Consider the following 144,179-nt stretch of genomic DNA (forward strand, 5'->3'; position numbering starts at 1 on the left):
AATCCTGGCCGTTATCGTGCGCTGAAGAAATAGAGACAGTTTCAAAAACTACATTTCATTAACTTTGAACCGGTATAAATCCGTTTAAGTTACAACGGTTTCGTCACATATTCGTCCCCACATGCATTTAGGGATATTTTTTTGATATTACTAGGTTGTATTGCTTGTAACAGTGAAAGGATTGACTGTGGGACTTAATTGAACTAACTATGGACTGTGACCTTATAAATGTGATAAATGAGCCAATTGGACTCCCAGAAATAACATTCCTTTTACTTTGACATGATTGCTGGAATTCAACGATAACAATGGGCGCTGTGGCAGCGCTTCATTAAAACATTGAGATAAATAAGTCATATTTACTGTGGGACCAATTCTGGCCGTTAGCACGCGCTGAATAAGTAGGAACAGTCTTAAAAACTACATTTCATTGACTTTCTAGCGGTATTAATCCGTTTGAGTTACAACGGTTGCGTTATATATTCGTCCCCACATGTATTTAGGAATATTTTTCTGATATTACTAGGTTGTATTGCTTGTAACAGTAAAACGATTGACTGTGGGACTTAATTGAGCTTACTTTGGACTGTGACCTGATAAATGTGATAAATGAGCCAATTGGTCTTCTAGGAATAACATTCTTCTTAATTTGACGTGATTTCCGGAACTCAGCGATTGCACTAGGCGCTGTGGTAGCGCTTCATTAAAAAATTTAGATAAATAAGTCATTCTTTACTCTGAGACGAATCCTAGCCGTTATCGCCCGCTGAAGAAATAGCGACAGTTTCAAAAACTACAAGTCATTGACTTTCTAACGGTATCACTCTGTTTGAGTTACAACGGTTGCGTCACATATTCGTCCCCAAATGTATTTACAGATGTTTTTCTGATATCACTAGGTTGTTTCTCTTTTAACAGTAAAACGATTGACTTTGGCATTTAAATGAAATGATTTTGGACTGTGACCTTATAAATGTGATAAATGAGCCAATTGGACTCCCACAAATAACATTCCTCTTAATTTGACATGATTGCTGGAATTCAACGATTACAATGGGCGCTGTGGTAGCGCTTCATTAAAACATTTAGACAAATAAGTCATGTTTACTGTGGGACTAATCCTGGCTGTTAGCACGCGCGGAATAAGTAGGAACAGTTTCAAAAACTACATTTCATTGACTTTCTAGCGGTATCAATCCGTTTGAGTTACAACGGTTGCGTCACATATTCGTACCAACATGTATTTAGCGAAATTTTTCTGCTATTACTAGGTTGCATCGCCTTTAACATTGAACCGATTGACTGTGGGACTTAATTGAACTGATTTTGGACTGTGACCTTATAAATGTGATAAATGAGCCAATTGGTCTCGGAGGAATAACATTCTTCTTAATATGACATGATTACTGGAATTCAGTGATAACATTAGGCTCTGTGGTAGCGCTTTATTTAAAAATTTAGATAAAAAAGTCTTTTTTTTACTGTGGGAGCAATCCTGGCCGTTATCGCGCGCTGAAGAAATAGAGACAGTTTCAAAAACTACATTTCAATGAATTTCTAACGGTATCAGCCCGTTTGAGTTACAATGGTTGGGTCACATACCCGTCCCCACATGTATTTAGGGATGTTTTTCTGATATTACTAGGTTGTATCGCTTTTAACAGTGAAAGGATTGACTGTGGCAGTTAAATGAACTGCTTTTGGACTGTGACCTTATAAATGGGATACATGAGCCAAGTGGACTCCCACAAATAACATTCCTTTTATTTTGACCTGATTGCTGGAATTCAACGATTACAATGGGCGCTTTGGTAGCGGTTCATTAAAAAATTTAGATAAATTAAGTCATTCTTTACTCTCAGACGAATCCTAGCCGTTATCGCCCGCTGAAGAAATAGCGACAGTTTCAAAAACTGACTGTCTAACGGTATCACTCTGTTTGAGTTACAACGGTTGCGTCACATATTCGTCCCCAAATGTATTTAGGGATGTTTTTCTGATATCACTAGGTTGTATCGCTTTTAACAGTGAAACGATTGACTGTGGCACTTAAATGAACTGATTTTGGACTGTGACCTTATAAATGTGATAAATGAGCTAATTGGACTCCCACAAATAACATTCCTCTTAATTTGACATGATTGCTGGAATGCAACGATTACAATGGGCGCTGTGGTAGCGCTTCATTAAAAAATTTAGATAAATAAGTCATATTTACTGTGGGACCAATCCTGGCCGTTAACACGCGCTGAAGAAATAGTGGCAGTTTCAAAAACTACATTTCCTTGACTTTCTAACGGTAACAATCCGCTTCAGTCTCAACGGTTGCGCCACATATTCGTATCAACTTGTATTTAGCGATATTTTTCTCATACTACTAGATTGCATCGCTTATAACAGTGAAACGATTGACTGTGGGACTTAATTGAACTGATTTTGGACTGTGACCTGATAAATGTGATAAATGGGGCAATTGGGCCCCAAGAAACAACATTCTTCTTAATTTGACGTGATTGCCGGAATTCAGCGATTGCACTAAGCGCTGTGGTAGCGCTTCATTAAAAAATTTAGATAAATAAGTCATTCTTTACTCTCAGACGAATCCTAGCCGTTATCGCCCGCTGAAAAAATAGCGACAGTTTCAAAAACTACAATTCATTGACTGTCTAACGGTATCACTCTGTTTGAGTTACAACGGTTGCGTCACATATTCGTCCCCAAATGTATTTAGCGATGTTTTTCTGATATCACTAGGTTGTATCGCTTTTAACAGTGAAACGATTGACTGTGGGACTTAATTGAGCTAACTTTGGACTGTGACCTGATAAATGTGATAAATGGGGCAATTGGGCCCCAAGAAACAACATTCTTCTTAATTTGACGTGATTGCCGGAATTCAGCGATTGCACTAAGCGCTGTGGTAGCGCTTCATTAAAGAATTTAGATAAATAAGTCATTCTTTACTCTCAGACGAATCCTAGCCGTCATCGCCCGCTGAAGAAATAGCGACAGTTTCAAAAACTACAATTCATTGACTGTCTAACGGTATCACTCTGTTTGAGTTACAACGGTTGCGTCACATATTCGTCCCCAAATGTATTTAGGGGTGTTTTACTGATATCACTAGGTTGTATCGCTTTTAACAGTGAAACGATTGACTGTGGCACTTAAATGAACTGATTTTGGACTGTGACCTTATAAATGTGATAAATGAGCCAATTGGACTCCCACAAATAACATTCCTCTTAATTTGACATGATTGCTGGAATTCAACGATTACAATGGGCGCTGTGGTAGCGCTTCATTAAAAAACTTAGATAAATAAGTCATATTTACTGTGGGACCAATCCTGGCCGTTAACACGCGCTGAAGTAATAGTGGCAGTTTCAAAAACTACATTTCATTGACTTTCTAACGGTAACAATCCGCTTCAGTCTCAACGGTTGCGTCACATATTCGTATCAACTTGTATTTAGCAATATTTTTCTCATATTACTAGGTTGCATCGCTTTTAACAGTGAAACGATGGACTATGGGACTAAGTTGAACTAAACTTGGATTCTCACCTTATAAATGTGATAAGTGAGCCAACTGGACCCCAAGAAATAACATTATTCTTAATTTGACATGATTTCCGGTACTCGGTGATTACACTTGGGGGTGTGGTAGCGCTTCATTTAAAAATTAAATAAAAAAGTCATTTTTTACCGCGGGACCAATCCTGGCCGTTATCGTGCGCTGAAGAAATAGAGACAGTTTCAAAAACTACATTTCATTAACTTTGAACCGGTATAAATCCGTTTAAGTTGCAACGGTTTCGTCACATATTCGTCCCCACATGCATTTAGGGATATTTTTTTGATATTACTAGGTTGTATTGCTTGTAACAGTGAAAGGATTGACTGTGGGACTTAATTGAGCTAACTTTGGACTGTGACCTGATAAATGTGATAAATGAGCCAATTGGTCTTCTAGGAATAACATTCTTCTTAATTTGACCTGATTGCTGGAATTCAACGATTACAATGGGCGCTTTGGTAGCGGTTCATTAAAAAATTTAGATAAATTAAGTCATTCTTTACTCTCAGACGAATCCTAGCCGTTATCGCCCGCTGAAGAAATAGCGACAGTTTCAAAAACTGACTGTCTAACGGTATCACTCTGTTTGAGTTACAACGGTTGCGTCACATATTCGTCCCCAAATGTATTTAGGGATGTTTTTCTGATATCACTAGGTTGTAATGCTTTTAACAGTGAAACGATTGACTGTGGCACTTAAATGAACTGATTTTGGACTGTGACCTTATAAATGTGATAAATGAGCTAATTGGACTCCCACAAATAACATTCCTCTTAATTTGACATGATTGCTGGAATGCAACGATTACAATGGGCGCTGTGGTAGCACTTCATTAAAAAATTTAGATAAATAAGTCATATTTACTGTGGGACCAATCCTGGCCGTTAACACGCGCTGAAGAAATAGTGGCAGTTTCAAAAACTACATTTCCTTGACTTACTAACGGTAACAGTCCGCTTCAGTCTCAACGGTTGCGTCACATATTCGTATCAACTTGTATTTAGCGATATTTTTCTCATACTACTAGATTGTATCGCTTTTAACAGTGAAACGATGGACTGTGGGACTTAATTGAACTGATTTTGGACTGTGACCTTATAAATGTGATAAGTGAGCCAACTGGACCCCAAGAAATAACATTATTCTTAATTTGACATGATTGCCGGAACTCGGTGATTACACTTGGTGCTGTGGTAGCGCTTCATTTAAAAGTTCAAAAAAAGAAGTCATTTTTTACCGCGGGACCAATCCTAGCCTTTATCGCGCGCTGAAGAAATAGAGACAGTTTCAAAAACCACATTTTAATGAATTTCTAACGGTATCAGTCCGTTTAAGTTACAACGGTTGCGTGACATATTCGTCCTCAAATGTATTTAGGGATGTTTTTCTGATATTACTAGGTGTATCGCTTTTAACAGTAAAACGATTGACTGTGGCACTTAAATTAACTGATTTTGGACTTTGACTTTATAAATGTGATAAGTGAGCCAATTGGTCTTCAAGAAATAACATTCTTCTTAATTTGACGTGATTGCTGGAACTCAGCGATTTCACTAGGCGCTGCGGTAGCGCTTCATTTAAAATTTAGAGAAAAAAGTCTTTGTTTTACTGTGGGACCAATCCTGGCCGTTATCGTGCGCTGAAGAAATAGAGACAGTTTCAAAAACTACATTTCATTAACTTTGAACCGGTATAAATCCGTTTGAGTTACAACGGTTTCGTCACATATTCGTCCCCACATGCATTTAGGTATATTTTTTTGATATTACTAGGTTGTATTGCTTGTAACAGTGAAAGGATTGGCTGTGGGAATTAATTGAACTAACTATGGACTGTGACCTTATAAATGTGATAAATGAGCCAATTGGACTCCCAGAAATAACATTCCTTTTACTTTGACATGATTGCTGGAATTCAACGATTACAATGGGCGCTGTGGCAGCGCTTCATTAAAACATTGAGATAAATAAGTCATATTTACTGTGGGTGCCATCCTGTCCGTTATCGCGCGCTGAAGAAATAGAGACAGTTTCAAAAACTACATTTCAATGAATTTCTAACGGTATCAGCCCGTTTGAGTTACAACGGTTGGGTCACATACCCGTCCCCACATGTATTTAGGAATATTTTTCTGATATTACTAAGTTGTATTGCTTGTAACAGTAAAACGATTGACTGTAGCAGTTAAATGAACTGATTTTGGACTGTGACCTTATAAATGGGATACATGAGCCAAGTGGACTCCCACAAATAACATTCCTCTTAATTTTAAACATGTTTGCTGGAATTCAACGATTACAATGGGCGCTGTGGTAGCGCTTCATTAAAAAATTTAGATAAATAAGTCACATTTACTGTCGGACCAATCCTGGCCGTTAACACGCGCTGAATATGTAGGAACAGATTCAAAAACTACATTTCATTGATTTTCTAGCGGTATCAATTCGTTTGAGTTACAACGGTTGCGTCACATATTCGTACCAACATGTATTTAGCGATATTTTATCGCTATTACTAGGTTGCATCGCTTTTAACAGTGAAACGATTGACTGTGGGACTTAATTGAACTGATTTTAGACTGTGACCTTATAAATGTGATAAATGAGCTAATTGGTCTCCAAGAAATATCATTCTTGTTAATTTGACATGATTGCTGGAATTCTGCGATAATATTAGGCTCTCTGGTAGCGCTTTATTTAAAAATTTAGATAAAAAAGTCTTTTTTTTTAATGTGGGACCAATCCTGGCCGTTAGCAGGCGCTGAATAAACAGGAACAGTTTCAAAAACTACATTTCAATGAATTTCTAACGGTATCAGCCCGTTTGAGTTACAACGGTTGGGTCACATACCCGTCCCCACATGTATTTAGGAATATTTTTCTGATATTACTAGGTTGTATTGCTTGTAACAGTAAAACGATTGACTGTAGCAGTTAAATGAACTGATTTTGGACTGTGACCTTATAAATGGGATACATGAGCCAAGTGGACTCCCACAAATAACATTCCTCTTAATTTTAAACATGTTTGCTGGAATTCAACGATTACAATGGGCGCTGTGGTAGCGCTTCATTAAAAAATTTAGATAAATAAGTCACATTTACTGTGGGACCAATCCTGGCCGTTAACACGCGCTGAATATGTGGGAACAGATTCAAAAACTACATTTCATTGATTTTCTAGCGGTATCAATTCGTTTGAGTTACAACAGTTGCGTCACATATTCGTACCAACATGTATTTAGCGATATTTTATCGCTATTACTAGGTTGCATCGCTTTTAACAGTGAAACGATTGACTGTGGGACTTAATTGAACTAACTTTGGACTGTGACCTGATAAATGTAATAAATGAGGCAATTGGACCCCAAGAAATAACATTCTTCTTAATTTGACGTGATTGCTAGAATTCAGCGATACCATTAGGCTCTGTGGTAGCTCTTTATTTAAAAATTTAGATTAATAAGTCATTCTTCACTCTCGGACGAATCCTAGCCGTTATCGCCCGCTGAAGAAATAGCGACAGTTTCAAAAACTACAATTCATTGACTTTCTAACGGTATCAGTCCGTTTGAGTTACAATGGTTGCGTCACATATTCGTCCTCAAATGTATTTAGGGATTTTTTTCTGATATCACTAGGTTGTATCGCTTTTAACAGCCAAACGATTGACTGTGGCACTTAAATGAACTGATTTTGGACTGTGACCTTATAAATGTGATAAATGAGCCAATTGGACTCCCACAAATAAAATTGCTCTTAATTTGACATGATTACTGGAATTCAACGATTACAATGGGCGCTGTGGTAGCGCTTCATTAAAAAATTTAGATAAATAAGTCATAATTACTGTGGGACCAATCCTGGCCGATAAAACGCGCTGAATAAGTAGGAACAGTTTCAAAAACTACATTTCATTGACTTTCTAGCGGTATCAATCCGTTTGAGTTACAACCGTTGCGTCACATATTTGTACCAACATGTATTTAGCAATAATTTATCGCTATTACTAGGTTGCATCGCTTTTAACAGTGAAACGATTGACTGTGGGACTTAATTGAACTGATTTTAGACTGTGACCTTATAAATGTGATAAATGAGCTAATTGGTCTCCAAGAAATATCATTCTTGTTAATTTGACATGATTGCTGGAATTCTGCGATAATATTAGGCTCTCTGGTAGCGCTTTATTTAAAAATTTAGATAAAAAAGTCTTTTTTTTTAATGTGGGACCAATCCTGGCCGTTAGCATGCGCTGAATAAACAGGAACAGTTTCAAAAACTACATTTCAATGAATTTCTAACGGTATCAGCCCGTTTGAGTTACAACGGTTGGGTCACATACCCGTCCCCACATGTATTTAGGAATATTTTTCTGATATTACTAGGTTGTATTGCTTGTAACAGTAAAACGATTGACTGTAGCAGTTAAATGAACTGATTTTGGACTGTGACCTTATAAATGGGATACATGAGCCAAGTGGACTCCCACAAATAACATTCCTCTTAATTTTAAACATGTTTGCTGGAATTCAACGATTACAATGGGCGCTGTGGTAGCGCTTCATTAAAAAATTTAGATAAATAAGTCACATTTACTGTGGGACCAATCCTGGCCGTTAACACGCGCTGAATATGTAGGAACAGATTCAAAAACTACATTTCATTGATTTTCTAGCGGTATCAATTCGTTTGAGTTACAACAGTTGCGTCACATATTCGTACCAACATGTATTTAGCGATATTTTATCGCTATTACTAGGTTGCATCGCTTTTAACAGTGAAACGATTGACTGTGGGACTTAATTGAACTAACTTTGGACTGTGACCTGATAAATGTAATAAATGAGGCAATTGGACCCCAAGAAATAACATTCTTCTTAATTTGACGTGATTGCTAGAATTCAGCGATACCATTAGGCTCTGTGGTAGCTCTTTATTTAAAAATTTAGATTAATAAGTCATTCTTCACTCTCGGACGAATCCTAGCCGTTATCGCCGGCTGAAGAAATAGCGACAGTTTCAAAAACTACAATTCATTGACTTTCTAACGGTATCAGTCCGTTTGAGTTACAATGGTTGCGTCACATATTCGTCCTCAAATGTATTTAGGGATTTTTTTCTGATATCACTAGGTTGTATCGCTTTTAACAGCCAAACGATTGACTGTGGCACTTAAATGAACTGATTTTGGACTGTGACCTTATAAATGTGATAAATGAGCCAATTGGACTCCCACAAATAACATTGCTCTTAATTTGACATGATTACTGGAATTCAACGATTACAATGGGCGCTGTGGTAGCGCTTCATTAAAAAATTTAGATAAATAAGTCATAATTACTGTGGGACCAATCCTGGCCGATAAAACGCGCTGAATAAGTATTAACAGTTTCAAAAACTACATTTCATTGACTTTCTAGCGGTATCAATCCGTTTGAGTTACAACCGTTGCGTCACATATTTGTACCAACATGTATTTAGCAATAATTTATCGCTATTACTAGGTTGCATCGCTTTTAACAGTGAAACGATTGACTGTGGGATTTAATTGAACTGATTTTAGACTGTGACCTTATAAATGTGATAAGTGAGCCAACTGGACCCCAAGAAATAACATTATTCCTAATTTGACATGATTGCCGGAACTCGGTGATTACACTTGGTGCTGTGGTAGCGCTTCATTTAAAAATTCAAATAAAAAAGTCATTTTTTACCGCGGGACCAATCCTAGCCTTTATCGCGCGTTGAAGAAATAGAGACAGTTTCAAAAACCACATTTCAATGAATTTCTAACGGTATCAGTCCGTTTAAGTTACAACGGTTGCGTCACATATTCGTCCCCAAATGTATTTAGGGATGTTTTCTGATATTACTAGGTTGTATCTTTTTTAACAGTAAAACGATTGACTGTGGCACTTAAATTAACTGATTTTGGACTTTGACTTTATAAATGTGATAAATAAGCCAATTGGTCTTCAAGGAATAACATTCTTCTTAATTTGACGTGATTGCCGGAACTCAGCGATTGCACTAGGCGCTGTGGTAGCGCTTCATTAAAAAATTTAGATAAATAAGTCATTCTTTACTCTGAGACGAATCCTAGCCGTTATCGCCCGCTGAAGAAATAGCGACAGTTTCAAAAACTACAAGTCATTAACTTTCTAACGGTATCACTCTGTTTGAGTCACAACGGTTGCGTCACATATTCGTCCCCAAATGTATTTAGGGATGTTTTTCTGATATCACTAGGTTGTATCGCTTTCAACAGTGACACGATTGACTTTGGCACTTAAATGAACTGATTTTGGACTGTGACCTTATAAATGTGATAAATGAGCCAATTGAACTCCCACAAATAACATTCCTCTTAATTTGACATGATTGCTGGAATTCAACGATTACAATGGGCGCTGTGGTAGCGCTTCATTAAAACATTTAGACAAATAAGTCATGTTTACTGTGGGACTAATCCTGGCCGTTAGCACGCACGGAATAAGTAGGAACAGTTTCAAAAACTACATTTCATTGACTTTCTAGCGGTATCAATCCGTTTGAGTTACAACGGTTGCGTAACATATTCGTACCAACATGTATTTAGCGAAATTTTTCTGCTATTACTAAGTTGCATCGCCTTTAACAGTGAAACGATTGACTGTGGCAGTTAAATGAACTGATTTTGGACTGTGACCTTATAAATGGGATAAATGAGCCAAGTGGACTCCCACAAATAACCTTCCTCTTAATTTTAAACATGTTTGCTGGAATTCAACGATTACAATGGGCGCTGTGGTAGCACTTCATTAAAAAATTTAGATAAATAAGTCACATTTACTGTGGGACCAATCCTGGCCGTTAACACGCGCTGAATAAGTAGGAACAGATTCAAAAACTACATTTCATTGATTTTCTAGCGGTATCAATTTGTTTGAGTTACAACGGTTGCGTCACATATTCGTCCCCAAATGTATTTAGGGATGTTTTTCTGATATCACTAGGTTGTATCGCTTTTAACAGTGAAACGATTGACTTTGGCACTTAAATGAACTGATTTTGGACTGTGACCTTATAAATGTGATAAATGAGCCAATTGGACTCCCACAAATAACATTCCTCTTAATTTGACATGATTGCTGGAATTCAACGATTACAATGGGCGCTGTGGTAGCACTTCATTAAAAAATTTAGATAAATAAGTCACATTTACTGTGGGACCAATCCTGGCCGTTAACACGCGCTGAATAAGTAGGAACAGATTCAAAAACTACATTTCATTGATTTTCTAGCGGTATCAATTTGTTTGAGTTACAACGGTTGCGTCACATATTCGTCCCCAAATGTATTTAGGGATGTTTTTCTGATATCACTAGGTTGTATCGCTTTTAACAGTGAAACGATTGACTTTGGCACTTAAATGAACTGATTTTGGACTGTGACCTTATAAATGTGATAAATGAGCCAATTGGACTCCCACAAATAACATTCCTCTTAATTTGACATGATTGCTGGAATTCAACGATTACAATGGGCGCTGTGGTAGCGCTTCATTAAAACATTTGGACAAATAAGTCATGTTTACTGTGGGACTAATCCTGGCCGATAGCACGCGCGGAATAAGTAGGAACAGCTTCAATAACTACATTTCATTGACTTTCTAGCGGTATCAATCCGTTTGAGTTACAACGGTTGCGTCACATATTCGTACCAACATGTATTTAGCGAAATTGTTCTGCTATTACTAGGTTGCATCGCCTTTAACAGTGAACCGATTGACTGTGGGACTTAATTGAACTGATTTTGGACTGTGACCTTATAAATGTGATAAATGAGCCAATTGGTCTCGGAGGAATAACATTCTTCTTAATTTGACATGATTACTGGAATTCAGTGATAACATTAGGCTATGTGGTAGCGCTTTATTTAAAAATTTAGATAAAAAAGTCTTTTTTTTACTGTGGGACCCATCCTGTCCGTTATCGCGCGCTGAAGAAATAGAGACAGTTTCAAAAACTACATTTCAATGAATTTCTAACGGTATCAGCCCGTTAGAGTTACAACGTTTGGGTCACATACCCGTCCCCACATGTATTTAGGGATGTTTTTCTGATATTACTAGGTTGTATCGCTTTTAACAGTAAAACGATTGACTGTGGCAGTTAAATGAACTGATTTTGGACTGTGACCTTATAAATGGGATAAATGAGCCAAGTGGACTCCCACAAATAACATTCCTCTTAATTTTAAACATGTTTGCTGGAATTCAACGATTACAATGGGCGCTGTGGTAGCGCTTCATTAAAAAGTTTAGATAAATAAGTCACATTTACTGTGGCACCAATCCTGGCCGTTAACAAGCGCTGAATAAGTAGAAACAGATTCAAAAACTACATTTCATTGATTTTCTAGAGGTATCAATTCGTTTGAGTTACAACGGTTGCGTCACATATTCGTCCCCAAATGTATTTAGGGATGTTTTTCTGATATCACTAGGTTGTATCGCTTTTAACAGTGAAACGATTGACTGTGGGACTTAATTGAACTGATTTTAGACTGTGACCTTATAAATGTGATAAATGAGCCAATTGGTCTCCAAGAAATAACATTCTTGTTAATTTGACATGATTGCTGGAATTCAACGATTACAATGGGCGCTGTGGTAGCGCTTCATTAAAACATTTAGACAAATAAGTCATGTTTACTGTGGGACTAATCCTGGCCGTTAGCAGGCGCTGAATAAACAGGAACAGTTTCAAAAACTACATTTCACTGAATTTCTAACGGTGTCAGTCCGTTTTAGTCACAACGGTTACGTCACATATTTGTCCCCACATGAATTTAGGGATATTTTTCTGATATTACTAGGTTGTATTGCTTGTAACAGTAAAACGATTGACTGTGGGACTTAATTGAACTAACTTTGGACTGTGACCTGCTAAATGTGATAAATGAGGCAATTGGTCTTGGAGGAATAACATTCTTCTTAATTTGACATGATTACTGGAATTCAGTGATAACATTAGGCTCTGTAGTAGCGCTTTATTTAAAAATTTAGATAAAAAAGTCTTTTTTTTGCTGTGGGACCCATCCTGTCCGTTATCGCGCGCTGAAGAAATAGAGACAGTTTCAAAAACTACATTTCAATGAATTTCTAACGATATCAGCCCGTTTGAGTTACAACGGTTGGGTCACATACCCGTCCCCACATGTATTTAGGGATGTTTTTCTGATATTACTAGGTTGCATCGCTTTTAACAGTAAAACGATTGACTGTGGCAGTTAAATGAACTGATTTTGGACTGTGACCTTATAAATGGGATAAATGAGCCAAGTGAACTCCCACAAATAACATTCCTCTTAATTTTAAACATGTTTGCTGGAATTCAACGATTACAATGGGCGCTGTGGTAGCGCTTCATTAAAAAATTTAGATAAATAAGTCACATTTACTGTGGGACCAATCCTGGACGTTAACACGCGCTGAATAAGTAGGAACAGATTCAAAAACTACATTTCATTGATTTTTTAGCGGTATCAATTCGTTTGAGTTACAACGGTTGCGTCACATATTCGTACCAACATGTATTTAGCGATATTTTATCGCTATTACTAGGTTGCATCGCTTTTAACAGTGAAACGATTGACTGTGGGACTTAATTGAACTGATTTTAGACTGTGACCTTATAAATGTGATAAATGAGCCAATTGGTCTCCAAGAAATAACATTCTTGTTAATTTGACATGATTGCTGGAATTCAGCGATAATATTAGGCTCTCTGGTAGCGCTTTATTTAAAAATTTAGATAAAAAAGTCTTTTTTTTACTGTGGGACCAATCCTGGCCGTTAGCAGGCGCTGAATAAACAGGAACAGTTTCAAAAACTACATTTCAATGAATTTCTAACGGTGTCAGTCCGTTTTAGTCACAACGGTTACGTCACATATTTGTCCCCACATGAATTTAGGGATATTTTTCTGATATTACTAGGTTGTATTGCTTGTAACAGTAAAACGATTGACTGTGGGACTTAATTGAACTAACTTTGGACTGTGACCTGCTAAATGTGATAAATGAGGCAATTGGTCTCGGAGGAATAACATTCTTCTTAATTTGACATGATTACTGGAATTCAGTGATAACATTAGGCTCTGTAGTAGCGCTTTATTTAAAAATTTAGATAAAAAAGTCTTTTTTTTGCTGTGGGACCCATCCTGTCCGTTATCGCGCGCTGAAGAAATAGAGACAGTTTCAAAAACTACATTTCAATGAATTTCTAACGGTATCAGCCCGTTTGAGTTACAACGGTTGGGTCACATACCCGTCCCCACATGTATTTAGGGATGTTTTTCTGATATTACTAGGTTGCATCGCTTTTAACAGTAAAACGATTGACTGTGGCAGTTAAATGAACTGATTTTGGACTGTGACCTTATAAATGGGATACATGAGCCAAGTGGACTCCCACAAATAACATTCCTCTTAATTTTAAACATGTTTGCTGGAATTCAACGATTACAATGGGCGCTGTGGTAGCGCTTCATTAAAAAATTTAGATAAATAAGTCACATTTACTGTGGGACCAATCCTGGCCGTTAACACGCGCTGAATAAGTAGGAACAGATTCAAAAACTACATTTCATTGATTTTTTAGCGGTATCAATTCGTTTGAGTTACAACGGTTGCGTCACATATTCGTACCAACATGTATTTAGCGATATTTTATCGCTATTACTAGGTTGCATCGCTTTTAACAGTGAAACGATTGACTGTGGGACTTAATTGAACTGATTTTAGACTGTGACCTTATAAATGTGATAAATGAGCAATTGGTCTCCAAGGAAAAACATTCTTCTTAATTTGACATGATTGCTGGAATTCAGCGATAACAGTAGGCTCTGTGGTAGCACTTTATTAAAAAATTTAGATAAAAAAGTCTTTTTTTTACTGTGGGACCAATCCGGGCCGTTAGCAGACGCTGAATAAACAGGAACAGTTTCAAAAACTACATTTCAAGGAATTTCTAACGGTGTCAGTCCATTTGAGTTACAACGGTTGCGTCACATATTCGTCCCCACATGTATTTAGGGATATTTATCTGATATTACTAGGTTGTATCGCTTTCAACAGTGAAACGATTGGCTGTGGGACTTAAATGAACTGATTTTGGGCTGTGACCTTGTGAATGTGATAAGTAAGCCAACTGGACCCCTAGAAATAACATTATTCTTAATTTGACATGATTGCCGGAACTCGGTGATTACACTGGGTGCTGTGGTAGCGCTTCATTTAAAAATTTAAATAAAAAAGTAATTTTTTACCGCGGGACCAATCCTAGCCGTTATCGCGCGCTGAAGAAATAGACACAGTTTCGAAAACAACATTTTAATGAGTTTCTAACGGTATCAGTCCGTTTGAGTGACAACGGTTGCGTCACATATTCGTCCCCAAATGTATTTAGGGATATTGTTCTGATATTACTAGGTTGTATTGCTTGTAACAGTGAAAGGATTGACTGTGGGACTTAATTGAACTAACTTTGGACTGTGACCTGATAAATGTGATAAATGAGGCAATTGGTCTCGGAGGAATAACATTCTTCTTAATTTGACATGATTACTGGAATTCAGTGATAACATTAGGCTCTGTGGTAGCGCTTTATTTAAAAATTTAGATAAAAAAGTCTTTTTTTTACTGTGGGACCCATCCTGTCCGTTATCGCGCGCTGAAGAAATAGAGACAGTTTCAAAAACTACATTTCAATGAATTTCTAACGGTATCAGCTCGTTTGAGTTACAACGGTTGCGTCACATATTCGTACCAACATGTATTTAGCGATATTTTATCGCTATTACTAGGTTGCATCGCTTTTAACAATGAAACGATTGACTGTGGGACTTAATTGAACTGGTTTTAGACTGTGACCTTATAAATGTGATAAATGAGCCAATTGGTCTCCAAGAAATAACATTCTTGTTAATTTGACATGATTGCTGGAATTCAGCGATAATATTAGGCTCTCTGGTAGCGCTTTATTTAAAAATTTAGATAAAAAAGTCTTTTTTTTACTGTGGGACCAATCCTTGCCGTTAGCAGGCGCTGAATAAACAGGAACAGTTTCAAAAACTACATTTCAATGAATTTCTAACGGTGTCAGTCCGTTTTAGTCACAACAGTTACGTCACATATTCGTCCCCACATGAATTTAGGGATATTTTTCTGATATTACTAGGTTGTATTGCTTGTAACAGTAAAACGATTGACTGTGGGACTTAATTGAACTAACTTTGGACTGTGACCTGCTAAATGTGATAAATGAGGCAATTGGTCTCCAAGGAAAAACATTCTTCTTAATTTGACATGATTGCTGGAATTCAGCGATAACATTAGGCTCTGTGGTAGCACTTTATTAAAAAATTTAGATAAAAAAGTATTTTTTACTGTGGGACCCATCCTGTCCGTTATCGCACGCTGAAGAAATAGACACAGTTTCAAAAACTACATTTCAATGAATTTCTAACGCTATCAGTCCATTTGAGTTACAACGGTTGCGTCACATATTCGTCCCCACATGTATTTAGGGATATTTATCTGATATTACTAGGTTGTCGCGCTTTCAACAGTGAAACGATTGGCTGTGGGACTTAAATGAACTGATTTTGGGCTGTGACCTTGTGAATGTGATAAGTAAGCCAACTGGACCCCTAGAAATAACATTATTCTTAATTTGACATGATTGCCGGAACTCGGTGATTACACTGGGTGCTGTGGTAGCGCTTCATTTAAAAATTTAAATAAAAAAGTAATTTTTTACCGCGGGACCAATCCTAGCCGTTATCGCGCGCTGAAGAAATAGACACAGTTTCGAAAACAACATTTTAATGAGTTTCTAACGGTATCAGTCCGTTTGAGTGACAACGGTTGCGTCACATATTCGTCCCCAAATGTATTTAGGGATATTGTTCTGATATTACTAGGTTGTATTGCTTGTAACAGTGAAAGGATTGACTGTGGGACTTAATTAAACTAACTTTGGACTGTGACCTGATAAATGTGATAAATGAGGCAATTGGTCTCGGAGGAATAACATTCTTCTTAATTTGACATGATTACTGGAATTCAGTGATAACATTAGGCTCTGTGGTAGCGCTTTATTTAAAAATTTTGATAAAAAAGTCTTTTTTTACTGTGGGACCCATCCTGTCCGTTATCGCGCGCTGAAGAAATAGAGACAGTTTCAAAAACTACATTTCAATGAATTTTTAACGGTATCAGCTCGTTTGAGTTACAACGGTTGCGTCACATATTCGTACCAACATGTATTTAGCGATATTTTATCGCTATTACTAGGTTGCATCGCTTTTAACAGTGAAACGATTGACTGTGGGACTTAATTGAACTGGTTTTAGACTGTGACCTTATAAATGTGATAAATGAGCCAATTGGTCTCCAAGAAATAACATTCTTGTTAATTTGACATGATTGCTGGAATTCAGCGATAATATTAGGCTCTCTGGTAGCGCTTTATTTAAAAATTTAGATAAAAAAGTCTTTTTTTACTGTGGGACCAATCCTGGCCGTTAGCAAGCGCTGAATAAACAGGAACAGTTTCAAAAACTACATTTCAATGAATTTCTAACGGTGTCAGTCCGTTTTAGTCACAACGGTTACGTCACATATTCGTCCCCACATGAATTTAGGGATATTTTTCTGATATTACTAGGTTGTATTGCTTGTAACAGTAAAACGATTGACTGTGGGACTTAATTGAACTAACTTTGGACTGTGACCTGCTAAATGTGATAAATGAGGCAATTGGTCTCCAAGGAAAAACATTCTTCTTAATTTGACATGATTGCTGGAATTCAGCGATAACATTAGGCTCTGTGGTAGCGCTTTATTAAAAAATTTAGATAAAAAAGTATTTTTTACTGTGGGACCCATCCTGTCCGTTATCGCACGCTGAAGAAATAGAGACAGTTTCAAAAACTCCATTTCATTGACTTTCTAACGGTGTCAATCCGTTTGAGTTACAACGGTTGCGTCACATATTCGTCCCCACATGTATTTAGGGATATTTATCTGATATGACTAGGTTGTATCGCTTTCAACAGTGAAACGATTGGCTGTGGGACTTAAATGAACTGATTTTGGGCTGTGACCTTATGAATGTGCTAAGTGAGCCAACTGGACCCCTAGAAATAACATTATTCTTAATTTGACATGATTGCCGGAACTCTGTGATTACACTGGGTGCTGTGGTAGCGCTTCATTTGAAAATTTAAATAAAAAAGTCATTTTTTACCGCGGGACCAATCCTAGCCGTTATCGCGCGCTGAAGAAATAGACACAGTTTCGAAAACAACATTTTAATGAGTTTCTAACGGTATCAGTCCGTTTGAGTGACAACGGTTGCGTCACATATTCGTCCCCAAATGTATTTAGGGATATTGTTCTGATACTACTAGGTTGTATTGCTTGTAACAGTGAAAGGATTGACTGTGGGACTTAATTGAACTAACTTTGGACTGTGACCTGATAAATGTGATAAATCAGGCAATTGGACCCCAAGAAAAAACATTCCTCTTAATTTGACATGATTGCTGGAATTCAACGATTACAATGGGCGCTGTGGCAGGGCTTCATTAAAACATTTAGATAAATAAGTCATATTTACTGTGGAACCAATTCTGGCCGTTAGCAGGCGCTGAATAAGTAGGAACAGTTTCAAAAACTACATTTCATTGACTTTCTAGCGGTATCAATCCGTTTGAGTTACAACGGTTGCGTCACATATTCGTCCCCACATGTATTTAGGGATATTTTTCTGATATTACTAGGTTGTATTGCTTGTAACAGTGAAACGATTGACTGTGGGACTTAATTGAACTAACTTTGGACTGTGACCTGATAAATGTGATATATGGGGCAATTGGACCCGAAGAAATAACATTCCTCTTAATTTGACATGATTGTTGGAATTCAATGGTTACAATGGGCGCTGTGGTAGCGCTTCATTAAAAAATTTAGATAAATAAGTCATATTTACTGTGGGACCAATCCTGGCCGTTAACACGTGCTGAATAAGTAGGAGCAGTTTCAAAAACTACATTTCATTGACTTTCTAGCGGTATCAATCCGTTTGAGTTACAACGGTTCCGTCACATATTCGTACCAACATGTATTTAGCGATATTTTATCGCTATTACTAGGTTGCATCGCTTTTAACAGTGAAACGATTGACTGTGGGACTTAATTGAACTGATTTTAGACTGTGACCTTATAAATGTGATAAATGAGCCAATTGGTCTCCAAGGAATAATATTCTTGTTAATTTGACATGATTGCTGGAATTCAGCGATAATATTAGGCTCTGTGGTAGCGCTTTATTTAAAAATTTAGATAAAAAAGTCTTTTTTTTACTGTGGGACCAATCCGGGCCGTTAGCAGACGCTGAATAAACAGGAACAGTTTCAAAAACTACATTTCAAGGAATTTCTAACGGTGTCAGTCCGATTTAGTCACAACGGTTACGTCACATATTCGTCCCCACATGAATTTAGGGATATTTTTCTGATATTACTAGGTTGTATTGCTTGTAACAGTAAAACGATTGACTGTGGGACTTAATTGAACTAACTTTGGACTGTGACCTCCTAAATGTAATAAATGAGGCAATTGGTCTCCAAGGAAAAACATTCTTCTTAATTTGACATGATTGCTGGAATTCAGCGATAACATTAGGCTCTGTGGTAGCGCTTTATTAAAAAATTTAGATAAAAAAGTATTTTTTACTGTGGGACCCATCCTGTCCGTTATCGCACGCTGAAGAAATAGACACAGTTTCAAAAACTACATTTCAATGAATTTCTAACGCTATCAGTCCATTTGAGTTACAACGGTTGCGTCACATATTCGTCCCCACATGTATTTAGGGATATTTATCTGATATTACTAGGTTGTATCGCTTTCAACAGTGAAACGATTGGCTGTGGGACTTAAATGAACTGATTTTGGGCTGTGACCTTATGAATGTGATAAGTGAGCCAACTGGACCCCTAGAAATAACATTATTCTTAATTTGACATGATTGCCGGAACTCGGTGATTACACTGGGTGCTGTGGTAGCGCTTCATTTAAAAATTTAAATAAAAAAGTCATTTTTTACCGCGGGACCAATCCTAGCCGTTATCGCGCGCTGAAGAAATAGACACAGTTTCGAAAACAACATTTTAATAAGTTTCTAACGGCATCAGTCCGTTTGAGTGACAACGGTTGCGTCACATATTCGTCCCCAAATGTATTTAGGGATATTGTTCTGATATTACTAGGTTGTATTGCTTGTAACAGTCAAAGGATTGACTGTGGGACTTAATTGAACTAACTTTGGACTGTGACCTGATAAATGTGATAAATCAGGCAATTGGACCCCAAGAAATAACATTCCTCTTAATTTGACATGATTGCTGGAATTCAACGATTACAATGGGCGCTGTGGCAGGGCTTCATTAAAACATTTAGATAAATAAGTCATATTTACTGTGGAACCAATTCTGGCCGTTAGCACGCGCTGAATAAGTAGGAACAGTTTCAAAAACTACATTTCATTGACTTTCTAGCGGTATCAATCCGTTTGAGTTACAACGGTTGCGTCACATATTCGTCCCCACATGTATTTAGGGATATTTTTCTGATATTACTAGGTTGTATTGCTTGTAACAGTGAAACGATTGACTGTGGGGCTTAATTGAACTAACTTTGGACTGTGACCTGATAAATGTGATATATGGGGCAATTGGACCCGAAGAAATAACATTCCTCTTAATTTGACATGATTGTTGGAATTCAATGATTACAATGGGCGCTGTGGTAGCGCTTCATTAAAAAATTTAGATAAATAAGTCATATTTACTGTGGGACCAATCCTGGCCGTTAACACGTGCTGAAAAGTTAGGAACAGTTTCAAAAACTACATTTCATTGACTTTCTGGCGGTATCAATCCGTTTGAGTTACAACGGTTAAGTCACATATTCGTACCAACATGTATTTAGCGATATTTTATCGCTATTACTAGGTTGCATCGCTTTTAACAGTGAAACGATTGACTGTGGGACTTAATTGAACTGATTTTAGACTGTGACATTATAAATGTGATAAATGAGCCAATTGTTCTTCAAGGAATAACATTCTTCTCAATTTGACATGATTGCTGGAATTCAGCGATTATGTTAGGCTCTGTGGTAGCGCTTTATTTAAAAATTTAGATAAAAATGTCTTTTTTTTACTGTGGTACCAATCCTGGCCGTTATCGCGCGCTGAAGAAATAGAGACAGTTTCAAAAACTACATTTCAATAAATTTTTAACGGTATCAGTCCGTTTGAGTCACAACGGTTGCGTCACATATTCGTCCCCACATGTATTTAGGGATATTTTTCTGATATTACTAGGTTGTATTGCTTGTAACAGTAAAACGATTGACTGTGGGACTTAATTGAACTAACTTTGGACTGTGACCTGCTAAATGTGATAAATAAGGCAATTGGTCTCCAAGGAAAAACATTCTTCTTAATTTGACATGATTGCTGGAATTCAGCGATAACATTAGGCTCTGTGGTAGCGCTTTATTAAAAAATTTAGATAAAAAAGTATTTTTTACTGTGGGACCCATCCTGTCCGTTATCGCACGCTGAAGAAATAGACACAGTTTCAAAAACTACATTTCAATGAATTTCTAACTCTATCAGTCCATTTGAGTTACAACGGTTGCGTCACATATTCGTCCCCACATGTATTTAGGGATATTTATCTGATATTACCAGGTTGTATCGCTTTCAACAGTGAAACGATTGGCTGTGGGACTTAAATGAACTGATTTTGGGCTGTGACCTTATGAATGTGATAAGTGAGCCAACTGGACCCCTAGAAATAACATTATTCTTAATTTGACATGATTGCCGGAACTCGGTGATTACACTGGGTGCTGTGGTAGCGCTTCATTTAAAAATTTAAATAAAAAAGTCATTTTTTACCGCGGGACCAATCCTAGCCGTTATCGCGCGCTGAAGAAATAGACACAGTTTCGAAAACAACATTTTAATAAGTTTCTAACGGCATCAGTCCGTTTGAGTGACAACGGTTGCGTCACATATTCGTCCCCAAATGTATTTAGGGATATTGTTCTGATAATACTAGGTTGTATTGCTTGTAACAGTGAAAGGATTGACTGTGGGACTTAATTGAACTAACTTTGGACTGTGACCTGATAAATGTGATAAATCAGGCAATTGGACCCCAAGAAATAACATTCCTCTTAATTTGACATGATTGCTGGAATTCAACGATTACAATGGGCGCTGTGGCAGGGCTTCATTAAAACATTTAGATAAATAAGTCATATTTACTGTGGAACCAATTCTGGCCGTTAGCAGGCGCTGAATAAGTAGGAACAGTTTCAAAAACTACATTTCATTGACTTTCTAGCGGTATCAATCCGTTTGAGTTACAACGGTTGCGTCACATATTCGTCCCCACATGTATTTAGGGATATTTTTCTGATATTACTAGGTTGTATTGCTTGTAACAGTGAAACGATTGACTGTGGGACTTAATTGAACTAACGTTGGACTGTGACCTGATAAATGTGATATATGGGGCAATTGGACCCGAAGAAATAACATTCCTCTTAATTTGACATGATTGTTGGAATTCAATGATTACAATGGGCGCTGTGGTAGCGCTTCATTAAAAAATTTAGATAAATAAGTCATATTTACTGTGGGACCAATCCTGGCCGTTAACACGTGCTGAATAAGTAGGAACAGTTTCAAAAACTACATTTCATTGACTTTCTGGCGGTATCAATCCGTTTGAGTTACAACGGTTAAGTCACATATTCGTACCAACATGTATTTAGCGATATTTTATCGCTATTACTAGGTTGCATCGCTTTTAACAGTGAAACGATTGACTGTGGGACTTAATTGAACTGATTTTAGACTGTGACATTATAAATGTGATAAATGAGCCAATTGGTCTTCAAGGAATAACATTCTTCTCAATTTGACATGATTGCTGGAATTCAGCGATTATGTTAGGCTCTGTGGTAGCGCTTTATTTAAAAATTTAGATAAAAATGTCTTTTTTTTACTGTGGGACCAATCCTGGCCGTTATCGCGCGCTGAAGAAATAGAGACAGTTTCAAAAACTACATTTCAATAAATTTCTAACGGTATCAGTCCGTTTGAGTCACAACGGTTGCGTCACATATTCGTCCCCACATGTATTTAGGAATATTTTTCTGATATTACTAGGTTGTATTGCTTGTAACAGTAAAACGATTGACTGTGGGACTTAATTGAGCTAACTTTGGACTGTGACCTGATAAATGTGATAAATGGGGCAATTGGGCCCCAAGAAATAACATTCTTCTTAATTTTACATGTTTGCTGGAATTCTGCGATTATGTTAGGGTCTGTGGTAGCGCTTTATTTAAAAATTTAGATAAATAAGTCATTCTTTACTCTGGGACGAATCCTAGCCGTTATCGCCCGCTGAAGAAATAGCGACAGTTTCAAAAAATACAATTCATTGACTTTCTAACGGTATCACTCTGTTTGAGTTACAACGGTTGCGTCACATATTCGTCCCCAAATGTATTTAGGGATGTTTTTCTGATATCACTAGGTTGTATCACTTTTAACAGTGAAACGATTGACTTTGGCACTTAAATGAACTGATTTTGGACTGTGATCTTATAAATGTGATAAATGAGCCAAGTGGACTCCCACAAATAACATTCCTCTTAATTTTACATGTTTGCTGGAATTCAACGATTACAATGGGCGCTGTGGTAGCGCTTCATTAAAAAATTTAGATAAATAAGTCATATTTACTGTAGGACCAATCCTGGCCGTTAACACGCGCTGAATAAGTAGGAACAGATTCAAAAACTACATTTCATTGACTTTCTAGCGGTATCAATCCGTTTGAGTTACAACGGTTGCGTCACATATTCGTACCAACATGTATTTAGCGATATTTTATCGCTATTACTAGGTTGCATCGCTTTTAACAGTGAAACGATTGACTGTGGGACTTAATTGAACTGATTTTGGACTGTGACCTTATAAATGTGAGAAATGAGCCAATTGGTCTCCAAGGAATAACATTCTTGTTAATTTGACATGATTGCTGGAATTCAGCGATAATATTAGGCTCTGTGGTAGCGCTTTATTTAAAAATTTAGATAAAAAAGTCTTTTTTTTACTGTGGGACCAATCCGGGCCGTTAGCAGACGCTGAATAAACAGGAACAGTTTCAAAAACTACATTTCAAGGAATTTCTAACGGTGTCAGTCCGATTTAGTCACAACGGTTGCGTCACATATTCGTCCCCACATGTATTTAGGGATATTTATCTGATATTACTAGGTTGTATCGCTTTCAACAGTGAAACGATTGGCTGTGGGACTTAAATGAACTGATTTTGGGCTGTGACCTTGTGAATGTGATAAGTAAGCCAACTGGACCCCTAGAAATAACATTATTCTTAATTTGACATGATTGCCGGAACTCGGTGATTACACTGGGTGCTGTGGTAGCGCTTCATTTAAAAATTTAAATAAAAAAGTAATTTTTTACCGCGGGACCAATCCTAGCCGTTATCGCGCGCTGAAGAAATAGACACAGTTTCGAAAGCAACATTTTAATGAGTTTCTAACGGTATCAGTCCGTTTGAGTGACAACGGTTGCGTCACATATTCGTCCCCAAATGTGTTTAGGGATATTGTTCTGATATTACTAGGTTGTATTGCTTGTAACAGTGAAAGGATTGACTGTGGGACTTAATTGAACTAACTTTGGACTGTGACCTGATAAATGTGATAAATGAGGCAATTGGTCTCGGAGGAATAACATTCTTCTTAATTTGACATGATTACTGGAATTCAGTGATAACATTAGGCTCTGTGGTAGCGCTTTATTTAAAAATTTAGATAAAAAAGTCTTTTTTTTACTGTGGGACCCATCCTGTCCTTTATCGCGCGCTGAAGAAATAGAGACAGTTTCAAAAACTACATTTCAATGAATTTCGAACGGTATCAGCCCGTTTGAGTTACAACGGTTGGGTCACATACCCGTCCCCACATGTATTTAGGGATGTTTTTCTGATATTACTAGGTTGTATCGCTTTTAACAGTAAAACGATTGACTGTGGCAGTTAAATGAACTGATTTTGGACTGTGACCTTATAAATGGGATAAATGAGCCAAGTGGACTCCCACAAATAACATTCCTCTTAATTTTAAACATGTTTGCTGGAATTCAACGATTACAATGGGCGCTGTGGTAGCGCTTCATTAAAAAATTTAGATAAATAAGTCACATTTACTGTGGGACCAATTCTGGCCGTTAACACGCGCTGAATAAGTAGGAACAGATTCAAAAACTACATTTCATTGATTTTTTAGCGGTATCAATTCGTTTGAGTTACAACGGTTGCGTCACATATTCGTACCAACATGTATTTAGCGATATTTTATCGCTATTACTAGGTTGCATCGCTTTTAACAGTGAAACGATTGACTGTGGAACATAATTGAACTGATTTTAGACTGCGACCTTATAAATGTGATAAATGAGCCAATTGGTCTCCAAGAAATAACATTCTTGTTAATTTGACATGATTGCTGGAATTCAGCGATAATATTATTCTCTCTGGTAGCGCTTTATTTAAAAATTTAGATAAAAAAGTCTTTTTTTTACTGTGGGACCAATCCTGGCCGTTAGCAGGCGCTGAATAAACAGGAACAGTTTCAAAAACTACATTTCAATGAATTTCTAACGGTGTCAGTCCGTTTTAGTCACAACGGTTACGTCACATATTCGTCCCCACATGAATTTAGGGATATTTTTCTGATATTATTAGGTTGTATTGCTTGTAACAGTAAAACGATTGACTGTGGGACTTAATTGAACTAACTTTGGACTGTGACCTGCTAAATGTGATAAATGAGGCAATTGGTCTCCAAGGAAAAACATTCTTCTTAATTTGACATGATTGCTGGAATTCAGCGATAACATTAGGCTCTGTGGTAGCACTTTATTAAAAAATTTAGATAAAAAAGTATTTTTTACTGTGGGACCCATCCTGTCCGTTATCGCACGCTGAAGAAATAGACACAGTTTCAAAAACTACATTTCAATGAATTTCTAACGCTATCAGTCCATTTGAGTTACAACAGTTGCGTCACATATTCGTCCCCACATGTATTTAGGGATATTTATCTGATATTACTAGGTTGTATCGCTTTCAACAGTGAAACGATTGGCTGTGGGACTTAAATGAACTGATTTTGGGCCGTGACCTTGTGAATGTGATAAGTAAGCCAACTGGACCCCTAGAAATAACATTATTCTTAATTTGACATGATTGCCGGAACTCAGCGATAATATTAGGCTCTCTGGTAGCGCTTTATTTAAAAATTTAGATAAAAAAGTCTTTTTTTACTGTGGGACCAATCCTGGCCGTTAGCAGGCGCTGAATAAACAGGAACATTTTCAAAAACTACATTTCAATGAATTTCTAACGGTGTCAGTCCGTTTTAGTCACAACGGTTACGTCACATATTCGTCCCCACATGAATTTAGGGATATTTTTCTGATAATACTAGGTTGTATTGCTTGTAACAGTAAAACGATTGACTGTGGGACTTAATTGAACTAACTTTGGACTGTGACCTGCTAAATGTGATAAATGAGGCAATTGGTCTCCAAGGAAAAACATTCTTCTTAATTTGACATGATTGCTGGAATTCAGCGATAACATTAGGCTCTGTGGTAGCACTTTATTAAAAAATTTAGATAAAAAAGTATTTTTTAGTGTGGGACCCATCCTGTCCGTTATCGCACGCTGAAGAAATAGACACAGTTTCAAAAACTACATTTCAATGAATTTCTAACGCTATCAGTCCATTTGAGTTACAACGGTTGCGTCACATATTCGTCCCCACATGTATTTAGGGATATTTATCTGATATTACTAGGTTGTATCGCTTTCAACAGTGAAACGATTGGCTGTGGGACTTAAATGAACTGATTTTGGGCTGTGACCTTGTGAATGTGATAAGTAAGCCAACTGGACCCCTAGAAATAACATTATTCTTAATTTGACATGATTGCCGGAACTCGGTGATTACACTGGGTGCTGTGGTAGCGCTTCATTTAAAAATTTAAATAAAAAAGTAATTTTTTACCGCGGGACCAATCCTAGCCGTTATCGCGCGCTGAAGAAATAGACACAGTTTCGAAAACAACATTTTAATGAGTTTCTAACGGTATCAGTCCGTTTGAGTGACAACGGTTGCGTCACATATTCGTCCCCAAATGTATTTAGGGATATTGTTCTGATATTACTAGGTTGTATTGCTTGTAACAGTGAAAGGATTGACTGTGGGACTTAATTGAACTAACTTTGGACTGTGACCTGATAAATGTGATAAATGAGGCAATTGGTCTCGGAGGAATAACATTCTTCTTAATTTGACATGATTACTGGAATTCAGTGATAACATTAGGCTCTGTGGTAGCGCTTTATTTAAAAATTTAGATAAAAAAGTCTTTTTTTTACTGTGGGACCCATCCTGTCCGTTATCGCGCGCTGAAGAAATAGAGACAGTTTCAAAAACTGCATTTCAATGAATTTCTAACGGTATCAGCTCGTTTGAGTTACAACGGTTACGTCACATATTCGTCCCCACATGAATTTAGGGATATTTTTCTGATAATACTAGGTTGTATTGCTTGTAACAGTAAAACGATTGACTGTGGGACTTAATTGAACTAACTTTGGACTGTGACCTGCTAAATGTGATAAATGAGGCAATTGGTCTCCAAGGAAAAACATTCTTCTTAATTTGACATGATTGCTGGAATTCAGCGATAACATTAGGCTCTGTGGTAGCACTTTATTAAAAAATTTAGATAAAAAAGTATTTTTTACTGTGGGACCCATCCTGTCCGTTATCGCACGCTGAAGAAATAGACACAGTTTCAAAAACTACATTTCAATGAATTTCTAACGCTATCAGTCCATTTGAGTTACAACGGTTGCGTCACATATTCGTCCCCACATGTATTTAGGGATATTTATCTGATATTACTAGGTTGTATCGCTTTCAACAGTGAAACGATTGGCTGTGGGACTTAAATGAACTGATTTTGGGCTGTGACCTTGTGAATGTGATAAGTAAGCCAACTGGACCCCTAGAAATAACATTATTCTTAATTTGACATGATTGCCGGAACTCGGTGATTACACTGGGTGCTGTGGTAGCGCTTCATTTAAAAATTTAAATAAAAAAGTAATTTTTTACCGCGGGACCAATCCTAGCCGTTATCGCGCGCTGAAGAAATAGACACAGTTTCGAAAACAACATTTTAATGAGTTTCTAACGGTATCAGTCCGTTTGAGTGACAACGGTTGCGTCACATATTCGTCCCCAAATGTATTTAGGGATATTGTTCTGATATTACTAGGTTGTATTGCTTGTAACAGTGAAAGGATTGACTGTGGGACTTAATTGAACTAACTTTGGACTGTGACCTGATAAATGTGATAAATGAGGCAATTGGTCTCGGAGGAATAACATTCTTCTTAATTTGACATGATTACTGGAATTCAGTGATAACATTAGGCTCTGTGGTAGCGCTTTATTTAAAAATTTAGATAAAAAAGTCTTTTTTTTACTGTGGGACCCATCCTGTCCGTTATCGCGCGCTGAAGAAATAGAGACAGTTTCAAAAACTGCATTTCAATGAATTTCTAACGGTATCAGCTCGTTTGAGTTACAACGGTTACGTCACATATTCGTCCCCACATGAATTTAGGGATATTTTTCTGATAATACTAGGTTGTATTGCTTGTAACAGTAAAACGATTGACTGTGGGACTTAATTGAACTAACTTTGGACTGTGACCTGCTAAATGTGATAAATGAGGCAATTGGTCTCCAAGGAAAAACATTCTTCTTAATTTGACATGATTGCTGGAATTCAGCGATAACATTAGGCTCTGTGGTAGCACTTTATTAAAAAATTTAGATAAAAAAGTATTTTTTACTGTGGGACCCATCCTGTCCGTTATCGCACGCTGAAGAAATAGACACAGTTTCAAAAACTACATTTCAATGAATTTCTAACGCTATCAGTCCATTTGAGTTACAACGGTTGCGTCACATATTCGTCCCCACATGTATTTAGGGATATTTATCTGATATTACTAGGTTGTATCGCTTTCAACAGTGAAACGATTGGCTGTGGGACTTAAATGAACTGATTTTGGGCTGTGACCTTGTGAATGTGATAAGTAAGCCAACTGGACCCCTAGAAATAACATTATTCTTAATTTGACATGATTGCCGGAACTCGGTGATTACACTGGGTGCTGTGGTAGCGCTTCATTTAAAAATTTAAATAAAAAAGTAATTTTTTACCGCGGGACCAATCCTAGCCGTTATCGCGCGCTGAAGAAATAGACACAGTTTCGAAAACAACATTTTAATGAGTTTCTAACGGTATCAGTCCGTTTGAGTGACAACGGTTGCGTCACATATTCGTCCCCAAATGTATTTAGGGATATTGTTCTGATATTACTAGGTTGTATTGCTTGTAACAGTGAAAGGATTGACTGTGGGACTTAATTGAACTAACTTTGGACTGTGACCTGATAAATGTGATAAATGAGGCAATTGGTCTCGGAGGAATAACATTCTTCTTAATTTGACATGATTACTGGAATTCAGTGATAACATTAGGCTCTGTGGTAGCGCTTTATTTAAAAATTTAGATAAAAAAGTCTTTTTTTTACTGTGGGACCCATCCTGTCCGTTATCGCGCGCTGAAGAAATAGAGACAGTTTCAAAAACTGCATTTCAATGAATTTCTAACGGTATCAGCTCGTTTGAGTTACAACGGTTGCGTCACATATTCGTACCAACATGTATTTAGCGATATTTTATCGCTATTACTAGGTTGCATCGCTTTTAACAGTGAAACGATTGACTGTGGGACTTAATTGAACTGGTTTTAGACTGTGACCTTATAAATGTGATAAATGAGCCAATTGGTCTCCAAGAAATAACACTCTTGTTAATTTGACATGATTGTTGGAATTCAGCGATAATATTAGGCTCTCTGGTAGCGCTTTATTTAAAAATTTAGATAAAAAAGTCTTTTTTTTACTGTGGGACCAATCCTGGCCATTAGCAAGCGCTGAATAAACAAGAACAGTTTCAAAAACTACATTTCAATGAATTTCTAACGGTGTCAGTCCGTTTTAGTCACAACGGTTACGTCACATATTCGTCCCCACATGAATTTAGGGATATTTTTCTGATATTACTAGGTTGTATTGCTTGTAACAGTAAAACGATTGACTGTGGGACTTAATTGAACTAACTTTGGACTGTGACCTGCTAAATGTGATAAATGAGGCAATTGGTCTCCAAGGAAAAACATTCTTCTTAATTTGACATGATTGCTGGAATTCAGCGATAACATTAGGCTCTGTGGTAGCGCTTTATTAAAAAATTTAGATAAAAAAGTATTTTTTACTGTGGGACCCATCCTGTCCGTTATCGCACGCTGAAGAAATAGACACAGTTTCAAAAACTACATTTCAATGAATTTCTAACGCTATCAGTCCATTTGAGTTACAACGGTTGCGTCACATATTCGTCCCCACATGTATTTAGGGATATTTTTCTGATATCACTAGGTTGTATTGCTTGTAACAGTGAAACGATTGACTGTGGGACTTAATTGAACTAACTTTGGACTGTGACCTGATAAATGTGATATATGGGGCAATTGGACCCGAAGAAATAACATTCCTCTTAATTTGACATGATTGTTGGAATTTAATGATTACAATGGGCGCTGTGGTAGCGCTTCATTAAAAAATTTAGATAAATAAGTCATATTTACTGTGGGACCAATCCTGGCCGTTAACACGTGCTGAATAAGTAGGAGCAGTTTCAAAAACTACATTTCATTGACTTTCTAGCGGTATCAATCCGTTTGAGTTACAACGGTTACGTCACATATTCGTACCAACATGTATTTTATCGCTATTACTAGGTTGCATCGCTTTTAACAGTGAAACGATTGACTGTGGGACTTAATTGAACTGATTTTAGACTGTGACATTATAAATGTGATAAATGAGCCAATTGGTCTTCAAGGAATGACATTCTTCTCAATTTGACATGATTGCTGGAATTCAGCGATTATGTTAGGCTCTGTGGTAGCGCTTCATTTAAAAATTTAAATAAAAAAGTCATTTTTTACCGCGGGACCAATCCTAGCCGTTATCGCGCGCTGAAGAAATAGACACAGTTTCGAAAACAACATTTTAATAAGTTTCTAACGGCATCAGTCCGTTTGAGTGACAACGGTTGCGTCACATATTCGTCCCCAAATGTATTTAGGGATATTGTTCTGATATTACTAGGTTGTATTGCTTGTAACAGTGAAAGGATTGACTGTGGGACTTAATTGAACTAACTTTGGACTGTGACCTGATAAATGTGATAAATCAGGCAATTGGACCCCAAGAAATAACATTCCTCTTAATTTGACACGATTGCTGGAATTCAACGATTACAATGGGCGCTGTGGCAGGGCTTCATTAAAACATTTAGATAAATAAGTCATATTTACTGTGGAACCAATTCTGGCCGTTAGCACGCGCTGAATAAGTAGGAACAGTTTCAAAAACTACATTTCATTGACTTTCTAGCGGTATCAATCCGTTTGAGTTACAACGGTTGCGTCACATATTCGTCCCCACATGTATTTAGGGATATTTTTCTGATATTACTAGGTTGTATTGCTTGTAACAGTGAAACGATTGACTGTGGGACTTAATTGAACTAACTTTGGACTGTGACCTGATAAATGTGATATATGGGGCAATTGGACCCGAAGAAATAACATTCCTCTTAATTTGACATGATTGTTGGAATTCAATGATTACAATGGGCGCTGTGGTAGCGCTTCATTAAAAAATTTAGATAAATAAGTCATATTTACTGTGGGACCAATCCTGGCCGTTAACACGTGCTGAAAAGTTAGGAACAGTTTCAAAAACTACATTTCATTGACTTTCTGGCGGTATCAATCCGTTTGAGTTACAACGGTTAAGTCACATATTCGTACCAACATGTATTTAGCGATATTTTATCGCTATTACTAGGTTGCATAGCTTTTAACAGTGAAACGATTGACTGTGGGACTTAATTGAACTGATTTTACACTGTGACATTATAAATGTGATAAATGAGCCAATTGTTCTTCAAGGAATAACATTCTTCTCAATTTGACATGATTGCTGGAATTCAGCGATTATGTTAGGCTCTGTGGTAGCGCTTTATTAAAAAATTTAGATAAAAAAGTATTTTTTACTGTGGGACCCATCCTGTCCGTTATCGCACGCTGAAGAAATAGACACAGTTTCAAAAACTACATTTCAATGAATTTCTAACTCTATCAGTCCATTTGAGTTACAACGGTTGCGTCACATATTCGTCCCCACATGTATTTAGGGATATTTATCTGATATTACCAGGTTGTATCGCTTTCAACAGTGAAACGATTGGCTGTGGGACTTAAATGAACTGATTTTGGGCTGTGACCTTATGAATGTGATAAGTGAGCCAACTGGACCCCTAGAAATAACATTATTCTTAATTTGACATGATTGCCGGAACTCGGTGATTACACTGGGTGCTGTGGTAGCGCTTCATTTAAAAATTTAAATAAAAAAGTCATTTTTTACCGCGGGACCAATCCTAGCCGTTATCGCGCGCTGAAGAAATAGACACAGTTTCGAAAACAACATTTTAATAAGTTTCTAACGGCATCAGTCCGTTTGAGTGACAACGGTTGCGTCACATATTCGTCCCCAAATGTATTTAGGGATATTGTTCTGATATTACTAGGTTGTATTGCTTGTAACAGTGAAAGGATTGACTGTGGGACTTAATTGAACTAACTTTGGACTGTGACCTGATAAATGTGATAAATCAGGCAATTGGACCCCAAGAAATAACATTCCTCTTAATTTGACATGATTGCTGGAATTCAACGATTACAATGGGCGCTGTGGCAGGGCTTCATTAAAACATTTAGATAAATAAGTCATATTTACTGTGGAACCAATTCTGGCCGTTAGCACGCGCTGAATAAGTAGGAACAGTTTCAAAAACTACATTTCATTGACTTTCTAGCGGTATCAATCCGTTTGAGTTACAACGGTTGCGTCACATATTCGTCCCCACATGTATTTAGGGATATTTTTCTGATATTACTAGGTTGTATTGCTTGTAACAGTGAAACGATTGACTGTGGGACTTAATTGAACTAACTTTGGACTGTGACCTGATAAATGTGATATATGGGGCAATTGGACCCGAAGAAATAACATTCCTCTTAATTTGACATGATTGTTGGAATTCAATGATTACAATGGGCGCTGTGGTAGCGCTTCATTAAAAAATTTAGATAAATAAGTCATATTTACTGTGGGACCAATCCTGGCCGTTAACACGTGCTGAAAAGTTAGAAACAGTTTCAAAAACTACATTTCATTGACTTTCTGGCGGTATCAATCCGTTTGAGTTACAACGGTTAAGTCACATATTCGTACCAACATGTATTTAGCGATATTTTATCGCTATTACTAGGTTGCATCGCTTTTAACAGTGAAACGATTGACTGTGGGACTTAATTGAACTGATTTTAGACTGTGACATTATAAATGTGATAAATGAGCCAATTGTTCTTCAAGGAATAACATTCTTCTCAATTTGACATGATTGCTGGAATTCAGCGATTATGTTAGGCTCTGTGGTAGCGCTTTATTTAAAAATTTAGATAAAAATGTCTTTTTTTTACTGTGGGACCAATCCTGGCCGTTATCGCGCGCTGAAGAAATAGAGACAGTTTCAAAAACTACATTTCAATAAATTTTTAACGGTATCAGTCCGTTTGAGTCACAACGGTTGCGTCACATATTCGTCCCCACATGTATTTAGGGATATTTTTCTGATATTACTAGGTTGTATTGCTTGTAACAGTAAAACGATTGACTGTGGGACTTAATTGAACTAACTTTGGACTGTGACATGCTAAATGTGATAAATAAGGCAATTGGTCTCCAAGGAAAACATTCTTCTTAATTTGACATGATTGCTGGAATTCAGCGATAACATTAGGCTCTGTGGTAGCGCTTTATTAAAAAATTTAGATAAAAAAGTATTTTTTACTGTGGGACCCATCCTGTCCGTTATCGCACGCTGAAGAAATAGACACAGTTTCAAAAACTACATTTCAATGAATTTCTAACTCTATCAGTCCATTTGAGTTACAACGGTTGCGTCACATATTCGTCCCCACATGTATTTAGGGATATTTATCTGATATTACCAGGTTGTATCGCTTTCAACAGTGAAACGATTGGCTGTGGGACTTAAATGAACTGATTTTGGGCTGTGACCTTATGAATGTGATAAGTGAGCCAACTGGACCCCTAGAAATAACATTATTCTTAATTTGACATGATTGCCGGAACTCGGTGATTACACTGGGTGCTGTGGTAGCGCTTCATTTAAAAATTTAAATAAAAAAGTCATTTTTTACCGCGGGACCAATCCTAGCTGTTATCGCGCGCTGAAGAAATAGACACAGTTTCGAAAACAACATTTTAATAAGTTTCTAACGGCATCAGTCCGTTTGAGTGACAACGGTTGCGTCACATATTCGTCCCCAAATGTATTTAGGGATATTGTTCTGATAATACTAGGTTGTATTGCTTGTAACAGTGAAAGGATTGACTGTGGGACTTAATTGAACTAACTTTGGACTGTGACCTGATAAATGTGACAAATCAGGCAATTGGACCCCAAGAAATAACATTCCTCTTAATTTGACATGATTGCTGGAATTCAACTATTACAATGGGCGCTGTGGCAGGGCTTCATTAAAACATTTAGATAAATAAGTCATATTTACTGTGGAACCAATTCTGGCCGTTAGCAGGCGCTGAATAAGTAGGAACAGTTTCAAAAACTACATTTCATTGACTTTTTAGCGGTATCAATCCGTTTGAGTTACAACGGTTGCGTCACATATTCGTCCCCACATGTATTTAGGGATATTTTTCTGATATTACTAGGTTGTATTGCTTGTAACAGTGAAACGATTGACTGTGGGACTTAATTGAACTAACGTTGGACTGTGACCTGATAAATGTGATATATGGGGCAATTGGACCCGAAGAAATAACATTCCTCTTAATTTGACATGATTGTTGGAATTCAATGATTACAATGGGCGCTGTGGTAGCGCTTCATTAAAAAATTTAGATAAATAAGTCATATTTACTGTGGGACCAATCCTGGCCGTTAACACGTGCTGAATAAGTAGGAACAGTTTCAAAAACTACATTTCATTGACTTTCTGGCGGTATCAATCCGTTTGAGTTACAACGGTTAAGTCACATATTCGTACCAACATGTATTTAGCGATATTTTATCGCTATTACTAGGTTGCATCGCTTTTAACAGTGAAACGATTGACTGTGGGACTTAATTGAACTGATTTTAGACTGTGACATTATAAATGTGATAAATGAGCCAATTGGTCTTCAAGGAATAACATTCTTCTCAATTTGACATGATTGCTGGAATTCAGCGATTATGTTAGGCTCTGTGGTAGCGCTTTATTTAAAAATTTAGATAAAAATGTCTTTTTTTTACTGTGGGACCAATCCTGGCCGTTATCGCGCGCTGAAGAAATAGAGACAGTTTCAAAAACTACATTTCAATAAATTTCTAACGGTATCAGTCCGTTTGAGTCACAACGGTTGCGTCACATATTCGTCCCCACATGTATTTAGGAATATTTTTCTGATATTACTAGGTTGTATTGCTTGTAACAGTAAAACGATTGACTGTGGGACTTAATTGAGCTAACTTTGGACTGTGACCTGATAAATGTGATAAATGGCGCAATTGGGCCCCAAGAAATAACATTCTTCTTAATTTTACATGTTTGCTGGAATTCAGCGATTATGTTAGGCTCTGTTGTAGCGCTTTATTTAAAAATTTAGATAAATAAGTCATTCTTTACTCTGGGACGAATCCTAGCCGTTATCGCCCGCTGAAGAAATAGCGACAGTTTCAAAAAATACAATTCATTGACTTTCTAACGGTATCACTCTGGTTGAGTTACAACGGTTGCGTCACATATTCGTCCCCAAATGTGTTTAGGGATGTTTTTCTGATATCACTAGGTTGTATCACTTTTAACAGTGAAACGATTGACTTTGGCACTTAAATGAACTGATTTTGGACTGTGATCTTATAAATGTGATAAATGAGCCAAGTGGACTCCCACAAATAACATTCCTCTTAATTTTACATGTTTGCTGGAATTCAACGATTACAATGGGCGCTGTGGTAGCGCTTCATTAAAAAATTTAGATAAATAAGTCATATTTACTGTAGGACCAATCCTGGCCGTTAACACGCGCTGAATAAGTAGGAACAGATTCAAAAACTACATTTCATTGACTTTCTAGCGGTATCAATCCGTTTGAGTTACAACGGTTGCGTCACATATTCGTACCAACATGTATTTAGCGATATTTTATCGCTATTACTAGGTTGCATCGCTTTTAACAGTGAAACGATTGACTGTGGGACTTAATTGAACTGATTTTGGACTGTGACCTTATAAATGTGAGAAATGAGCCAATTGGTCTCCAAGGAATAACATTCTTCTCAATTTGACATGATTGCTGGAATTCAGCGATTATGTTAGGCTCTGTGGTAGCGCTTTATTTAAAAATTTAGATAAAAATGTCTTTTTTTTACTGTGGGACCAATCCTGGCCGTTATCGCGCGCTGAAGAAATAGAGACAGTTTCAAAAACTACATTTCAATAAATTTCTAACGGTATCAGTCCGTTTGAGTCACAACGGTTGAGTCACATATTCGTCCCCACATGTATTTAGGAATATTTTTCTGATATTACTAGGTTGTATTGCTTGTAACAGTAAAACGATTGACTGTGGGACTTGATTGAGCTAACTTTGGACTGTGACCTGATAAATGTGATAAATGGGGCAATTGGGCCCCAAGAAATAACATTCTTCTTAATTTTACATGTTTGCTGGAATTCAGCGATTATGTTAGGCTCTGTTGTAGCGCTTTATTTAAAAATTTAGATAAATAAGTCATTCTTTACTCTGGGACGAATCCTAGCCGTTATCGCCCGCTGAAGAAATAGCGACAGTTTCAAAAAATACAATTCATTGACTTTCTAACGGCTTCACTCTGGTTGAGTTACAACGGTTGCGTCACATATTCGTCCCCAAATGTATTTAGGGATGTTTTTCTGATATCACTAGGTTGTATCACTTTTAACAGTGAAACGATTGACTTTGGCACTTAAATGAACTGATTTTGGACTGTGATCTTATAAATGTGATAAATGAGCCAAGTGGACTCCCACAAATAACATTCCTCTTAATTTTACATGTTTGCTGGAATTCAACGATTACAATGGGCGCTGTGGTAGCGCTTCATTAAAAAATTTAGATAAATAAGTCATATTTACTGTAGGACCAATCCTGGCCGTTAACACGCGCTGAATAAGTAGGAACAGATTCAAAAACTACATTTCATTGACTTTCTAGCGGTATCAATCCGTTTGAGTTACAACGGTTGCGTCACATATTCGTACCAACATGTATTTAGCGATATTTTATCGCTATTACTAGGTTGCATCGCTTTTAACAGTGAAACGATTGACTGTGGGACTTAATTGAACTGATTTTGGACTGTGACCTTATAAATGTGAGAAATGAGCCAATTGGTCTCCAAGGAATAACATTCTTGTTAATTTGACATGATTGCTGGAATTCAGCGATAATATTAGGCTCTGTGGTAGCGCTTTATTTAAAAATTTAGATAAAAAAGTCTTTTTTTTACTGTGGGACCAATCCGGGCCGTTAGCAGACGCTGAATAAACAGGAACAGTTTCAAAAACTACATTTCAAGGAATTTCTAACGGTGTCAGTCCGATTTAGTCACAACGGTTGCGTCACATATTCGTCCCCACATGTATTTAGGGATATTTATCTGATATTACTAGGTTGTATCGCTTTCAACAGTGAAACGATTGGCTGTGGGACTTAAATGAACTGACTTTGGGCTGTGACCTTGTGAATGTGATAAGTAAGCCAACTGGACCCCTAGAAATAACATTATTCTTAATTTGACATGATTGCCGGAACTCGGTGATTACACTGGGTGCTGTGATAGCGCTTCATTTAAAAATTTAAATAAAAAAGTAATTTTTTACCGCGGGACCAATCCTAGCCGTTATCGCGCGCTGAAGAAATAGACACAGTTTCGAAAACAACATTTTAATGAGTTTCTAACGGTATCAGTCCGTTTGAGTGACAACGGTTGCGTCACATATTCGTCCCCAAATGTATTTAGGGATATTTATCTGATATTACTAGGTTGCATCGCTTTTAACAGTGAAACGATTGACTGTGGGACATAATTGAACTGATTTTAGACTGCGACCTTATAAATGTGATAAATGAGCCAATTGGTCTCCAAGAAATAACATTCTTGTTAATTTGACATGATTGCTGGAATTCAGCGATAATATTAGGCTCTCTGGTAGCGCTTTATTTAAAAATTTAGATAAAAAAGTCTTTTTTTTACTGTGGGACCAATCCTGGCCGTTAGCAGGCGCTGAATAAACAGGAACAGTTTCAAAAACTACATTTCAATGAATTTCTAACGGTGTCAGTCCGTTTTAGTCACAACGGTTACGTCACATATTCGTCCCCAAATGTATTTAGGGATATTTATCTGATATTACTAGGTTGCATCGCTTTTAACAGTGAAACGATTGACTGTGGGACATAATTGAACTGATTTTAGACTGCGACCTTATAAATGTGATAAATGAGCCAATTGGTCTCCAAGAAATAACATTCTTGTTAATTTGACATGATTGCTGGAATTCAGCGATAATATTAGGCTCTCTGGTAGCGCTTTATTTAAAAATTTAGATAAAAAAGTCTTTTTTTTACTGTGGGACCAATCCTGGCCGTTAGCAGGCGCTGAATAAACAGGAACAGTTTCAAAAACTACATTTCAATGAATTTCTAACGGTGTCAGTCCGTTTTAGTCACAACGGTTACGTCACATATTCGTCCCCACATGAATTTAGGGATATTTTTCTGATATTATTAGGTTGTATTGCTTGTAACAGTAAAACGATTGACTGTGGGACTTAATTGAACTAACTTTGGACTGTGACCTGCTAAATGTGATAAATGAGGCAATTGGTCTCCAAGGAAAAACATTCTTCTTAATTTGACATGATTGCTGGAATTCAGCGATAACATTAGGCTCTGTGGTAGCACTTTATTAAAAAATTTAGATAAAAAAGTATTTTTTACTGTGGGACCCATCCTGTCCGTTATCGCACGCTGAAGAAATAGACACAGTTTCAAAAACTACATTTCAATGAATTTCTAACGCTATCAGTCCATTTGAGTTACAACAGTTGCGTCACATATTCGTCCCCACATGTATTTAGGGATATTTATCTGATATTACTAGGTTGTATCGCTTTCAACAGTGAAACGATTGGCCTTGGGACTTAAATGAACTGATTTTGGGCCGTGACCTTGTGAATGTGATAAGTAAGCCAACTGGACCCCTAGAAATAACATTATTCTTAATTTGACATGATTGCCGGAACTCGGTGATTACACTGGGTGCTGTGGTAGCGCTTCATTTAAAAATTTAAATAAAAAAGTAATTTTTTACCGCAGGACCAATCCTAGCCGTTATCGCGCGCTGAAGAAATAGACACAGTTTCGAAAACAACATTTTAATGAGTTTCTAACGGTATCAGTCCGTTTGAGTGACAACGGTTGCGTCACATATTCGTGCCCAAATGTATTTAGGGATATTGTTCTGATATTACTAGGTTGTATTGCTTGTAACAGTGAAAGGATTGACTGTGGGACTTAATTGAACTAACTTTGGACTGTGACCTGATAAATGTGATAAATGAGGCAATTGGTCTCGGAGGAATAACATTCTTCTTAATTTGACAGGATTACTGGAATTCAGTGATAACATTAGGCTCTGTGGTAGCGCTTTATTTAAAAATTTAGATAAAAAAGTCTTTTTTTTACTGTGGGACCCATCCTGTCCGTTATCGCGCGCTGAAGAAATAGAGACAGTTTCAAAAACTACATTTCAATGAATTTCTAACGGTATCAGCTCGTTTGAGTTACAACGGTTGCGTCACATATTCGTACCAACATGTATTTAGCGATATTTTATCGCTATTACTAGGTTGCATCGCTTTTAACAGTGAAACGATTGACTGTGGGACTTAATTGAACTGGTTTTAGACTGTGACCTTATAAATGTGATAAATGAGCCAATTGGTCTCCAAGAAATAACATTCTTGTTAATTTGACATGATTGCTGGAACTCAGCGATAATATTAGGCTCTCTGGTAGCGCTTTATTTAAAAATTTAGATAAAAAAGTCTTTTTTTACTGTGGGACCAATCCTGGCCGTTAGCAGGCGCTGAATAAACAGGAACAGTTTCAAAAACTACATTTCAATGAATTTCTAACGGTGTCAGTCCGTTTTAGTCACAACGGTTACGTCACATATTCGTCCCCACATGAATTTAGGGATATTTTTCTGATATTACTAGGTTGTATTGCTTGTAACAGTAAAACGATTGACTGTGGGACTTAATTGAACTAACTTTGGACTGTGACCTGCTAAATGTGATAAATGAGGCAATTGGTCTCCAAGGAAAAACATTCTTCTTAATTTGACATGATTGCCGGAACTCGGTGATTACACTGGGTGCTGTGGTAGCGCTTCATTTAAAAATTTAAATAAAAAAGTAATTTTTTACCGCGGGACCAATCCTAGCCGTTATCGCGCGCTGAAGAAATAGACACAGTTTCGAAAACAACATTTTAATGAGTTTCTAACGGTATCAGTCTGTTTGAGTGACAACGGTTGCGTCACATATTCGTCCCCAAATGTATTTAGGGATATTGTTCTGATATTACTAGGTTGTATTGCTTGTAACAGTGAAAGGATTGACTGTGGGACTTAATTGAACTAACTTTGGACTGTGACCTGATAAATGTGATAAATGAGGCAATTGGTCTCGGAGGAATAACATTCTTCTTAATTTGACATGATTACTGGAATTCAGTGATAACATTAGGCTCTGTGGTAGCGCTTTATTTAAAAATTTAGATAAAAAAGTCTTTTTTTTACTGTGGGACCCATCCTGTCCGTTATCGCGCGCTGAAGAAATAGAGACAGTTTCAAAAACTGCATTTCAATGAATTTCTAACGGTATCAGCTCGTTTGAGTTACAACGGTTGCGTCACATATTCGTACCAACATGTATTTAGCGATATTTTATCGCTATTACTAGGTTGCATCGCTTTTAACAGTGAAACGATTGACTGTGGGACTTAATTGAACTAACTTTGGACTGTGACCTGCTAAATGTGATAAATGAGGCAATTGGTCTCCAAGGAAAAACATTCTTCTTAATTTGACATGATTGCTGGAATTCAGCGATAACATTAGGCTCTGTGGTAGCACTTTATTAAAAAATTTAGATAAAAAAGTATTTTTTACTGTGGGACCCATCCTGTCCGTTATCGCACGCTGAAGAAATAGACACAGTTTCAAAAACTACATTTCAATGAATTTCTAACGCTATCAGTCCATTTGAGTTACAACAGTTGCGTCACATATTCGTCCCCACATGTATTTAGGGATATTTATCTGATATTACTAGGTTGTATCGCTTTCAACAGTGAAACGATTGGCTGTGGGACTTAAATGAACTGATTTTGGGCCGTGACCTTGTGAATGTGATAAGTAAGCCAACTGGACCCCTAGAAATAACATTATTCTTAATTTGACATGATTGCCGGAACTCGGTGATTACACTGGGTGCTGTGGTAGCGCTTCATTTAAAAATTTAAATAAAAAAGTAATTTTTTACCGCAGGACCAATCCTAGCCGTTATCGCGCGCTGAAGAAATAGACACAGTTTCGAAAACAACATTTTAATGAGTTTCTAACGGTATCAGTCCGTTTGAGTGACAACGGTTGCGTCACATATTCGTCCCCAAATGTATTTAGGGATATTGTTCTGATATTACTAGGTTGTATTGCTTGTAACAGTGAAAGGATTGACTGTGGGACTTAATTGAACTAACTTTGGACTGTGACCTGATAAATGTGATAAATGAGGCAATTGGTCTCGGAGGAATAACATTCTTCTTAATTTGACATGATTACTGGAATTCAGTGATAACATTAGGCTCTGTGGTAGCGCTTTATTTAAAAATTTAGATAAAAAAGTCTTTTTTTTACTGTGGGACCCATCCTGTCCGTTATCGCGCGCTGAAGAAATAGAGACAGTTTCAAAAACTGCATTTCAATGAATTTCTAACGGTATCAGCTCGTTTGAGTTACAACGGTTGCGTCACATATTCGTACCAACATGTATTTAGCGATATTTTATCGCTATTACTAGGTTGCATCGCTTTTAACAGTGAAACGATTGACTGTGGGACTTAATTGAACTGGTTTTAGACTGTGACCTTATAAATGTGATAAATGAGCCAATTGGTCTCCAAGAAATAACATTCTTGTTAATTTGACATGATTGCTGGAACTCAGCGATAATATTAGGCTCTCTTGTAGCGCTTTATTTAAAAATTTAGATAAAAAAGTCTTTTTATACTGTGGGACCAATCCTGGCCGTTAGCAGGCACTGAATAAACAGGAACAGTTTCAAAAACTACATTTCAATGAATTTCTAACGGTGTCAGTCCGTTTTAGTCACAACGGTTACGTCACATATTCGTCCCCACATGAATTTAGGGATATTTTTCTGATATTACTAGGTTGTATTGCTTGTAACAGTAAAACGATTGACTGTGGGACTTAATTGAACTAACTTTGGACTGTGACCTGCTAAATGTGATAAATGAGGCAATTGGTCTCCAAGGAAAAACATTCTTCTTAATTTGACATGATTGCTGGAATTCAGCGATAACATTAGGCTCTGTGGTAGCACTTTATTAAAAAATTTAGATAAAAAAGTATTTTTTACTGTGGGACCCATCCTGTCCGTTATCGCACGCTGAAGTAATAGACACAGTTTCAAAAACTACATTTCAATGAATTTCTAACGCTATCAGTCCATTTGAGTTACAACGGTTGCGTCACATATTCGTCCCCACATGTATTTAGGGATATTTATCTGATATTACTAGGTTGTATCGCTTTCAACAGTGAAACGATTGGCTGTGGGACTTAAATGAACTAATTTTGGGCTGTGACCTTGTGAATGTGATAAGTAAGCCAACTGGACCCCTAGAAATAACATTATTCTTAATTTGACATGATTGCCGGAACTCGGTGATTACACTGGGTGCTGTGGTAGCGCTTCATTTAAAAATTTAAATAAAAAAGTAATTTTTTACCGCGGGACCAATCCTAGCCGTTATCGCGCGCTGAAGAAATAGACACAGTTTCGAAAACAACATTTTAATGAGTTTCTAACGGTATCAGTCTGTTTGAGTGACAACGGTTGCGTCACATATTCGTCCCCAAATGTATTTAGGGATATTGTTCTGATATTACTAGGTTGTATTGCTTGTAACAGTGAAAGGATTGACTGTGGGACTTAATTGAACTAACTTTGGACTGTGACCTGATAAATGTGATAAATCAGGCAATTGGACCCCAAGAAATAACATTCCTCTTAATTTGACATGATTGCTGGAATTCAACGATTACAATGGGCGCTGTGGCAGGGCTTCATTAAAACATTTAGATAAATAAGTCATATTTACTGTGGAACCAATTCTGGCCGTTAGCAGGCGCTGAATAAGTAGGAACAGTTTCAAAAACTACATTTCATTGACTTTTTCTAGCGGTATCAATCCGTTTGAGTTACAACGGTTGCGTCACATATTCGTCCCCACATGTATTTAGGGATATTTTTCTGATATCACTAGGTTGTATTGCTTGTAACAGTGAAACGATTGACTGTGGGACTTAATTGAACTAACTTTGGACTGTGACCTGATAAATGTGATATATGGGGCAATTGGACCCGAAGAAATAACATTCCTCTTAATTTGACATGATTGTTGGAATTTAATGATTACAATGGGCGCTGTGGTAGCGCTTCATTAAAAAATTTAGATAAATAAGTCATATTTACTGTGGGACCAATCCTGGCCGTTAACACGTGCTGAATAAGTAGGAGCAGTTTCAAAAACTACATTTCATTGACTTTCTAGCGGTATCAATCCGTTTGAGTTACAACGGTTACGTCACATATTCGTACCAACATGTATTTAGCGATATTTTATCGCTATTACTAGGTTGCATCGCTTTTAACAGTGAAACGATTGACTGTGGGACTTAATTGAACTGATTTTAGACTGTGACATTATAAATGTGATAAATGAGCCAATTGGTCTTCAAGGAATGACATTCTTCTCAATTTGACATGATTGCTGGAATTCAGCGTTTATGTTAGGCTCTGTGGAAGCGCTTTATTTAAAAATTTAGATAAAAATGTCTTTTTTTTACTGTGGGACCAATCCTGGCCGTTATCGCGCGCTGAAGAAATAGAGACAGTTTCAAAAACTACATTTCAATAAATTTCTAACGGTATCAGTCCGTTTGAGTCACAACGGTTGCGTCACATATTCGTCCCCACATGTATTTAGGAATATTTTTCTGATATTACTAGGTTGTATTGCTTGTAACAGTAAAACGATTGACTGTGGGACTTAATTGAGCTAACTTTGGACTGTGACCTGATAAATGTGATAAATGGGGCAATTGGGCCCCAAGAAATAACATTCTTCTTAATTTTACATGTTTGCTGGAATTCAACGATTACAATGGGCGCTGTGGTAGCGCTTCATTAAAAAAATTAGATAAATAAGTCATATTTACTGTAGGACCAATCCTGGCCGTTAACACGCGCTGAATAAGTAGGAACAGATTCAAAAACTACATTTCATTGACTTTCTAGCGGTATTAATCCGTTTGAGTTACAACGGTTGCGTCACATATTTGTACCAACATGTATTTAGCGATTATTTATCGCTATTACTAGGTTGCATCGCTTTTAACAGTGAAACGATTGACTGTGGGACTTAATTGAACTGATTTTAGACTGTGACCTTATAAATGTGATAAATGAGCCAATTGGTCTCCAAGGAATTACATTCTTGTTAATTTGACATGATTGCTGGAATTCAGCGATAATATTAGGCTCTGTGGTAGCGCTTTATTTAAAAATTTAGATAAAAAAATCTTTTTTTTACTGTGGGACCAATCCGGGCCGTTAGCAGACGCTGAATAAACAGGAACAGTTTCAAAAACTACATTTCAAGGAATTTCTAACGGTGTCAGTCCGATTAAGTCACAACGGTTACGTCACATATTCGTCCCCACATGAATTTAGGGATATTTTTCTGATATTACTAGGTTGTATTGCTTGTAACAGTAAAACGATTGACTGTGGGACTTAATTGAACTAACTTTGGACTGTGACCTCCTAAATGTAATAAATGAGGCAATTGGTCTCCAAGGAAAAACAATCTTCTTAATTTGACATGATTGCTGGAATTCAGCGATAACATTAGGCTCTGTGGTAGCGCTTTATTAAAAAATTTAGATAAAAAAGTATTTTTTACTGTGGGACCCATCCTGTCCGTTATTGCACGCTGAAGAAATAGACGCAGTTTCAAAAACTACATTTCAATGAATTTTTAACGCTATCAGTCCATTTGAGTTACAACGGTTGCGTCACATATTCGTCCCCACATGTATTTAGGGATATTTATCTGATATTACTAGGTTGTATCGCTTTCAACAGTGAAACGATTGGCTGTGGGACTTAAATGAAATGATTTTGGGCTGTGACCTTATGAATGTGATAAGTGAGCCAACTGGACCCCTAGAAATAACATTATTCTTAATTTGACATGATTGCCGGAACTCGGTGATTACACTGGGTGCTGTGGTAGCGCTTCATTTAAAAATTTAAATAAAAAAGTCATTTTTTACCGCGGGACCAATCCTAGCCGTTATCGCGCGCTGAAGAAATAGACACAGTTTCGAAAACAACATTTTAATAAGTTTCTAACGGCATCAGTCCTTTGAGCGACAATGGTTGCGTCACATATTCGTCCCCAAATGTATTTAGGGATATTGTTCTGATATTACTAGGTTGTATTGCTTGTAACAGTGAAAGGATTGACTGTGGGACTTAATTGAACTAACTTTGGACTGTGACCTGATAAATGTGATAAATCAGGCAATTGGACCCCAAGAAATAACATTCCTCTTAATTTGACATGATTGCTGGAATTCAACGATTACAATGGGCGCTGTGGCAGGGCTTCATTAAAACATTTAGATAAATAAGTCATATTTACTGTAGGACCAATCCTGGCCGTTAACACGCGCTGAATAAGTAGGAACAGATTCAAAAACTACATTTCATTGACTTTCTAGCGGTATCAATCCGTTTGAGTTACAACGGTTGCGTCACATATTCGTCCCCACATGTATTTAGGGATATTTTTCTGATATTACTAGGTTGTATTGCTTGTAACAGTAAAACGATTGACTGCGGGACTTAATTGAGCTAACTTTGGACTGTGACCTGATAAATGTGATAAATGGGGCAATTGGGCCCCAAGAAATAACATTCTTCTTAATTTTACATGTTTGCTGGAATTCAACGATTACAATGGGCGCTGTGGTAGCGCTTCATTAAAAAAATTAGATAAATAAGTCATATTTACTGTAGGACCAATCCTGGCCGTTAACACGCGCTGAATAAGTAGGAACAGATTCAAAAACTACATTTCATTGACTTTCTAGCGGTATCAATCCGTTTGAGTTACAACGGTTGCGTCACATATTTGTACCAACATGTATTTAGCGATATTTTATCGCTATTACTAGGTTGCATCGCTTTTAACAGTGAAACGATTGACTGTGGGACTTAATTGAACTGATTTTAGACTGTGACCTTATAAATGTGATAAATGAGCCAATTGGTCTCCAAGGAATAACATTCTTGTTAATTTGACATGATTGCTGGAATTCAGCGATAATATTAGGCTCTGTGGTAGCGCTTTATTTAAAAATTTAGATAAAAAAGTCTTTTTTTTACTGTGGGACCAATCCGGGCCGTTAGCAGACGCTGAATAAACAGGAACAGTTTCAAAAACTACATTTCAAGGAATTTCTAACGGTGTCAGTCCGATTTAGTCACAACGGTTACGTCACATATTCGTCCCCACATGAATTTAGGGATATTTTTCTGATATTACTAGGTTGTATTGCTTGTAACAGTAAAACGATTGACTGTGGGACTTAATTGAACTAACTTTGGACTGTGACCTCCTAAATGTAATAAATGAGGCAATTGGTCTCCAAGGAAAAACATTCTTCTTAATTTGACATGATTGCTGGAATTCAGCGATAACATTAGGCTCTGTGGTAGCGCTTTATTAAAAAATTTAGATAAAAAAGTATTTTTTACTGTGGGACCCATCCTGTCCGTTATCGCACGCTGAAGAAATAGACGCAGTTTCAAAAACTACATTTCAATGAATTTTTAACGCTATCAGTCCATTTGAGTTACAACGGTTGCGTCACATATTCGTCCCCACATGTATTTAGGGATATTTATCTGATATTACTAGGTTGTATCGCTTTCAACAGTGAAACGATTGGCTGTGGGACTTAAATGAACTGATTTTGGGCTGTGACCTTATGAATGTGATAAGTGAGCCAACTGGACCCCTAGAAATAACATTATTCTTAATTTGACATGATTGCCGGAATTCGGTGATTACACTGGGTGCTGTGGTAGCGCTTCATTTAAAAATTTAAATAAAAAAGTCATTTTTTACCGCGGGACCAATCCTAGCCGTTATCGCGCGCTGAAGAAATAGACACAGTTTCGAAAACAACATTTTAATAAGTTTCTAACGGCATCAGTCCGTTTGAGTGACAATGGTTGCGTCACATATTCGTCCCCAAATGTATTTAGGGATATTGTTCTGATATTACTAGGTTGTATTGCTTGTAACAGTGAAAGGATTGACTGTGGGACTTAATTGAACTAACTTTGGACTGTGACCTGATAAATGTGATAAATCAGGCAATTGGACCCCAAGAAATAACATTCCTCTTAATTTGACATGATTGCTGGAATTCAACGATTACAATGGGCGCTGTGGCAGGGCTTCATTAAAACATTTAGATAAATAAGTCATATTTACTGTGGAACCAATTCTGGCCGTTAGCACGCGCTGAATAAGTAGGAACAGTTTCAAAAACTACATTTCATTGACTTTCTAGCGGTATCAATCCGTTTGAGTTACAACGGTTGCGTCACATATTCGTCCCCACATGTATTTAGGGATATTTTTCTGATATTACTAGGTTGTATTGCTTGTAACAGTGAAACGATTGACTGTGGGACTTAATTGAACTAACTTTGGACTGTGACCTGATAAATGTGATATATGGGGCAATTGGACCCGAAGAAATAACATTCCTCTTAATTTGACATGATTGTTGGAATTCAATGATTACAATGGGCGCTGTGGTAGCGCTTCATTAAAAAATTTAGATAAATAAGTCATATTTACTGTGGGACCAATCCTGGCCGTTAACACGTGCTGAAAAGTTAGGAACAGTTTCAAAAACTACATTTCATTGACTTTCTGGCGGTATCAATACGTTTGAGTTACAACGGTTAAGTCACATATTCGTACCAACATGTATTTAGCGATATTTTATCGCTATTACTAGGTTGCATCGCTTTTAACAGTGAAACGATTGACTGTGGGACTTAATTGAACTGATTTTAGACTGTGACATTATAAATGTGATAAATGAGCCAATTGTTCTTCAAGGAATAACATTCTTCTCAATTTGACATGATTGCTGGAATTCAGCGATTATGTTAGGCTCTGTGGTAGCGCTTTATTTAAAAATTTAGATAAAAATGTCTTTTTTTTACTGTGGGACCAATCCTGGCCGTTATCGCACGCTGAAGAAATAGAGACAGTTTCAAAAACTACATTTCAATAAATTTCTAACGGTATCAGTCCGTTTGAGTCACAACGGTTGCGTCACATATTCGTCCCCACATGTATTTAGGGATATTTTTCTGATATTACTAGGTTGTATTGCTTGTAACAGTAAAACGATTGACTGTGGGACTTAATTGAACTAACTTTGGACTGTGACCTGTTAAATGTGATAAATGAGGCAATTGGTCTCCAAGGAATAACATTCTTGTTAATTTGACATGATTGCTGGAATTCAGCGATAATATTAGGCTCTGTGGTAGCGCTTTATTTAAAAATTTAGATAAAAAAGTCTTTTTTTTACTGTGGGACCAATCCGGGCCGTTAGCAGACGCTGAATAAACAGGAACAGTTTCAAAAACTACATTTCAAGGAATTTCTAACGGTGTCAGTCCGATTTAGTCACAACGGTTACGTCACATATTCGTCCCCACATGAATTTAGGGATATTTTTCTGATATTACTAGGTTGTATTGCTTGTAACAGTAAAACGATTGACTGTGGGACTTAATTGAACTAAGTTTGGACTGTGACCTCCTAAATGTAATAAATGAGGCAATTGGTCTCCAAGGAAAAACATTCTTCTTAATTTGACATGATTGCTGGAATTCAGCGATAACATTAGGCTCTGTGGTAGCGCTTTATTAAAAAATTTAGATAAAAAAGTATTTTTTACTGTGGGACCCATCCTGTCCGTTATCGCACGCTGAAGAAATAGACGCAGTTTCAAAAACTACATTTCAATGACATTCTAACGCTATCAGTCCATTTGAGTTACAACGGTTGCGTCACATATTCGTCCCCACATGTATTTTGGGATATTTATCTGATATTACTAGGTTGTATCGCTTTCAACAGTGAAACGATTGGCTGTGGGACTTAAATGAACTGATTTTGGGCTGTGACCTTATGAATGTGATAAGTGAGCCAACTGGACCCCTAGAAATAACATTATTCTTAATTTGACATGATTGCCGGAACTCGGTGATTACACTTGGTGCTGTGGTAGCGCTTCATTTAAAAATTTAAATAAAAAAGTCATTTTTTACCGCGGGACCAATAATAGCCGTTATCGCGCGCTGAAGAAATAGACACAGTTTCGAAAACAACATTTTAATAAGTTTCTAACGGCATCAGTCCGTTTGAGTGACAACGGTTGCGTCACATATTCGTCCCCAAATGTATTTAGGGATATTGTTCTGATATTACTAGGTTGTATTGCTTGTAACAGTGAAAGGATTGACTGTGGGACTTAATTGAACTAACTTTGGACTGTGACCTGATAAATGTGATAAATCAGGCAATTGGACCCCAAGAAATAACATTCCTCTTAATTTGACATGATTGCTGGAATTCAACGATTACAATGGGCGCTGTGGCAGGGCTTCATTAAAACATTTAGATAAATAAGTCATATTTACTGTGGAACCAATTCTGGCCGTTAGCACGCGCTGAATAAGTAGGAACAGTTTCAAAAACTACATTTCATTGACTTTCTAGCGGTATCAATCCGTTTGAGTTACAACGGTTGCGTCACATATTCGTCCCCACATGTATTTAGGGATATTTTTCTGATATTACTAGGTTGTATTGCTTGTAACAGTGAAACGATTGACTGTGGGACTTAATTGAACTAACTTTGGACTGTGACCTGATAAATGTGATATATGGGGCAATTGGACCCGAAGAAATAACATTCCTCTTAATTTGACATGATTGCTGGAATTCAGCGATAATATTAGGCTCTGTGGTAGCGCTTTATTAAAAAATTTAGATAAAAAAGTATTTTTTACTGTGGGACCCATCCTGTCCGTTATCGCACGCTGAAGAAATAGACGCAGTTTCAAAAACTACATTTCAATGAATTTCTAACGCTATCAGTCCATTTGAGTTACAACGGTTGCGTCACAAATTCGTCCCCACATGTATTTTGGGATATTTATCTGATATTACTAGGTTGTATCGCTTTCAACAGTGAAACGATTGGCTGTGGGACTTAAATGAACTGATTTTGGGCTGTGACCTTATGAATGTGATAAGTGAGCCAACTGGACCCCTAGAAATAACATTATTCTAAATTTGACATGATTGCCGGAACTCGGTGATTACACTGGGTGCTGTGGTAGCGCTTCATTTAAAAATTTAAATAAAAAAGTCATTTTTTACCGCGGGACCAATAATAGCCGTTATCGCGCGCTGAAGAAATAGACACAGTTTCGAAAACAACATTTTAATAAGTTTCTAACGGCATCAGTCCGTTTGAGTGACAACGGTTGCGTCACATATTCGTCCCCAAATGTATTTAGGGATATTGTTCTGATATTACTAGGTTGTATTGCTTGTAACAGTGAAAGGATTGACTGTGGGACTTAATTGAACTAACTTTGGACTGTGACCTGATAAATGTGATAAATCAGGCAATTGGACCCCAAGAAATAACATTCCTCTTAATTTGACATGATTGCTGGAATTCAACGATTACAATGGGCGCTGTGGCAGGGCTTCATTAAAACATTTAGATAAATAAGTCATATTTACTGTGGAACCAATTCTGGCCGTTAGCACGCGCTGAATAAGTAGGAACAGTTTCAAAAACTACATTTCATTGACTTTATAGCGGTATCAATCCGTTTGAGTTACAACGGTTGCGTCACATATTCGTCCCCACATGTATTTAGGGATATTTTTCTGATATTACTAGGTTGTATTGCTTGTAACAGTGAAACGATTGACTGTGGGACTTAATTGAACTAACTTTGGACTGTGACCTGATAAATGTGATATATGGGGCAATTGGACCCGAAGAAATAACATTCCTCTTAATTTGACATGATTGTTGGAATTCAATGATTACAATGGGCGCTGTGGTAGCGCTTCATTAAAAAATTTAGATAAATAAGTCATATTTACTGTGGGACCAATCCTGGCCGTTAACACGTGCTGAAAAGTTAGGAACAGTTTCAAAAACTACATTTCATTGACTTTCTGGCGGTATCAATCCGTTTGAGTTACAACGGTTAAGTCACATATTCGTACCAACATGTATTTAGCGATATTTTATCGCTATTACTAGGTTGCATCGCTTTTAACAGTGAAACGATTGACTGTGGGACTTAATTGAACTGATTTTAGACTGTGACATTATAAATGTGATAAATGAGCCAATTGTTCTTCAAGGAATACCATTCTTCTCAATTTGACATGATTGCTGGAATTCAGCGATTATGTTAGGCTCTGTGGTAGCGCTTTATTTAAAAATTTAGATAAAAATGTCTTTTTTTTACTGTGGGACCAATCCTGGCCGTTATCGGGCGCTGAAGAAATAGAGACAGTTTCAAAAACTACATTTCAATAAATTTCTAACGGTATCAGTCCGTTTGAGTCACAACGGTTGCGTCACATATTCGTCCCAACATGTATTTAGGGATATTTTTCTGATATTACTAGGTTGTATTGCTTGTAACAGTAAAACGATTGACTGTGGGACTTAATTGAACTAACTTTGGACTGTGACCTGCTAAATGTGATAAATGAGGCAATTGGTCTCCAAGGAAAAACATTCTTCTTAATTTGACATGATTGCTGGAATTCAGCGATAACATTAGGCTCTGTGGTAGCGCTTTATTAAAAAATTTAGATAAAAAAGTATTTTTTACTGTGGGACCCATCCTGTCCGTTATCGCACGCTGAAGAAATAGACACAGTTTCGAAAACAACAATTTAATAAGTTTCTAACGGCATCAGTCCGTTTGAGTGACAACGGTTGCGTGACATATTCGTCCCCAAATGTATTTAGGGATATTGTTCTGATATTACTAGGTTGTATTGCTTGTAACAGTGAAAGGATTGACTGTGGGACTTAATTGAACTAACTTTGGACTGTGACCTGATAAATGTGATAAATCAGGCAATTGGACCCCAAGAAATAACATTCCTCTTAATTTGACATGATTGCTGGAATTCAACGATTACAATGGGCGCTGTGGCAGGGCTTCATTAAAACATTTAGATAAATAAGTCATATTTACTGTGGAACCAATTCTGGCCGTTAGCAGGCGATGAATAAGTAGGAACAGTTTCAAAAACTACATTTCATTGACTTTCTAGCGGTATCAATCCGTTTGAGTTACAACGGTTGCGTCACATATTCGTCCCCACATGTATTTAGGGATATTTTTCTGATATTACTAGGTTGTATTGCTTGTAACAGTGAAACGATTGACTGTGGGACTTAATTGAACTAACTTTGGACTGTGACCTGATAAATGTGATATATGGGGCAATTGGACCCGAAGAAATAACATTCCTCTTAATTTGACATGATTGTTGGAATTCAATGATTACAATGGGCGCTGTGGTAGCGCTTCATTAAAAAATTTAAATAAATAAGTCATATTTACTGTGGGACCAATCCTGGCCGTTAGCACGTGCTGAATAAGTAGGAACAGTTTCAAAAACTACATTTCATTGACTTTCTGGCGGTATCAATCCGTTTGAGTTACAACGGTTAAGTCACATATTCGTACCAACATGTATTTAGCGATATTTTATCGCTATTACTAGGTTGCATCGCTTTTAACAGTGAAACGATTGACTGTGGGACTTAATTGAACTGATTTTAGACTGTGACATTATAAATGTGATAAATGAGCCAATTGGTCTTCAAGGAATAACATTCTTCTCAATTTGACATGATTGCTGGAATTCAGCGATTATGTTAGGCTCTGTGGTAGCGCTTTATTTAAAAATTTAGATAAAAATGTCTTTTTTTTACTGTGGGACCAATCCTGGCCGTTATCGCGCGCTGAAGAAATAGAGACAGTTTCAAAAACTACATTTCAATAAATTTCTAACGGTATCAGTCCGTTTGAGTCACAACGGTTGCGTCACATATTCGTCCCCACATGTATTTAGGAATATTTTTCTGATATTACTAGGTTGTATTGCTTGTAACAGTAAAACGATTGACTGTGGGACTTAATTGAGCTAACTTTGGACTGTGACCTGATAAATGTGATAAATGGGGCAATTGGGCCCCAAAAAATAACATTCTTCTTAATTTTACATGTTTGCTGGAATTCAGCGATTATGTTAGGCTCTGTGGTAGCGCTTTATTTAAAAATTTAGATAAATAAGTCATTCTTTACTCTGGGACGAATCCTAGCCGTTATCGCCCGCTGAAGAAATAGCGACAGTTTCAAAAAATACAATTCATTGACTTTCTAACGGTATCACTCTGTTTGAGTTACAACGGTTGTGTCACATATTCGTCCCCAAATGTATTTAGGGATGTTTTTCTGATATCACTAGGTTGTATCACTTTTAACAGTGAAACGATTGACTTTGGCACTTAAATGAACTGATTTTAGACTGTGACCTTATAAATGTGATAAATGAGTTAAGTGGACTCCCACAAATAACATTCCTCTTAATTTTACATGTTTGCTGGAATTCAACGATTACAATGGGCGCTGTGGTAGCGCTTCATTAAAAAATTTAGATAAATAAGTCATATTTACTGTAGGACCAATCCTGGCCGTTAGCAGACGCTGAATAAACAGGAACAGTTTCAAAAACTACATTTCAAGGAATTTCTAACGGTGTCAGTCCGATTTAGTCACAATGGTTACGTCACATATTCGTCCCCACATGAATTTAGGGATATTTTTCTGATATTACTAGGTTGTATTGCTTGTAACAGTAAAACGACGATTGACTGTGGGACTTAATTGAACTAACTTTGGACTGTGACCTGATAAATGTAATAAAGGAGGCAATTGGACCCCAAGAAATAACATTCTTCTTAATTTTACATGATTGCTGAAATTCAGCGATAACATTAGGCTCTGTGGTAGCGCTTTATTTAAAAATTTAGATAAAAAAGTCTTCTTTTTACTGTGGGACCAATCCTGGCCGATATCGCGCGCTGAAGAAATAGCGACAGTTTCAAAAACTACAATTCATGGACTTTCTAACGGTATCAGACCGTTTGAGTTACAACGGTTGCGTGACATATTCATCCCCACATGAATTTAGGGATATTTTTCTGATATTACTAAGTTGTATTGCTTGTAACAGTGAAACGATTGCCTGTGGGACTTAATTGAACTGATTTTGGACTGTGACCTTATAAATGGAATAAATGAGCCAATTGGTCTCCAAGGAATAACATTCTTCTAAATTTTACATGATTGCTGAAATTGAGCGATAACATTAGGCTCTGTGGTAGCGCTTTATTTAAAAATTTAGATAAAAAAGTCTTCTTTTTACTGTGGGACCAATCCTGGCCGATATCGCGCGCTGAAGAAGTACAGACAGTTTCAAAAACTACATTTCAATAAATGTCTAACGGTATCAGTCCATTTGAGTCACAACGGTTGCTTCACATATTCGTCCCCACATGTTTTTAGGGATATTTTTCCGATATTACTAGGTTGTATTGCTTGTAACAGTGAAACGATTGACTGTGGGACTTAATTGAACTGATTTTAGACTGTGACATTATAAATGTGATAAATGAGCCAATTGGTCTTCAAGGAATAACATTCTTCTCAATTTGACATGATTGCTGGAATTCAGCGATTATGTTAGGCTCTGTGGTAGCGCTTTATTTAAAAATTTAGATAAAAATGTCTTTTTTTTACTGTGGGACCAATCCTGGCCGTTATCGCGCGCTGAAGAAATAGAGACAGTTTCAAAAACTACATTTCAATAAATTTCTAACGGTATCAGTCCGTTTGAGTCACAACGGTTGCGTCACATATTCGTCCCCACATGTATTTAGGAATATTTTTCTGATATTACTAGGTTGTATTGCTTGTAACAGTAAAACGATTGACTGTGGGACTTAATTGAGCTAACTTTGGACTGTGACCTGATAAATGTGATAAATGGGGCAATTGGGCCCCAAAAAATAACATTCTTCTTAATTTTACATGTTTGCTGGAATTCAGCGATTATGTTAGGCTCTGTGGTAGCGCTTTATTTAAAAATTTAGATAAATAAGTCATTCTTTACTCTGGGACGAATCCTAGCCGTTATCGCCCGCTGAAGAAATAGCGACAGTTTCAAAAAATACAATTCATTGACTTTCTAACGGTATCACTCTGTTTGAGTTACAAAGGTTGTGTCACATATTCGTCCCCAAATGTATTTAGGGATGTTTTTCTGATATCACTAGGTTGTATCACTTTTAACAGTGAAACGATTGACTTTGGCACTTAAATGAACTGATTTTAGACTGTGACCTTATAAATGTGATAAATGAGCCAAGTGGACTCCCACAAATAACATTCCTCTTAATTTTACATGTTTGCTGGAATTCAACGATTACAATGGGCGCTGTGGTAGCGCTTCATTAAAAAATTTAGATAAATAAGTCATATTTACTGTAGGACCAATCCTGGCCGTTAGCAGACGCTGAATAAACAGGAACAGTTTCAAAAACTACATTTCAAGGAATTTCTAACGGTGTCAGTCCGATTTAGTCACAATGGTTACGTCACATATTCGTCCCCACATGAATTTAGGGATATTTTTCTGATATTATTAGGTTGTATTGCTTGTAACAGTAAAACGACGATTGACTGTGGGACTTAATTGAACTAACTTTGGACTGTGACCTGATAAATGTAATAAAGGAGGCAATTGGACCCCAAGAAATAACATTCTTCTTAATTTTACATGATTGCTGAAATTCAGCGATAACATTAGGCTCTGTGGTAGCGCTTTATTTAAAAATTTAGATAAAAAAGTCTTCTTTTTACTGTGGGACCAATCCTGGCCGATATCGCGCGCTGAAGAAATAGCGACAGTTTCAAAAACTACAATTCATGGACTTTCTAACGGTATCAGACCGTTTGAGTTACAACGGTTGCGTGACATATTCATCCCCACATGAATTTAGGGATATTTTTCTGATATTACTAAGTTGTATTGCTTGTAACAGTGAAACGATTGCCTGTGGGACTTAATTGAACTGATTTTGGACTGTGACCTTATAAATGGAATAAATGAGCCAATTGGTCTCCAAGGAATAACATTCTTCTAAATTTTACATGATTGCTGAAATTGAGCGATAACATTAGGCTCTGTGGTAGCGCTTTATTTAAAAATTTAGATAAAAAAGTCTTCTTTTTACTGTGGGACCAATCCTGGCCGATATCGCGCGCTGAAGAAGTAGAGACAGTTTCAAAAACTACATTTCAATAAATGTCTAACGGTATCAGTCCATTTGAGTCACAACGGTTGCTTCACATATTCGTCCCCACATGTTTTTAGGGATATTTTTCCGATATTACTAGGTTGTATTGCTTGTAACAGTGAAACGATTGACTGTGGGAATTAATTGAACTAACTTTGGACTGTGACCTGATAAATGTGATAAATGAGGCAATTGGTCTCCAAGGAAAAACATTCTTCTTAATTTGACATGATTGCTGGAATTCAGCGATAACATTAGGCTCTGTGGTAGCGCTTTATTAAAAAATTTAGATAAAAAAGTCTTCTTTTTTTACTGTGGGACCAATCTGGGCCGTTAGCGGACGCTGAATAAATAGGAACAGTTCCAAAAACTACATTTCAAGGAATTTCTAACGGTGTCAGTCCGTTTTAGTCACAACAGTTACGTCACATATTCGTCCCCACATGAATTTAGGGATATTTTTCTGATATTACTAGGTTGTATTGCTTGTAACAGTAAAACGATTGACTGTGGGACTTAATTGAACTAACTTTGGACTGTGACCTGATAAATGTAATAAAGGAGGCAATTGGACCCCAAGAAATAACATTCTTCTTAATTTGACGTGATTGATGGAACTCAGCGACTGCATTGGAGCTGTGGTAGCGCTTTATTTAAAAATTTAGATAAATAAGTCATTCTTTATTCTGGGACGAATCCTAGCCGTTATCGCCCGCTGAAGAAATAGCGACAGTTTCAAAAACTGCAATTTATGGACTTTCTAACGGTATCAGACCGTTTGAGTTACAACGGTTGCGTGACATATTCATCCCAACATGAATTTAGGGATATTTTTCTGATAATACTAGGTTGTATTGCTTGTAACAGTGAAACGACTGACTGTGGGACTTAATTGAGCTAACTTTGGACTGTGACCTGATAAATGTGATAAATGGGGCAATTGGGCCCCAAGAAATAACATTCTTCTTAATTTTACATATTTGCTGGAATTCAACGATTATGTTGGGCTCTGTGGTAGCGCTTTATTTAAAAATTTAGATAAATAAGTCATTCTTTACTCTGGGACGAATCCTAGCCGTTATCGCCCGCTGAAGAAATAGCGACAGTTTCAAAAAATACAATTCATTGACTTTCTAACGGTATCACTCTGTTTGAGTTACAACGGTTGCGTCACATATTCGTCCGCAAATGTATTTAGGGATGTTTTTCTGATATCACTAGGTTGTATCACTTTTAACAGTGAAACGATTGACTTTGGCACTTAAATGAACTGATTTTGGACTGTGATCTTATAAATGTGATAAATGAGCCAAGTGGACTCCCACAAATAACATTCCTCTTAATTTTACATGTTTGCTGGAATTCAACGATTACAATGGGCGCTGTGGTAGCGCTTCATTAAAAAATTTAGATAAATAAGTCATATTTACTGTAGGACCAATCCTGGCCGTTAACATGCGCTGAATAAGTAGGAACAGATTCAAAAACTACATTTCATTGACTTTCTAGCGGTATCAATCCGTTTGAGTTACAACGGTTGCGTCACATATTCGTACCAACATGTATTTAGCGATATTTTATCGCTATTACTAGGTTGCATCGCTTTTAACAGTGAAACGATTGACTGTGGGACTTAATTGAACTGATTTTAGACTGTGACCTTATAAATGTGATAAATGAGCCAATTGGTCTCCAAGGAATAACATTCTTGTTAATTTGACATGATTGCTGGAATTCAGCGATAATATTAGGCTCTGTGGTAGCGCTTTATTTAAAAATTTAGATAAATAAGTCATTCTTTACTCTGGGACGAATCCTAGCCGTTATCGCCCGCTGAAGAAATAGCGACAGTTTCAAAAAATACAATTCATTGACTTTCTAACGGTATCACTCTGTTTGAGTTACAACGGTTGCGTCACATATTCGTCCCCAAATGTATTTAGGGATGTTTTTCTGATATCACTAGGTTGTATCACTTTTAACAGTGAAACGATTGACTTTGGCACTTAAATGAACTGATTTTGGACTGTGATCTTATAAATGTGATAAATGAGCCAAGTGGACTCCCACAAATAACATTCCTCTTAATTTTACATGTTTGCTGGAATTCAACGATTACAATGGGCGCTGTGGTAGCGCTTCATTAAAAAATTTAGATAAATAAGTCATATTTACTGTAGGACCAATCCTGGCCGTTAACATGCGCTGAATAAGTAGGAACAGATTCAAAAACTACCTTTCATTGACTTTGTAGCGGTATCAATCCGTTTGAGTTACAATGGTTGCGTCACATATTCGTACCAACATGTATTTAGCGATATTTTATCGCTATTACTAGGTTGCATCGCTTTTAACAGTGAAACGATTGCCTGTGGGACTTAATTGAACTGATTTTGGACTGTGACCTTATAAATGGAATAAATGAGCCAATTGGTCTCCAAGGAATAACATTCTTGTTAATTTGACATGATTGCTGGAATTCAGCGATAATATTAGGCTCTGTGGTAGCGCTTTATTTAAAAATTTAGATAAAAAAGTCTTTTTTTTACTGTGGGACCCATCCTGTCCGTTATCGCACGCTGAAGAAATAGACACAGTTTCAAAAACTACATTTCAATGAATTTCTAACTCTATCAGTCCATTTGAGTTACAACGGTTGCGTCACATATTCGTCCCCACATGTATTTAGGGATATTTATCTGATATTACTAGGTTGTATCGCTTTCAACAGTGAAACGATTGGCTGTGGGACTTAAATGAACTGATTTTGGGCTGTGACCTTATGAATGTGATAAGTGAGCCAACTGGACCCCTAGAAATAACATTATTCTTAATTTGACATGATTGCCGGAACTCGGTGATTACACTGGGTGCTGTGGTAGCGCTTCATTTAAAAATTTAAATAAAAAAGTCATTTTTTACCGCGGGACCAATCCTAGCCGTTATCGCGCGCTGAAGAAATAGACACAGTTTCAAAAACAACATTTTAATAAGTTTCTAACGGCATCAGTCCGTTTGAGTGACAACGGTTGCGTCACATATTCGTCCCCAAATGTATTTAGGGATATTGTTCTGATATCACTAGGTTGTATTGCTTGTAACAGTGAAAGGATTGACTGTGGGACTTAATTGAACTAACTTTGGACTGTGACCTGATAAATGTGATAAATCAGGCAATTGGACCCCAAGAAATAACATTCCTCTTAATTTGACATGATTGCTGGAATTCAACGATTACAATGGGCGCTGTGGCAGGGCTTCATTAAAAAATTTAGATAAATAAGTCATATTTACTTTGGGACCAATCCTGGCCGTTAACACGTGCTGAATAAGTAGGAACAGTTTCAAAAACTACATTTCATTGACTTTCTGGCGGTATCAATCCGTTTGAGTTACAACGGTTAAGTCACATATTCGTACCAACATGTATTTAGCGATATTTTATCGCTATTACTAGGTTGCATCGCTTTTAACAGTGAAACGATTGACTGTGGGACTTAATTGAACTGATTTTAGACTGTGACATTATAAATGTGATAAATGAGCCAATTGGTCTTCAAGGAATAACATTCTTCTCAATTTGACATGATTGCTGGAATTCAGCGATTATGTTAGGCTCTGTGGTAGCGCTTTATTTAAAAATTTAGATAAAAATGTCTTTTTTTTACTGTGGGACCAATCCTGGCCGTTATCGCGCGCTGAAGAAATAGAGACAGTTTCAAAAACTACATTTCAATAAATTTCTAACGGTATCAGTCCGTTTGAGTCACAACGGTTGCGTCACATATTCGTCCCCACATGTATTTAGGAATATTTTTCTGATATTACTAGGTTGTATTGCTTGTAACAGTAAAACGATTGACTGTGGGACTTAATTGAGCTAACTTTGGACTGTGACCTGATAAATGTGATAAATGGGGCAATTGGGCCCCAAAAAATAACATTCTTCTTAATTTTACATGTTTGCTGGAATTCAGCGATTATGTTAGGCTCTGTGGTAGCGCTTTATTTAAAAATTTAGATAAATAAGTCATTCTTTACTCTGGGACGAATCCTAGCCGTTATCGCCAGCTGAAGAAATAGCGACAGTTTCAAAAAATACAATTCATTGACTTTCTAACGGTATCACTCTGTTTGAGTTACAACGGTTGCGTCACATATTCGTCCCCAAATGTATTTAGGGGTGTTTTTCTGATATCACTAGGTTGTATCACTTTTAACAGTGAAACGATTGACTTTGGCACTTAAATGAACTGATTTTAGACTGTGACCTTATAAATGTGATAAATGAGCCAAGTGGACTCCCACAAATAACATTCCTCTTAATTTTACATGTTTGCTGGAATTCAACGATTACAATGGGCGCTGTGGTAGCGCTTCATTAAAAAATTTAGATAAATAAGTCATATTTACTGTAGGACCAATCCTGGCCGTTAGCAGACGCTGAATAAACAGGAACAGTTTCAAAAACTACATTTCAAGGAATTTCTAACGGTGTCAGTCCGATTTAGTCACAATGGTTACGTCACATATTCGTCCCCACATGAATTTAGGGATATTTTTCTGATATTACTAGGTTGTATTGCTTGTAACAGTAAAACGACGATTGACTGTGGGACTTAATTGAACTAACTTTGGACTGTGACCTGATAAATGTAATAAAGGAGGCAATTGGACCCCAAGAAATAACATTCTTCTTAATTTTACATGATTGCTGAAATTCAGCGATAACATTAGGCTCTGTGGTAGCGCTTTATTTAAAAATTTAGATAAAAAAGTCTTCTTTTTACTGTGGGACCAATCCTGGCCGATATCGCGCGCTGAAGAAATAGCGACAGTTTCAAAAACTACAATTCATGGACTTTCTAACGGTATCAGACCGTTTGAGTTACAACGGTTGCGTGACATATTCATCCCCACATGAATTTAGGGATATTTTTCTGATATTACTAGGTTGTATTGCTTGTAACAGTGAAACGATTGCCTGTGGGACTTAATTGAACTGATTTTGGACTGTGACCTTATAAATGGAATAAATGAGCCAATTGGTCTCCAAGGAATAACATTCTTCTTAATTTTACATGATTGCTGAAATTCAGCGATAACATTAGGCTCTGTGGTAGCGCTTTATTTAAAAATTTAGATAAAAAAGTCTTCTTTTTACTGTGGGACCAATCCTGGCCGATATCGTGCGCTGAAGAAATAGAGACAGTTTCAAAAACTACATTTCAATAAATGTCTAACGGTATCAGTCCATTTGAGTCACAACGGTTGCTTCACATATTCGTCCCCACATGTTTTTAGGGATATTTTTCCGATATTACTAGGTTGTATTGCTTGTAACAGTGAAACGATTGACTGTGGGAATTAATTGAACTAACTTTGGACTGTGACCTGATAAATGTGATAAATGAGGCAATTGGTCTCCAAGGAAAAACATTCTTCTTAATTTGACATGATTGCTGGAATTCAGCGATAACATTAGGCTCTGTGGTAGCGCTTTATTAAAAAATTTAGATAAAAAAGTCTTCTTTTTTTACTGTGGTACCAATCCGGGCCGTTAGCAGACGCTGAATAAACAGGAACAGTTCCAAAAACTACATTTCAAGGAATTTCTAACGGTGTCAGTCCGTTTTAGTCACAACAGTTACGTCACATATTTGTCCCCACATGAATTTAGGGATATTTTTCTGATATTACTAGGTTGTATTGCTTGTAACAGTAAAACGATTGACTGTGGGACTTAATTGAACTAACTTTGGACTGTGACCTGATAAATGTAATAAAGGAGGCAATTGGACCCCAAGAAATAACATTCTTCTTAATTTGACATGATTGATGGAACTCAGCGACTGCATTGGAGCTGTGGTAGCGCTTTATTTAAAAATTTAGATAAATAAGTCATTCTTTATTCTGGGACGAATCCTAGCCGTTATCGCCCGCTGAAGAAATAGCGACAGTTTCAAAAACTGCAATTTATGGACTTTCTAACGGTATCAAACCGTTTGAGTTACAACGGTTGCGTGACATATTCATCCCAACATGAATTTAGGGATATTTTTCTGATAATACTAGGTTGTATTGCTTGTAACAGTGAAACGACTGACTGTGGGACTTAATTGAGCTAACTTTGGACTGTGACCTGATAAATGTGATAAATGGGGCAATTGGGCCCCAAGAAATAACATTCTTCTTAATTTTACATATTTGCTGGAATTCAACGATTATGTTAGGCTCTGTGGTAGCGCTTTATTCAAAAATTTAGATAAATAAGTCATTCTTTACTCTGGGACGAATCCTAGCCGTTATCGCCCGCTGAAGAAATAGCGACAGTTTCAAAAAATACAATTCATTGACTTTCTAACGGTATCACTCTGTTTGAGTTACAACGGTTGCGTCACATATTCGTCCCCAAATGTATTTAGGGATGTTTTTCTGATATCACTAGGTTGTATCACTTTTAACAGTGAAACGATTGACTTTGGCACTTAAATGAACTGATTTTGGACTGTGATCTTATAAATGTGATAAATGAGCCAAGTGGACTCCCACAAATAACATTCCTCTTAATTTTACATGTTTGCTGGAATTCAACGATTACAATGGGCGCTGTGGTAGCGCTTCATTAAAAAATTTAGATAAATAAGTCATATTTACTGTAGGACCAATCCTGGCCGTTAACATGCGCTGAATAAGTAGGAACAGATTCAAAAACTACATTTCATTGACTTTCTAGCGGTATCAATCCGTTTGAGTTACAACGGTTGCGTCACATATTCGTACCAACATGTATTTAGCGATATTTTATCGCTATTACTAGGTTGCATCGCTTTTAACAGTGAAACGATTGACTGTGGGACTTAATTGAACTGATTTTAGACTGTGACCTTATAAATGTGATAAATGAGCCAATTGGTCTCCAAGGAATAACATTCTTGTTAATTTGACATGATTGCTGGAATTCAGCGATAATATTAGGCTCTGTGGTAGCGCTTTATTTAAAAATTTAGATAAAAAAGTCTTTTTTTTACTGTGGGACCAATCCGGGCCGTTAGCAGACGCTGAATAAACAGGAACAGTTTCAAAAACTACATTTCAAGGAATTTCTAACGGTGTCAGTCCGATTTAGTCACAACGGTTACGTCACATATTCGTCCCCACATGAATTTAGGGATATTTTTCTGATATTACTAGGTTGTATTGCTTGTAACAGTAAAACGACGATTGACTGTGGGACTTAATTGAACTAACTTTGGACTGTGACCTGATAAATGTAATAAAGGAGGCAATTGGACCCCAAGAAATAACATTCTTCTTAATTTTACATGATTGCTGAAATTCAGCGATAACATTAGGCTCTGTGGTAGCGCTTTATTTAAAAATTTAGATAAAAAAGTCTTCTTTTTACTGTGGGACCAATCCTGGCCGATATCGCGCGCTGAAGAAATAGCGACAGTTTCAAAAACTACAATTCATGGACTTTCTAACGGTATCAGACCGTTTGAGTAACAACGGTTGCGTGACATATTCATCCCCACATGAATTTAGGGATATTTTTCTGATATTACTAGGTTGTATTGCTTGTAACAGTGAAACGATTGCCTGTGGGACTTAATTGAACTGATTTTGGACTGTGACCTTATAAATGGAATAAATGAGCCAATTGGTCTCCAAGGAATAACATTCTTCTTAATTTTACATGATTGCTGAAATTCAGCGATAACATTAGGCTCTGTGGTAGCGCTTTATTTAAAAATTTAGATAAAAAAGTCTTCTTTTTACTGTGGGACCAATCCTGGCCGATATCGCGCGCTGAAGAAATAGAGACAGTTTCAAAAACTACATTTCAATAAATGTCTAACGGTATCAGTCCATTTGAGTCACAACGGTTGCTTCACATATTCGTCCCCACATGTTTTTAGGGATATTTTTCCGATATTACTAGGTTGTATTGCTTGTAACAGTGAAACGATTGCCTGTGGGACTTAATTGAACTGATTTTGGACTGTGACCTTATAAATGGAATAAATGAGCCAATTGGTCTCCAAGGAATAACATTCTTCTTAATTTTACATGATTGCTGAAATTCAGCGATAACATTAGGCTCTGTGGTAGCGCTTTATTTAAAAATTTAGATAAAAAAGTCTTCTTTTTACTGTGGGACCAATCCTGGCCGATATCGCGCGCTGAAGAAATAGAGACAGTTTCAAAAACTACATTTCAATAAATGTCTAACGGTATCAGTCCATTTGAGTCACAACGGTTGCTTCACATATTCGTCCCCACATGTTTTTAGGGATATTTTTCCGATATTACTAGGTTGTATTGCTTGTAACAGTGAAACGATTGACTGTGGGAATTAATTGAACTAACTTTGGACTGTGACCTGATAAATGTGATAAATGAGGCAATTGGTCTCCAAGGAAAAACATTCTTCTTAATTTGACATGATTGCTGGAATTCAGCGATAACATTAGGCTCTGTGGTAGCGCTTTATTAAAAAATTTAGATAAAAAAGTCTTTTTTTTTACTGTGGGACCAATCCGGGCCGTTAGCAGACGCTGAATAAACAGGAACAGTTCCAAAAACTACATTTCAAGGAATTTCTAACGGTGTCAGTCCGTTTTAGTCACAACAGTTACGTCACATATTCGTCCCCACATGAATTTAGGGATATTTTTCTGATATTACTAGGTTGTATTGCTTGTAACAGTAAAACGATTGACTGTGGGACTTAATTGAACTAACTTTGGACTGTGACCTGATAAATGTAATAAAGGAAGTAATTGGACCCCAAGAAATAACATTCTTCTTAATTTGACGTGATTGATGGAACTCAGCTACTGCATTGGAGCTGTGGTAGCGCTTTATTTAAAAATTTAGATAAATAAGTCATTCTTTATTCTGGGACGAATCCTAGCCGTTATCGCCCGCTGAAGAAATAGCGACAGTTTCAAAAACTACAATTTATGGACTTTCTAACGGTATCAGACCGTTTGAGTTACAACGGTTGCGTGACATATTCATCCCCACATGAATTTAGGGATATTTTTCTGATATTACTAGGTTGTATTGCTTGTAACAGTGAAACGATTGACTGCGGGACTTAATTTAACTGATTTTGGACTGTGACCTTATAAATGTGATAATTAAGCCAATTGGTCTCCAAGGAATAACATTCTTCTTAATTTTACATGATTGCTGAAATTTAGCGATAACATTAGGCTCTGTGGTAGCGCTTTATTTAAAAATTTAGATAAAAAAGTCTTCCTTTTACTGTGGGACCAATCCTTGCCGTTATCGCGCGCTGAAGAAATAGAGACAGTTTCAAAAACTACATTTCAATAAATTTCTAACGGTATTAGTCCGTTTGAGTCACAACGGTTGCTTCACATATTCGTCCCCACATGTTTTTAGGGATATTTTTCCGATATTACTAGGTTGTATTGCTTGTAACAGTGAAACGATTGACTGTGGGAATTAATTGAACTAACTTTGGACTGTGACCTGATAAATGTGATAAATGAGGCAATTGGTCTCCAAGGAAAAACATTCTTCTTAATTTGACATGATTGCTGGAATTCAGCGATAACATTAGGCTCTGTGGTAGCGCTTTATTAAAAAATTTAGATAAAAAAGTCTTTTTTTACTGTGGGACCCATCCTGTCCGTTATCGCGCGCTGAAGAAAAAGACACAGTTTCAAAAACTACATTTCAATGAATTTCTAACGCTATCAGTCGTTTTGAGTTACAACGGTTGCGTCACATATTCGTCCCCACATGTATTTAGGGATATTTATCTGATATCACTAGGTTGTATCGCTTTTAACAGTGAAACGATTGACTGTGGGACTTAATTGAACTAACTTTGGACTGTGACCTGATAAATGTAATAAATGAGGCAATTGGACCCCAAGAAATAACATCCTTTTTAATTTGACGTGATTGCCGGAACTCAGCGATTGCATTGGCGCTGTGGTAGCGCTTCATTTAAAAATTTAGATAAATAAGTCAATTTTTATTCTAGGACGAATCCTAGCCGTTATCGCACGCTGAAAAAATAGCGACAGTTTCAAAAACTACAATTCATTGACCTTCTAGCGGTATCAGTCCGTTTGAGTTACAACGGTTGCGTCACATATTCGTTCCCACATGAATTTAGGGATATTTTTCTGATATTACTAAGTTGTATTGCTGGTACCAGTGAAACGATTGACTGTGGGACTTAATTGAACTTCTTTTAAGCTGTGACCTTATAAATGTGATAAATGAGCCAATTGGTCTAATAGGAATAACATTCTTCTTAACTTTACATGATTTCTCTAATTCAGTGATAAAATTAGGCTCTGTGGTAGCGCTTCATTAAAAAATTTAGATAAATAAGTCATATTTACTGTGGGACCAATCCTGGCCGTTAACACGCGCTGAATAAGTAGGAACAGTTTCAAAAACTACATTTCATTGACTTTCTAGCGGTATCAATCCGTTTGAGTTACGACGGTTGCGTTACATATTCGTACCAACATGTATTTAGCGATATTTTATCGCTATTACTAGGTTGCATCGCTTTTAACAGTGAAACGATTGACTGTGGGACTTAATTGAACTAATTTTAGACTGTGATATTATAAATGTGATAAATGAGCGAATTGCTCTTCAAGGAATAACATTCTTCTCAATTTGACATGATTGCTGGAATTCAGCAATTATGTTAGGCTCTGTGGTAGCACTTTATTTAAAAATTTAGATAAAAAAGTCTTCTTTTTACTGTGGGACCGATCCTGGCCGTTATCGCGCGCTGAATAAGTAGGAGCAGTTTCAAAAACTACATTTCATTGACTTTCTAGCGGTATCAATCCGTTTGAGTTACAACGGTTACTAGGTTGTATTGCTTGTAACAGTAAAACGATTGACTGTGGGAATTATTTGAACTAACTTTGGACTGTGACATGATAAATGTGATAAATGAGCCAATTGGACTCCCACAAATAACATTCCTCTTAATTTGACACGATTGCTGGAATTCAACGATTACAATGGGCGCTGTGGTTGCGCTTCATTAAAAAATTTAGATAAATACGTCATATTTACTGTGGAACCAATCCTGGCCGTTAACACGCGCTGAATAAGTAGGAACAGTTTCAAAAACTACATTTCATTGACTTTCTAGCGGTATCAATCCGTTTGAGTTACGACGGTTGCGTTACATATTCGTACCAACATGTATTTAGCGATATTTTATCGCTATTACTAGGTTGCATCGCTTTTAACAGTGAAACGATTGACTGTGGGACTTAATTGAACTAATTTTAGACTGTGATATTATAAATGTGATAAATGAGCGAATTGGTCTTCAAGGAATAACATTCTTCTCAATTTGACATGATTGCTGGAATTCAGCAATTATGTTAGGCTCTGTGGTAGCACTTTATTTAAAAATTTAGATAAAAAAGTCTTCTTTTTACTGTGGGACCAATCCTGGCCGTTATCGCGCGCTGAATAAGTAGGAACAGTTTCAAAAACTAAATTTCATTGACTTTCTAGCGGTATCAATCCGTTTGAGTTACAACGGTTACTAGGTTGTATTGCTTGTAACAGTAAAACGATTGACTGTGGGACTTAATTGAACTAACTTTGGACTGTGACCTGATAAATGTAATAAATGAGGCAATTGGACCCCAAGAAATAACATTCTTCTTACTTTGACGTGATTGCTGGAATTCAGCGATACCATTAGGCTCTGTGGTAGCGCTTCATTTAAAAATTTAGATAATTAAGTCATTCTTCACTCTCGGACGAATCCTAGCCGTTATCGCCCGCTGAAGAAATAGCGACAGTTTCGAAAACTACAATTCATTGACTTTCTAACGGTATCAGTCCGTTTGAGTTACAACGGTTGCGTCACATATTCGTCCCCAAATGTATTTAGGGATGTTTTTCTGATATCACTAGGTTGTATCGCTTTTACCAGTAAAACGATTGACTGTGGCACTTAAATGAACTGATTTTGGACTGTGACCTTATAAATGGGATAAATGAGCCAATTGGACTCCCACAAATAACATTCCTCTTAATTTGACACGATTGCTTGGATTCAACGATTACAATGGGCGCTGTGGTAGCGCTTCATTAAAAAATTTAGATAAATAAGTCATATTTACTGTGGGACCAATCCTGGCCGTTAACACGCGCTGAATAAGTAGGAACAGTTTCAAAAACTACATTGCATTGACTTTCTAGCGGTATCAATCCGTTTGAGTTACGACGGTTGCGTTACATATTCGTACCAACATGTATTTAGCGATATTTTATCGCTATTAGTAGGTTGCATCGCTTTTAACAGTGAAACGATTGACTGTGGGACTTAATTGAACTAATTTTAGACTGTGATATTATAAATGTGATAAATGAGCGAATTGGTCTTCAAGGAATTACATTCTTCTCAATTTGACATGATTGCTGGAATTCAGCAATTATGTTAGGCTCTGTGGTAGCACTTTATTTAAAAATTTAGATAAAAAAGTCTTCTTTTTACTGTGGGACCAATCCTGGCCGTTATTGCGCGCTGAATAAGTAGGAACAGTTTCAAAAACTACATTTCATTGACTTTCTAGCGGTATCAATCCGTTTGAGTTACAACGGTTACTAGGTTGTATTGCTTGTAACAGTAAAACGATTGACTGTGGGAATTAATTGAACTAACTTTGGACTGTGACCTGATAAATGTAATAAATGAGGCAATTGGACCCCAAGAAATAACATTCTTCTTAATTTGACGTGATTGCTGGAATTCAGCGATACCATTAGGCTCTGTGAAAGCGCTTCATTTAAAAATTTAGATAAATAAGTCATTCTTCACTCTCGGACGAATCCTAGCCGTTATCGCCCGCTGAAGAAATAGCGACAGTTTCGAAAACTACAATTCATTGACTTTCTAACGGTATCAGTCCGTTTGAGTTACAACGGTTGCGTCACATATTCGTCCCCAAATGTATTTAGGGATGTTTTTCTGATATCACTAGGTTGTATCGCTTTTAACAGTAAAACGATTGACTCTGGCACTTAAATGAACTGATTTTGGACTGTGACCTTATAAATGTGATAAATGAGCCAATTGGACTCCCACAAATAACATTCCTCTTAATTTGACACGATTGCTTGGATTCAACGATTGCAATTGGCGCTGTGGTAGCGCTTCATTAAAAAATTTAGATAAATAAGTCATATTTACTGTGGGACCAATCCTGGCCGTTAACACGCGCTGAATAAGTAGGAACAGTTTCAAAAACTACATTTCATTGACTTTCTAGCGGTATCAATCCGTTTGAGTTACGACGGTTGCGTTACATATTCGTACCAACATGTATTTAGCGATATTTTATCGCTATTACTAGGTTGCATCGCTTTTAACAGTGAAACGATTGACTGTGGGACTTAATTGAACTAATTTTAGACTGTGACCTTATAAATGTGATAAATGAGCGAATTGGTCTTCAAGGAATAACATTCTTCTCAATTTGACATGATTGCTGGAATTCAGCAATTATGTTAGGCTATGTGTTAGCGCTTTATTTAAAAATTTAGATAAAAAAGTCTTCTTTTTACTGTGGGACCAATCCTGGCCGTTATCGCGCCCTGAATAAGTAGGAACAGTTTCAAAAACTACATTTCATTGACTTTCTAGCGGTATCAATCCGTTTGAGTTACATCGGTTACTAGGTTGTATTGCCTGTAACAGTAAAACGATTGACTGTGGGACTTAATTGAACTAACTTTGGACTGTGACCTGATAAATGTAATAAATGAGGCAATTTGACCCCAAGAAATAACATTCTTCTTAATTTGACGTGATTGCTGGAATTCAGCGATACCATTAGGCTCTGTGGTAGCGCTTCATTTAAAAATCTAGATAAATATGTCATTCTTCACTCTCGGACGAATCCTAGCCGTTATTGCCCGCTGAAGAAATAGCGACAGTTTCGAAAACTACAATTCATTGACTTTCTAACGGTATCGGTCCTTTTGATTTACAACGGTTGCGTCACATATTCGTCCCCAAATGTATTTAGGGATGTTTTTCTGATATCACTAGGTTGTATCGGTTTTAACAGTAAAACGTTTGACTCTGGCACTTAAATGAACTGATTTTGGACTGTGACCTTATAAATGTGATAAATGAGCCAATTGGACTCCCACAAATAACATTCCGCTTAATTTGACACGATTGCTGGAATTCAACGATTACAATGGGCGCTGTGGTAGCGCTTCATTAAAAAATTTAGATAAATAAGTCATATTTACTTTGGGACCAATCCTGGCCGTTAACACGCGCTGAATAAGTAGGAACAGTTTCAAAAACTACATTTCATTGACTTTCTAGCGCTATCAATCCGTTTGAGTTACGACGGTTGCGTTACATATTCGTACCAACATGTATTTAGCGATATTTTGTCGCTATTACTAGGTTGCATCGCTTTTAACAGTGAAACGAATGACTGTGGGACTTAATTGAACTAATTTTAGACTGTGACCTTATAAATGTGATAAATGAGCGAATTGGTCTTCAAGGAATAACATTCTTCTCAATTTGACATGATTGCTGGAATTCAGCAATTATGTTAGGCTCTGTGGTAGCGCTTTATTTTAAAATTTAGATAAAAAAGTCTTCTTTTTACTGTCGGACCAATCCTGGCCGTTATCACGCGCTGAATAAGTAGGAACAGTTTCAAAAACTACATTTCATTGACTTTCTAGCGGTATCAATCCGTTTGAGTTACAACGGTTACTAGGTTGTATTGCTTGTAACAGTAAAACGATTGACTGTGGGACTTAATTGAAGTAACTTTGGACTGTGACCTGATAAATGTAATAAATGAGGCAATTTGACTCCAAGAAATAACATTCTTCTTAATTTGACGTGATTGCTGGAATTCAGCGATACCATTAGGCTCTGTGGTAGCGCTTCATTTAAAAATTTAGATAAATAAGTCATTCTTCACTCTCGGACGAATCCTAGCCGTTATCGCCCGCTGAAGAAATAGCGACAGTTTCAAAAACTACAATTCATTGACTTTCTAACGGTATCAGTCCGTTTGAGTTACAACGGTTGCGTCACATATTCGTCCCCAAATGTATTTAGGGATGTTTTTCTGATATCACTAGGTTGTATCGCTATTACCAGTAAAACGATTGACTGTGGCACTTAAATGAACTGATTTTGGACTGTGACCTTATAAATGTGATAAATGAGCCAATTGGACTCCCACAAATAACATTCCTCTTAATTTGACACGATTGCTTGGATTCAACGATTACAATGGGCGCTGTGGTAGCGCTTCATTAAAAAATTTAGATAAATCAGTCATATTTACTGTGGGACCAATCCTGGCCGTTAACACGCGCTGAATATGTAGGAACAGTTTCAAAAACTACATTTCATTGACTTTCTAGCGGTATCAATCCGTTTGAGTTACGACAGTTGCGTTACATATTCGTACCAACATGTATTTAGCGATATTTTATCGCTATTACTAGGTTGCATCGGTTTTAACAGTGAAACGATTGACTGTGGGACTTAATTGAACTAATTTTAGACTGTGACCTTATAAATGTGATAAATAAGCGAATTGGTCTTCAAGGAATAACATTCTTCTCAATTTGACATGATTGCTGGAATTCAGCAATTATGTTAGGCTATGTGTTAGCACTTTATTTAAAAATTTAGATAATAAAGTCTTCTTTTTACTGTGGGACCAATCCTGGCTGTTATCGCGCGGTGAATAAGTAGGAACAGTTTCAAAAAATACATTTCATTGACTTTCTAGCGGTATCAATCCGTTTGAGTTACAACGGTTACTAGGTTGTATTGCCTGTAACAGTAAAACGATTGACTGTGGGACTTAATTGAACTAACTTTGGACTGTGACCTGATAAATGTGATAAATGAGCCAATTGGTCTTCAAGGAATAACATTCTTCTCAATTTGACATGATTGCTGGAATTCAGAGATTATGTTAGGCTCTGTGGTAGCGCTTTATTTAAAAATTTAGATAAAAAAGTCATTTTTTTTACTGTGGGACCAATCCTGGCCGTTATCGCGCGCTGAAGAGATAGGGACAGTTTCAAAAACTACATTTCAATAAATTTCTAACTGTATCAGTCCGTTTGAGTCACAACAGTTGCGTCACATATAGGTTGTATTACTTGTAACAGTGAAACGATTGTCTGTGGGAATTAATTGAACTAACTTTGGACTGTGACCTGATAAATGTGATAAATGAGGCAATTGGTCTCCAAGGAAAGACATTCTTCTTAAATTGACATGATTGCTGGAATTCAGCGATACCATTAGGCTCTGTGGTAGCGCTTCATTTAAAAATTTAGATAAATATGTCATTCTTCACTCTCGGACGAATCCTAGCCGTTATTGCCCGCTGAAGAAATAGCGACAGTTTCGAAAACTACAATTCATTAACTTTCTAACGGTATCGGTTCTTTTGATTTACAACGGTTGCGTCACATATTCGTCCCCAAATGTATTTAGGGATGTTTTTCTGATATCACTAGGTTGTATCGCTTTTAACAGTAAAACGTTTGACTCTGGCACTTAAATGAACTGATTTTGGACTGTGACCTTATAAATGTGATAAATGAGCCAATTGGACTCCCACAAATAACATTCCTCTTAATTTGACACGATTGCTTGGATTCAACGATTACAATGGGCGCTGTGGTAGCGCTTCATTAAAAAATTTAGATAAATAAGTCATATTTACTGTGGGACCAATCCTGGCCGTTAACACGCGCTGAATAAGTAGGAACAGTTTCAAAAACTACATTTCATTGACTTTCTAGCGGTATCAATCCGTTTGAGTTACGACGGTTGCGTTACATATTCGTACCAACATGTATTTAGCGATATTTTATCGCTATTACTAGGTTGCATCGCTTTTAACAGTGAAACGATTGACTGTGGGACTTAATTGAACTAATTTTAGACTGTGACCTTATAAATGTGATAAATGAGCGAATTGGTCTTCAAGGAATAACATTCTTCTCAATTTGACATGATTGCTGGAATTCAGCAATTATGTTAGGCTATGTGTTAGCGCTTTATTTAAAAATTTAGATAAAAAAGTCTTCTTTTTACTGTGGGACCAATCCTGGCCGTTATCGCGCGGTGAATAAGTAGGAACAGTTTCAAAAAATACATTTCAATGACTTTCTAGCGGTATCAATCCGTTTGAGTTACAACGGTTACTAGGTTGTATTGCCTGTAACAGTAAAACGATTGACTGTGGGACTTAATTGAACTAACTTTGGACTGTGACCTGATAAATGTAATAAATGAGGCAATTTGACCCCAAGAAATAACATTCTTCTTAATTTGACGTGATTGCTGGAATTCAGCGATACCATTAGGCTCTGTGGTAGCGCTTCATTTAAAAATTTAGATAAATATGTCATTCTTCACTCTCGGACGAATCCTAGCCGTTATCGCCCGCTGAAGAAATAGCGACAGTTTCGAAAACTACAATTCATTGACTTTCTAACGGTATCGGTCCTTTTGATTTACAACGGTTGCGTCACATATTCGTCCCCAAATGTATTTAGGGATGTTTTTCTGATATCACTAGGTTGTATCGGTTTTAACAGTAAAACGTTTGACTCTGGCACTTAAATGAACTGATTTTGGACTGTGACCTTATAAATGTGATAAATGAGCCAATTGGACTCCCACAAATAACATTCCTCTTAATTTGACACGATTGCTGGAATTCAACGATTACAATGGGCGCTGTGGTAGCGCTTCATTAAAAAATTTAGATAAATAAGTCATATTCACTGTGGGACCAATCCTGGCCGTTAACACGCGCTGAATAAGTAAAAACAGTTTCAAAAACTACATTTCATTGACTTTCTAGCGGTATCAATCCGTTTGAGTTACGACGGTTGCGTTACATATTCGTACCAACATGTATTTAGCGATATTTTATCGCTATTACTAGGTTGCATCGCTTTTAACAGTGAAACGATTGACTGTGGGACTTAATTGAACTAATTTTAGACTGTGACCTTATAAATGTGATAAATGAGCCAATTGGTCTTCAAGGAAAAACATTCTTCTCAATTTGACATGATTGCTGGAATTCAGCAATTAGGTTGCATCGCTTTTAACAGTGAAACGATTGACTGTGGGACTTAATTGAACTGATTTTAGACTGTGACCTTATAAATGTGATAAATGAGCCAATTGGTCTTCAAGGAATAACATTCTTCTCAATTTGACATGATTGCTGGAATTCAAAGATTATGGTAGGCTCTGTGGTAGCGCTTTATTTAAAAATTTAGATAAAAAAGTCATTTTTTTTACTGTGGGACCGATCCTGGCCGTTATCGCGCGCTGAAGAGATAGGGACAGTTTCAAAAACTACATTTCAATAAATTTCTAACTGTATCAGTCCGTTTGAGTCACAAAAGTTGCGTCACATATAGGTTGTATTACTTGTAACAGTGAAACGATTGTCTGTGGGAATTAATTGAACTAACTTTGGACTGTGACCTGATAAATGTGATAAATGAGGCAATTGGTCTCCAAGGAAAGACATTCTTCTTAAATTGACATGATTGCTGGAATTCAGCGATAACATTAGGCTCTGTGGTAACGCTTTATTAAAAAATTTAGATAAAAAAGTCTTTTTTTACTGTGGGACACATCCTGTCCGTTATCGCGCGCTGAAGAAATAGAGAAAGTTTCAAAAACAACATTTCAATGAGTTTCTAACGGTATCAGTCCGTTTGAGTTACAACGGTTGCGTCACATATTCGTCCCCAAATGTATTTATGGATGTTTTTCTGATATTACTATGTTGCATCGCTTTTAACAGTGAAACGATTGACTATGGGACTTAATTCAACTGATTTTAGACTGTGACCTTATAAATGTGATAAATGAGACAATTGGTCTCCAAGGAATAACATTCTTCTTAATTTTACATGATTGCTGGAATTCAGCGATAACATTAGGCTCTGTGGTAGCGCTTCATTTAAAAATTTAGATAAATAAGTCATATTTACTGTTGGACCAATCCTGGCCGTTAACACGCGCTGAATAAGTAGGAACAGTTTCAAAAACTACATTTCATTGACTTTCTAGCGGTATCAATCCGTTTTAGTTACAACGGTTGCGTCACATATTCGTACCAACTTGTACTTAGCGATATTTTTCCCCTATTACTAGGTTGTTTTGCTTGTAACAGTGAAACGATTGACTGTGGGACTTGATTCAACTAAATTTGGACTGTCACCTTATAAATGTGATAAGTGAGCCAACTGGACCTCAAAAAATAACATTCTTCTTAATTTGACATGATTGCCGGAACTCGGCGATTACAATGGGCGCTGTGGTAGCGCTTCATTAAAAAATTTAGATAAAAAAGTCTTTTTTTTACTGTGGAACTAATCCTGGCCGTTATCGCGCGCTGAAGAAATAGAGAAAGTTTCAAAAACTACATTTCAATAAATTTCTAACGGTATCAGTCCGTATGAGTCACAACGGTTGCGTCACATATTCGTCCCCACATGTATTTAGGGATATTTTTTTATATAACTAGGTTGTATTGCTTGTAACAGTGAAACGATTGACTGTGGGAATTAATTGAACTAACTTTGGACTGTGACCTGATAAAAATGATAAATGAGCCAATTGGACTCCCAGAAATAACATTCATTTTTCTGATATTACTAGGTTGTAACGCTTTTAACAGTGAAACGATTGACTGTGGGACTTATTTAAACTGATTTTGGACTGTGACCTTATAAATGTGATAAATGAGCCAATTGGACTCCCACAAATAACATTCCTCTTAATTTGACTTGATTGCTGGAATTCAACGATTGCAATGTGCGCTGTGGTAGCGCTTCATTTGATCATTTAGATAAATAAGTCATATTTATTGTGGGACCTATCCTGGTCGTTAGCACGCGCTGAATAAATAGGAATAGTTTCAAAAACTACATTTCCTTGACCTTCTGACGGTATCAATACGTTTGAGTTACAACAGTTGCGTCACATATTCGTCCCCACATGTGTTTATGGATATTTTTCTGATATTACTAGGTTGTAATGCTTTTAACAGTGAAACGATTGACTGTGGGACTTATTTAAACTGATTTTGGACTGTGACCTTATAAATGTGATAAAAGAGCCAATTGGTCTCCAAGGAATAACATTCTTCTTAATTTGACATGATTGCTGGAATTCAATGATTACAAATGGCGCTGTGGTAGCGCCCCACTTAAAAACTTGATAAATAAGTCATATTTACTGTGGGACCAATCCTGGACGTTAGCACGCGCCTAATAAATAGAAGCATTTTCAAAAACTACATTTTGCTTGACTTTCTAGCGGTATCAATCCGTTTGAGTTACAACGGTTGCGTCACATGTTCGTCCCCACTTGTATTTAGTGATGTTATTCTGATATTACTAGGTTGTATCGCTTTTAACAGTGAAACGATTGACTGTGGCACTTAGATGAACTGATTTTGGACTGTGACCTTATAAATGTGATAAATGAGTCAATTGCACTCCCACAAATAACATTCCTCTTAATTTGACATGATTGCTGGAATTCAACGATTGCATCGAAACCGTTGCTCATTTCTTCATGCTACCGACCCCCTGATAACTCAAAATACCTCGACAGAAACTTTGTTTGAAAGATTTAACAATATTTTGGATGCGATTACAGCAGAGAACAAAGAAACGATTATGTGCGGGGATTTAACTGCAATTATAAGGTCCCCGGAGACCATTCCGACTTGAAAGATCTTGTAAAACTGCACGGTTTCAGTCAGTTAATAAAGTCATACACGCGAATAACAAAGAACAGTAAAACACTTATCGATTTGTTCTATACAGCAAACAAAATAGTAATTACCGATACATTGGTGCACACAAATTCCATAAGTGATCATGGTTTAATTGGCATCAATAGAAAAATGAACTGTAAACGCTATCAACCAAGAAGAAAAACGGCGCGTGATTACTCTCGATATAACAAAGAAGACTTACAGAACGAACTTCGTAACATACCTTGAGAAAACTGTTTAGCTGTCGATTTCAACAAAGGCTGGGATTTATTCAAAAATTACGTCACATCTACCATCAACAAACATTCACCACTGAAGGAGAAAAATGTTCGGGGAAAGCCCAGTCCCTGGTTGACACGAGAAATACGTCAGTTGATGCACACAAGAGATTATCAACTACGCCGCTTCAAACAAACTAGCCTTGATGCTCATTGGGACAATTATAAGAAACTCAGAAATACTGTAACAAAAAAGATACGTGCTGCAAAAGCAAACCACATCAGAAATGTATTTAAGCAATCCACTGACAAACCTAGCGACTTCTGGAAGCAAATCAAAAACTGCTATCCTACTAAGGGTACATGTGCTCCAAGTAAATTTTTCAAAATCAATGGGGAAAATGTATCGAATCCCAAATGTATATCAAATGCATTTTGTTCGTTTTTTATGAAAGTCGGATCCAAATTAGTGAACTGTAAAATCATTAATTACACATGGAAAATGTTTGACCATCGGGACCCCCTGAAGGATATAAACCGAACTAATGCAACATTTAAGTTTAAAGAATTAACAGTCCGAGAAACATTAAAAATCTTAGAATCGACAAATACATCGAAAGCGGCAGGTCCGGACACATCACCTGCACGAATTGCAAAGGATATTGCTCCCGTAATTGCAGCACCACTTACGTTCTTAATAAATGCAAGCTTGTTATCTGGCACCTTTCCAACATCAGAGAAAACTGCAAAAATTAACCCTGTGTTTAAAAATAGAGATCGCAGTAATATTGATAATTACCGTCCGATCTCTGTGCTCAACATCCTGTCGAAGACCATCGAAAGAGTCGTTTATAACCAACTAGCTGACTACCTGGAAGAAAACTTCTTCCTGAGCAAACACCAGTATGGCTTCCGCCGGAAACGTCGACTAGTGATGCAGTTACCAAACTTACAAATAACATCCGCGAAAACATGGACAAAGGCAAAGTAACAGGTGCCCTGTTTATGGACCTGAGAAAAGCATTTGACACTGTTAACCACAGTTGTTTACTTTACAAACTTCCTTACTACGGCATACTTGGTAAAGAGGTTGATTGAATATCTAGCTACTTGTTTCACCAAAGCCAAATCGTTAACGTTGATGGAGTTCTTTCTGAGAAGGAGTTTGTTACCCATGGTGTACCCCAAGGTTCGATATTGGGACCTCTGCTATTTGTCCTTCTTATAAACGACCTTCCGATCCAGCTAAATTACTGCAACGTATTAATGTATGCTGATGACACAGTGATTTATTTTTCACACAAATCGCTAACTGAGATCGAAAAATGTATAAACTCAGATGCTGAAAAAGTGTTCAGATGGATGCAAGATAACTGTCTTATCCTAAACACAAAAAAAGGAAAAACAGAATTTGTAACATTTACATCTCGATCACGTAACACCCAGATCAATATAACAATCAATAACAATGAAATCCACCAGCCTGCGTTCTACGAATATCTTGGTGTAATCATGGATAGCCATCTAAACATGAGCTCTCACCTTCAACGAATGTAGAGGCGGGTTAGTTCAAGGCTCAAAATGCTCAAGAAAGTAAGACATAACATTTCACCAATTGTTGCTGAGAAGATATTCACGTCAATTATTCAACCTCTAATTTTCTACTGCTACCCTGTTTATGGTGGCATGAGCGATACATGGCGATTGGAATTCGAATCGTTATTTCTGAAAGCAAAATTCATTGTCAAAAATCGTAAAAAATGGCCAACTTTCACAATACGACTGAAAAGAAAAATTGTTATTGACGTTTTCAAATCGTTACATTTCGAAACTGATGGGAAATATGTTATGATCAACCACTCGATAAACACTCGAGGAAAGAACTGTTCACTTCGGCTCCCATCAATTAAATCTGAAGCTGGGAGGAAATTATCATATTATCAGGGAGCAGTTATTTTTAACTCCCTACCTGTTAGTATTAGGAAAGAAACTAATTTTAATTTATTTAAAAAATTAATAAACAATTATGATTTTTAAACTTTTCTGGTTCATCCACGATGTGGGAAGGAACGGTTGACGCCATCGACACAAACAATACAATTTCCACGTCCTCTCACTGCCAAATGTATGGATTGTGTGATGGCGTCATCCGTCGTTTCTTACATCGTGTTTCTTGATATACTTGAAAATTTTCCGCACAAAGTCCTTCACAATACTTTTAATTTTGTCATATATGGTTCTCAATTGTTCATTCTCTTAAATTTTTCAATATCCGCGAATTTTACTTCTATCCGTTTAAATCTTGTAACTCAAACGGACTGATACCGTTAGAAATTCATTGAAATGTAGTTTTTGAAACTGTCTCTATTTCTTCAGCGCGCGATAACGGACAGGATGGGTCCCACAGTAAAAAAAAGACTTTTTATCTAAATTTCTAAACAAAGCGCTACCACAGAGCCTATTGTTACTGCTGAATTCCAGCAATCATGTCAAATTAAGAGGAATGTTATTTGTGGGAGACCAATTGGCTCATTTATCACATTTATAAGGTCACAGTCCAAAATCAGTTTAATTAAGTCCCACAGTCAATCGTTTCACTGTGAAAAGCGATGCAATTCGTCCCCACATGTATTTAGGAATGTTATTCTAATATTACTAGGTTGTATTTCCGCATTATTTACTAGGTTGTACTTCCACAAATAGCATTCCTCTTAATTTGACATGATTGCTAGAATTCAGCGATAACATTAGGCTCTGTGGTAGCGGTTTGATTAAAAATTTAGATAAAAAGTCTTTTTTTTACTGTGGGACCCATCCTGTCCGTTATCGCGCGTTGAAGAAATAGAGACAGTTTCAAAAACTACATTTCAATGAATTTTTAACGGTATCAGTCCGTTTGAGTTACAACGGTTGCGTGACATATTCGTCCCCACATGTATTTAGGGATGTTATTCTGATATTACTAGGTTTTATCGCTTTTAACAGTGAAACGATTGACTGTGGCAGTTAAATGAACTGAGTTTGGACTGTGACCTTATAAAATGTGATAAATGAGTCAATTGCACTCCCACAAATAACATTCCTCTTAATTTGACATGATTGCTGGAATTCAAGGATTAATATTGGCGCTGTGGTAGCGCTTCATTTAAAAATTTAGATAAATAAGTCAATCTTTACTCTGGGACGAATCCTAGCCGTTATCGCCCGCTGAAGAAATAGCGACAGTTTCAAAAACTACATTTCATTGACTTTCTAACGGTATCAATCCACTTCAGTTACAACAGTTTCGTCACATATTCGTACCAACATGTATTTTGCGATATTTTTCTCATACTACTAGGTTGCATCGCTTTTAACAGTGAAACGATTGACTGTGGGACTTAATTAAACTGGTTTTCGACTGTGACCTTATAAATGTGATAAATGAGCCAATTGGTCTCCAAGGAATAACATTCTTCTTAATTTGACATGAATGCTGGAATTCAGAGATAACATTAGGCTCTGTGGTAGCGCTTTATTTAAAAATTTAGATATAAAAGTCTTTTTTTTTACTGTGGGACCCATCCTGTCCCTGATCGCGCGCTGAAGAATTAGAGACTGTTTCAAAAACTACATTTCAATGAATTTCTAACGGTATCAGTCCGTTTTAGTTACAACGGTTGGGTCACATACTCGTCCCCACATGTATCTAGGGATATTTTTCTGATATTACTAGGTTGTATCGCTTTTAACAGTGAAACGATTGACTGTGGCAGTTAAATGAACTGATTTTGGACAGTGACCTTCTAAATGTGATAAATGAGCCAATTTGGACTGCCACAAATAAAATTCCTCTTAATTTGACATGATTGCTGGAATTCAACGATTACAATGGGCGCTGTGGTAGCGCTTCATTTAAAAATTTAGATAAAGAAGTCATTCTTTACTCTGGGACGAATCCTAGCCGTTATCGCCCGCCGAAGAAATAGCGTCAGTTTCAAAAACTACATTTCATTGACATTCTAACGGTATCAATCCGCTTTAGTTACAACTGTTGCGTCACATATTCGTACCAACTTGTATTTAGCGATATTTTTCTCATACTACTACATTGCATCGCTTTTAACAGTGAAACGATTAACTATGGGACTTAATTGAACTGATTTTGGACTGTGACCTTAAAAATGTGATAAATGAGCCAATTGGTCTCCAAGGAATAACATTCTTCTCAATTTGACATAATTGCTGGAATTCAGCGATAACGTTAGGCTCTGTGGTAGCGCTTTATTTAAATATTTACATAAAAAAGTCTTTTTTTGCTGTGGGACCCATCCGGTCCGTTATCGCGCCCTGAAGAAATAGTGACAGTTTCAAAAACAACATTTCAATGAATTTCTAACGGTATCAGTCCGTTTGAGTTGCAACGGTTGCGTCACATATTCGTCCCCACATGTATTTAGGATTATTTATCTGATATTACTAGGTTGTATCGCTTTCAACAGTGAAACGATTGGCTGTAGCACTTAAATGAACTGATTTTGGACTGTGACCTTATAAATGTGATAAATGAGCCAATTGGTCTCTAAGGAATAACATTCCTTTTATTTTGACATGATTGCTGGAATTCATTGATTACAATGGGCACTGTGGTAGCGCCTCACTTAAAAACTTAGATTAATAAGTCATATTTACTGCGGGACCAATCCTGGCCGTTTGCACGCGCTGAACAAATGGGAACAGTTTCAAAAACTACATTTCCTTGACTTTCTAGCGGTATCAATCCGTTTGAGTTACAACGGTTGCGTCACATATTCCTACCAACATTTATTTAGGGACATTCTTCTGATATTACTAGGTTACATCGATTTTAACAGTGAAACGATTGACTGTGGGACTTAATTGAACTAACTTTTGACTGTGACCTGATAAATGTGATAAATGAGACAATTGGAGTCCTAGAAATAACATTCTTTTTAATTTGACATGATTGCCGCAACTCAGCGATTACACTGGGCGCTGTGGTAGCACTTCATTTAGAAATTTAGATAAATAAGTCATTCTGTACTGGGGGACCAATCGTAGCCGTTATCGCGCCCTGATGAAATAGCGACAGGTTTAAAAACTACATTTCTTTGATTTAATAACGGTGTGAGTCCGTTTGAGTTACAACGGTTGCGTCACATCATCGTACTAACATGTTTTTAGCGATATTTTTCTGATATTACTAGGTTGCATCGCTTTTAACAGTGACACGATTGACTGTGGGACTTAATTGAACTAACTTTGGACTGTCACCTTTTAAATGTGATACGTCAGCGAACTGGACCCCAAGAATTACACATTCTTCTTAATTTGACATGATTGCTGGAATTCAGCGACAACATTAGGCTCTGTTGTAGCGCTTTATTTAAAAATTTAGATATAAAAGTCTTTTTCTTACTGTGGGACCCATCCTGTCCCTTATCGCGGGCTGAAGAATTAGAGACTGTTTCAAAAACTACATTTCAATGAATTTCTAACGGTATCAGTCCGTTTTAGTTACAACGGTTGGGTCCCATACTCGTCCCCACATGTTTTTAGCGATATTTTTCTGATATTACTAGGTTGCATCGCTTTTAACAGTGACACGATTGACTGTGGGACTTAATTGAACTAACTTTGGACTGTCACCTTATAAATGTGATACGTCAGCTAACTGGACCCCAAGAATAAAACATTCTTCTTAATTTGACATGATTTCCGAAACTCAGCGATTACACTGGCCGCTGTGGTAGCGCTTCATTTAAAAATTTAGATAAATAAGTCATTCTTTACTCTGGGACGAATCCTAGCCGTTATCGCCCACTAAAGAAATCGCGACAGTTTCAAAACTACATTTCATTGACTTTCTAACAGTATCAATCCGCTTCAGTTACAACTGTTGCGTCACATATCCGTACCAACTTGTATTTAGCGATATTTTTCTCATACTACTAGATTGCATCGCTTTTAACAGTGAAACGATTGACTGTGGGACTTAATTGAACTGATTTTCGACTGTGACCTTACAAATGTGATAAATGAGCCAATTGGTCTCCAAGGAATAACATTCTTCTTAATTTGACATGATTGCTGGAATTCAGTGACAACATTAGGTTCTGTGGTAGCGCTTTATTTAAAAATTTAGATAAAAAAGTGTTTGTTTTACTGTGGGACCAATCCTGGCCGTTAGCGCGCGCTGAGTAAAAAGGAACAGTTTCAAAAACTACATTTCCTTGACTTTCTAGCAGTATCAATCCGTTTGAGTTATAACGGTTGCGTCACATAATCGTACCAACATGTATTTAGGAACATCTTTCTGATATTACTAGGTTGCATCGATTTTAACAGTAAGACGATTGACTGTGGGACTTAATTGAACTAACTTTGGACTGTGACCTGATAAATGTGATAAATGAGACAATTGGAGTCCTAGAAAAAACATTCTTTTTAATTTGACATGATTGCCGCAACTCAGCGATTACACTGGGCGCTGTGGTAGCGCCTCACTTAAAAATTTAGATAAATAAGTCATTCTTTACTGTGGGACCAATCCTAGCCGTTATCGCGGCCTGATGAAATAGCGACAGTTTAAAAAACTACATTTCAATGAATTTCTAACGGTATCAGTCCGTTTGAGTTGCAACGGTTGCGAAACACATTCGTCCCCACATGTATTTGGGGATTCTTTTCTGATTTTACTAGGTTGTATCGCTTTCAACCTTGAAACGATTGACTGTGGCACTTAAATGAACTTATTTTAGACTGTGAACTTATTAATATGATAAATGAGCCAATTCGACTCCCACAAATAACATTCCTCTTAATTTGACATGATTGCCGAAACTCAGCGATTACACTGGGCGCTGTGGTAGCGCTTCATTTAAAAATTTAGGAAAATAAGTCATTCTTTACTCTGGGACGAATCCTAGCCGTTATCGCCCGCTAAAGAAATCGCGACAATTTCAAAAACTACATTTCATTGACTTTCTAACAGTATCAATCCGCTTCAGTTACAACTGTTGCGTCAAATATCCGTACCAACTTGGATTTAGCGATATTTTTCTCATACTACTAGGTTGCATCGCTTTTAACAGTGAAACGATTGACTGTGGAACTTAATTGAACTGATTTTGGACTGTGACCTTATAAATGTGATAAATGAGCCAATTGGTCTCCAAGGAATAACATTCTTCTTAATTTGACATGATTGCTGGAATTCAGTGACAACATTAGGTTCTGTGGTAGCGCTTTATTTAAAAATTTAGATAAAAAAGTGTTTGTTTTACTGTGGGACCAATCCTGGCCGTTAGCGCGCGCTGAGTAAATAGGAACAGTTTCAAAAACTACATTTCCTTGACTTTCTAGCAGTATCAATCCGTTTGAGTTATAACGGTTGCGTCACATATTCGTACCAACATGTATTTAGGAACATCTTTCTGATATTACTAGGTTGCATCGATTTTAACAGTAAGACGATTGACTGTGGGACTTAATTGAACTAACTTTGGACTGTGACCTGATAAATGTGATAAATGAGACAATTGGAGTCCTAGAAAAAACATTCTTTTTAATTTGACATGATTGCCGCAACTCAGCGATTACACTGGGCGCTGTGGTAGCGCCTCACTTAAAAATTTAGATAAATAAGTCATTCTTTACTGTGGGACCAATCCTAGCCGTTATCGCGCCCTGATGAAATAGCGACAGGTTTAAAAACTACATTTGTTTGATTTAATAACGGTGTGAGTCCGTTTGAGTTACAACGGTTGCGTCACATAATCGTACTAACATGTTTTTAGCGATATATTTTTAATATTACTAGGTTGCATCGCTTTTAACAGTGACACGAGTGACTGTGGGACTTAATTGAACTAACTTTGGACTGTCACCTTATAAATGTGATATGTCAGCCAACTGGACCCCAAGAATAAAACATTCTTCTTAATTTGACATGATTGCCGAAACTCAGCGATTACACTGGGCGCTGTGGTAGCGCTTCATTTAAAAATTTAGGAAAATAAGTCATTCTTTACTCTGGGACGAATCCTAGCCGTTATCGCCCGCTAAAGAAATCGCGACAATTTCAAAAACTACATTTCATTGACTTTCTAACAGTATCAATCCGCTTCAGTTACAACTGTTGCGTCAAATATCCGTACCAACTTGGATTTAGCGATATTTTTCTCATACTACTAGGTTGCATCGCTTTTAACAGTGAAACGATTGACTGTGGAACTTAATTGAACTGATTTTGGACTGTGACCTTATAAATGTGATAAATGAGCCAATTGGTCTCCAAGGAATAACATTCTTCTTAATTTGACATGATTGCTGGAATTCAGTGACAACATTAGGTTCTGTGGTAGCGCTTTATTTAAAAATTTAGATAAAAAAGTGTTTGTTTTACTGTGGGACCAATCCTGGCCGTTAGCGCGCGCTGAGTAAATAGGAACAGTTTCAAAAACTACATTTCCTTGACTTTCTAGCAGTATCAGTCTGTTTGAGTTGCAGCGGTTGCGTCACATATTCGTACCAACATGTATTTAGGGATATTTTTCTGATATTACTATGTTGCATAGCTTTTAACAGTGAATCAATTGACTGTGGGACTTAATTGAACTAACTTTGGACTGTGACCTGATAAATGTGATAAATAAGATAATTGGACCCCAAGAAATAACATTCTTCTTAATTTGACGTGATTGCCGGAACTCAGCGATCACACTGGGCGCTGTGGTAGCGGTTCATCTAAATATGTAGATAAATAAGTCATTATATATATAAATTATTGATCGGACATCTAAATATAAATTCACTCAGAAGCAAAGTACTATCCCTACAGGAAGTTGTCAAGGATCATTTGGACATTCTGCTGATATCTGAATCGAAACTTGATCAATCGTTTACCGATGCTTCAATTGCCTTAAATGGTTTCAAACGTCCCTATCGAAGAGACCGAAACAAAAATGGCGGGGGATTGGTTTTGTATGTTAATTGCGAAATAATTAGTAATGCTATAAAACTCCCTTCTTTACCTGAAGATATCGAAATAGTTGGAATCGAAGTTATCCTTCGTGCACAAAAATGGTCCGTACTGGGCATTTACAAACCACCCAATCAACGCTGCGATTATTTTCTTGAAAACCTTGGTAAAGTCCTAGATTCGTTTCATTACGAAAATTGTATAATAATGGGCGACTTCAACAGCCACGAATCCGAATTATCAATCTTAAAAACTCACTATAATCTTTCAAACTTAATTGATTCACCAACTTGTTACAAGAACCCTGCGAACCCATCCTGTATTGATCATATATGGGTTTCTGACAAGAAAAGGTTCACAAATAGCTGTGCAATAGAGACAGGACTGTCCGATTGGCACAAACTCACTGTGACTGTTATAAAAGCGGAGATGCCAAAAAAGAAACCCCGCATTATAAAGTACAGGTCTATAAAAAACTTCAATAAATCCGAATTCCAAAAAGACCTTACTAAGTCAATGGAGTTACAGGAAGTGAATTTCGCAAACCTCGATACAGCTTTTAAGAACGTAATTGAAAAACATATGCCAGTGAAGCAAAAGATGGTTAGAAACAATCATGCACCATTTATTACGAAGAGAGTACGCAAAGAAATTATGATGAGAAGTAGAAAAAGAAACGTATATAATTCGAATCCAACTGCTGAAAATTGGAACTCTTTTCGAATTCAAAGGAATAAGTGTGCAAAGATTGTCAGAGATGCAAGAAAGAATTATTACAGAAAACTTGACGTGTCGATAGTTCGAGACAACAAAGCATTTTGGAAAATCGTGAAACCAAATTTCTCCGAGTAGAGTCTTTCATGTTTTTCAGCTAAAAAGCTTTCGGATTGATTCTACTAGAGAAATGGTATTTTATTATTATATATTATTAGTTTTTTTATTAGTATATTTTATTAGTATATTTTAAATCTTTTGTACATTATCGACTATAAATAAAGCAATCTATCTATCTATCTATCTATCTATCTATCTATCTATCTATCTATCTATCTATCTATCTATCTATCTATCTATCTATCTATCTATCTATCTATCTATCTATCTATCTATCTATCTATCTATCTATCTATCTATCTATCTATCTATCTATCTATCTATCTATCTATCTATCTATCTATCTATCTATCTATCTATCTATCTATCTATCTATCTATCTATCTATCTATCTATCTATCTATCTATCTATCTATCTATCTATCTATCTATCTATCTATCTATCTATCTATCTATCTATCTATCTATCTATCTATCTATCTATCTATCTATCTATCTATCTATCTATCTATCTATCTATCTATCTATCTATCTATCTATCTATCTATCTATCTATCTATCTATCTATCTATCTATCTATCTATCTATCTATCTATCTATCTATCTATCTATCTATCTATCTATCTATCTATCTATCTATCTATCTATCTATCTATCTATCTATCTATCTATCTATCTATCTATCTATCTATCTATCTATCTATCTATCTATCTATCTATCTATCTATCTATCTATCTATCTATCTATCTATCTATCTATCTATCTATCTATCTATCTATCTATCTATCTATCTATCTATCTATCTATCTATCTATCTATCTATCTATCTATCTATCTATCTATCTATCTATCTATCTATCTATCTATCTATCTATCTATCTATCTATCTATCTATCTATCTATCTATCTATCTATCTATCTATCTATCTATCTATCTATTCTTTACTGTGGGACTAATCCTAGCCGTTAGCGCGCACTGAAGTAATAGCGACAGTTTCAAAAACTGCATTTCATTGACATTCTAACGGTATCAATCCGCTTCAGTTACAACGGATGCGTCACATATTTGTACCAACTTGTATTTAGCGATAGGTCTCTGATATTACTAGGTTGCATCGCTTTTAAAAGTGAAACAATTGACTGTGGCACTTAATTGAACTAAATTTGGACTGTCACCTGATGAATGTGATAAATGAGATAATTGGACCCCAAGAAATAAGATTCTTCTTAATTTGACGTGATTGCCGGAACTCAGCGATTGCACTGGGTGCTGTGGTAGCGCTTCATTTAAAAATTAAGAAAAGAAAGTCATTTTTTTACTGTGGGACCAATCCTAGCCTTTAGCGCGCGCTGAAGTAATAGAGACAGTTTAAAAAACTACATTTCAATGAATTTCTAACGGTATCAGTCCGTTTGAGTTGCAGCGGTTGCGTCACGTATTCGTACCAACATGTATTTAGCAATATTTTTCCGCTATTACTAGGTTGCATTGCTTTTAACAGTGAAACGACTGACTGTGGGACTTAACTGAACTGATTTTGGACTGTGACATTATAAATGTGGTATGTGAGACAATTGGACTCCAAGAAATAACATTTTTCTCAATTTGACATGATTGCCAGAACTCAGCGATTACACTGGGTGCTGTGGTAGCACTTCATTTAAAAATTTAGATAAAAAAGTCATTTTTTAATGTGGGACCAATCCTAGCCTTTATCGCGCGCTGATGAAACAGCGACAGGTGCACAAACTAAATTTCATTGACTTTCTAACGGTCTCAGTCGGTTTGAGTTACGACGGTTGGGTCACATATTCGCACCAAAATGTATTTAGGAATATTTTTCTAATATTACTAGGTTGCATCGATTTTAACAGTAAGACGATTGACTGTGGGACTTAATTGAACTAACTTTGGACTGTGACCTGATAAATATGATAAATGAGGCAATTGGAGTCCAAGAAATAACATTCTTCTTAATTTGACGTGATTGCCGGAACTCAGCTCTCACACTGGGCGCTGTGGTAGCGGTTCATCTAAAAATTCAGATAAATAAGTCATTCTTTACTGTTGGACTGATCCTAGCCGTTAGCGCGCGCTGAAGTAATAGCGACAGTTTCAAAAACTACATTTCTTTGACTTTCTAACGGTGTGAGTCCGTTTGAGTTACAACGGTTGTGTCACATATTCGTTCTAACATGTTTTCAGCGATATTTTTCTGATTATACTAGGTTGCATTGCTTTTAACAGTGAAACCATTGACTGTGGGACTTAATTGAACTAACTTTGGACTGTGACCTGATAAATGTGACAAATGACACAATTGGACCCCAAGAAATAACATTCTTCTGAATTTGACATGATTGCCGAAACTCAGCGATAGCACTGGGTGCTGCGGTAGCGCTTCATTTAAAATTTAGGAAAAGAATGTCATTTTTTACTGTGGCACCAATCCTAGCCGTTAGCGCGCTGAAGAAGTAGAGACAGCTTCAAATAATACATTTCACTGACTCTCTACTGGTGTCAGTCCGTTTGAGTTACAACGATTGAGTCACATATTCGTACCAACATGCATTTAGGAATATTCTTCTAATATTACTAGGTTGCATCCCTTTTAACAGTGAAACGATTGACTGTGGGACTTACTTCAACTAACTTTGGACTGTGACCTAATAAATGTAATAAATGAGACAATTGGAGTCCAAGAAAAACATTCTTCTAAATTTGACATGATTGCCGCAACTCAGCGGTTGCACTGGACACTGTGGTATCACTTCATTTGAAGATTTAGATAAAAAAGTCATTCTTTACTTTGGGACCAATCCTGGCAGTTATTGCGCGCTAATAAAACAGCGACACGTGTAAAAACTGAATTTCATTGACTTTCTAACGGTGTCAGTCCGTTTGAGTTACAACGGTTGGGTCACATAATCGTACTAACATGTATTTAGCGATAGTTTTCTGACATTACTAGGTTGCATCGCTTTTAACAGTGAAACGATTGACTGTGAAACTTAATTGAACTAACTTTGGATTGTGACCTGATAAATGTGATAAATGTGATAAATGACACAATTGAACCACAAGAAATAACATTCTTCTTAATTTGACGTGATTGCTGGAACTCAGCGATTGCACTGGGCGCTGTGGTAGCGCTTCATTTAAAAATTTAGATAAATAAGTCCTTCTTTACTGTGGGACCAATGCTAACCGTAATCGCGCGCTAAAAAAGTAGCGACAGTTTCAAAAACTACATTTCATTGACTTTCTAACGGTATCAATCCGCTTCAGTTCCAACGGTTGCGTCACATACTCGTACCAACTTGAATTTAGCGATATTTTTCTCCCATTACTAGGCTGCGTCGCTTTTAACAGTGAAACGAATGACTGTGGGACTAAATTGAACTGATTTTGGACTGTAACCTTATGAATGTGATAAAGTGAGACAATTGGACTACAAGAAATAACATTCTTCTTAATTTCACATGATTGCCGAAACTCAGCGATTACACTGGGCGCTGTGGTAGCGCTTCATTTAAAAATTAAGAAAAGAAAGTCATTTTTTACTGTGGGACCAATCCTAGCCGTTAGCGAGCGCTGATGAAACAACGACAGGTGCCAAAACTAAATTTAATTGACTTTCTAACGGTGTCAGTCCGTTTGAGTTAAAACGGTTGGGTCACATATTCGTGCTAACATGTATTTAGCGATATTTTTCTGATTATACTAGGTTGCATTGCTTTTAACAGTGAAACGATTGACTGTGGGACTTAATTGAACTAACTTTGGATTGTGACCTGATAATTGTGATAAATGACACAATTAGACCACAAGAAATAACATTCTTCTTAATTTGACGTGATTGCCGGAACTCAGCGATTGCACTGGGCGCTGTGGTAGCGCTTCATTTAAAAATTTAGATAAATAAGTCATTCTTTACTGTGGAACCAATCCTAGCCGTAATCGCGCGCTGAAGAAGTAGCGACAGTTTCAAAAACTACATTTCATTGACTTTCTACCGGTATCAATCCGCTTCAGTTCCAACGGTTGCGTCACATACTCGTACCAACTTGAATTTAGCGATATTTTTCTCGCATTACTAGGCTGCATCGCTTTTAACAGTCAAACGAATGACTGTGGGACTTGATTGTGCTAACTTTTAACTGTGAACGGATAAATGTGATAAATAATACAATTGCAGTCGAAGAAATAACATTCTTATTAATTTGACGTGATTGCCGGAACTGAGCGATTGCACTGGGCGCTGTTGTAGCGCTTCATTTAAAAATTTAGATAAATATGTCATTCTTTACTGTGGGACCAATCCTAGCCGTAATCGCGCACTGAAGAAGTAGCGACAGTTTCAAAAACTACATTTCATTGATTTTCTAACGGTATCAATCCGCTTCAGTTCCAACGGTTGCGTCACATACTCGTACCAACTTGAATTTAGCGATATTTTTCTCGCATTATTAGCCTGCATCGCTTTTAACAGTGAAACGAATGACTGTGGGACTAAATTGAACTGATTTTAGACTGTAACCTTATGAATGTGATAAAGTGAGACAATTGGACTACAAGAAATAACATTCTTCTTAATTTGACATGATTGCCGAAACTCAGCGATTACACTAGGCGCTGTGGTAGCGCTTCATTTAAAAATTAAGAAAAGAAAGTCATTTTTTACTGTGGGACCAATCCTAGCCGTTAGCGCGCGCTGAAGAAATAGAGACAGTTTCAAATACTACATTTCACCGACTTTCTACCGGTGTCCGTCCGTTTGAGTTACAACGGTTTGGTCACATATTCGTACCAACATGTATATAGGAATATTTCTCTAATATTACTAGGTTGCATCCCTTTTAACATTGAAACGATTGACAGTGGGACTTAATTCAACTAGCTTTGGACTGTGACCTGATAAATGTGATAAATGGGACAATTGGAGTCTAAGAATTAACATTCTTCTTATTTTGACATGATTGCCGCAACTCAGCGATTACACTGGACACTGTGGTAGCACTTCATTTAAAGATTTAGATAAAAAATTCATTCTTTACTTTGGGACCAATCCTAGCAGTTATTGCGCGCTGATGAAACAGTGACACGTGTAAAAACTGAATTTCATTGACTTTCTAACGGTGTCAGTCCGTTTGAGTTACAACGGTTGGGTCACATAATCGTACTAACATGTATTTAGCGATAGTTTTCTGACATTACTAGGTTGCATCGCTTTTAACAGTGAAACGATTGACTGTGAAACTTAATTGAACTAACTTTGGATTGTGACCTGATAAATGTGATAAATGACACAATTGGACCACAAGAAAAAACATTCTTCTTAATTTGACGTGATTGCCGGAACTCAGCGATTGCACTGGGCGCTGTGGTAGCGCTTCATTTAAAAATTTAGATAAATAAGTCATTCTTTACTGTGGAACCAATCCTAGCCGTAATCGCGCGCTGAAGAAGTAGCGACAGTTTCAAAAACTACAGTTCATTGACTTTCTAACGGTATCAATCCGTTTGAGTTACAACCGTTGGGTCACATAATCGTACTAACATGTATTTAGCGATCGTTTTCTGACATTACTAGGTTGCATCGCTTTTAACAGTGAAACGATTGACTGTGAAACTTAATAGAACTAACTTTGGATTGTGACCTGATAAATGTGATAAATGACACAATTGGACTACAAGAAATAACATTCTTCTTAATTTCACATGATTGCCGGAACTCGGTGATTACACTTGTTGCTGTGGTAGCGCTTCATTTAAAAATTTAGATAAAAAAGTCATTCTTTACTGTGGGACGAATCCTAGCCGTAATCGCGCACTGAAGAAGTAGAGACAGTTTCAAGAACTACATTTCAATGAATTTCTAACAGTATCAGTCCGTTTGAGTTACAACGGTTGCGTCCCATGTTCGTCGCCACATGAATTTAGGGATATTTTTCTGATATTACTAGGTTGTATTGCTTGTAACAGTGAAACGATTCACTGTGGGACTTAATTGAACTGATTTTGGACTGTGACCTTATAAATGTGATAAATGACCCAATTGGTCTCCAAGGAATAACATTCTTCTTAATTTTACATGATTGCTGGAATTCAGCGATAACATTAGGCTCTCTGGTAGCGTTTTATTTAAAAATTTATATAAATAAGTCATATTTACTGTGGGATCAATCCTGGCCGTTAGCACGCGCTGAATAAATAGGAACAGTTTTAAAAAACTACATTTCATTGACTTTCTAACTGTATCAATCCGTTTGAGTTACAACGGTTGCGTCACATATTCGTACCAACATGTACTTAGCGATATTTTTCCGCTATTACTAGGTTGCATCCCTTTTAACAGTGAAACGATTGACTGTGGGACTTAATTCAACTAACTTTGGACTTTGACCTAATAAATGTGATAAATAAGACAATTGGAGTCCAAGAAATAACATTCTTCTAAATTTGACATGATTGCCGCAACTCAGCGATTACACTGGACACTGTGGTAGCACTTCATTTAATGATTTAGATAAAAAAGTCATTCTTTACTTTGGGACCAATCCTAGCAGTTATTGCGCGCTGATGAAACAGCGACACGTGTAAAAACTGAATTTCATTGACTTTCTAACGGTGTCAGTCCGTTTGAGTTACAACGGTTGGGTCACATAATCGTACTAACATCTATTTAGCGATAGTTTTCTGACATTACTAGGTTGCATCGCTTTTAACAGTGAAACGATTGACTGTGAAACTTAATTGAACTAACTTTGGATTGTGACCTGATAAATGTGATAAATGACACAATTGGACCACAAGAAATAACATTCTTCTTAATTTGACGTGATTGCCGGAACTCAGCGATTGCACTGGGCGCTGTGGTAGCGCTTCATTTAAAAATTTAGATAAATAAGTCATTCTTTACTGTGGAACCAATCCTAGCCGTAATCGCGCGCTGAAGAAGTAGCGACAGTTTCAAAAACAACATTTCATTGACTTTCTAACGGTATCAATCCGCTTCAGTTCCAACGGTTGCGTCACATACTCGTACCAACTTGAATTTAGCGATATTTTTCTCGCATTTCTAGGCTGCATCGCTTTTAACAGTGAAACGAATGACTGTGGGACTTGATTGAACTAACTTTTAACTGTGAACGGATAAATGTGATAAATAATACAATTGCAGTCGAAGAAATAACATTCTTATTAATTTGACGTGATTGCCGGAACTCAGAGCATGCAGTGGGCGCTGTGGTAGCGCTTCATTTAAAAAATTAGATAAATTAGTCATTCTTTACTCGGGGACGAATCCTAGCCGTAATCGCGCGCTGATGAAACAGCGACAGGTGCAAAAACTAAATTTCATTGACTTTCTAAGGGTGCCAGTCCGTTTGAGTTACAACAGTTGGGTCGCACATTCGTACCAACATGTATTTAGGAATATTTTTCTAATATTACTAGGTTGCATCCCTTTTAACAGTGAAACGATTGACTGTGGGACTTAATTGAACTAACTTTGGACTGTGACCTGATAAATGTGATAAATGAGACAATTGAGTCTAAGAAGTAACATTCTTCTTATTTTGACATGATTGCCGCAACTCAGCGATTACACTGGGCACTGTGGTAGCACTTCATTTAAAAATTTAGATAAAAAAGTCATTCTTTACTGTGGGACGAAATCCTAGCCGTAATCGCGCGCTCAAGAAGTAGAGACAGTTTCAAGAACTACATTTCAATGAATTTCTAACAGTATCAGTCCGTTTGAGTTACAACGGTTGCGTCCCATATTCGTCGCCACATGAATTTAGGGATATTTTTCTGATATTACCAGGTTGTATTACTTGTAACAGTGAAACGATTCACTGTGGGACTTAATTGAACTGATTTTGGACTGTGACCTTATAAATGTGATAAATGAGCCAATTGGTCTCCAAGGAATAACATTCCTCTTAATTTTACTTGATTGCTGGAATTCAGCGATAACATTAGGCTCTGTGGTAGCGTTTTATTTAAAAATTTGGATAAATAAGTCATATTTACTGTGGGATCAATCCTGGCCGTTAGCACGTGCTGAATAAATAGGAACAGTTTTAAAAAACTACATTTCATTGACTTTCTAGCTGTATCAATCCGTTTGAGTTACAACGGTTGCGTCACATATTCGTACCAACATGTTCTTAGCGATATTTTTCCGCTATTACTAGGTTGCATCCCTTTTAACAGTGAAACGATTGACTGTGAAACTTAATTGAACTGATTATGGACTGTGACCTGATAAATGTGATAAATGAGCAAACTGGACCCCAAGAAATAACATTCTTCTTAGTTTGACATAATTGCCGGAACTTAGCGATTACACTGTGTGCTGTGGTAGCGCTTCATTTGAAAAATTAAATAAATAAATCATTTTTTATCGTGGGACAAATCCTGGCCGTTATCGCGCGTGGAAGAAATAGCGACAGTTTCAAAACCTACACTTCATTGACTTTCTAACGGTGTCAGTCCGTTTGAGTTACAACGGTTGGGAACATATTCGTACCAACATGTATTTAGCGATACTTCTCTGAGATTACTAGGTTGCATTGCTTTTAACAGTGAAACGATTGACTGTGGGACTTAATTGAACTGATTTTGGACTGTGACCTTATAAATGTGGTAAATGAGCCAATTGGACTCCCGGAAATAACATTCCTCTTAATTTGAAATGATTGATGGAATTCAACGATTACAATGGGCGCTGTGGTAGCGCTTCATTTAAAAATTAAGAAAAGAAAGTCATTTCTTACTGTGGAACCAATCCTAGCCGTTAGCGCGCGTGGAAGAAATAGCGACAGTTTCAAAACCTACACTTCAATGACTTTCTAACGGTGTCAGTCCGTTTGAGTTACAACGGTTGCGTCACATATTCGTCCCCACATGTATTTAGGGATAATTATCAGATGTTACTAGGTTGTATCGCTTTCAACGGTGAAACGATTGGCTGTGGCACTTAAATGAACTGATTTTGGACTGTGACCTTGTAAATGAGATAAATGAGCCAATTGGACTCCCAGAAGTAACATTCCTTTTATTTTGACATGATTGCTGGAATTCAATGATTACAATGGGCGTTGTGGTAGCGCCTCACCTAAAAACTTAGATAAATAAATCATATTTACTGTGGGACCAATCCTGGCCGTTTGCACGCGCTGAATAAATAGGAACAGTTTCAAAATCTGCATTTCCTTGACTTTCTAGCGTTATCAATCCGTGTGAGTTACAACGATTGCGTCACATATTCGTACCAACATGTATTTAGGGACATTTTTCTGATATTACTAGGTTGCATCGATTTTAACAGTGAAACGATTGACTGTGGGACTTAATTGAACTAACTTTTGACTGTGTCCTGATAAATGTGATAAATAAGACAATTGGAGTCCAAGAAATAACATTCTTTTTAATTTGACATGATTGCCGCAACTCAGCGATTACACTGGGCGCTGTGGTAGCACTTCATTTAAAAATTTAGATAAATAAGTCATTTTTTACCGTGGGACCAATCCTAGCCGTTATCGCGCCCTGATGAATTAGCGACAGGTTTAAAAACTACATTTCTTTGACTTTATACCGGTGTGAGTCCGTTTGAGTTACAACAGTTGCGTCACATAATCGTACTAACATGTTTTTAGCGATATTTTTCTGATATTACTAGGTTGCATCGCTTTTAACAGTGACACGATTGACTGTGGGACTTAATTGAACTAATTTTTGGACTGTGACCTGATAAATGTGATAAATGAGATAATTGGACCCCAAGAAATAACATTCTTCTTAATTTGACGTGATTGCCGGAACTCTTTTTTTTTTCTTTTCAATTTATTTAAAGTCGATTATTCACATATTTACAATAGTTTCCAAAAAAAAAAAAGTAATTAAGAAAACTAATCTAAATCGACTAGATTTTTTATGTTTACAATTAAATAAAATCATTTTTTTTATATATATAAACAATAATAACAACAAAGTTTTATAAAGGGACCTTACATTCATCACAGTTACATTTAGATCCGTCCCACATTTTTATCATGCTTCTAAAAACTTTAAGGTTGTCACATCGTTTCAAATGTGATGGTAGGTTATTCCAAATCTTTGGTCCATGGGCTGATAAGCTATTAGTTCCAAAAGTCGCGGTCCTTTTCCTTGAGACTATTAAATTATTTGTATTTTGTTCTCTGACTGTCCTACCGTTATCATTTAAACAAAATATATCTTTCATAAAAAGAGGGCTGCTGTTATTTATAGTTTTAGAGATTTCTATACACAATGACCGTAAGCGATTTACATTCATGTGACTCTTGCTGGAATTTTTAAGTAAATTTTCGTATGTACTTACCATATCATTGTATCATTTCGACTGTATCATTGTATCATTTCGACTTTAGATAAAGATTTAGAAGAAGAAAAATGCCATATAAGGGAACAATAATTGAAATTTGCGTAGATAAAACTTTGAACTAAAATATATTTTGCTTGAAAGGATAAGATACTTCTAAATCGAAATAAGGCATTTAGTTGAGCTGATGCTTTGCGACACAAATCACTAACGTGTCTGTCAAAATTTAATTTATTGTCTATAGTCACACCTAGTAATTTCACGTTATTTTCACTTTCAATAGTTTTATTTCCTATGTTAAATTTTAGACCTAAATTATCTGCCTTATTCTTTGTCAGAATTATCGAGTGAAACTTTTCAGGGTTTGCAATCATTTTATTCTCTTTTAACCAGGAGAGGGCAGTTTTAGCTTCGTTTTCTAAAGTATTTATCAAATTAGGAATAGAATTTGAGAAGTTGGATATTGTGTTATCATCAGCGTAATTATGTAGCTTATATTTTTCTATAAAAAGTTAGCTTCATTAAAATTTTTGTAACTTCTGTAAATAATTTTCTTGGATGCTAAGCGTGCTAAATGAGATTTTAAAAATGTTGTTACCATTTGATGATGATCACTTAATCCTGTTTCACATGTTAGTGTGTGTTGAAAACATCTGGGTCTATTTGTAAAAATGAAATCTATAGCTGTTCCGTTAGGACTAGCAAAACAAGTTTTGTTTTTGACAAGATTTTCAAGACTAAAAATATCACAGAAATTATTTAAGGTTTCGAAACCAGAATCGTTCGAGTTATGGCAATCGATATTTATATCACCCATGATTATTATGTTTTCGACTTTATAGAGATCTTATCTTATCTTTATAGAGATAGCTTTATTTAAAGCTATCTCTAATTCCTCAAAAAAGTTGTTTAAGTTTGAATAATGAGGTGGTCTATAAATACTGATAACTGTCCATTTTTTATTTCTTATCGTGAACTCTGAGCAAATGATTTCATTATTTGTTATACCCAAATCATTAACTTGTCTACAGGCTATTCCTTTCTTAACATATTCAATTAACCCTCCTTCATTTTTGTTCCTATCTTTTCTAGTTCTAATTTCATAGTTATCAATATAGAATTGTTTGTTTGGAAAACTCTCATCCAGTTTGGTTTCAGCAAATACAAAATAATCAGGTGAAAATTTTGTCAGAATTTCTCTTGCATCAATTATTTTGTTTCTGAGACTATTAATGTTTAAATAGCCTAGAAGAGGTTTGAAAGGGTACTTAATTCGTAATTTATATATTTCATCTAAAGAACTTGGGTGAGAAATATGTGTCGGATTTTGATTATTTCTATTATGACTCCCAACACATTCATCAGGAATATCAGATTTATTATCATCGCAAACTAGTCCAAGCCTATTGAATACCCCTGCTGATCTAAAAAATTATTTATAAAAGCTATAAAATTTCGTGCTAACATTATCTTACCATTCTCTCGTAAATGTATGCTATCTTTCCATAGGTGTTCTTCTCTGATATTGTTGTGTCTGATGTAGCCATAACCGTGTAGATCGGATCCTTCTCTTAATAGTTTGTTAATACTGTTTATTCTATCAGAGTCGACACGTCCGCTCGTAACCAAGGCAGAGATAAAAACTTTTTCTACTCCGTTACGCACACATTTTTTTCCGATGTCCAGGATCTGATCGGCAATTTTGTTATCTGACGCTGCATTGAGATGACTTGATAAAAAATTGTTGATTCCTACATTGATAACGACAATATCAGGTTTTTCTTGTTCCAGTGTTGGGTGTACGTAATAATTTAAGTTTTCGACACTTGCTCCTGGAAATATCTTAAATCTCACATTTCCATTTTTTATTTGCTCATTAAATTCTTTCACTCGAATACTTTTTGGTATACTATCGGTCATTATCTGTATCTTCTTAGAATGGTGTACATTTTGATGCTCATGATTTGTAGCTAATTGATCTCTTTCGGGAAACGGATTAATAACAGGGTTGGGTCTTCGTCTGTGTGTTACATTATTTTTAAAGATATTTGACGAACGAATATGGTTGTTGACATCTACGTGGTGCGTATTTTGACTCTCCTTCGTAAAATTACAATCTTGATCACCCCAACTTTGTTGATTAGAATCGTCATTATCTTCAACTCTTAGGTCGTTAAATCTGTTATGATGTAATTCTTCATTTCTATCAACTTTATTTGTAGAAAACCTTGAGGGACCTTTGATTACGTTGTTCCATTGATTATGCTGTTTAATCGATTCCACATGTTTACACGTTTCAACTGAATGATCACGTTGATTACTGTTTAAAATTTCGCTAACCAATTTTTTGTAATCCTTTATTTCTTCTTTAAGGAAATCTATTTCACTCCTCAGTTGTTTAATTAATATATTTGACGAGTTGTCCCCGATCTTGCTCAGTGTATACGAAATAAATTCTTTTAAATCGCAAACCTGTGTTGTCAAACTTTTAAATTTAATAAACTGACCAAAACTTTTAACTTCTTCCTCGTACAGATATCCACTTTTATCTTCGATTAAATCGTCAACAACATCTTTCTTTTCCTCTGAAAAAGATTCGTCTGTGTTATTTTCTTTCTCCTCTTCTACTTGTTTCACAAATAAATAACTTTCTGTACCATTTCTCTCCGTTTTGATTAATATATTCTGTTGACATAAATCTTTTAGCGTTTGCTCAATAATTTCAGGATGCAAGTCTTTTGTGTTAGTTACTATGCTGTCATAGTCAGCTTTCTTTTTCCTTCTATGTATTTCTTTAACAGAATTTAAAACAATATTTTCCAACTCCATTTGTCCACAGTCAAAACAACAAGTTTTTCAACACAGCGATTACACTGGGCGCTGTGGTAGCGCTTCATCTAAAAGTTTAGATAAATAAGTCATTCTTTACTGTGGGACCAATCCTAGCCGTTATCGCGCGCTGAAGAAACAGCGCCAGGTTCAAAAACTACATTTCATTGACTTTCTAACGGTTTCAGTCGGTTTGAGTTACAACGGTTGGGTCACATATTCGTACCAACATGTATTTAGCGATATTTTTCTGGCAATACTAGGTTGCATCGCTTTTAACAGTGAAACGATTGATTGTTGGACATATTGAACTAAATTAGGACTGTCACCTTATAAATGTGATACGTCAGCCAACTGGACCGCAAGAATAAAACATACTTCTTAATTTGACATGATTGCCGAAACTCAGCGATTACTCAGCGAAAATTTCGTGCTAACATTGTCCTACCATTCTCTCGTAAATGTATGCCATCTTTCCATAGGTGTTCTTCTCTGATATTGTTGTGTCTGATGTAGCCATAACCGTGTAGATCGGATCCTTCTCTTAATAGTTTGTTAATACTGTTTATTCTATCAGAGTCGACACGTCTGCTCGTAACCAAGGCAGAGATAAAAACTTTTTCTACTCCGTTACGCACACATTTTTTTCCGATGTCCAGGATCTGATCGGCAATTTTGTTATCTGACGCTGCATTGAGATGACTTGATAAAAAATTGTTGATTCCTACACTGATAACGACAATATCAGGTTTTTCTTGTTCCAGTGTTGGGTGTACGTAATAATTTAAGTTTTCGACACTTGCTCCTGGAAATATCTTAAATCTCACATTTCCATTTTTTATTTGCTCATTAAATTCTTCCACTCGAATACTTTTTGGTATACTATCGGTCATTATCTGTATCTTCTTAGAATGGTGTACATTTTGATGCTCATGATTTGTAGCTAATTGATCTCTTTCGGGAAACGGATTAATAACAGGGTTGGGTCTTCGTCTGTGTGTTACATTATTTTTAAAGATATTTGACGAACGAATATGGTTGTTGACATCTACGTGGTGCGTATTTTGACTCTCCTTCGTAAAATTACAATCTTGATCACCCCAACTTTGTTGATTAGAATCGTCATTATCTTCAACTCTTAGGTCGTTAAATCTGTTATGATGTAATTCTTCATTTCTATCAACTTTATTTGTAGAAAACCTTGAGGGACCTTTGATTACGTTGTTCCATTGATTATGCTGTTTAATCGATTCCACATGTTTACACGTTTCAACTGAATGATCACGTTGATTACTGTTTAAAATTTCGCTAACCAATTTTTTGTAATCCTTTATTTCTTCTTTAAGGAAATCTATTTCACTCCTCAGTTGTTTAATTAATATATTTGACGAGTTGTCCCCGATCTTGCTCAGTGTATACGAAATAAATTCTTTTAAATCGCAAACCTGTGTTGTCAAACTTTTAAATTTAATAAACTGACCAAAACTTTTAACTTCTTCCTCGTACAGATATCCACTTTTATCTTCGATTAAATCGTCAACAACATCTTTCTTTTCCTCTGAAAAAGATTCGTCTGTGTTATTTTCTTTCTCCTCTTCTACTTGTTTCACAAATAAATAACTTTCTGTACCATTTCTCTCCGTTTTGATTAATATATTCTGTTGACATAAATCTTTTAGCGTTTGCTCAATAATTTCAGGATGCAAGTCTTTTGTGTTAGTTACTATGCTGTCATAGTCAGCTTTCTTTTTCCTTCTATGTATTTCTTTAACAGAATTTAAAACAATATTTTCCAACTCCATTTGTCCACAGTCAAAACAACAAGTTTTTCAACACAGCGATTACACTGGGCGCTGTGGTAGCGCTTCATCTAAAAGTTTAGATAAATAAGTCATTCTTTACTGTGGGACCAATCCTAGCCGTTATCGCGCGCTGAAGAAACAGCGCCAGGTTCAAAAACTACATTTCATTGACTTTCTAACGGTTTCAGTCGGTTTGAGTTACAACGGTTGGGTCACATATTCGTACCAACATGTATTTAGCGATATTTTTCTGGCAATACTAGGTTGCATCGCTTTTAACAGTGAAACGATTGATTGTTGGACATATTGAACTAAATTAGGACTGTCACCTTATAAATGTGATACGTCAGCCAACTGGACCGCAAGAACAAAACATACTTCTTAATTTGACATGATTGCCGAAACTCAGCGATTACACTGGTCGCAGTGGTAGCGTTTCACTTAAAAATTTAGATAAATAAGTCATTCTTTACTCTGTGACGAATCCTAGCCGTTATTTCCCGCTAACGAAATAGCGACAGTTTCAAAAACTACATTTCATTGACTTTCTAACGGTATCAATCCGCTCCAGTTACAACTGTTGCGTCACATATCCGTACCAACTTGTATTTAGCGATATTTTTCCGCTATTACTAGGTTGCATCCCTTTTAACAGTGAAACAATTGACTGTGGGACTTAATTCAACTAACTTTGGACTTTGACCTAATAAATGTGATAAATGAGACAATTGGAGTCCAAGAAATAACATTCTTCTAAATTTGACATGATTGCCGCAACTCAGCGATTACACTGGACACTGTGGTAGCACTTCATTTAAAGATTTAGATAAAAAAGTCATTCTTTACTTTGGGACCAATCCTAGCAGTTATTGCGCGCTGATGAAACAGCGACACGTGTAAAAACTGAATTTCATTGACTTTCTAACGGTGTCAGTCCGTTTGAGTTACAACGGTTGGGTCACATAATCGTGCTAACATCTATTTAGCGATAGTTTTCTGACATTACTAGGTTGCATCGCTTTTAACAGTGAAACGATTGACTGTGAAACTTAATTGAACTAACTTTGGATTGTGACCTGATAAATGTGATAAATGACACAATTGGACCACAAGAAATAACATTCTTCTTAATTTGACGTGATTGCCGGAACTCAGCGATTGCACTGGGCGCTGTGGTAGCGCTTCATTTTAAAATTTAGATAAATAAGTCATTCTTTACTGTGTAACCAATCCTAGGCGTAATTGCGCGCTGAAGAAGTAGCGACAGTTTCAAAAACAACATTTCATTGACTTTCTAACGGTATCAATCCGCTTCAGTTCCAACTGTTGCGTCGCATACTCGTACCAACTTGAATTTAGCGATATTTTTCTCGCATTACTAGGCTGCATCGCTTTTAACAGTGAAACGAATGACTGTGGGACTTGATTGAACTAACTTTTAACTGTGAACGGATAAATGTGATAAATAATACAATTGCAGTCAAAGAAATAACATTCTTATTAATTTGACGTGATTGCCGGAACTCAGAGCATGCAGTGGGCGCTGTGGTAGCGCTTCATTTAAAAAATTAGATAAATTAGTCATTCTTTACTCGGGGACGAATCCTAGCCGTAATCGCGCGCTGATGAAACAGCGACAGGTGCAAAAACTAAATTTCATTGACTTTCTAACGGTGCTAGTCCGTTTGAGTTACAACAGTTGGGTCGCATATTCGTACCAACATGTATTTAGGAATATTTTTCTCATATTACTAGGTTGCATCCCTTTTAACAGTGAAACGATTGACTGTGGGACTTAATTGAACTAACTTTGGACTGTGACCTGATAAATGTGATAAATGAGACAATTGAGTCTAAGAAGTAACATTCTTCTTATTTTGACATGATTGCCGCAACTCAGCGATTACACTGGGCACTGTGGTAGCACTTCATTTAAAAATTTAGATAAAAAAGTCATTCTTTACTGTGGGACGAATCCTAGCCGTAATCGCGCGCTGAAGAAGTAGAGACAGTTTCAAGAACTACATTTCAATGAATTTCTAACAGTATCAGTCCGTTTGAGTTACAACGGTTGCGTCCCATATTCGTCGCCACATGAATTTAGGGATATTTTTCTGATATTACCAGGTTGTATTGCTTGTAACAGTGAAACGATTCACTGTGGGACTTAATTGAACTGATTTTGGACTGTGACCTTATATATGTGATAAATGAGCCAATTGGTCTCCAAGGAATAACATTCTTCTTAATTTTACTTGATTGCTGGAATTCAGCGATAACATTAGGCTCTGTGGTAGCGTTTTCTTTAAAAATTTAGATAAATAAGTCATATTTACTGTGGGATCAATCCTGGCCGTTAGCACGTGCTGAATAAATAGGAACAGTTTTAAAAAACTACATTTCATTGACTTTCTAGCTGTATCAATCCGTTTGAGTTACAACGGTTGCGTCACATATTCGTACCAACATGTTCTTAGCGATATTTTTCCGCTATTACTAGGTTGCATCCCTTTTAACAGTGAAACGATTGACTGTGAAACTTAATTGAACTGATTATGGACTGTGACCTGATAAATGTGATAAATGAGCAAACTGGACCCCAAGAAATAACATTCTTCTTAGTTTGACATAATTGCCGGAACTTAGCGATTACACTGTGTGCTGTGGTAGCGCTTCATTTGAAAAATTAAATAAATAAATCATTTTTTATCGTGGGACAAATCCTGGCCGTTATCGCGCGTGGAAGAAATAGCGACAGTTTCAAAACCTACACTTCATTGACTTTCTAACGGTGTCAGTCCGTTTGAGTTACAACGGTTGGGAACATATTCGTACCAACATGTATTTAGCGATACTTCTCTGAGATTACTAGGTTGCATTGCTTTTAACAGTGAAACGATTGACTGTGGGACTTAATTGAACTGATTTTGGACTGTGACCTTATAAATGTGGTAAATGAGCCAATTGGACTCCCGGAAATAACATTCCTCTTAATTTGAAATGATTGATGGAATTCAACGATTACACTGTGTGCTGTGGTAGCGCTTTATTTGAAAAATTAAATAAATAAATCATTTTTTATCGTGGGACAAATCCTGGCCGTTATCGCGCGTGGAAGAAATAGCGACAGTTTCAAAACCTACACTTCATTGACTTTCTAACGGTGTCAGTCCGTTTGAGTTACAACGGTTGGGAACATATTCGTACCAACATGTATTTAGCGATACTTCTCTGAGATTACTAGGTTGCATTGCTTTTAACAGTGAAACGATTGACTGTGGGACTTAATTGAACTGATTTTGGACTGTGACCTTATAAATGTGGTAAATGAGCCAATTGGACTCCCGGAAATAACATTCCTCTTAATTTGAAATGATTGATGGAATTCAACGATTACAATGGGCGCTGTGGTAGCGCTTCATTTAAAAATTAAGAAAAGAAAGTCATTTCTTACTGTGGAACCAATCCTAGCCGTTAGCGCGCGTGGAAGAAATAGCGACAGTTTCAAAACCTACACTTCAATGACTTTCTAACGGTGTCAGTCCGTTTGAGTTACAACGGTTGCGTCACATATTCGTCCCCACATGTATTTAGGGATAATTATCAGATGTTACTAGGTTGTATCGCTTTCAACGGTGAAACGATTGGCTGTGGCACTTAAATGAACTGATTTTGGACTGTGACCTTGTAAATGAGATAAATGAGCCAATTGGACTCCCAGAAGTAACATTCCTTTTATTTTGACATGATTGCTGGAATTCAATGATTACAATGGGCGTTGTGGTAGCGCCTCACTTAAAAACTTAGATAAATAAATCATATTTACTGTGGGACCAATCCTGGCCGTTTGCACGCGCTGAATAAATAGGAACAGTTTCAAAATCTGCATTTCCTTGACTTTCTAGCGTTATCAATCCGTGTGAGTTACAACGATTGCGTCACATATTCGTACCAACATGTATTTAGGGACATTTTTCTGATATTACTAGGTTGCATCGATTTTAACAGTGAAACGATTGACTGTGGGACTTAATTGAACTAACTTTTGACTGTGTCCTGATAAATGTGATAAATAAGACAATTGGAGTCCAAGAAATAACATTCTTTTTAATTTGACATGATTGCCGGAACTCTTTTTTTTTTCTTTTCAATTTATTTAAAGTCGATTATTCACATATTTACAATAGTTTCCAAAAAAAAAAAAGTAATTAAGAAAACTAATCTAAATCGACTAGATTTTTTATGTTTACAATTAAATAAAATCATTTTTTTTATATATATAAACAATAATAACAACAAAGTTTTATAAAGGGACCTTACATTCATCACAGTTACATTTAGATCCGTCCCACATTTTTATCATGCTTCTAAAAACTTTAAGGTTGTCACATCGTTTCAAATGTGATGGTAGGTTATTCCAAATCTTTGGTCCCTGGGCTGATAAGCTATTAGTTCCAAAAGTCGCGGTCCTTTTCCTTGAGACTATTAAATTATTTGTATTTTGTTCTCTGACTGTCCTACCGTTATCATTTAAACAAAATATATCTTTCATAAAAAGAGGGCTGCTGTTATTTATAGTTTTAGAGATTTCTATACACAATGACCGTAAGCGATTTACATTCATGTGACTCTTGCTGGAATTTTTAAGTAAATTTTCGTATGTACTTACCATATCATTGTATCATTTCGACTGTATCATTGTATCATTTCGACTTTAGATAAAGATTTAGAAGAAGAAAAATGCCATATAAGGGAACAATAATTGAAATTTGCGTAGATAAAACTTTGAACTAAAATATATTTTGCTTGAAAGGATAAGATACTTCTAAATCGAAATAAGGCATTTAGTTGAGCTGATGCTTTGCGACACAAATCACTAACGTGTCTGTCAAAATTTAATTTATTGTCTATAGTCACACCTAGTAATTTCACGTTATTTTCACTTTCAATAGTTTTATTTCCTATGTTAAATTTTAGACCTAAATTATCTGCCTTATTCTTTGTCAGAATTATCGAGTGAAACTTTTCAGGGTTTGCAATCATTTTATTCTCTTTTAACCAGGAGAGGGCAGTTTTAGCTTCGTTTTCTAAAGTATTTATCAAATTAGGAATAGAATTTGAGAAGTTGGATATTGTGTTATCATCAGCGTAATTATGTAGCTTATATTTTTCTATAAAAAGTTAGCTTCATTAAAATTTTTGTAACTTCTGTAAATAATTTTCTTGGATGCTAAGCGTGCTAAATGAGATTTTAAAAATGTTGTTACCATTTGATGATGATCACTTAATCCTGTTTCACATGTTAGTGTGTGTTGAAAACATCTGGGTCTATTTGTAAAAATGAAATCTATAGCTGTTCCGTTAGGACTAGCAAAACAAGTTTTGTTTTTGACAAGATTTTCAAGACTAAAAATATCACAGAAATTATTTAAGGTTTCGAAACCAGAATCGTTCGAGTTATGGCAATCGATATTTATATCACCCATGATTATTATGTTTTCGACTTTATAGAGATCTTATCTTATCTTTATAGAGATAGCTTTATTTAAAGCTATCTCTAATTCCTCAAAAAAGTTGTTTAAGTTTGAATAATGAGGTGGTCTATAAATACTGATAACTGTCCATTTTTTATTTCTTATCGTGAACTCTGAGCAAATGATTTCATTATTTGTTATACCCAAATCATTAACTTGTCTACAGGCTATTCCTTTCTTAACATATTCAATTAACCCTCCTTCATTTTTGTTCCTATCTTTTCTAGTTCTAATTTCATAGTTATCAATATAGAATTGTTTGTTTGGAAAACTCTCATCCAGTTTGGTTTCAGCAAATACAAAATAATCAGGTGAAAATTTTGTCAGAATTTCTCTTGCATCAATTATTTTGTTTCTGAGACTATTAATGTTTAAATAGCCTAGAAGAGGTTTGAAAGGGTACTTAATTCGTAATTTATATATTTCATCTAAAGAACTTGGGTGAGAAATATGTGTCGGATTTTGATTATTTCTATTATGACTCCCAACACATTCATCAGGAATATCAGATTTATTATCATCGCAAACTAGTCCAAGCCTATTGAATACCCCTGCTGATCTAAAAAATTATTTATAAAAGCTATAAAATTTCGTGCTAACATTATCTTACCATTCTCTCGTAAATGTATGCCATCTTTCCATAGGTGTTCTTCTCTGATATTGTTGTGTCTGATGTAGCCATAACCGTGTAGATCGGATCCTTCTCTTAATAGTTTGTTAATACTGTTTATTCTATCAGAGTCGACACGTCCGCTCGTAACCAAGGCAGAGATAAAAACTTTTTCTACTCCGTTACGCACACATTTTTTTCCGATGTCCAGGATCTGATCGGCAATTTTGTTATCTGACGCTGCATTGAGATGACTTGATAAGAAATTGTTGATTCCTACATTGATAACGACAATATCAGGTTTTTCTTGTTCCAGTGTTGGGTGTACGTAATAATTTAAGTTTTCGACACTTGCTCCTGGAAATATCTTAAATCTCACATTTCCATTTTTTATTTGCTCATTAAATTCTTTCACTCGAATACTTTTTGGTATACTATCGGTCATTATCTGTATCTTCTTAGAATGGTGTACATTTTGATGCTCATGATTTGTAGCTAATTGATCTCTTTCGGGAAACGGATTAATAACAGGGTTGGGTCTTCGTCTGTGTGTTACATTATTTTTAAAGATATTTGACGAACGAATATGGTTGTTGACATCTACGTGGTGCGTATTTTGACTCTCCTTCGTAAAATTACAATCTTGATCACCCCAACTTTGTTGATTAGAATCGTCATTATCTTCAACTCTTAGGTCGTTAAATCTGTTATGATGTAATTCTTCATTTCTATCAACTTTATTTGTAGAAAACCTTGAGGGACCTTTGATTACGTTGTTCCATTGATTATGCTGTTTAATCGATTCCACATGTTTACACGTTTCAACTGAATGATCACGTTGATTACTGTTTAAAATTTCGCTAACCAATTTTTTGTAATCCTTTATTTCTTCTTTAAGGAAATCTATTTCACTCCTCAGTTGTTTAATTATTATATTTGACGAGTTGTCCCCGATCTTGCTCAGTGTATACGAAATAAATTCTTTTAAATCGCAAACCTGTGTTGTCAAACTTTTAAATTTAATAAACTAGCCAAAACTTTTAACTTCTTCCTCGTACAGATATCCACTTTTATCTTCGATTAAATCGTCAACAACATCTTTCTTTTCCTCTGAAAAAGATTCGTCTGTGTTATTTTCTTTCTCCTCTTCTACTTGTTTCACAAATAAATAACTTTCTGTACCATTTCTCTCCGTTTTGATTAATATATTCTGTTGACATAAATCTTTTAGCGTTTGCTCAATAATTTCAGGATGCAAGTCTTTTGTGTTAGTTACTATGCTGTCATAGTCAGCTTTCTTTTTCCTTCTATGTATTTCTTTAACAGAATTTAAAACAATATTTTCCAACTCCATTTGTCCACAGTCAAAACAACAAGTTTTTCAACACAGCGATTACACTGGGCGCTGTGGTAGCGCTTCATCTAAAAGTTTAGATAAATAAGTCATTCTTTACTGTGGGACCAATCCTAGCCGTTATCGCGCGCTGAAGAAACAGCGCCAGGTTCAAAAACTACATTTCATTGACTTTCTAACGGTTTCAGTCTGTTTGAGTTACAACGTTTGGGTCACATATTCGTACCAACATGTATTTAGCGATATTTTTCTGGCAATACTAGGTTGCATCGCTTTTAACAGTGAAACGATTGATTGTTGGACATATTGAACTAAATTAGGACTGTCACCTTATAAATGTGATACGTCAGCCAACTGGACCGCAAGAATAAAACATACTTCTTAATTTGACATGATTGCCGAAACTCAGCGATTACACTGGTCGCAGTGGTAGCGCTTCACTTAAAAATTTAGATAAATAAGTCATTCTTTACTCTGTGACGAATCCTAGCCGTTATCGCCCGCTAACGAAATAGCGACAGTTTCAAAAACTACATTTCATTGACATTCTAACGGTATCAATCCGCTCCAGTTACAACTGTTGCGTCACATATCCGTACCAACTTGTATTTAGCGATATTTTTCCGCTATTACTAGGTTGCATCCCTTTTAACAGTGAAACGATTGACTGTGGGACTTAATTCAACTAACTTTGGACTTTGACCTAATAAATGTGATAAATGAGACAATTGGAGTCCAAGAAATAACATTCTTCTAAATTTGACATGATTGCCGCAACTCAGCGATTACACTGGACACTGTGGTAGCACTTCATTTAAAGATTTAGATAAAAAAGTCATTCTTTACTTTGGGACCAATCCTAGCAGTTATTGCGCGCTGATGAAACAGCGACACGTGTAAAAACTGAATTTCATTGACTTTCTAACGGTGTCAGTCCGTTTGAGTTACAACGGTTGGGTCACATAATCGTGCTAACATCTATTTAGCGATAGTTTTCTGACATTACTAGGTTGCATCGCTTTTAACAGTGAAACGATTGACTGTGAAACTTAATTGAACTAACTTTGGATTGTGACCTGATAAATGTGATAAATGACACAATTGGACCACAAGAAATAACATTCTTCTTAATTTGACGTGATTGCCGGAACTCAGCGATTGCACTGGGCGCTGTGGTAGCGCTTCATTTTAAAATTTAGATAAATAAGTCATTCTTTACTGTGTAACCAATCCTAGGCGTAATCGCGCGCTGAAGAAGTAGCGACAGTTTCAAAAACAACATTTCATTGACTTTCTAACGGTATCAATCCGCTTCAGTTCCAACTGTTGCGTCGCATACTCGTACCAACTTGAATTTAGCGATATTTTTCTCGCATTACTAGGCTGCATCGCTTTTAACAGTGAAACGAATGACTGTGGGACTTGATTGAACTAACTTTTAACTGTGAACGGATAAATGTGATAAATAATACAATTGCAGTCAAAGAAATAACATTCTTATTAATTTGACGTGATTGCCGGAACTCAGAGCATGCAGTGGGCGCTGTGGTAGCGCTTCATTTAAAAAATTAGATAAATTAGTCATTCTTTACTCGGGGACGAATCCTAGCCGTAATCGCGCGCTGATGAAACAGCGACAGGTGCAAAAACTAAATTTCATTGACTTTCTAACGGTGCCAGTCCGTTTGAGTTACAACAGTTGGGTCGCATATTCGTACCAACATGTATTTAGGAATATTTTTCTCATATTACTAGGTTGCATCCCTTTTAACAGTGAAACGATTGACTGTGGGACTTAATTGAACTAACTTTGGACTGTGACCTGATAAATGTGATAAATGAGACAATTGAGTCTAAGAAGTAACATTCTTCTTATTTTGACATGATTGCCGCAACTCAGCGATTACACTGGGCACTGTGGTAGCACTTCATTTAAAAATTTAGATAAAAAAGTCATTCTTTACTGTGGGACGAATCCTAGCCGTAATCGCGCGCTGAAGAAGTAGAGACAGTTTCAAGAACTACATTTCAATGAATTTCTAACAGTATCAGTCCGTTTGAGTTACAACGGTTGCGTCCCATATTCGTCGCCACATGAATTTAGGGATATTTTTCTGATATTACCAGGTTGTATTGCTTGTAACAGTGAAACGATTCACTGTGGGACTTAATTGAACTGATTTTGGACTGTGACCTTATATATGTGATAAATGAGCCAATTGGTCTCCAAGGAATAACATTCTTCTTAATTTTACTTGATTGCTGGAATTCAGCGATAACATTAGGCTCTGTGGTAGCGTTTTCTTTAAAAATTTAGATAAATAAGTCATATTTACTGTGGGATCAATCCTGGCCGTTAGCACGTGCTGAATAAATAGGAACAGTTTTAAAAAACTACATTTCATTGACTTTCTAGCTGTATCAATCCGTTTGAGTTACAACGGTTGCGTCACATATTCGTCCCCACATGTATTTAGGGATAATTATCAGATGTTACTAGGTTGTATCGCTTTCAACGGTGAAACGATTGGCTGTGGCACTTAAATGAACTGATTTTGGACTGTGACCTTGTAAATGAGATAAATGAGCCAATTGGACTCCCAGAAGTAACATTCCTTTTATTTTGACATGATTGCTGGAATTCAATGATTACAATGGGCGTTGTGGTAGCGCCTCACTTAAAAACTTAGATAAATAAATCATATTTACTGTGGGACCAATCCTGGCCGTTTGCACGCGCTGAATAAATAGGAACAGTTTCAAAATCTGCATTTCCTTGACTTTCTAGCGTTATCAATCCGTGTGAGTTACAACGATTGCGTCACATATTCGTACCAACATGTATTTAGGGACATTTTTCTGATATTACTAGGTTGCATCGATTTTAACAGTGAAACGATTGACTGTGGGACTTAATTGAACTAACTTTTGACTGTGTCCTGATAAATGTGATAAATAAGACAATTGGAGTCCAAGAAATAACATTCTTTTTAATTTGACATGATTGCCGCAACTCAGCGATTACACTGGGCGCTGTGGTAGCACTTCATTTAAAAATTTAGATAAATAAGTCATTTTTTACCGTGGGACCAATCCTAGCCGTTATCGCGCCCTGATGAATTAGCGACAGGTTTAAAAACTACATTTCTTTGACTTTATACCGGTGTGAGTCCGTTTGAGTTACAACAGTTGCGTCACATAATCGTACTAACATGTTTTTAGCGATATTTTTCTGATATTACTAGGTTGCATCGCTTTTAACAGTGACACGATTGACTGTGGGACTTAATTGAACTAATTTTTGGACTGTGACCTGATAAATGTGATAAATGAGATAATTGGACCCCAAGAAATAACATTCTTCTTAATTTGACGTGATTGCCGGAACTCTTTTTTTTTTCTTTTCAATTTATTTAAAGTCGATTATTCACATATTTACAATAGTTTCCAAAAAAAAAAAAGTAATTAAGAAAACTAATCTAAATCGACTAGATTTTTTATGTTTACAATTAAATAAAATCATTTTTTTTATATATATAAACAATAATAACAACAAAGTTTTATAAAGGGACCTTACATTCATCACAGTTACATTTAGATCCGTCCCACATTTTTATCATGCTTCTAAAAACTTTAAGGTTGTCACATCGTTTCAAATGTGATGGTAGGTTATTCCAAATCTTTGGTCCCTGGGCTGATAAGCTATTAGTTCCAAAAGTCGCGGTCCTTTTCCTTGAGACTATTAAATTATTTGTATTTTGTTCTCTGACTGTCCTACCGTTATCATTTAAACAAAATATATCTTTCATAAAAAGAGGGCTGCTGTTATTTATAGTTTTAGAGATTTCTATACACAATGACCGTAAGCGATTTACATTCATGTGACTCTTGCTGGAATTTTTAAGTAAATTTTCGTATGTACTTACCATATCATTGTATCATTTCGACTGTATCATTGTATCATTTCGACTTTAGATAAAGATTTAGAAGAAGAAAAATGCCATATAAGGGAACAATAATTGAAATTTGCGTAGATAAAACTTTGAACTAAAATATATTTTGCTTGAAAGGATAAGATACTTCTAAATCGAAATAAGGCATTTAGTTGAGCTGATGCTTTGCGACACAAATCACTAACGTGTCTGTCAAAATTTAATTTATTGTCTATAGTCACACCTAGTAATTTCACGTTATTTTCACTTTCAATAGTTTTATTTCCTATGTTAAATTTTAGACCTAAATTATCTGCCTTATTCTTTGTCAGAATTATCGAGTGAAACTTTTCAGGGTTTGCAATCATTTTATTCTCTTTTAACCAGGAGAGGGCAGTTTTAGCTTCGTTTTCTAAAGTATTTATCAAATTAGGAATAGAATTTGAGAAGTTGGATATTGTGTTATCATCAGCGTAATTATGTAGCTTATATTTTTCTATAAAAAGTTAGCTTCATTAAAATTTTTGTAACTTCTGTAAATAATTTTCTTGGATGCTAAGCGTGCTAAATGAGATTTTAAAAATGTTGTTACCATTTGATGATGATCACTTAATCCTGTTTCACATGTTAGTGTGTGTTGAAAACATCTGGGTCTATTTGTAAAAATGAAATCTATAGCTGTTCCGTTAGGACTAGCAAAACAAGTTTTGTTTTTGACAAGATTTTCAAGACTAAAAATATCACAGAAATTATTTAAGGTTTCGAAACCAGAATCGTTCGAGTTATGGCAATCGATATTTATATCACCCATGATTATTATGTTTTCGACTTTATAGAGATCTTATCTTATCTTTATAGAGATAGCTTTATTTAAAGCTATCTCTAATTCCTCAAAAAAGTTGTTTAAGTTTGAATAATGAGGTGGTCTATAAATACTGATAACTGTCCATTTTTTATTTCTTATCGTGAACTCTGAGCAAATGATTTCATTATTTGTTATACCCAAATCATTAACTTGTCTACAGGCTATTCCTTTCTTAACATATTCAATTAACCCTCCTTCATTTTTGTTCCTATCTTTTCTAGTTCTAATTTCATAGTTATCAATATAGAATTGTTTGTTTGGAAAACTCTCATCCAGTTTGGTTTCAGCAAATACAAAATAATCAGGTGAAAATTTTGTCAGAATTTCTCTTGCATCAATTATTTTGTTTCTGAGACTATTAATGTTTAAATAGCCTAGAAGAGGTTTGAAAGGGTACTTAATTCGTAATTTATATATTTCATCTAAAGAACTTGGGTGAGAAATATGTGTCGGATTTTGATTATTTCTATTATGACTCCCAACACATTCATCAGGAATATCAGATTTATTATCATCGCAAACTAGTCCAAGCCTATTGAATACCCCTGCTGATCTAAAAAATTATTTATAAAAGCTATAAAATTTCGTGCTAACATTATCTTACCATTCTCTCGTAAATGTATGCTATCTTTCCATAGGTGTTCTTCTCTGATATTGTTGTGTCTGATGTAGCCATAACCGTGTAGATCGGATCCTTCTCTTAATAGTTTGTTAATACTGTTTATTCTATCAGAGTCGACACGTCCGCTCGTAACCAAGGCAGAGATAAAAACTTTTTCTACTCCGTTACGCACACATTTTTTTCCGATGTCCAGGATCTGATCGGCAATTTTGTTATCTGACGCTGCATTGAGATGACTTGATAAAAAATTGTTGATTCCTACATTGATAACGACAATATCAGGTTTTTCTTGTTCCAGTGTTGGGTGTACGTAATAATTTAAGTTTTCGACACTTGCTCCTGGAAATATCTTAAATCTCACATTTCCATTTTTTATTTGCTCATTAAATTCTTTCACTCGAATACTTTTTGGTATACTATCGGTCATTATCTGTATCTTCTTAGAATGGTGTACATTTTGATGCTCATGATTTGTAGCTAATTGATCTCTTTCGGGAAACGGATTAATAACAGGGTTGGGTCTTCGTCTGTGTGTTACATTATTTTTAAAGATATTTGACGAACGAATATGGTTGTTGACATCTACGTGGTGCGTATTTTGACTCTCCTTCGTAAAATTACAATCTTGATCACCCCAACTTTGTTGATTAGAATCGTCATTATCTTCAACTCTTAGGTCGTTAAATCTGTTATGATGTAATTCTTCATTTCTATCAACTTTATTTGTAGAAAACCTTGAGGGACCTTTGATTACGTTGTTCCATTGATTATGCTGTTTAATCGATTCCACATGTTTACACGTTTCAACTGAATGATCACGTTGATTACTGTTTAAAATTTCGCTAACCAATTTTTTGTAATCCTTTATTTCTTCTTTAAGGAAATCTATTTCACTCCTCAGTTGTTTAATTAATATATTTGACGAGTTGTCCCCGATCTTGCTCAGTGTATACGAAATAAATTCTTTTAAATCGCAAACCTGTGTTGTCAAACTTTTAAATTTAATAAACTGACCAAAACTTTTAACTTCTTCCTCGTACAGATATCCACTTTTATCTTCGATTAAATCGTCAACAACATCTTTCTTTTCCTCTGAAAAAGATTCGTCTGTGTTATTTTCTTTCTCCTCTTCTACTTGTTTCACAAATAAATAACTTTCTGTACCATTTCTCTCCGTTTTGATTAATATATTCTGTTGACATAAATCTTTTAGCGTTTGCTCAATAATTTCAGGATGCAAGTCTTTTGTGTTAGTTACTATGCTGTCATAGTCAGCTTTCTTTTTCCTTCTATGTATTTCTTTAACAGAATTTAAAACAATATTTTCCAACTCCATTTGTCCACAGTCAAAACAACAAGTTTTTCAACACAGCGATTACACTGGGCGCTGTGGTAGCGCTTCATCTAAAAGTTTAGATAAATAAGTCATTCTTTACTGTGGGACCAATCCTAGCCGTTATCGCGCGCTGAAGAAACAGCGCCAGGTTCAAAAACTACATTTCATTGACTTTCTAACGGTTTCAGTCGGTTTGAGTTACAACGGTTGGGTCACATATTCGTACCAACATGTATTTAGCGATATTTTTCTGGCAATACTAGGTTGCATCGCTTTTAACAGTGAAACGATTGATTGTTGGACATATTGAACTAAATTAGGACTGTCACCTTATAAATGTGATACGTCAGCCAACTGGACCGCAAGAATAAAACATACTTCTTAATTTGACATGATTGCCGAAACTCAGCGATTACTCAGCGAAAATTTCGTGCTAACATTGTCCTACCATTCTCTCGTAAATGTATGCCATCTTTCCATAGGTGTTCTTCTCTGATATTGTTGTGTCTGATGTAGCCATAACCGTGTAGATCGGATCCTTCTCTTAATAGTTTGTTAATACTGTTTATTCTATCAGAGTCGACACGTCTGCTCGTAACCAAGGCAGAGATAAAAACTTTTTCTACTCCGTTACGCACACATTTTTTTCCGATGTCCAGGATCTGATCGGCAATTTTGTTATCTGACGCTGCATTGAGATGACTTGATAAAAAATTGTTGATTCCTACACTGATAACGACAATATCAGGTTTTTCTTGTTCCAGTGTTGGGTGTACGTAATAATTTAAGTTTTCGACACTTGCTCCTGGAAATATCTTAAATCTCACATTTCCATTTTTTATTTGCTCATTAAATTCTTCCACTCGAATACTTTTTGGTATACTATCGGTCATTATCTGTATCTTCTTAGAATGGTGTACATTTTGATGCTCATGATTTGTAGCTAATTGATCTCTTTCGGGAAACGGATTAATAACAGGGTTGGGTCTTCGTCTGTGTGTTACATTATTTTTAAAGATATTTGACGAACGAATATGGTTGTTGACATCTACGTGGTGCGTATTTTGACTCTCCTTCGTAAAATTACAATCTTGATCACCCCAACTTTGTTGATTAGAATCGTCATTATCTTCAACTCTTAGGTCGTTAAATCTGTTATGATGTAATTCTTCATTTCTATCAACTTTATTTGTAGAAAACCTTGAGGGACCTTTGATTACGTTGTTCCATTGATTATGCTGTTTAATCGATTCCACATGTTTACACGTTTCAACTGAATGATCACGTTGATTACTGTTTAAAATTTCGCTAACCAATTTTTTGTAATCCTTTATTTCTTCTTTAAGGAAATCTATTTCACTCCTCAGTTGTTTAATTAATATATTTGACGAGTTGTCCCCGATCTTGCTCAGTGTATACGAAATAAATTCTTTTAAATCGCAAACCTGTGTTGTCAAACTTTTAAATTTAATAAACTGACCAAAACTTTTAACTTCTTCCTCGTACAGATATCCACTTTTATCTTCGATTAAATCGTCAACAACATCTTTCTTTTCCTCTGAAAAAGATTCGTCTGTGTTATTTTCTTTCTCCTCTTCTACTTGTTTCACAAATAAATAACTTTCTGTACCATTTCTCTCCGTTTTGATTAATATATTCTGTTGACATAAATCTTTTAGCGTTTGCTCAATAATTTCAGGATGCAAGTCTTTTGTGTTAGTTACTATGCTGTCATAGTCAGCTTTCTTTTTCCTTCTATGTATTTCTTTAACAGAATTTAAAACAATATTTTCCAACTCCATTTGTCCACAGTCAAAACAACAAGTTTTTCAACACAGCGATTACACTGGGCGCTGTGGTAGCGCTTCATCTAAAAGTTTAGATAAATAAGTCATTCTTTACTGTGGGACCAATCCTAGCCGTTATCGCGCGCTGAAGAAACAGCGCCAGGTTCAAAAACTACATTTCATTGACTTTCTAACGGTTTCAGTCGGTTTGAGTTACAACGGTTGGGTCACATATTCGTACCAACATGTATTTAGCGATATTTTTCTGGCAATACTAGGTTGCATCGCTTTTAACAGTGAAACGATTGATTGTTGGACATATTGAACTAAATTAGGACTGTCACCTTATAAATGTGATACGTCAGCCAACTGGACCGCAAGAATAAAACATACTTCTTAATTTGACATGATTGCCTAAACTCAGCGATTACACTGGTCGCAGTGGTAGCGTTTCACTTAAAAATTTAGATAAATAAGTCATTCTTTACTCTGTGACGAATCCTAGCCGTTATTGCCCGCTAACGAAATAGCGACAGTTTCAAAAACTACATTTCATTGACTTTCTAACGGTATCAATCCGCTCCAGTTACAACTGTTGCGTCACATATCCGTACCAACTTGTATTTAGCGATATTTTTCCGCTATTACTAGGTTGCATCCCTTTTAACAGTGAAACAATTGACTGTGGGACTTAATTCAACTAACTTTGGACTTTGACCTAATAAATGTGATAAATGAGACAATTGGAGTCCAAGAAATAACATTCTTCTAAATTTGACATGATTGCCGCAACTCAGCGATTACACTGGTCGCAGTGGTAGCGCTTCACTTAAAAATTTAGATAAATAAGTCATTCTTTACTCTGTGACGAATCCTAGCCGTTATCGCCCGCTAACGAAATAGCGACAGTTTCAAAAACTACATTTCATTGACTTTCTAACGGTATCAATCCGCTCCAGTTACAACTGTTGCGTCACATATCCGTACCAACTTGTATTTAGCGATATTTTTCCGCTATTACTAGGTTGCATCCCTTTTAACAGTGAAACAATTGACTGTGGGACTTAATTCAACTAACTTTGGATCGTGACCTGATAAATGTGATAAATGACACAATTGGACCACAAGAAATAACATTCTTCTTAATTTGACGTGATTGCCGGAACTCAGAGCATGCAGTGGGCGCTGTGGTAGCGCTTCATTTAAAAAATTAGATAAATTAGTCATTCTTTACTCGGGGACGAATCCTAGCCGTAATCGCGCGCTGATGAAACAGCGACAGGTGCAAAAACTAAATTTCATTGACTTTCTAACGGTGCCAGTCCGTTTGAGTTGCAACAGTTGGGTCGCATATTCGTACCAACATGTATTTAGGAATATTTTTCTAATATTACTAGGTTGCATCCCTTTTAACAGTGAAACGATTGACTGTGGGACTTAATTGAACTAACTTTGGACTGTGACCTGATAAATGTGATAAATGAGACAATTGAGTCTAAGAAGTAACATTCTTCTTATTTTGACATGATTGCCGCAACTCAGCGATTACACTGGGCACTGTGGTAGCACTTCATTTAAAAATTTAGATAAAAAAGTCATTCTTTACTGTGGGACGAATCCTAGCCGTAATCGCGCGCTGAAGAAGTAGAGACAGTTTCAAGAACTACATTTCAATGAATTTCTAACAGTATCAGTCCGTTTGAGTTACAACGGTTGCGTCCCATATTCGTCGCCACATGAATTTAGGGATATTTTTCTGATATTACTAGGTTGTATTGCTTGTAACAGTGAAACGATTCACTGTGGGACTTAATTGAACTGATTTTGGACTGGGACCTTATAAATGTGATAAATGAGCCAATTGGTCTCCAAGGAATAACATTCTTCTTAATTTTACTTGATTGCTGGAATTCAGCGATAACATTAGGCTCTGTGGTAGCGTTTTATTTAAAAATTTAGATAAATAAGTCATATTTACTGTGGGATCAATCCTGGCCGTTAGCACGTGCTGAATAAATTGGAACAGTTTTAAAAAACTACATTTCATTGACTTTCTAGCTGTATCAATCCGTTTGAGTTACAACGGTTGCGTCACATATTCGTACCAACATGTTCTTAGCGATATTTTTCCGCTATTACTAGGTTGCATCCCTTTCAACAGTGAAACGATTGACTGTGAAACTTAATTGAACTGATTGTGGACTGTGACCTGATAAATGTGATAAATGAGCAAACTGGACCCCAAGAAATAACATTCTTCTTAGTTTGACATAATTGCCGGAACTTAGCGATTACACTGTGTGCTGTGGTAGCGCTTCATTTGAAAATTTAAATAAATAAATCATTTTTTATCGTGGGACAAATCCTGGCCGTTATCGCGCGTGGAAGAAATAGCGACAGTTTCAAAACCTACACTTCATTGACTTTCTAACGGTGTCAGTCCGTTTGAGTTACAACGGTTGGGAACATATTCGTACCAACATGTATTTAGCGATACTTCTCTGAGATTACTAGGTTGCATTGCTTTTAACAGTGAAACGATTGACTGTGGGACTTAATTAAACTGATTTTGGACTGTGACCTTATAAATGTGGTAAATGAGCCAATTGGACTCCCGGAAATAACATTCCTCTTAATTTGAAATGATTGATGGAATTCAACGATTACAATGGGCGCTGTGGTAGCGCTTCATTTAAAAATTAAGAAAAGAAAGTCATTTCTTACTGTGGAACCAATCCTAGCCGTTAGCACGCGTGGAAGAAATAGCGACAGTTTCAAAACCTAGACTTCAATGACTTTCTAACGGTGTCAGTCCGTTTGAGTTACAACGGTTGCGTCACATATTCGTCCCCACATTTATTTAGGGATAATTATCAGATGTTACTAGGTTGTATCGCTTTCAACGGTGAAACGATTGGCTGTGGCACTTAAATGAACTGATTTTGGACTGTGACCTTGTAAATGTGATAAATGAGCCAATTGGACTCCCAGAAGTAACATTCCTTTTATTTTGACATGATTGCTGGAATTCAATGATTACAATGGGCGTTGTGGTAGCGCCTCACTTAAAAACTTAGATAAATAAATCATATTTACTGTGGGACCAATCCTGGCCGTTTGCACGCGCTGAATAAATAGGAACAGTTTCAAAATCTGCATTTCCTTGACTTTCTAGCGTTATCAATCCGTGTGAGTTACAACGGTTGCGTCACATATTCGTACCAACATGTATTTAGGGACATTTTTCTGATATTACTAGGTTGCATCGATTTTAACAGTGAAACGATTGACTGTGGGACTTAATTGAACTAACTTTTGACTGTGTCCTGATAAATGTGATAAATAAGACAATTGGAGTCCAAGAAATAACATTCTTTTTAATTTGACATGATTGCCGCAACTCAGCGATTACACTGGGCGCTGTGGTAGCACTTCATTTAAAAATTTAGATAAATAAGTCATTTTTTACCGTGGGACCAATCCTAGCCGTTATCGCGCCCTGATGAAATAGCGACAGGTTTAAAAACTACATTTCTTTGACTTTATAACGGTGTGAGTCCGTTTGAGTTACAACGGTTGCGTCACATAATCGTACTAACATGTTTTTAGCGATATTTTTCTGATATTACTAGGTTGCATCGCTTTTAACAGTGACACGATTGACTGTGGGACTTAATTGAACTAATTTTTGGACTGTGACCTGATAAATGTGATAAATGAGATAATTGGACCCCAAGAAATAACATTCTTCTTAATTTGACGTGATTGCCGGAACTCTTTTTTTTTTTCTTTTCAATTTATTTAAAGTCGATTATTCACATATTTACAATAGTTTCCAAAAAAAAAAAAGTAATTAAGAAAACTAATCTAAATCGACTAGATTTTTTATGTTTACAATTAAATAAAATCATTTTTTTTATATATATAAACAATAATAACAACAAAGTTTTATAAAGCGACCTTACATTCATCACAGTTACATTTAGATCCGTCCCACATTTTTATCATGCTTCTAAAAACTTTAAGGTTGTCACATCGTTTCAAATGTGATGGTAGGTTATTCCAAATCTTTGGTCCCTGGGCTGATAAGCTATTAGTTCCAAAAGTCGCGGTCCTTTTCCTTGAGACTATTAAATTATTTGTATTTTGTTCTCTGACTGTCCTACCGTTATCATTTAAACAAAATATATCTTTCATAAAAGAGGGCTGCTGTTATTTATAGTTTTAGAGATTTCTATACACAATGACCGTAAGCGATTTACATTCATGTGACTCTTGCTGGAATTTTTAAGTAAATTTTCGTATGTACTTACCATATCATTGTATAATTTCGACTGTATCATTGTATCATTTCGACTTTAGATAAAGATTTAGAAGAAGAAAAATGCCATATAAGGGAACAATAATTGAAATTTGCGTAGATAAAACTTTGAACTAAAATTTATTTTGCTTGAAAGGATAAGATACTTCTAAATCGAAATAAGGCATTTAGTTGCGCTGATGCTTTGCGACACAAATCACTAACGTGTCTGTCAAAATTTAATTTATTGTCTATAGTCACACCTAGTAATTTCACGTTATTTTCACTTTCAATAGTTTTATTTCCTATGTTAAATTTTAGACCTAAATTATCTGCCTTATTCTTTGTCAGAATTATCGAGTGAAACTTTTCAGGGTTTGCAATCATTTTATTCTCTTTTAACCAGGAGAGGGCAGTTTTAGCTTCGCTTTCTAAAGTATTTATCAAATTAGGAATAGAATTTGAGAAGTTGGATATTGTGTTATCATCAGCGTAATTATCTGGTTATTATATTTTTCTATAAAAAGTTGGCTTCATTAAAATTTTTGTAACTTCTGTAAATAATTTTCTTGGATGCTAAGCGTGCTAAATGAGATTTTAAAAATGTTGTTACCATTTGATGATGATCACTTAATCCTGTTTCACATGTTAGTGTGTTTTGAAAACATCTGGGTCTATTTGTAAAAATGAAATCTATAGCTGTTCCGTTAGGACTAGCAAAACAAGTTTTGTTTTTGACAAGATTTTCAAGACTAAAAATATCACAGAAATTATTTAAGGTTTCGAAACCAGAATCGTTCGAGTTATGGCAATCGATATTTATATCACCCATGATTATTATTTTTTCGACTTTATAGAGATCTTATCTTATCTTTATAGAGATAGCTTTATTTAAAGCTATCTCTAATTCCTCAAAAAAGTTGTTTAAGTTTGAATAATGAGGTGGTCTATAAATACTGATAACTGTCCATTTTTTATTTGTTATCGTGAACTCTGAGCAAATGATTTTATTATTTGTTATACCCAATTCATTAACTTGTCTACAGGCTATTCCTTTCTTAACATATTCAATTAACCCTCCTTCATTTTTGTTCCTATCTTTTCTAGTTCTAATTTCATAGTTATCAATATAGAATTGTTTGTTTGGAAAACTCTCATCCAGTTTGGTTTCAGCAAATACAAAATAATCAGGTGAAAATTTTGTCAGAATTTCTCTTGCATCAATTATTTTGTTTCTGAGACTATTAATGTTTAAATAGCCTAGAAGAGGTTTGAAAGGGTACTTAATTCGTAATTTATATATTTCATCTAAAGAACTTGGGTGAGAAATATGTGTCGGATTTTGATTATTTCTATTATGACTCCCAACACATTCATCAGGAATATCAGATTTATTATCATCGCAAGCCTATTGAATACCCCTGCTGATCTAAAAAATTATTTATAAAAGCTATAAAATTTCGTGCTAACATTATCTTACCATTCTCTCGTAAATGTATGCCATCTTTCCATAGGTGTTTTTCTCTGATATTGTTGTGTCTGATGTAGCCATAACCGTGTAGATCGGATCCTTCTCTTAATAGTTTGTTAATACTGTTTATTCTATCAGAGTCGACACGTCTGCTCGTAACCAAGGCAGAGATAAAAACTTTTTCTACTCCGTTACGCACACATTTTTTTCCGATGTCCAGGATCTGATCGGCAATTTTGTTATCTGACGCTGCATTGAGATGACTTGATAAAAGATTGTTGATTCCTACATGGATAACGACAATATCAGGTTTTTCTTGTTCCAGTGTTGAGTGTACGTAATAATTTAAGTTTTCGACACTTGCTCCTGGGAATATCTTAAATCTCACATTTCCATTTTTTATTTGCTCATTAAATTCTTTCACTCGAATACTTTTTGGTATACTATCGGTCATTATCTGTATCTTCTTAGAATGGTGTACATTTTGATGCTCATGATTTGTAGCTAATTGATCTCTTTCGGGAAACGGATTAATAACAGGGTTGGGTCTTCGTCTGTGTGTTACATTATTTTTAAAGATATTTGACGAACGAATATGGTTGTTGACATCTACGTGGTGCGTATTTTTACTCTCCTTCGTAAAATTACAATCTTGATCACCCCAACTTTGTTGATTAGAATCGTCATTATCTTCAACTCTTAGGTCGTTAAATCTGTTATGATGTAATTCTTCATTTCTATCAACTTTATTTGTAGAAAACCTTGAGGGACCTTTGATTACGTTGTTCCATTGATTATGCTGTTTAATCGATTCCACATGTTTACACGTTTCAACTGAATGATCACGTTGATTACTGTTTAAAATTTCGCTAACCAATTTTTTGTAATCCTTTATTTCTTCTTTAAGGAAATCTATTTCACTCCTCAGTTGTTTAATTAATATATTTGACGAGTTGTCCCCGATCTTGCTCAGTGTATACGAAATAAATTCTTTTAAATCGCAAACCTGTGTTGTCAAACTTTTAAATTTAATAAACTGGCCAAAACTTTTAACTTCTTCCTCGTACAGATATCCACTTTTATCTTCGATTAAATCGTCAACAACATCTTTCTTTTCCTCTGAAAAAGATTCGTCTGTGTTATTTTCTTTCTCCTCTTCTACTTGTTTCACAAATAAATAACTTTCTGTACCATTTCTCTCCGTTTTGATTAATATATTCTGTTGACATAAATCTTTTAGCGTTTGCTCAATAATTTCAGGATGCAAGTCTTTTGTGTTAGTTACTATGCTGTCATAGTCAGCTTTCTTTTTCCTTTTATGTATTTCTTTAACAGAATTTAAAACAATATTTTCCAACTCCATTTGTCCACAGTCAAAACAACAAGTTTTTCAACACAGCGATTACACTGGGCGCTGTGGTAGCGCTTCATCTAAAAGTTTAGATAAATAAGTCATTCTTTACTGTGGGACCAATCCTAGCCGTTATCGCGCGCTGAAGAAACAGCACCAGGTTCAAAAACTACATTTCATTGACTTTCTAACGGTTTCGGTCGGTTTGAGTTACAACGGTTGGGTCACATATTCGTACCAACATGCATTTAGCGATATTTTTCTAGCAATACTAGGTTGCATCGCTTTTAACAGTGAAACGATTGATTGTTGGACATATTGAACTAAATTAGGACTGTCACCTTATAAATGTGATACGTCAGCCAACTGGACCGCAAGAATAAAACATACTTCTTAATTTGACATGATTGCCGAAACTCAGCGATTACACTGGTCGCAGGGGTAGCGCTTCACTTAAAAATTTAGATAAATAAGTCATTCTTTACTCTGTGACGAATCCTAGCCGTTATCGCCCGCTAACGAAATAGCGACAGTTTCAAAAACTACATTTCATTGACTTTCTAACGGTATCAATCCGCTCCAGTTACAACTGTTGCGTCACATATCCGTACCAACTTGTATTTAGCGATATTTTTCTCATACTACTAGGTTGCATCGCTTTTAACAGTGAAACGATTGACTGTGGGACTTAATTGAACTGATTTTGGACTGTGACCTTATAAATGTGATAAATGAGCCAATTGGTCTCCAAGGAATAACATTCTTCTTAATTTGACATGATTGCTGGAATTCAACGATTATAATGGGCGCTGTGGTAGCACTTCATTAAAAAAACTTAGATAAATATGTCATATTTACTGTGGGACCAATCCTGGCCGTTAGCACGCGCTGAATAAATAGGAACAGTTTCAAAAACTACATTTCATTGACTTTCTAGCGGTATCAATCCGTTTAAGTTACAACGGTTGCGTCACCTATTCGTACCAACATGTATTTAGCGATATTTTTCGGCTATTACTAGTTACATTGCTTTTAACAGTGAAACAATTGACTGTGGGACTTAATTGAACTAAATTTGGACTGTCACCTTATAAATGTGACAAATGACACAATTGCACCCCATGAAATAACATTCTTCTTAATTTGACGTGATTGCCGGAACTCAGTGATTGCACTGGGTGCTGTGGTAGCGCTTCATTTAAATAAGAAGAAAAGAAAGTCATTTTTTACTGTGGGACCAATCCTAGCCGTTAGCGCGCGCTGAAGTAATAGCGACAGTTTCAAAATCTACATTTCATTGAGATTCTAACGGTATCAATTCGCTTCAGTTACAACGGTTGCGTCACATATTTGAACCAACTTGTACTTAGCGATAGTTTTCTGATGTTACTAGGTTGCATCGCTTTTAACAGTGAAACGATTGACTGTGGCACTTAAATGAACTGATTTTGGACTGTGACCTTATTAATGTGATAAATGAGCCAATTCGACTCCCACAAATAACATTCCTCCTAATTTGACATGATTGCCGCAACTCAGCGATTACACTGGGCACTGTGGTAGCACTTCATTTAAAAATTTAGATAAAAAAGTCATTCTTTACTGTGGGACCAATCCTAGCCGTTATCGCGCGCTGATCAAACAGCGACAGGTGCAAAAACTAAATTTCATTGACTTTCTAACCGTGTCAGTCCGTTTGATTTACAACGGTTGGGTCACATATTCGTATTAACATTTCTGATTATGCTAGGTTGCATTGCTTTTAACAGTGAAACGATTGACTGTGGGACTTAATTAAACTAACTTTGGACTGTGACCTGATAAATGTGACAAATGACACAATTGGACCTAAAGAAATAACATTCTTCTAAATTCGACATGATTGCCGCAACTCAACGATTACACTGGACACTGTGGCAGCACTTCATTTAAAGATTTAGATAAAAAGTCATTCTTTACTTTGGGACCAATCCTAGCCCTTATCGCGCGCTGATGAAACAGCGGCACGTGTCAAAACTGAATTTCATTGACTTTCTAACGGTGTCAGTCCGTTTGAGTTACAACGGTTGGGTCACATAATCGATCTAACATGTATTTAGCGATAGCTTTCTGATATTACTAGGTTGCATCACTTTTAACAGTGAAACGATTGACTATGGGACTTAATTGAATTAACTTTGGATTGTGACCTGATAAAAGTGATAAATGACACAATTGGACCACAAGAAATAGCATTCTTCTTAATTTGACGTGATTGCCGAAACTCAGCGATTGCATTGGGCGCTGTGGTAGCGCTTCATTTAAAGATTAAGAAAAGAAAGTCATTTTTTACTGTGGGACCAACCCTAGCCGTTAGCACGCCCTGAAGAAATAGAGACAGTTTTAAATACTACATTTCACTGACTTTCTACCGGTGTCAGTCCGTTTGAGTTACAACGGTTGGGTCACATATTCGTACCAACATGTATTTAGGAATATTTTTCTAATATTACTAGGTTGCATCCCTTATAACAGTGAAACGATTGACTGTGGGACTTAATTGAACTAACTTTTGACTGTGACCTAATAAATGTAATAAATAATACAATTAAAGTCCAAGAAAAAACATTCTTCTTAATTTGCCATGATTGCCGGAACTCAGCGATTGCACTTGGTGCTGTGGTAGCGCTTCATTTAAAAATTTAAAGAAATAAGTCATTTTTTACCGTGGGACCAATTCTAGCCGTTATCGCGCGCTGAAGAACTACTGACAGTTTCAAGAACTACATTTCAATGAATTTCTAACGGTCTCAGTCCGTTTGAAATACAACGGTTGCGTCACATATTCGTCCCCACATGTATTTGGGGAGGTTTACTGATTTTACTAGGTTGTAATTCTTTTAACAGTGAAACGATTGACTGTGGCGCTTAATTGAACTGATTTTGGACTGTGACCTTATTAATGTGATAAATGAGCCAATTCGACTCCCACAAATAACATTCCTCCTAATTTGACATGATTGCTGTAATTCAACGATTACAATGGGAGCTGTGGTAGCTCTTCATTTAAAAATTTACATAAATAAGTCATTCTTTACTGTGGGACCAACCCTAGCCGTTAGCACGCGCTGAAGAAATAGAGACAGTTTTAAATACTACATTTCACTGACTTTCTACTGGTGTCAGTCCGTTTGAGTTACAACGGTTGGGTCACATATTCGTACCAACATGTATTTAGGAATATTTTTCTAATATTACTAGGTTGCTTCCCTTATAACAGTGAAACGATTGACTGTGGGACTTAATTGAACTAACTTTTGACTGTGACCTAATAAATGTGATAAATAAAACAATTAAAGTCCAAGAAAAAACATTCTTCTTAATTTGCCATGATTGGCGCAACTCAGCGATTACACTGGGCACTGGGGTAGCACTTCATTTAAAAATTTAGATAAAAAAGTAATTCTTTATTGTGGGACCAATCCTAGCCGTTATCGCGCGCTGATGAAACAGCGACAGGTGCAAAATATAAATTTAATTGACTTTCTAACGGTGTCAGTCCGTTTGAGTTACAACGGTTGGGTCACATAATCGTACTAACATGTATTTAGCGATATTTCTTTGATATTACTAGGTTGCATTGCTTTTAACAGTGAAACGATTGACTGTGGGACTTAATTAAACTAACTTTGGACTGTGACCTGATAAATGTGACAAATGACACAATTGGACCTAAAGAAATAACATTCTTCTAAATTCGACATGATTGCCGCAACTCAACGATTACACTGGACACTGTGGCAGCACTTCATTTAAAGATTTAGATAAAAAGTCATTCTTTACTTTGGGACCAATCCTAGCCCTTATCGCGCGCTGATGAAACAGCGGCACGTGTCAAAACTGAATTTCATTGACTTTCTAACAGTGTCAGTCCGTTTGAGTTACAACGGTTGGGTCACATAATCGATCTAACATGTATTTAGCGATAGCTTTCTGATATTACTAGGTTGCATCACTTTTAACAGTGAAACGATTGACTATGGGACTTAATTGAATTAACTTTGGATTGTGACCTGATAAAAGTGATAAATGACACAATTGGACCACAAGAAATAGCATTCTTCTTAATTTGACGTGATTGCCGAAACTCAGCGATTGCATTGGGCGCTGTGGTAGCGCTTCATTTAAAGATTAAGAAAAGAAAGTCATTTTTTACTGTGGGACCAACCCTAGCCGTTAGCACGCCCTGAAGAAATAGAGACAGTTTTAAATACTATATTTCACTGACTTTCTACCGGTGTCAGTCCGTTTGAGTTACAACGGTTGGGTCACATATTCGTACCAACATGTATTTAGGAATATTTTTCTAATATTACTAGGTTGCATCCCTTATAACAGTGAAACGATTGACTGTGGGACTTAATTGAACTAACTTTTGACTGTGACCTAATAAATGTAATAAATAATACAATTAAAGTCCAAGAAAAAACATTCTTCTTAATTTGCCATGATTGCCGGAACTCAGCGATTGCACTTGGTGCTGTGGTAGCGCTTCATTTAAAAATTTAAAGAAATAAGTCATTTTTTACCGTGGGACCAATTCTAGCCGTTATCGCGCGCTGAAGAACTACTGACAGTTTCAAGAACTACATTTCAATGAATTTCTAACGGTCTCAGTCCGTTTGAAATACAACGGTTGCGTCACATATTCGTCCCCACATGTATTTGGGGAGGTTTACTGATTTTACTAGGTTGTAATTCTTTTAACAGTGAAACGATTGACTGTGGCGCTTAATTGAACTGATTTTGGACTGTGACCTTATTAATGTGATAAATGAGCCAATTCGACTCCCACAAATAACATTCCTCCTAATTTGAAATGATTGCTGTAATTCAACGATTACACTGGGCACTGGGGTAGCACTTCATTTAAAAATTTAGATAAAAAAGTAATTCTTTATTGTGGGACCAATCCTAGCCGTTATCGCGCGCTGATGAAACAGCGACAGGTGCAAAATATAAATTTAATTGACTTTCTAACGGTGTCAGTCCGTTTGAGTTACAACGGTTGGGTCACATAATCGTACTAACATGTATTTAGCGATATTTCTTTGATATTACTAGGTTGCATCGCTTTTAACCGTGAAACAATTGACTGTGGGACTTAATTGAACTAAATTTGGACTGTCACCTTATATATGTGATAAGTGAGCCAACTGGACTCCAAGAAACAACAATCTTCTTAATTTGACATGATTGCCGAAACTCAGCGATTACACTGGTCGCAGTGGTAGCGCTTCACTTAAAAATTTAGATAAATAAGTCATTCTTTACTCTGTGACGAATCCTAGCCGTTATCGCCCGCTAACGAAATAGCGACAGTTTCAAAAACTACATTTCATTGACTTTCTAACGGTATCAATCCGCTCCAGTTACAACTGTTGCGTCACATATCCGTACCAACTTGTATTTAGCGATATTTTTCTCATACTACTAGGTTGCATCGCTTTTAACAGTGAAACGATTGACTGTGGGACTTAATTGAACTGATTTTGGACTGTGACCTTATAAATGTGATAAATGAGCCAATTGGTCTCCAAGGAATAACATTCTTCTTAATTTGACATGATTGCTGGAATTCAACGATTATAATGGGCGCTGTGGTAGCACTTCATTAAAAAAACTTAGATAAATATGTCATATTTACTGTGGGACCAATCCTGGCCGTTAGCACGCGCTGAATAAATAGGAACAGTTTCAAAAACTACATTTCATTGACTTTCTAGCGGTATCAATCCGTTTAAGTTACAACGGTTGCGTCACCTATTCGTACCAACATGTATTTAGCGATATTTTTCGGCTATTACTAGTTGCATTGCTTTTAACAGTGAAACAATTGACTGTGGGACTTAATTGAACTAAATTTGGACTGTCACCTTATAAATGTGACAAATGACACAATTGCACCCCATGAAATAACATTCTTCTTAATTTGACGTGATTCCCGGAACTCAGCGATTGCACTGGGTGCTGTGGTAGCGCTTCATTTAAATAAGAAGAAAAGAAAGTTATTTTTTACTGTGGGACCAATCCTAGCCGTTAGCGCGCGCTGAAGTAATAGCGACAGTTTCAAAATCTACATTTCATTGACATTCTAACGGTATCAATTCGCTTCAGTTACAACGGTTGCGTCACATATTTGAACCAACTTGTACTTAGCGATAGTTTTCTGATGTTACTAGGTTGCATCGCTTTTAACAGTGAAACGATTGACTGTGGCACTTAAATGAACTGATTTTGGACTGTGACCTTATTAATGTGATAAATGAGCCAATTCGACTCCCACAAATAACATTCCTCCTAATTTGACATGATTGCTGTAATTCAACGATTACAATGAGAGCTGTGGTAGCTCTTCATTTAAAAATTTAAATAAACAAGTCATTTTTTACCGTGGGACCAATCCTAGCCGTTATCGCGTGCTGAAGAAATAGTGACAGTTTTAAAAACTACATTTCGATGAATTTCTAACGGTGTCAGTCCGTTTGAGTTACAACAGTTGGGTCACATATTCGTACCAACATGTATTTAGGAATATTTTTCTAATATTACTAGGTTGCATCACTTTTAACAGTGAAACGATTGACTGTGGGACTTAATTGAACTAACTTTGGGCTGTGACCTGATAAATGTGATAAATGAGACAATTGGCGTCCAAGAAATAACATTCTTCTTAATTTGACATGATTGCCGCAACTCAGCGATTACACTGGGCACTGTGGTAGCACTTCATTTAAAAATTTAGATAAAAAAGTCATTCTTTACTGTGGGACCAATCCTAGCCGTTATCGCGCGCTGATGAAACAGCGACAGGTGCAAAATATAAATTTAATTGACTTTCTAACGGTGTCAGTCCGTTTGAGTTATAACGGTTGGGTCACATAATCGTACTAACATGTATTTAGCGATATTTCTTTGATATTACTAGGTTGCATCGCTTTTAACCGTGAAACAATTGACTGTGGGACTTAATTGAACTAAATTTGGACTGTCACCTTATATATGTGATAAGTGAGCCAACTGGACTCCAAGAAACAACATTCTTCTTAATTTGACATGATTGCCGAAACTCAGCGATTACACTGGTCGCAGTGGTAGCGCTTCACTTAAAAATTTAGATAAATAAGTCATTCTTTACTCTGTGACGAATCCTAGCCGTTATCGCCCGCTAACGAAATAGCGACAGTTTCAAAAACTACATTTCATTGACTTTCTAACGGTATCAATCCGCTCCAGTTACAACTGTTGCGTCACATATCCGTACCAACTTGTATTTAGCGATATTTTTCTCATACTACTAGGTTGCATCGCTTTTAACAGTGAAACGATTGACTGTGGGACTTAATTGAACTGATTTTGGACTGTGACCTTATAAATGTGATAAATGAGCCAATTGGTCTCCAAGGAATAACATTCTTCTTAATTTGACATGATTGCTGGAATTCAACGATTATAATGGGCGCTGTGGTAGCACTTCATTAAAAAAACTTAGATAAATATGTCATATTTACTGTGGACCAATCCTGGCCGTTAGCACGCGCTGAATAAATAGGAACAGTTTCAAAAACTACATTTCATTGACTTTCTAGCGGTATCAATCCGTTTAAGTTACAACGGTTGCGTCACCTATTCGTACCAACATGTATTTAGCGATATTTTTCGGCTATTACTAGTTGCATTGCTTTTAACAGTGAAACAATTGACTGTGGGACTTAATTGAACTAAATTTGGACTGTCACCTTATAAATGTGACAAATGACACAATTGCACCCCATGAAATAACATTCTTCTTAATTTGACGTGATTCCCGGAACTCAGCGATTGCACTGGGTGCTGTGGTAGCGCTTCATTTAAATAAGAAGAAAAGAAAGTTATTTTTTACTGTGGGACCAATCCTAGCCGTTAGCGCGCGCTGAAGTAATAGCGACAGTTTCAAAATCTACATTTCATTGACATTCTAACGGTATCAATTCGCTTCAGTTACAACGGTTGCGTCACATATTTGAACCAACTTGTACTTAGCGATAGTTTTCTGATGTTACTAGGTTGCATCGCTTTTAACAGTGAAACGATTGACTGTGGCACTTAAATGAACTGATTTTGGACTGTGACCTTATTAATGTGATAAATGAGCCAATTCGACTCCCACAAATAACATTCCTCCTAATTTGACATGATTGCTGTAATTCAACGATTACAATGAGAGCTGTGGTAGCTCTTCATTTAAAAATTTAAATAAACAAGTCATTTTTTACCGTGGGACCAATCCTAGCCGTTATCGCGTGCTGAAGAAATAGTGACAGTTTTAAAAACTACATTTCGATGAATTTCTAACGGTGTCAGTCCGTTTGAGTTACAACAGTTGGGTCACATATTCGTACCAACATGTATTTAGGAATATTTTTCTAATATTACTAGGTTGCATCACTTTTAACAGTGAAACGATTGACTGTGGGACTTAATTGAACTAACTTTGGGCTGTGACCTGATAAATGTGATAAATGAGACAATTGGCGTCCAAGAAATAACATTCTTCTTAATTTGACATGATTGCCGCAACTCAGCGATTACACTGGGCACTGTGGTAGCACTTCATTTAAAAATTTAGATAAAAAAGTCATTCTTTACTGTGGGACCAATCCTAGCCGTTATCGCGCGCTGATGAAACAGCGACAGGTGCAAAATATAAATTTAATTGACTTTCTAACGGTGTCAGTCCGTTTGAGTTATAACGGTTGGGTCACATAATCGTACTAACATGTATTTAGCGATATTTCTTTGATATTACTAGGTTGCATCGCTTTTAACCGTGAAACAATTGACTGTGGGACTTAATTGAACTAAATTTGGACTGTCACCTTATATATGTGATAAGTGAGCCAACTGGACTCCAAGAAACAACATTCTTCTTAATTTGACATGATTGCCGAAACTCAGCGATTACACTGGTCGCAGTGGTAGCGCTTCACTTAAAAATTTAGATAAATAAGTCATTCTTTACTCTGTGACGAATCCTAGCCGTTATCGCCCGCTAACGAAATAGCGACAGTTTCAAAAACTACATTTCATTGACTTTCTAACGGTATCAATTCGCTTCAGTTACAACGGTTGCGTCACATATTTGAACCAACTTGTACTTAGCGATAGTTTTCTGATGTTACTAGGTGGCATCGCTTTTAACAGTGAAACGATTGACTGTGGCACTTAAATGAACTGATTTTGGACTGTGACCTTATTAATGTGATAAATGAGCCAATTCGACTCCCACAAATAACATTCCTCCTAATTTGACATGATTGCTGTAATTCAACGATTACAATGGGAGCTGTGGTAGCTCTTCATTTAAAAATTTAAATAAACAAGTCATTTTTTACCGTGGGACCAATCCTAGCCGTTATCGCGTGCTGAAGAAATAGTGACAGTTTCAAAAACTACATTTCGATGAATTTCTAACGGTGTCAGTCCGTTTGAGTTACAACAGTTGGGTCACATATTCGTACCAACATGTATTTAGGAATATTTTTCTAATATTACTAGGTTGCATCACTTTTAACAGTGAAACGATTGACTGTGGGACTTAATTGAACTAACTTTGCGCTGTGACCTGATAAATGTGATAAATGAGACAATTGGCGTCCAAGAAATAACATTCTTCTTAATTTGACATGATTGCCGCAACTCAGCGATTACACTGGGCACTGTGGTAGCACTTCATTTAAAAATTTAGATAAAAAAGTCATTCTTTACTGTGGGACCAATCCTAGCCGTTATCGCGCGCTGATCAAACAGCGACAGGTGCAAAAACTAAATTTCATTGACTTTCTAACCGTGTCAGTCCGTTTGATTTACAACGGTTGGGTCACATATTCGTATTAACATTTCTGATTATGCTAGGTTGCATTGCTTTTAACAGTGAAACGATTGACTGTGGGACTTAATTAAACTAACTTTGGACTGTGACCTGATAAATGTGACAAATGACACAATTGGACCTAAAGAAATAACATTCTTCTAAATTCGACATGATTGCCGCAACTCAACGATTACACTGGACACTGTGGCAGCACTTCATTTAAAGATTTAGATAAAAAGTCATTCTTTACTTTGGGACCAATCCTAGCCCTTATCGCGCGCTGATGAAACAGCGGCACGTGTCAAAACTGAATTTCATTGACTTTCTAACGGTGTCAGTCCGTTTGAGTTACAACGGTTGGGTCACATAATCGATCTAACATGTATTTAGCGATAGCTTTCTGATATTACTAGGTTGCATCACTTTTAACAGTGAAACGATTGACTATGGGACTTAATTGAATTAACTTTGGATTGTGACCTGATAAAAGTGATAAATGACACAATTGGACCACAAGAAATAGCATTCTTCTTAATTTGACGTGATTGCCGAAACTCAGCGATTGCATTGGGCGCTGTGGTAGCGCTTCATTTAAAAATTAAGAAAAGAAAGTCATTTTTTACTGTGGGACCAACCCTAGCCGTTAGCACGCCCTGAAGAAATAGAGACAGTTTTAAATACTACATTTCACTGACTTTCTACCGGTGTCAGTCCGTTTGAGTTACAACGGTTGGGTCACATAATCGATCTAACATGTATTTAGCGATAGCTTTCTGATATTACTAGGTTGCATCACTTTTAACAGTGAAACGATTAACTATGGGACTTAATTGAACTAACTTTTGACTGTGACCTAATAAATCTAATAAATAATACAATTAAAGTCCAAGAAAAAACATTCTTCTTAATTTGCCATGATTGCCGGAACTCAGCGATTGCACTTGGTGCTGTGGTAGCGCTTCATTAAAAAATTTAAAGAAATAAGTCATTTTTTACCGTGGGACCAATTCTAGCCGTTATCGCGCGCTGAAGAACTACTGACAGTTTCAAGAACTACATTTCAATGAATTTCTAACGGTCTCAGTCCGTTTGAAATACAACGGTTGCGTCACATATTCGTCCCCACATGTATTTGGGGAGGTTTACTGATTTTACTAGGTTGTAACGCTTTTAACAGTGAAACGATTGACTGTGGCGCTTAATTGAACTGATTTTGGACTGTGACCTTATTAATGTGATAAATGAGCCAATTCGACTCCCACAAATAACATTCCTCCTAATTTGACATGATTGCTGTAATTCAACGATTACAATGGGAGCTGTGGTAGCTCTTCATTTAAAAATTTACATAAATAAGTCATTCTTTACTGTGGGACCAACCCTAGCCGTTAGCACGCGCTGAAGAAATAGAGACAGTTTTAAATACTACATTTCACTGACTTTCTACCGGTGTCAGTCCGTTTGAGTTACAACGGTTGGGTCACATATTCGTACCAACATGTATTTAGGAATATTTTTCTAATATTACTAGGTTGCTTCCCTTATAACAGTGAAACGATTGACTGTGGGACTTAATTGAACTAACTTTTGACTGTGACCTAATAAATGTGATAAATAAAACAATTAAAGTCCAAGAAAAAACATTCTTCTTAATTTGCCATGATTGGCGCAACTCAGCGATTACACTGGGCATTGGGGTAGCACTTCATTTAAAAATTTAGATAAAAAAGTAATTCTTTATTGTGGGACCAATCCTAGCCGTTATCGCGCGCTGATGAAACGGCGACAGGTGCAAAATATAAATTTAATTGACTTTCTAACGGTGTCAGTCCGTTTGAGTTACAACGGTTGGGTCACATAATCGTACTAACATGTATTTAGCGATATTTCTTTGATATTACTAGGTTTCATCGCTTTTAACCGTGAAACAATTGACTGTGGGACTTAATTGAACTAAATTTGGACTGTCACCTTATATATGTGATAAGTGAGCCAACTGGACTCCAAGAAACAACATTCTTCTTAATTTGACATGATTACCGGAACTCAGCGATTACACTGGGTGCGGTGGCAACGCTTCATTTAAAAATTTAAATAAACAAGTCATTTTTTACCGTGGGACCAATCCTAGCCGTTATCGCATGCTGAAGAAATAGTGACAGTTTCAAAAACTACATTTCGATGAATTTCTAACGGTGTCAGTCCGTTTGAGTTACAACAGTTGGGTCACATATTCGTACCAACATGTATTTAGGAATATTTTTCTAATATTACTAGGTTGCATCACTTTTAACAGTGAAACGATTGACTGTGGGACTTAATTGAACTAACTTTGGGCTGTGACCTGATAAATGTGATAAATGAGACAATTGGCGTCCAAGAAATAACATTCTTCTTAATTTGACATGATTGCCGCAACTCAGCGATTACACTGGGCACTGTGGTAGCACTTCATTTAAAAATTTAGATAAAAAAGTCATTCTTTACTGTGGGACCAATCCTAGCCGTTATCGCGCGCTGATCAAACAGCGACAGGTGCAAAAACTAAACTTCATTGACTTTCTAACCGTGTCAGTCCGTTTGATTTACAACGGTTGGGTCACATATTCGTATTAACATTTCTGATTATGCTAGGTTGCATTGCTTTTAACAGTGAAACAATTGACTGTGGGACTTAATTAAACTAACTTTGGACTGTGACCTGATAAATGTGACAAATGACACAATTGGACCTAAAGAAATAACATTCTTCTAAATTCGACATGATTGCCGCAACTCAACGATTACACTGGACACTGTGGCAGCACTTCATTTAAAGATTTAGATAAAAAGTCATTCTTTACTTTGGGACCAATCCTAGCCCTTATCGCGCGCTGATGAAACAGCGGCACGTGTCAAAACTGAATTTCATTGACTTTCTAACGGTGTCAGTCCGTTTGAGTTACAACGGTTGGGTCACATAATCGATCTAACATGTATTTAGCGATAGCTTTCTGATATTACCAGGTTGCATCACTTTTAACAGTGAAACGATTGACTATGGGACTTAATTGAATTAACTTTGGATTGTGACCTGATAAAAGTGATAAATGACACAATTGGACCACAAGAAATAGCATTCTTCTTAATTTGACGTGATTGCCGAAACTCAGCGATTGCATTGGGCGCTGTGGTAGCGCTTCATTTAAAAATTAAGAAAAGAAAGTCATTTTTTACTGTGGGACCAACCCTAGCCGTTAGCACGCCCTGAAGAAATAGAGACAGTTTTAAATACTACATTTCACTGACTTTCTACCGGTGTCAGTCCGTTTGAGTTACAACGGTTGGGTCACATATTCGTACCAACATGTATTTAGGAATATTTTTCTAATATTACTAGGTTGCATCCCTTATAACAGTGAAACGATTGACTGTGGGACTTAATTGAACTAACTTTTGACTGTGACCTAATAAATGTAATAAATAATACAATTAAAGTCCAAGAAAAAACATTCTTCTTAATTTGCCATGATTGCCGGAACTCAGCGATTGCACTTGGTGCTGTGGTAGCGCTTCATTTAAAAATTTAAAGAAATAAGTCATTTTTTACCGTGGGACCAATTCTAGCCGTTATCGCATGCTGAAAAAATAGTGACAGTTTCAAAAACTACATTTCGATGAATTTCTAACGGTGTCAGTCCGTTTGAGTTACAACAGTTGGGTCACATATTCGTACCAACATGTATTTAGGAATATTTTTCTAATATTACTAGGTTGCATCACTTTTAACAGTGAAACGATTGACTGTGGGACTTAATTGAACTAACTTTGGGCTGTGACCTGATAAATGTGATAAATGAGACAATTGGCGTCCAAGAAATAACATTCTTCTTAATTTGACATGATTGCCGGAACTCAGCGATTGCACTTGGTGCTGTGGTAGCGCTTCATTTAAAAATTTAAAGAAATAAGTCATTTTTTACCGTGGGACCAATTCTAGCCGTTATCGCGCGCTGAAGAACTACTGACAGTTTCAAGAACTACATTTCAATGAATTTCTAACGGTCTCAGTCCGTTTGAAATACAACGGTTGCGTCACATATTCGTCCCCACATGTATTTGGGGAGGTTTACTGATTTTACTAGGTTGTAACGCTTTTAACAGTGAAACGATTGACTGTGGCGCTTAATTGAACTGATTTTGGACTGTGACCTTATTAATGTGATAAATGAGCCAATTCGACTCCCACAAATAACATTCCTCCTAATTTGACATGATTGCTGTAATTCAACGATTACAATGGGAGCTGTGGTAGCTCTTCATTTAAAAATTTACATAAATAAGTCATTCTTTACTGTGGGACCAACCCTAGCCGTTAGCACGCGCTGAAGAAATAGAGACAGTTTTAAATACTACATTTCACTGACTTTCTACCGGTGTCAGTCCGTTTGAGTTACAACGGTTGGGTCACATATTCGTACCAACATGTATTTAGGAATATTTTTCTAATATTACTAGGTTGCTTCCCTTATAACAGTGAAACGATTGACTGTGGGACTTAGTTGAACTAACTTTTGACTGTGACCTAATAAATGTGATAAATAAAACAATTAAAGTCCAAGAAAAAACATTCTTTTTAATTTGCCATGATTGGCGCAACTCAGCGATTACACTGGGCACTGTGGTAGCACTTCATTTAAAAATTTAGATAAAAAAGTCATTCTTTACTGTGGGACCAATCCTAGCCGTTATCGCGCGCTGATCAAACAGCGACAGGTGCAAAATATAAATTTAATTGACTTTCTAACGGTGTCAGTCCGTTTGAGTTACAACGGTTGGGTCACATAATCGTACTAACATGTATTTAGCGATATTTCTTTGATATTACTAGGTTGCATCGCTTTTAACCGTGAAACAATTGACTGTGGGACTTAATTGAACTAAATTTGGACTGTCACCTTATATATGTGATAAGTGAGCCAACTGGACTCCAAGAAACAACATTCTTCTTAATTTGACATGATTACCGGAACTCAGCGATTACACTGGGTGCTGTGGCAGCGCTTCATTTAAAAATTTAAATAAACAAGTCATTTTTTACCGTGGGACCAATCCTAGCCGTTATCGCGTGCTGAAGAAATAGTGACAGTTTCAAAAACTACATTTCGATGAATTTCTAACGGTGTCAGTCCGTTTGAGTTACAACAGTTGGGTCACATATTCGTACCAACATGTATTTAGGAATATTTTTCTAATATTACTAGGTTGCATCACTTTTAACAGTGAAACGATTGACTGTGGGACTTAATTGAACTAACTTTGGGCTGTGACCTGATAAATGTGATAAATGAGACAATTGGCGTCCAAGAAATAACATTCTTCTTAATTTGACATGATTGCCGCAACTCAGCGATTACACTGGGCACTGTGGTAGCACTTCATTTAAAAATTTAGATAAAAAAGTCATTCTTTACTGTGGGACCAATCCTAGCCGTTATCGCGCGCTGATCAAACAGCGACAGGTGCAAAAACTAAATTTCATTGACTTTCTAACCGTGTCAGTCCGTTTGATTTACAACGGTTGGGTCACATATTCGTATTAACATGTATTTAGCGATACTTTTCTGATTATGCTAGGTTGCATTGCTTTTAACAGTGAAACGATTGACTGTGGGACTTAATTGAACTAACTTTGGACTGTGACCTGATAAATGTGACAAATGACACAATTGGACCTAAAGAAATAACATTCTTCTAAATTTGACATGATTGCCGCAACTCAACGATTACACTGGACACTGTGGCAGCACTTCATTTAAAGATTTAGATAAAAAGTCATTCTTTACTTTGGGACCAATCCTAGCCGTTATCGCGCGCTGATGAAACAGTGACACGTGTCAAAACTGAATTTCATTGACTTTCTAACGGTGTCAGTCCGTTTGAGTTACAACGGTTGGGTCACATACTCGCACTAACATGTATTTAGCGATAGCTTTCTGATATTACTAGGTTGCATCACTTTTGACAGTGAAACGATTGACTGTGGGACTTAATTGAATTAACTTTGGATTGTGACCTGATAAAAGTGATAAATGACACAATTGGACCACAAGAAATAACATTCTTCTTAATTTGACGTGATTGCCGGAACTCAACCATTGCATTGGGCGCTGTGGTAGCGCTTTATTTAAAAATTAAGAAAAGAAAGTCATTTTTTACTGTGGGACCAACCCTAGCCGTTAGCACGCGCTGAAGAAATAGAGACAGTTTTAAATACTACATTTCACTGACTTTTTATCGGTGTCAGTCCGTTTGAGGTACAACGGTTGGGTCACATATTCGTACCAACATGTATTTAGGAATATTTTTCTAATATTACTAGGTTGCATCCCTTATAACAGTGAAACGATTGACTGTGGGACTTAATTGAACTAACTTTTGACTGTGACCTAATAAATGTGATAAATAAAACAATTAAAGTCCAAGAAAAAACATTCTTCTTAATTTGGCATGATTGGCGCAACTCAGCGATTACACTGGGCACTGGGGTAGCACTTCATTTAAAAATTTAGATAAAAAAGTAATTCTTTATTGTGGGACCAATCCTAGCCGTTATCGCGCGCTGATGAAACAGCGACAGGTGCAAAATATAAATTTCATTGACTTTCTAACGGTGTCAGTCCGTTTGAGTTACAACGGTTGGGTCACATATTCGTATTAACATGTATTTAGCGATACTTTTCTGATTATGCTAGGTTGCATTGCTTTTAACAGTGAAACGATTGACTGTGGGACTTAATTGAACTAACTTTGGACTGTGACCTGATAAATGTGACAAATGACACAATTGGACCTAAAGAAATAACATTCTTCTAAATTTGACATGATTGCCGCAACTCAACGATTACACTGGACACTGTGGGAGCACTTTATTTAAAGATTTAGATAAAAAGTCATTCTTTACTTTGGGACCAATCCTAGCCGTTATCGCGCGCTGATGAAACAGCGACACGTGTCAAAACTGAATTTCATTGACTTTCTAACGGTGTCAGTCCGTTTGAGTTACAACGGTTGGGTCACATAATCGCATAGTCACATAATAACATGTATTTAGCGATAGCTTTCTGATATTACTAGGTTGCATCACTTTTAACAGTGAAACGATTGACTGTGGGACTTAATTGAATTAACTTTGGATTGTGACCTGATAAAAGTGATAAATGACACAATTGGACCACAAGAAATAACATTCTTCTTAATTTGACGTGATTGCCGGAACTCAGCCATTGCATTGGGCGCTGTGGTAGCGCTTCATTTAAAAATTAAGAAAAGAAAGTCATTTTTTACTGTGGGACCAACCCTAGCCGTTAGCACGCCCTGAAGAAATAGAGACAGTTTTAAATACTACATTTCACTGACTTTCTACCGGTGTCAGTCCGTTTGAGTTACAACGGTTGGGTCACATATTCGTACCAACATGTATTTAGGAATATTTTTCTAATATTACTAGGTTGCATCCCTTATAACAGTGAAACGATTGACTGTGGGACTTAATTGAACTAACTTTTGACTGTGACCTAATAAATGTGATAAATAAAACAATTAAAGTCCAAGAAAAAACATTCTTCTTAATTTGCCATGATTGGCGCAACTCAGCGATTACACTGGGCACTGGGGTAGCACTTCATTTAAAAATTTAGATAAAAAAGTAATTCTTTATTGTGGGACCAGTCCTAGCCGTTATCGCGCGCTGATGAAACAGCGACAGGTGCAAAATATAAATTTCATTGAATTTCTAACGGTGTCAGTCCGTTTGAGTTACAACGGTTGGGTCACATAATCGTACTAACATGTATTTAGCGATATTTCTTTGATATTACTAGGTTGCATCGCTTTTAACAGTGAAACAATTGACTGTGGGACTTAATTGAACTAACTTTGGGCTGTGACCTGATAAATGTGATAAATGAGACAATTGGCGTCCAAGAAATAACATTCTTCTAAATTTGACATGATTGCCGCAACTCAACGATTACACTGGACACTGTGGGAGCACTTTATTTAAAGATTTAGATAAAAAGTCATTCTTTACTTTGGGACCAATCCTAGCCGTTATCGCGCGCTGATGAAACAGCGACACGTG

Source organism: Hydractinia symbiolongicarpus, chromosome 3 (assembly GCF_029227915.1).
Source record: "Hydractinia symbiolongicarpus strain clone_291-10 chromosome 3, HSymV2.1, whole genome shotgun sequence".
Classification (NCBI taxonomy): domain Eukaryota; kingdom Metazoa; phylum Cnidaria; class Hydrozoa; order Anthoathecata; family Hydractiniidae; genus Hydractinia; species Hydractinia symbiolongicarpus.